Source organism: Oxyura jamaicensis, chromosome 3 (assembly GCF_011077185.1).
Source record: "Oxyura jamaicensis isolate SHBP4307 breed ruddy duck chromosome 3, BPBGC_Ojam_1.0, whole genome shotgun sequence".
Taxonomy (NCBI): Eukaryota; Metazoa; Chordata; class Aves; order Anseriformes; family Anatidae; genus Oxyura; species Oxyura jamaicensis.
In genome coordinates this window covers 2,531,631-2,675,809 of record NC_048895.1, presented here as the reverse complement: position 1 = coordinate 2,675,809, position 144,179 = coordinate 2,531,631, and the positions used below count along the sequence as shown (strand labels likewise).

The 144,179-nt window shown below is 42.1% G+C and overlaps 4 long non-coding RNA genes across 11 annotated transcripts; 2 read left to right on the top strand and 2 right to left on the bottom strand.

Annotated features, from left to right (window-relative positions):
* Positions 1-14,598: 14,598 nt before the first annotated feature.
* On the top strand, positions 14,599-16,528 carry LOC118164709. Its single transcript, XR_004749626.1, has 2 exons — positions 14,599-15,310; positions 16,350-16,528. It is a non-coding gene; the product is annotated as an uncharacterized LOC118164709 (long non-coding RNA).
* A 7,405-nt stretch (positions 16,529-23,933) lies between these two features.
* Positions 23,934-31,064, bottom strand: LOC118164708. Its single transcript, XR_004749625.1, has 3 exons — positions 30,892-31,064; positions 26,756-26,816; positions 23,934-24,694 (listed from the first exon to the last, which is right to left on the bottom strand). It is a non-coding gene; the product is annotated as an uncharacterized LOC118164708 (long non-coding RNA).
* A 23,851-nt stretch (positions 31,065-54,915) lies between these two features.
* LOC118163813 lies at positions 54,916-85,877 on the top strand. Of its 8 annotated transcripts, none has more exons than XR_004749192.1 (4): positions 54,916-55,235; positions 63,265-63,324; positions 80,445-84,120; positions 85,720-85,877. It is a non-coding gene; the product is annotated as an uncharacterized LOC118163813 (long non-coding RNA). The 8 variants fall into 8 exon arrangements; XR_004749196.1 differs by lacking the exon at positions 54,916-55,235 and adding an exon at positions 64,923-65,025 and having other exon boundaries at positions 62,763-63,324; XR_004749193.1 differs by lacking the exon at positions 54,916-55,235 and having other exon boundaries at positions 62,767-63,324; positions 80,445-80,602; positions 83,007-84,120.
* On the bottom strand, positions 76,513-81,363 carry LOC118163816. Its single transcript, XR_004749201.1, has 2 exons — positions 81,270-81,363; positions 76,513-81,232 (listed from the first exon to the last, which is right to left on the bottom strand). It is a non-coding gene; the product is annotated as an uncharacterized LOC118163816 (long non-coding RNA).
* Positions 85,878-144,179: the final 58,302 nt, after the last annotated feature.

Here is a 144,179-nt window from a genome sequence, read left to right as displayed (position 1 = left end):
GTGAATGAAACTGATATTTTACCGCCTATTTGTAGCGTCCTACCAGGACACCATGTAGCTGGGGACCACCACACGTAGAGGAGAGAGTTAGGTGAGCAATTCATGGTAACAGCCTTATGGAAACAGTTGAGGATATGATTTTTTGAAATTTTTATAGATCACAGTTTTTGACAGTGGTATTTGGCCTTTTGAAATTGTTATATGTATTGGTCTGGACAAAATTGCAGATTACAGGCAATTATTTTCCCTGGATTCTCTCCATTAGAGGAAAACATCTGGTCATCTAAGTCACATAGCATTTCACATGGCATAGTTTCTTTAATGAACTCTTTGGATGATCATAACTGGAGTATATACTAATTTAATTTCTATACTGTTCATACATTCATGAAGGAACAGGTTTCTCATGGTAGTGAGGTATTTCCTTTCAGTTAGGTCATTTTTCTCCCTCCAAAAAAGGGGCTCTCTGTTACTGGGAGGTGTTTTATGTATGAAAAATTGCATTTTTCCTATCAACCTTCCCAGCTCTCTTGCACAAGATGAATTAAATCTGAATCCATCTCAATTACTTGGGGACTGTATTTCATTTTAACTAATCACGTCGCATTACAGTTTTGTAGATTAAACATAGGGACTGGCAGTATGACTTCTGACTTCACTGCCAGTTATACCTGCAGCTAAGGGTTGCTAAAATAAAATTGTCCTGAGGGGAAAAAAGAGGAAGAGATTTTTCCTTTCCTGCCCTGTGTTGCTCTGAATGCAAAATCTTGACAAGGCGAGAGGCAGTGGACATAAATGGATTTTCAGGGAATTCCAATCAATAGTGTTTTTTTTTTGTTGTTGTTGTTTTTGCTTTTTTACTTTGAGAATGGTCAAACACTGGAACAGGCTGTCCAGAGATGTTGTGAAGTCTCCATCTTTGGAAATATTCAAAACCCAGCTCTGAGCAACCTGCTTTAACTGTCCCTGTGCTGAGCAGTCAGCTGGACTAGATGCTTTCCCACCTCAGCCTTTCTGGGAGTCTATGCTTCCCTCAGGAAGCAGGTGTGGGACTGTGATTGCCCAAACTGGGCTTATCATACATATCGTGTGATGAGCTAAAAATGATGAAAAACAAGAAGTTGAAAAAATGTTCCCAAAACTACGGTGTTCCTTCTGCCCTGATGGAGTTCAATGTTATTTAAATGTCACCAAAAAAGTTAAGAATATCATAAATATGAGAGGTGCCCATTTCAATGAGCTTACACATGTAAAAGCAAATACTGCTGTCCATTCTTTTCTTAAATAAGATTTGAAAGAACTGCATTGCATTTTCTCAGAATTTGTAATAAATTAGAAAGAATAGGCACTATAAAAAGGGGGCATAATATGATATTTATTTTTCAAATTGATGCCTGATTTTTATGCTTTTATTCCATCCTCCTTTGTTATCATGTAATGTTTGAGGTCATTTTAGCCCTGGCTGCAGCTCCCTGATGATTCCCCTCTATCCCCTCCTTAACGTGTTGCACACGTTTGTTCTCCCCACACTTCCCGTGCCCAGATGAAGTCTGGCTCTTGCTGCTTAGCCTGAGAGAAAGCAGTAGAGATTATACAAACTTCCCTCTATCTGCGAAAACCAATCATAGGCAAGAAGCAGGATGCTACTGGAAGGAAAACGTACGTCCCTGCTGTTGCAATAAGCAGCTAGGTGTGTTGGGGGAGGTTTTAAGCAGGGCTAAACTGGAGGCTGAAGGCTGGAGCCCCAGGAGCAAAGCCCAGTGCCACGCTGCTGGTAATGCTGGGGAAAATGTCTGCAAGGGACCCCGCACGGGCACTGCTCTGTAGTCTGCCGCAGCACTTTCTCCCTCAGGGAAATGAAGATGGCCCAACCCGGGGCTTGCTTCCCGTGGCTCTTCTACCTGGAGGCAGGCTGAGCGTGCTGGAGGCACTCAGGCGTTCTCCTCTTATTAATAGCTGTCTCTCCTGTTTTGTTCATTACTAGAATGATGAGCCCTGTTAAAGCACCGAGTATAAATCCTTAAAGAAAATGTTCCTTGCACAAAAATAGCTACAGCAGAAAAGATTGTTTAAGCTTTATCATCAGCAGTTTAAATACAGAATTAGCTCTCCCTTCGCAGTGTGCAAAGGCTGAGCAGAGCTGGAGCTGCAGCGGATGGGAGGTGCGTTGTCAGCGGTGCAGTTGGCTTAGGCATGACCAGCTGAGTGTGTGACTGTGCCTGGGTCTCACCGCAGACTGGCGGCACTGAAAATGCTGGTGACTTTCTGTAGACAGTGTGGGACTTGTTGAGGTACGTGCCTGGGCGCAAGGAGTGAAGTTGTTCACAGTCCTGCCCAGCTGCCTGAACCATTCCTTTCTTTGTGCCTTCCCCAAATTTCTTGGCTGGTGTGTAGCTATAAACCCAGATCAAGGGAAAATTCATGGTTCAGGGAAAAAAATCAATTCTTATGTACACTGGTGGGTTCCCTGACCTAGAAATGCTTCAATAACCAGCAGCAATTTATTTATTTCTACAAGAAAAATGGTCTCTTGCTTTGTTTGTTAAGTCAGATATGAAAGAGAAAGGAAAGATAAACTGGAGAGAGAAGGCAGCACTTTGCTGATGATGTGTTTGATGGATGGCTCTCTGAGGAGCTGATTGAACTCAGTATTATACCCACCAAATTAAGATAAATCATTACTGAAGAGTTCGTGGAGTACATGCCCAAAATCAATTATGCTCACATGGAGATCTATTAATCTATCTCTGCCTGTTATATCCGTCCAGCTTCTTGTAATGGCCTTTTATCATTCAACACAGGTTATCTCTTATAAGTAGTCATACAGCTCCTGGTGGTTTGCATCAAAATTACAGATGCTTCTCATACATGAGGAGTCCCTTCGCCCCTTCCCTATGCTGAGCCCAGATTACCTTAAGTTTCATACTCTTTCTCCCAAGAAAATCTTTGCAGCTGTAAATGGAAATATGAATACTGACTGCTTTCTGCAGGGGTTAGGTTTTTGTCACCTTCTCTTGTTGGTACACAACAGCCTGATGAAGAATCCTGTATGGGGAAAAAGAAAAAAAAAAAAAAAGATGCAAGTATTAGGATGTGCAGTTGAAAAAGCTGCAATGAAAAAGCCATATTCAGGAAACTCTCTCTTTCTATTGAACTATTTTCAGTGAAATCCAGTGGCAGTCAGAGCCAGACCATACCAGATGCTGTCCCTGTTCCTGGAGAGAGGTAGGCCTCTCGTGGTCAGTGCCTACTTGAGACAGGGGAGGCAAAGCGAGCATTGAAAGAAGGGGAAGTAACAGCTGAGAATTGAGGCCACACCTAAAATTTTGTCATTTTTTTGAAGTATGAGACCACATTAAGTTTGTACTCCAGAACCATTTTCATGGTGAGCAACTAACTCCACCTCTTTCCATTTACTGTTCAGTCACGTTAACAGTATAGAAGATTGGTCCCTTAGAAGATAGAAGAATGAGTATTTTAAGTTAGTGGATCAGTTAGGCAAAGCATTCTGATTGTGTCACAAATCCTAATGCAGGTAAGAGATAATTTTCATTATGTCAGTGAATAGCTGGCATTAGAATGGCCAGTAAGTGACAACAAATAATGTCAAGTAAATGTCTGCTAGTAAGGTTTGGTGTTTCTGTTAAGTGGTCATTTTAAAAGGGTGAGTTGGATGCCACATCCATCTCAAAAGGGAAAAAAAAAAGGCTTGTTGGAAAGAAATGAATTACAGATACTTCCTGTTCTTTTTAAAAAGTGTTAAAGGTGTCATTGTGTATTTTTATGTTACAGAGATGGTCTCCAAGCTAGAATGAAACTTGGTGCAGCTTGAAAACAAAACTGGAAGAGCTAAGTGGGATCTTAGGACATAGCAGAAAAAGTCACAGGTCATTTGAATCTAAGGCATCTAAATCAATGAGGTCAGCTGAGATTAGTTTAACCTCAAAAGTCCATTCCAGAAAAATAGGACCAAAAAAATAGCCCTGAAAGCAATGGATATGAATTATAAGGCTGTTTTCAGAATTAAGTAGTACAGATCTGCCAAATTCTATCTTTGTACTACCAAATCCTGAGAAAATAGAGCCTATCATTACAACAGATAACAGATGAAGGGTTAATTGCACATAAGATTGTATTTCTCAATTCACAAGCTTCTTATGTTTTAATCCACATGAATTTTATTTTCTTTCACTGAAATACACATTCCACTTGACAGCTGGATCTATATTTTTTGGTTTGTTTTCCATTTAAGAGAGTTATCTATTCATAGCTCAGCTTAGTACAAAGTGTATCTTCCTTCATATAAATTATGCAGATACCTATGCTTAATACATGGTCAGCAATCTATTGTAAAACTTCTGGCACACAGAAATGAGAAGGGAGAATTTCAGATTCCCTCTGTTCGCTTCACAACTTTAGTAGGTGTAAATGGAAGAAAGGTTTACTGTCAGAAAGAGTGCTACCCAGAAAGTGGGTTGCACTTGTAAAATGAGGGACCCTCGCAGAACCTCTAACCTGTTGAAGTGAATTAGCATCCTCACGCAATGATTTCAGCCCTGGGTTTGAGCGTGGAGGTTTTGTCAATAAAGCTTGATAAATAAGTGCAACACTGTCAGTCTTTAAGAACAGGGCATCAGTAGCATGGCTGTGAATTTCATTGACTTTCTAAGCAAAATTGAACTTTTTGTTGGTAATTCATTCAAAGCAAGTAGCCAGTGTATAAATCCTTAGTTGTGTGGTAATGTGCATGCATACAAAATTAAACTGGATAAAATCTAAGAGCCTGTGGGTGTTCTGGGTGAGCTTCCTGCTTTGATATCGAACCTTTCTTTAGATGGTATAAATAAATGTTTGGGGTTGTTGCAGCTGCAGTCAGACAACTTCCTTAACATCGATTAGTAATGTATTGGTAAAAATTGGTCTCTCTGTTAATAAGAAACAACATGGTGATTAATAGGTTACGTAGGTTATACTGAGTGTACAGCCAGATATTTCTAGAGTAAGTGAAATGTCCCACCACCATCAATAACGATGGAAATCAGAGCAGACTTCTCCAGCTCAGTCTTATATATCTAACAGAGAGTGATCCCATAGTGTTTTAGGGGAGCACTAACATCTCTTCATTTGTTTTTATTATTACATTAATTTGCTGAGTGGCTTTTCTAGCCTGTAAGCATGAAGGCAGCAAAAATGTCAGACTGTACCGTCAAGAACTGCTGATTCCAGATAAATCTAGTTGGGTACCACAAGCACTGAAACTGCTGCTGGCTTTCTAATATGATTCAAGTCAAATCCCTGTTTGACATGACTTCAGCATGACACTGGAGAGGAAGATCTGTTTTAAATATAGGAAAATTACTTCAGGATACATTTCATAAGGTAAATGTTACTTATAATGAGACATAAGGATTTTTTTTGTCGTGAGACAGGCTATTTTTGTGCCTTTTTCAATCTGGCAGATAATACCATTAAGTCTATTTTTGATAGATTTCCAGTTTGTTCCCTCAATCCGTTATGTCATTCAGATGAAGAAACTGCTTAGAAATGTAGAACTGAGTCCAACTGTTAAACTTACCCAGTTCTACTCATCTTTTTTTGACTTTTCTTAGTCTAGAAAGAAAGAGGCAGGATCAAGAGAAACAAGTTAGAGCTTGTACTAGAGAAGGACATATAAACGAGTACCTTACATACCAGAAACCTGGCTTCAGTGAGCCATTTACTTTCTTTGCATCTGTTAGGGCTGAAACGACCTATTTGTAATAAATTCTTGCCCAATAAAAATATTTTATCTCATTTGGGTTTTATGGCCTATATTTTTGTTTTTCTTTTGTTCTGTGCCAAGTTATGTTCAAACCTTTCCCCAGAAGTCTCTCTTGTTCAAGGTGCTGTCCTTTTTTATGGATGTGACATTCAATCGGATCTTTTCCCCTAAGACAGAATTTAAAAAGAGTACATCATAGAGTTCAGCAATGATGCTTGGCACTTGCATTTCCCAAACCCTGTACCATTTTGGTTTTCATTGACCTGTATCTTCATTAGGGCTTCCCACTAAATCACTGTGAGTACAGCAGTACCAATGCTAGTCATGAGTAAGGGCAGAGCAAACTAATCTGAGATGGCTCGGGGAAGGCAGGTTTATTTTTTCTGAGCTGTGCTGAAGGACTGAAAAAGCTCCCAGTGACTTACTGGGAGCAGATCAAGGTCTAAGGTCTGTGCCATGCTCAGGAGCTGGTCGCTGACATACGTTCAAACGAAGGATGGGAGTACCCAGCAGTACACTAAATGTGGCTTCTGTATCGACGGATGAAAGGGAAAAAGTGACATACACAGAGAAAGTTTTGAAACAATACAAAGCACAAAAGCATGTAGATTTTCTTATTTATAGTCTTCTGTTGGAAATAACAGAAAATGCAGAGAATGCATACAAAAAATCATATGTTTTTATGGTTATTTTGCACATGTAGCTCTTTCTGAATTTAATAAATCTATGCTTTGTTATCTCAGTTGGCCACAGTCCTGCCCAGTCCATTTGGGATGTAGGAGTGAAGGTCTCCATAAGATTGTTGCAATGCTTCATTGATTGTTTTCCATTTCTGTTTGATCACTTCTGTTAACTTACTTGATGCCAGTCCTCAGATACAGACAATTGCTCCCTACCCACCATTAGTCACTAGAAGAGTCTTTGAATGTCTGATGAGTCTTGAGCATATGGATGAGCAGACAGAGCAGTATTTGGGGCATGCTCAGCTTCCTAGATTCATCGCTTCTCAAAGGTACCTTCCTCAGCCTGCATTTCACCTACAGACAAAGGATTTTATTCTTTGTTTGCTGAAGGCGGTTGGTAAATCCTTTGTCTATGGTAATGTAAAAGACAAATAACACTTAAAACCTCTGTTGGGACTAAGAGGAGGCTGTAGTAAGCACATTGTGAGAGGTAGTAAGCACATAGTGAGAGGAATAAAGCAATCCTTCATTCCTGCTTATTAATACTGTGCACATCCTCTGACTTTTGGTACAAAGACCATCCTACAGAAAACCTAGCATTTTCTCCTCCACACATGTAGGATTCAGCACAAGATTTCCCCACACAGCCTGGGTTAGACCCAGCAAAGGGAAGATACCTTAAAGTCTTGACAATGCTGTAGGATATGATCAGGTGAACAAGACCCAGGACCTGATGGTTTTCCTGGGTGCCGCCCAGCCTTTCCAACCTTTCCAATTAGCCTCAGCTACAACTAACTCACTGACAGCTGTGCTGAGATGTCCCCAGGAACCACAGAGGTGTGTGTGATGAGACTGCCCCAACCTCTGGCTTGCCTTTGCCTGACTGCATTGACTCCTTGGCGACCTGAGGGTGCTTCTGAGGGTGCTTCTGGGGGTGCCTTGGCTGGCAGGGATCAGTTCTGTGCCTGCTGGGTGCTCCCTGTCAGGGCAGGAGCCAGGTAGGGGCCTGGGGCTGAGCTGGGAAGGGGGCTGAAAGGTGCTGCTGCCTCTCGGGCATGAGGAATGAGAACTTGGCTAGAGGGGTTCCTGCTTGCTGGGGTTTTGTTTCATGTGCTGTGCCTTTGGGTTTGCTAGGGGGTCAGGGTGGTTTTATGATTCTAATGGGTTTGCAGGGTTTTTAGCTAATGAGATGTTTAAAGTCTGTTTAGAGCAGCTGCAGAAAAGCTCTTTTTCACCTGAGCTGCATGGGTAATGTCTAAAGCCTGAATCAAGGTTTAATCAATCAATCTCTGTGAAGAGACTGGGTGAAAAACTTGCTTTCTTTTCTTTCTCTGTGAGTACCATTGAAAAGAGTGCATCTTTAACATGAATGTTAAAGTGTTGGTTTGGTTTTGTCTTTCCCCCTCAAATGTTGATAATGGAGGGCTGAGGGAACAAGATGTGTTTGCAATGTGCATTAGCTACGGTTTGGGCAGAAAGCTCTTCTGTATCTAACTAAATGAGTACGGAAGCACCATGGCTCAAAACCCAGTTGTTGGTTGGTCTTAATATTCTTGGGTTAGGGCTATGTGCTTTATGTTCCTGTGCAGGGTCCTTAAATGGATCCCTGTGCCCTAACTTGCTATTGAATCAAATGCCAGCACTCTGTATCCAATTCCTCTTGTGTTGTCCCTCACAGAGATGCAATATATTAGGCAGTAGCAATTCCAGTTCTTAGAGCTGAGATATGTATGGTGGTGGATGAGTCTCTAAGGGATATTTTTGAATTGCATTAATGGCATTCTTGCTTGGCCAAATTTATTAATCTTTCTAAAACATTTATTATATGTTGTCTACAAGTAAGTAACTGCAGGCAAGTGTTTGTTAATATTTTCCTCCTCTGTATGCATTTCTGATGAAACGAGCTGTTACTGTTTCTGTTTGCAGTCACTTTTAATCTGAAAATTATGTAATTGGTCCAAAAATTAATAACAGCTTTAGTGAAGCTGTTTGAATGAGCAAAATGCATGTTTAATGGCTTGTGAGGATCAGAATCCAGACACCTAAAGCTTTGGTACAGAACACTAACATGCTGATAGAAGTTTGTACTTAGTTTATGTAAGGCACCCATCAAAAACAATATATTATCAAAGGGAATGATTAAGTGAATGATTAGTAACATTTGAGTCTTAAACTTTAGTATTTAACCTATCAAATATTTTTGTTAATAAACTGAGGTTTCTTTATAACAAAGACCTGATCAGGAATATTTTTCTTATGATAACATCGCTTTAACTGCCCCCTCTCACTATGCTCCAGAGATCGTAAATCTAAACTACTTCTGTTTTGAAAAATCTCCAAAAACAAACAAAATACCTCCTAGCACTTTATGCTAGTCCAAGATCTGTGGCTATGTTTCCTATTTTTAATTTTCTGTTCAGATCTATTGTAGTGCTTCACTTTGTCATTTTCCTTAACATAAATATCCCTCACCTTCCTGCCCCCTCTCGCCAGGAAAAGCCAAAAGCCAAGCTGATACATAATTCCAACTATGCCTCACAGTATTCTGTTAAATGATGTGTTTCATAAAAATATTTCAGAATCCCAAAGCTATCACAACTAATGATGTTTGATGCCTGCTGATGGAAATTATGACTAACGGGATAATAGCTGTTACATGTGCTCATTTAGGTTGTCATCTCATGTAATCAAGTATAAGATGTGTTTAACTTTGACCATGGCAGTTCAGTTTCTTGGTGGCCAGCTGTGTATGTTCAAGTCCCACAGTGCTTTGGGAAAGCATTATAGTAACAACAATCTCCTGGCACCCAGATTGAAGACAACTATAATAGAAACAACAAGGAAGAAAAAAAATTATATATATATATACAAGGGAAAGAAGTGAAAACCAGTGCTGTTTCTCAGTCTGCTCATCTAAGGACAGATGCAGTTTCACTGAACAGGAGCATGCTGGCAGGCTCCTTGCTCTCCGTTGCGTGCTGGGCCCCTCCAACTCAGTGGTATCTCCTAGGAGATTGCAGTTCTTTTACTATTGAGTCTCGCTTAAACCATAAAGAGAAAACTGAGCTCATGGGCAGGTGGTGACTGAGCAATACCCTGGGGGGAAGCAAGGTGAGCTTGTGTGGGACACAGCTGTAGGTATTTGCAGCACTTGAAAGGGCTGCAGTAAGGTGTGATGTCAGGAGCTGAGGCATCCTCAATGCCTCGTGTTGTAGGAGTTTCCAGGAGTGCTATTACAGACATCAGTGCTCAGATTCTGCTTAGTATTTACTTAGTGATGCTTGTTCTGCCCTCCTTTTGCTGTGCTGTGTTGTGAGTGCCTTTTTGCTTTAGGAAGAGGGTTGACATAGCTTGATGGAGCTTTGGCTGTTTTTGTTTTAATTGTTTCTACAGTAAAATTGGGTTTTAGAGAGCCCACCAAATCACAGAAGAACACATCTAGATGATGATGGCTGTGGTACGAATCAGAGTAGTTTTCTTATCAGGGCACTATATATTTTAGGTTTTACCCTAAAATCATTAATCTGTGTTAATGCTTTGCTTTGGTTGCCGGTAACTTGGCACCATGTAAGTGTAGCCAGCTCGCACTGGTAAGGCCTGATAATGGCTTCTGGAGGTACCCGCACGTAGCACAGGTCCTGCCTGCAGCAGCATGGCAGTGCCAGGAGGTGCTTGCTGCAAGGAGCTGCCTGTGACACACTGCCCGTGTCTGGGACCAAGCAAGGGACGGTCCGGGGCACTGACCTCGGGCCATAAAAGCACGGATGGTTATGTCCGTGACACAGATAGGAGAGTGAGTTAACGCCATTCTGTGTCGCTGCTGACGAGAGCACTTTCTCTGTCCTGATTGCCTCTCACAACAGTGAATCTCACAGGGTTGACTTGCAAGATCTCACCAGGGTGTAGGCACCACCAAAGAAGGATAAAAAAATAGCTAAAGGGGGTGCGGGTGTGTAATCATTTTAAATGCTGAGTTTATTCTGTTTGCAGAAGGCAAGAAGCAGTTAGTCAAAAAGGATAATGCAAAACAACGAAGGTCAGAGGAGAGCATTTTGCTATATCAGCACACTTTGATGCTTTAATGAGCTTTTTTTTGATTATTCATCCAATTATATAATACCGTAAACTGATTTTACTTTCAAATGTAGTACCTATTCCTGAGCCAAATGTGCCAGAGGACTCTGCAGTTCATATAAATCATGTGCATCAGTTATCTACTTAGAGATGTAAAAGGTATTTGTGAGGATAATGTAGATCTTTAAATTTTTTTGTTTTCCCAAAATAACTTTTTATGCAACTATGGGTAGTGACTTTCAGGGACCACATTAATGAAATAGTGGATCAGGATCTGGTTTGGTGTTTCTCATTACTTAGACATCTAAGGTGCAGAAGAGGCTAGTTTTTTTGCAGTACCCTGACACTGCTGTTGGTGAAGCTCAGCGCTTTCCAAAGGGAAGCTTGCTTCTCAGCTCACCCAAACTTCCACCACTGCACCCCCTGCCCAGGCCTGGACTTGGTGCACTTTGCCAAATGTAAAATGCTGTTCAGTGGGACCTTGTCTCGGTCTTGGATGTGAATCTCCACCTCAGCAATTAAAGAGCAATTGTCATTTGATCCCAGGAATATGCCTGTTTTAAGGGAGAAATAAAATGTGCTTCTATCTGGTGTTGATGGTGCTGGGAATCAGCAGCTGGAATCACTTGCTGGAAGGTCTGTGAGCTATAGTCCTCTCTACGCTCTTGCTCACAAATAAATTCTGGGCTATTATCACCCCTCCCCCCCATTTTTTTTTAAATCCAGACTAATTACCTCAGCTGACTAACATTCCCTCCCAGGTGAAACACAACCAGCCCAGTTAAACTAGTAGTATTAATTTGGGGGTCATCTGTTTTGAGCCCAGCCAGTAAGCTGGTTGTACTGAATCTCTTTACGTGTGCTCCAAAGCCAGCCAGTGACCGAGAGCCAGCATCCTAGAAGTCAGCCCGTCTGCTCCCAGGAAGGCAGCTGCCACGTTATATGTTGAGGCGCGGGTGCTTGAACACCCTCAGCATTAATTAGGCTGGTGATTTGGGACCAAGACTTGCCATAATAATTTCAGAAAGATTATGTAGATTGCTAGCTACACTTGCATGTTAGCTTTCTTTGATGGAAGGCCAATATTTCTGCTCTTGCTCAGAAATGATTATCAGATGGAAGGAATAAATCACAAGAGAAATCTTTGCATCAAAGCTGCTAAAGCCAGCTGTTATGTGGAACTGGGAGAATATCCTCTTCTGTGGCGTGACAGCAAAAGCTGTTTGATCCAAATATGATGACGGTTTGGAGAGACAAACAATTACAGAACCATTAAGTCAGATTCTCAGCTGTTTGACTGATTTATTTTCTAATATGCAGTTAGTGGATTAATGAACTACCATGCAGCTTGTAAATCCCTGGCCTTTTGGAACTTGTCTCTCATTCACATAACTGTGGCTGTAAGCGAGAGAAACTACACTCTGATTAGCGGCATCTTTGCCCATTTTCACAGCTTATTCCTTGACCTTGTTACCCTCTTTGAATAGCTGGGTTTAGTTTTAAATCCTGCATATTCTGTAAAACCATTCCAGTTTCATTGCTTAGTAGGCAATTAACTGATTATTGATTAGTATCAACTTTGTTGCAGTAATAGCAGTGCTTCTTCTTGAATCCATAACTACGCCATGGCACCTTGTGGGGTTTATTTCCTCAAAGCTTTCTGTTAGGTCAGAAGAGTTCAAGGTGCAGAAATGAACCAGTTGGGTTGTAGAGATCTTTCCAGAATCAGTGGGCATGCCTGTACAGCAGCTTCCAGCATCTGTCCTGCTGCCTGTGTGCACTATCTCCCCTGTTGTTGTTAATTCCCTGGGATGTTCAGGGAATTCATAATGTTTTTTTTTTCAAGGGCTTCAGTCTTGCTGACACCAAGGTGCTTCAGTGATCATTTGACAAAAAGGTATGTTTCATGGCGTTGAAATGAGGATCATATTAAAATTCCATAAGTACTCAGAGCTAGCAGAAATGCATGAGACAGACCATAGATACTACCATCCTTGACATAGTATTTGGCCAAAAAGCCACTGGCCTGCCTTGTTCTAGACTGACAGAAAGGGTAAACATGAAGACGTGCAGTCGCAGTCCTGCTTTATGGATTCAGTGCTCATTCAGGAAGTTGTCAATGCAAATTTCTGCCCCTCTCTCTGTTCTTGGGTGTAGGTCCAGAGGTGGTGTATAAGGGTGCCTCTTCAGGACTGAAGAAGCTCTGGCTGACATTTGTAACTTTGCCAGATTCATAGAAGCATTTCTGTGATAACTTAGAAGTCATCTGCATTCAACTTTCCCCAGCTGCCTTTTGGCTGTTGTAAGAGAAAATGGAAAGAATACTCAAGCTGTAGTGTAGCTGGCAGTGTGACCTCATTTCAAATATACTGTGTAATCCCATTCACCTCCCCACTAAAGGATGGTACAGAACAAGAGAGTTGAGAAAAAGATTATAAGGATGATTTAGTGTCTGGAGGAAAAAAATAATCCCTATATAAAGATACTGGAAAAAAAAGAATTTTCCCATAGATACATAGATAAATAAGTACCACATGACAACTATATAAAATACATGATCTAGAGAAACTAGAGTTTCTCTTCTGAGTATTTGGACAGTGAAGAAGGCAATATTCACTAGGAGCAAAAGATTGATAAGGGGAAGCAAATGCTTTTCCCAGACATGGACTGATGAATCTGAAGAAATTCACTGCTACAAGATGTCATGGAGAAAAAGAAATCTGCTGACACTAAGTGGACAAGATGTGTACTTGGAATTATCAGAGCTGGAACAAGAGGTACAGAGCTGTTCATCCATTTGGGTTGCTTATCTGGAGTAGACTGGATCTTCAGAGACTGTTGAGAAGGTTTTTTTTTCATGTGTCATGTTTGATATTTTTTTGTTTGTTTGTTCTGACCTTTGTCTATTAACTACAAGCACTGGCAAATGGAAATGCATTAAGTCATTTCAGACACTACGTAAAATGGGGTAGATATTCACCTTCCACTTCATGAAATATTCTACTTGTCATCTTCAGGTGTTAGCACACTTTTTCATATAGGGGATTTCTCGATTTTGAGCTTTAAATCAATAATTTGGGTAAGTAATGTTAACCTGAGGATTTTTTTTTTTCAAGGTAAGTGTGTTAAATAAATGGTGGGTTTGGAGATAAAGCAGCTGCTACATGGTTTAAAGTAATTCACTTTAAAATGATACATGAGTATTTGTGGAGTCTTTCTGAGTGTCTGGTGTTGTATTTGGAGAGAGATACATACACATACACGCACACCATATATGTGTGGTAATATATAATATATTGCACTGCTTGTTTTAGGTAGAATTAAGTTATATCCACTTTGCTGGTGGAAACTACCAGCAATGAGAGTGACCCCTTTCCTGCAGCTGATATTAAATATGTTCTTTGAGATGATGGGGATTACGCAAATACTGCTTTTTTTATAAAGCTTGAAAGTAGGTAAGATGTTCTGCTGTGACTGAGGAAGATATATTATTTAACAAGAGAAACTATGCCTGGCACCATTAAGAGGGTTGGTTGGCTTGAATTCATTTGAATTTTCTAGCATCACAGTTTGTGCTACTAATGAGGCGATATTGGGAGTGAAAGCCATTTTTGAGACTTGCTTCATCAGCTGTTTTGCACAGTAATGAATCCCCTTAAAGCTTGGGGCCAGAAGATTTGCGTTTCCCTCCCTGATTGAATGAAACCCCTTACTCTGGCAATAAAGCAGTTGCAATTACAGAGCTTTGCTTGAAGGGACTCTGCAGTACTGTACCTTGGGGGTGGAGGGGAAGAAATCCACTTAGGGGAGGAAAATGTGCACTCATTTTAAAGTTGTTCAGAAGAGGGTCTCTTTAATCACTTAAGTTTAAAGTAAATGCTGAAGAAGATATTCCAAGTAATATGTTATATATGTGACATGGTATTGTCCATGGCATGCCATCTTTTTCTCCCAAATCCATACTTGTCTTATTTTGTCCTCATGCAGTCTCCAGTATGGCACGTCTGGCACATGTGGGCTCAGATCCAAAAGAACCAAGTTAATTTTCCTTTGGCATTCTGAGCTGTTTCCCTGGGGAGAGTCGCACAACACAGTCTGGCAGAACGTCCAAAACGAAAAGCCTTCATCCTGTGCCACCAGTCTGAATGCCACGTGAAGAACAGTTAGATGTTTAATCATGTGTCAAGCTTGTCTGATAGGCTGTCACTTTTAAATCTTAAATCAAAATGCTATGGTGTTTTTTCCCCCCTCAACACTGTAACACATATCAGGCTTAGCAAGGCAAGTAATGTGTGACAGCTCTGCACAGCACTAACACTAGCAAGAACGGCTTTTGTGAACATAAAAGAAAAAGATTTTTGGCATTGTGTTATAGCAGCACCATCGCGGTGATCTGTACTGTTCATTATCTGTTTTAATATTCTCTCTGAATGTGCACAATACCTGAAAAGCAAAAATGAGCTCAAAGCAGCATCTTGCCCGACAACAGCACTACGCTGTGCCCACGTGCCCCAGCCTGAGCCTGTGAGCTGGCCTGCCTTCCTCCAGACTCGGCATGAACCACGCTGAGCATCAGGTCACTCAGCACCAGGTCAGGGGCATTCTGCCTCTCCCTGAAAGCCCATAAATGGGGTTTTATGAACACCGGCAGGACATGGTTCTTGGTGCATATTTGTCTGAGTGGTGCAATGACTTCTTGGCTCACCTTGTGGCACGACTTGCAGGCTGATTCAGGTTGTGCTTCTACTTGCACATGTGAAACTATCCAGTACAATTCAGGCCCATGCTGTGGGTGTTGCAGTGGTTTTACTCGGGTGGGCAGCCGAGCTCCACCACAACCACTCTCTCACTCCCCCTCCTCAAAGAGGAACAGGGAGAAAATACGATGAAAGGGGCTCAAGGGTTGAGATAAGGACGAGGAGATCGCGCAGTAATTATTGTGACAGGCAAAACAGACTCAGCATAGGGAGATAGTAAGATTTATTGCCTTAAGAAACAAAGGAAAGAAACTAAAAGCACCTTCCCCCCCCATCCACCCTCTTCTACCTCCTACCCCCGAGTGGTGCAGGGGAACGAGGGAATGGTGGTTATGGTCAGTCTATAGCAATTCTTCGCCGCCGCTCCTTCTCGGTCACTCTAATCCCCTGTGCTGTGGGGTCCCTCCCACGGGATGCAGTCCTTGCTGAACTGATCCGGCGTGGGCTTCCCACAGGCAGCAGCTCTTCAAGAACTGCTCCAGATATGGCTCCGTACCACGGGGTCCATCCGTCGGGAGCAAACTGCTCCAACCTGGGTCCCCCACGGGCAGCAGCTCCTGCCTGGTAACCTGCTGTGTGGTCTCCTCTCCACGACCTACAGGTCCGGCCCGGAATCTCCTCCAGCAGGGGTTTTCCACAGGCCGCAGTCTCTGTCAGTGTAGGTGACCTGCTCCACCGTGGTCTCCTCCACAGGCTGCAGCACAGAACGTTGCTCCATCGTGGTACTCCATGGGCTGCAGGGGGACAGCCTGCTTCACCATAGTGGTCACCACAGGCCGCAGGGGACTTCTGCTCCGGCGCCTGGAGCACCTCTCCCCCTCCTTCTCAACTGACCTTGGCGCCTGCAAGGCTGTTCCTCACTCCTCTCACTCTCCCAGCTGCTGTGTGGCCCAGCGTTTTTTTTCCCTGTCTTAAATATGCTTTCACAGAGGCACAAAACAACATCACTTACTGGCTCAGCTCTGGTCAGCAGTGGGGCCCTTACCAAACATGGGGCAGCTTCTAGATCCTTCTCACAGAAGCCACCCCTATGGTCCCCTGCTACCAAAACCTTGCCACGTAAACCCACTACAGGTGTCCAGACTAAAGAGGCCTTTGGAGTCATTGCAGCTGAGCTGTAGCATTCAGGGGGTACTGTGCTGTCTCATCACCCGAGGTTTCAGCAGCAGCTGATATCATTTGATTTAGTTACATTTATTTCACCAGGAGCCTACAGATATCTGCAAACAGACCTGGCATTATATGTTAATTTTTAAAAAAGGTCTGAGATGTATTCTGTTCAAGATGTGCTATTGAAGTATCTGTTTTTTTTTTGACCTCTGATTTTCAGTTCCAAGGTTTATTTGTTACAAAAAAAAACTTCATTTTAAGTTCTCTCTCTACCCTACTGCCTTTCTACGGAGGGTATAGGCTACTTATTTATTTCTTACGGCAACTATCACATTGCCTGTATGGAAATGAGTTGATTAAAGAATGTTTTTTAAAAGCATCCCTGGTTTGCTCTGAACAGAGAGCTGTTCTAGGAACACGAGTTATTCTTCATTAAAAAATCATTTAACTGAGGTTAATGGATACATGCATAGGGGAAGCAAAATCAATTGGCCACATACAGTAAATGATGCAGAGGGGTATCATGCCAGGAACTCGCAACAGCTCTCAACTCCGATGGCTGAGCAATGTCATACCATAGCTTAGCCCCCAAATCTTCTCAGATTTTGGGAGAGATAAAAGGTGAACCAAACATTTCTATATAGTTTGTGCTTGAGTGGAGTAAGGTGTACGAGCCAAAATACACTTTTCAGTTGGGTGGCAGGGAAGCTCAGAACTTTTTATGTAGCAACTTTTTCAATGCAAAACCAGTGCCTGTTTAGTTGGAAACCAAAAAACTTCTCAGGGCTGGTTACTTGGTTTGCCTTAGCAAGAAATTTGCTTAAATCATGTAAAAAAGCAAATTCAATTTTCCAGGGATTGTAGGGGGCTGTGACTGGCTCTAGCAGTGATCTGCTTGTCCCTAAACCAAAAGCACTTGTGTATTTTTCTCCAAACAGTTGATCTTAAATGAAATGCAAGGATTCTTCTTTTGATGGTGGTGGTAAACATTACTTTGATTTGCTTTGTGAATTGTTTTTGCAATCCTGCTGTTCAGTTTGTCCACAATACTAGATTTGAATGAGTATTTGTTCATCGATAACAATAATAAGGGTAATTTTTATTCCTGGATGCAAGTCCCTTCATTTAATGCGCTTTTAAACTGCCTCTAATTGTGAAGTGCTTCCACTTAATGGGAGGTAGCTGGTATTAATCTCTGTGGTACAGCCAATCATATTTAATATTAAACCTTGCCCACCATTGAACTGCTGGAGTCATCAGGGAAAAAACATGAAGTCTGCCTGGTGCGGCCAAGCTCATAATGGCAAGCACTAGAAAACTTTAAAAGGATAAAACAAAAAATCCCCAAAAGGTAGGGAGTCCCAGAGCATTGCTGTCTTCACGATGGCTTCTTTATTACAAGTGCTGATGAAATTACTGTCTATGGCACAAGAACAGCGATGTGGCATGTAATCAAATACTGTGAAGCCAATGCTGACCCTTCCTCCTAGTTGCGGAACAGTGGGAGTACAGTAATCGTCGTATTCCTGCTTGCCCCAGGCCAGAGGGGTAGAGGGCCTGCTTGTTCCGATGGAGGTGCTCTTTTAGCAGTCTGAAAATAGCAAGACAAGTGAGGAGGCCCATTTCCTTCATACTCTAGGAAGGACACAGCCCATTAAAGGGTAGCATTCATCCTGAAGCTTGAAGGGACCTGGAGTGCTGGTTATTAACAGATTGGGGTTTTACAGTTTAACTCAAGGAAGTCATAAACACCCCTTCACATCTGGAACTGAAAACAAAAGTAAGCTTGACTCTGAATAACTGTCCCGTGGCTTTATAAACCAAGGGAAATGTATCAGATGCGAGTAGTGGTAAACGTGTAAGGAAAGCGTTGTTGGCTCGGGATTTCTGGGAGTGTCTAGTCCTGAATGCAAAGCCCTCTCCAAAGGAGAGCCGTCCTGTGAAGCAGCAATGTAAACGTTGGGTAGACTGTAGGAATTTCAGTTGGCATGAAAGGCATTGTCAATATTAAGGTTCTTCTAGAACTTATGATCCTTATTTCTCATGGAACTGATGGCAATTTGTTCAAATGAAAGCAAGAGGATTCCCCTTGTTCTCAGCATGAAATGCCTATGGTGGTGATCTTGCTACAGTAAATTATTTCTAATGAAAGATTATTCTGAATGGAAGATAACATTGATGAAACTGTAGAGTTTTCTCCCATGGAGATAATGGAGTATTTTGTTGGCATTAGTAAGGCTAAGATCAAGCTAATGAAGGTCATACTCTGATAAAGCTAAAAGATAAAAACCAAAGCCCAAATTTGGGTGGATTTTTTTCAAAGGAATAGCATTTTGGATATCCACTGATCCTTCATGCTAAATTTGAAGTTCTTTCCCCACAGGAGGTACAACAGAGAGAATTCGGAGAAGATTTCTAACTTTATTTTGGGAGGAAAGTTGGGCCAGGGATTGGAGGCAGCTCATAGTCACTGAGAACTTTCATTGGTAACAGCTGCTTCCCTCTTGCCTAAATATTTCCAAGTGATTGAGCTTGAGGTAGAAACTCCGTGCGAGAATTTTCAGCCCAAATGGCTTAAATTGAGAGAATAGCACACACAGACAAATGAGATACAGTACTTTATCATGCCCGACAGCATTAATAACTGGCAGAGATATCTAGGCAGGATTCTGCCTAAATATAGCTGCTTTTGAGTGCACATTATTCAGGTTTTCCATGTCAGGATAAAAATGAGCAAAAACAGCCACCAAAGATACTGGTTCAATTTCTAAATACTTACTTTCTGCTTTGTACTAATTTATGTGGCCACATTTGTATGGTCTTAAAAGATCAATTTCAACTATCGTTCAGTTCCCAAGAAGCTTTCCAAACCCTTAGGTTAGTACGTCTCTAAACAAATTGTAGCAAGAATGATTACTTTAAGATGCTTCAGACTCTATCGAGTGTCTTATCTCAAGCAATAAGGAGGGCATGCTTTCAAGGACTATACTTCCAAATCTTTAATTTTTAAAGTTTACCAACAGAAACTACATCAGAGACACATTCTTCATCTTTAATTATGAAGGAGAGAGACAACCATCAGCAGGAGCCTGAGCACAGACCTAGCAAATGACATAGCACTTGCTAGGACTGATGTCTTCTGTGATTTGTTCACCGTAAGCATGGTTTGAACACTACCAATTATAGATGTGTCTGTGGTGTGTAGGACGGCTTTGGATGGGATGTAATCTCTTCTGCTTATGCAAAGAAGTTGTTTCAGTTGGCAGTAAAAAGAAAGCCACTCTTGGAATAAAGTATGACTTCACTTTTTTCAGATGCAAGAAGAGCTTTTTCTTGATAGCTCCTTTGCTTCCTCTTTAGCTTCTTTCTAAACTTCTTGTCTTCCTTGTAAACCATCCCATCCCAAGTCTGTGACCTCGATGAGGTCGTGACTTCACAGCTGTGGTTTACGTAGCTGTGGAGCTGCAGTCTCTTCAGGAGATGTATACTCAAAGCTTCTGTGGGGACTGGCTACTGCATGAAGAGGGGGTTTTGAAACAAATCAAAGCAGAATTCATATTTGGAAAACAGATTTTTTTAAAATTTATAAATTAAACATAAGCAAACAAAGTCCTAATCTGAATGGGAGATATAAATTTTATGCTGTAGACCAGCATCTAATTGCTGCAGGGTTAATAATGTCAAGATGATATTTGCATTAGCTAACTATTTAATTAATCTAAATGTTAAATTTATGATTATTATGTTAACTGAGTATATTCCTGACAAGGAAAAAATAAAATCTGACTGCCATTTAGTGCTGTTTGAATCTGGCAAACATCAAAATACCTGCACTAGTTCTCGCAGGTGGACAGGCTGAAAGTAGACGTGTTCAGGCTCTTTGCAGTTTGGTAGCAATTCACCCCTCTTCATCCACATCCCACAGCTGCAGCGCAGAGATGGCAGAACTCGGTCTGCTCTGTGCCTGGCAGCCCCATGCTACTGTTATTCTGTTGTTCTCCTCTAATGCTGAAAAAGTAAGGACACACTTTCTCCTCTTGACCTTCCCCTGCCTTCTATTTTATCTTCTCCTGTGAGCTTGGAGGATGGGAATGTTAAACTATATAATGTGTCATAAGCAGGTTGTTGTGTTTTGTTTGGGATGTCACTGGACTTGGATTTTATATCACAGTATTTTCTATTGAACTTGGTTTAAAAAAAAAATCTTGGGAAATAGAGCACACTCATTTTAATGACTGAATAGGAACAAACCAAGCAAAACTAGTGGATTTTCTGCCATTTTATAAGAAGAAAATAGGGCAAGGCAGCTAGCACATTTGTTTGTTTGCAGGACATGAGCTGCCGAGGAAGATTAGTTGTTCTGAAAGCCTGAGACACATAAATGATGGATGATTTTCATCTCTGATGCTTTGGTTCAGCAAAACTTCTACTCATGTGACTAACCTTAAAAACCTTGGACAAAATCATTACTCCACAAAAGTCGATATAATTGAGCTCTGGCTTCTTCAGCACAGGCAGTGTATCATCCGCTGCATGCACGAGTGTTCTTGCCAAATGGCAACCTAAATGCATGTAGCAGGAAGGGTACTTTGTGTTGTCAGTTGGCTATACATGGCGAGATTTATCTACCCTCTGAAATGTTTGGGGTGAAAAGAATTTCTGTAGTTCATGCTTTCTCATAAGGTTATGAATATTCATATAATCCAGATAACAACTGGCATTGCCCAAAATATACTTGAAGAGAAAGCTGTGTTAAAACTGGAATGACAGGAGTGGAGGTAAAGTTATGTTGATGCTGGTGACTCTGGAAAACCCATCCAAAGGGAGTATTTGCATTACATACAAAATACAGATAGTTTATGAGACACTGACTTAAATGACTAAGAAGCTTCATTTTCATCTAGAATTTACTGAGTTATTGCTTGTATCTATACTTCACTGAATAGAGTTCCAGCTATTGACAGGCGCTGAGGTTGAAGTAAATTAATTTAGCCAAGCTGATCTTTTTTTTTTTGTGTCTTTACTTATGAAGAAGAGTGGTGCTGTTATCTAGGTACTTCAGCCACAAGCCTTCTCTCCAAGCCTTCTCTCATATTCTACGTTCTCTGAAAGTGATTTAAGATAGTTGCGCATGTACTCGCTGAACTTCCCAAAGAAGCAACCCATTCTGACACTTCACTTAAATTAAGGGTTGAACCATTTTGGAATTCAGTAAGATGCAGTCATGGAAGTCACAGAGGTTACACAACCTCAGCAAAAGGGATGAACCCGAGTCAAACAGCAGAGCAGGAGTTTTACAGCTTCAGAGCACATTTGTGTTCTGACTGTAGCCTGGAAATATGGTGTAATCAAAGCTACAGGATAGAGTTGAGCTCAATGTGTCTTAAGAGAAACATTGCTTGTAAATTACAACTTGCAAGCCTGTGATAACCTCCTTGTAAGGTTGGGGCTGTCGGAGGCTGGTTGAGGCACGTGTGGGTAGAAAAGGGCCCAGCAGAGAAGGGAAGTGGCTGGTGCCTTGCTGTGGGCTTCTTCCTGTGGTGTGCTTATCCGTAAACCTCCGGATGGCACGTCTCCATCGCTGTCTTCTGTTGAGTGATGCCACTGGATTGGTCTTCCTCCTGCTGTCATGCTGATATGCCAGAATAAATATCCTTCTGCTGTGATGGTGAAGCACAGCATTTTGCAGAAGGGCAGTCTTGCTGAGCAGAGCTCAGTAAATGGTTTCCCCCTTCATTTACATCCCAGAGCTGTGCAGCTCTTGCTCTCCAGAGGCAGCCTCTTTCCATACTTCTGCCCTGACATCCCATCTGGTTAGCCAGCCGTGCCATTGTCCTGATGAAACAGAACCCTTCTTTAGCTATAGATACCTCAACTATTTTTATTCCTGACTGTTCCAGTTTTTTATTATTCCTCCAAGGGGGATTACAATTAGGTATTGAATGGATCCTGTGTCAATAAAGAAGGAGATGTATTTATGTACAGAATAAATGCCGCTTTGCCCAAGTAATAAATCAGTGGAACAGTCAGTGTGTGAGTAAGGGTGTGGGTGAGTGATTAATGCCCGGAGCTTAGGGAGCCATTAGGATCATGAGTGCTAACCTTTGGTGACTGATTGACATTCACTAATCATAAACAGTCAGTTCAATTTCCATACCATTTGTTTGAGCTGATTGGGGGGAAAATGGGGTAAAGCAGTCATTTTTCTTTGCGTAGACTTTTCATAAGGCAAATTGAAGAACCATTATGTAGATTGTATAGGGCTCTATAGGAAATGGTCTTGTTAGATACTCTGGGAAATTTCCAGAAACATTTGTTGCATCTGAAGTTATTGGAAAGGCCAGTCTCCATCCTGCCCCATCCACATTACGTGTTCAGTACTTTATTAGCATTACTCTAAGCGTTTTTATAGTGCTCTGTGGTTGTTTTTTTGTGACCTACCTGTGCTATAGATTTTTGGCATATTTTTTAGTCCACATGTGTCAATAAAATTACTAATCTAGGCAGTATTGTCATACTTGAATTGGGGTCATTAATTACTCCCATGATAACGGTGACAAATAACAATTGCTTCATAGTTAGGCATGGAATTTGTGTCATAGCTACTTATGTAGGTAAAGAGTTTAACATGTAGCTGAGAATAATTATAGTGCATGGTATAATTGCAATGTGGTTAAGATGCATGGGTTTCTAGTGTGAACAGTACTTAATGCATCAAGTGGCAATAATGAATCAGTCCCTAGCTTTCCAGTTTCATTGTTTCAAGACCCAGAGTTCACAATGTTGTCACCACTCAGTGCCTTAGGCACAGCTTCCTAGTATGCTGATCTGTTTAAATACAAGTTCTATAAAATAATAAAACGTAAAGGCACACAGGGTTCATTCGTATTTTCAGCAATGTTGATACATTCAAAGTGATTTGGGTGCTTGTGATAAAATAGTCGTGTGAATCTAGGAGTAAAAATCCCCCCCCCCCCCCTTTTTTTTTGAAAGTATCTACCAAAGACTGTGCCTTGTAAATGTAATTGTTCTGTAGTTGCTTTTAACTTATGATAAAGTGCAATCATGAGGGGTGGGGGAGAAATAGCCCGTCTGCTTTCAAATTTCTTCAAGTATGTTGTATTTCTATCTATAATGGCAAGACATCTACCTGTAATTTTTACAGAAGATGCTCATGAATGGTTTCCATCCTAGATGGGTTCAAAATGTAAGCTTAATGCTTGCAGCTAGCAAAAATAAATAAATAAATATTCATGCACAAAACCAATTTTGTGCAAGTGTGAAGGAAAAAGAATCCTGTTCTCCTTTGAGGCAGAGTACTCAGGCTGGAAAAGCACTGGGACACTCTGTGTGCACGAGGCAGTAGGGTTAGAGCCTGGTGGCGTTGCTGGTGGGGAAGCCCTTCTGCCAGCTGTCTCTGCAGGCTGCCAGCATTGCTGTGACGGCAGAGGGGTATAGCCCAGCTTCTGCTGAGGCAGCTCCCTCCAGCTGAGCTTGACTTGAAGTCAAACACTGAAGTTTCCTTCTGGAAGCTGGAGAGTTAGCTTTCCCTGAATTGTAAGTACCTAGGTAAATATCCTGTCTTATTTGTAGTCATGTGGAAGCACCCTCTAGCCACTCTTCACTGTTCTGGAGACATTTTATAAACAAGCAATTGATACCTGTTTGGCTGCCGGCAGCTGTCTTTAGAGTGATACAAAAATAATCAATTTATGCCAGGTTGAATTTGAACATGCTGAATTTAGAGTGGAAGGGCTCTGAATAATCAAGCAAATTAGAACCAAGACTGATTAGAAAACAGATGAGCAGAGAGCATTTGGATCTGATTGCTTGAAGAGCAGAGATCAGATTGATAATATTGTGTTACAGAAAAAGAGGAGTTAGGATAATAACAGAATTGAAATCTTGCCAAACGAATCCATCTTCACAACTTCTGTCAGCATCTCTAGTGAGCAGGGGCAGCTCAGGGCCCCGGACCAGCAATGTGCGTGTGCGGAGGCAGGCTGAGAAGGGGAGGTGTGGAGGGGGCTCTGGCTGGCATCACAGCTGGGTGCACCGGCAGCCTTGTGCTGGAAGGAGGATGCGCACAGCATCAGGGGTAAGCTGCTGTTGCATTTGGGACGATGGCATGGAGCGCCCTTGGTTTTGACTTCTGTCTGTGCAGGTACAAAAGCAGTAATTTTAGTCTGCTTTTCTGAAGCTTATTCAGACTGTTAGCTCTCTGGACAGTACCACTGCATTCCTTCTGGGCCTGCACTATATAAATCTTCAAGAGCTATTAGTGGAGCTGTGCACTAATTCAGGAGTTGCTGAAAGAAAAATGGAACGGGAATATTGTAACTCTCTGCTGTTCTAACTGGACACGAGCAAATACATTCCATTCCCTTGAAATCCTCATGAATTTCTTAATTTGTTTGGGTACATCAGTGCCTTTTATTCTCCAAACATCACATGAGTTGACCTTTATATACCAAATACGCACTTCAGTAAATTTTCCCCTTATTTTTCACAGCATGTTGTCGTTTGTTGTTGAAAGTCCTTTAAACTTATCTTACTTGGAAACTCAAGAGCTGCCTTCAATGCAAGAAATTAAAAAAGTATTTAAGAGTATAGTTATTTTTAATTTGCAGATGGGAGTTGGAAGTGGAGGTCAGTTCTTAATTAAGAATTCCTTAATAGATTTTTTTTTTTTGGGGGGGGGGGGGGGAGAGTTACGTGTATCGATTAAATATAAGATAGGGAGTGGCCAACATATACTTTTGATTCCTTTTAATTGAAATACTACAGTATACTTACTTTCAAAGAATTATTAAGAGCTTTTTCTATGCCTCTTGTCTCTGTCTCAAGGAATTTGGACATTCAGTTGTAGCCCCCCAGATGGGAAATTGTAGTTTAAACGTCCTATAAAGCCACAAATGGTGTGTAGTGCCACCAAGGGAAGAGGTTCCCGTTTCAGAGGCTGCTGCTATACCAGCTCTTTCTCTGAGGTTTATCTGTAAACCTTAGAAAAGTAGTGGTAAATACATATTTATGTACATTGAGAAGATGGGAAGCGTTGGGAAGCCCGTTAAGTTCACCCTCGTCAGCCCTGGGTGCACAGACAAGGCTGTGTGGGGACCACCTCATCCTGCTGCTGCAGATCAGTACGCAGCACTGGGATCCTTAAAGCTGGAGTCCATCCTGAACATCCATTTGTTCTTAGAGCATATTTCTCTCGCTTTCCTCCTTCACAATTACTGTCCCAGGCAAATGTTAAGAGATTACAGAAAATGATTTTTGTTTTCTGTAGTCTTTAGCTGTGTTTGCCTGTGTCCTGGGGGTGCTGTAGCAGTTCTCGTGGCTGTGTGTATATGGGTCCTGTGGCTGTAAAACCATAACGTTGTCAGGGAGGGTGCAGCACTGAAACTCCTGTTCTTACTGGTGAGACTTTGGATTGGTGCCGTCTTCTCTTGTTGCCTGTTTACTGGATGAACCCTGTGTGTTTTTTTTTTTTTTTTTTTTTTTTTTTTTTAAAGGGTCTGAGTTTTATAGGCTAATCATCCACATGGAAATTGCCTTGTTATTTATTTATTTATTTATTTTTTTGAATAACCTTAGTATAGTAGAATTGTAATTTGAGTTTTATCTGCTGTTATGCTTGGAATAGAAACAAAGGCCATCTGCTTCTAGCTCTTTAGTAGATATCCATCATTTCACTGGCAATTTTGTTCGATATGCTCTCTGCTGATGTTTTTCATCTCACTAAAATTCTTTGCAAAGCACAAAATTAGTATGATTTCTTGCCTCAGAAACAGCAGTGAAAAGCACTACATAACAAAGGAAAATAAATAAGTTTAAGGCAATTAAGCAAGATGGAAAAACAAAGAAAAACTGAACGATGTAGTCAAATTTATATGGTAACTTGAAAAAGTGTAACTGCAATTCAGAGCTGTATGTGGCTTAGGGTAAGATATTTGAAAGTCAGCATTCATTAGGTTGAAAGATTTGTGATTTCTATGACTGAAAACCACAAAATAACAAGACCTCTTCCTATACCTAGCTCCTCAGAACTACTAAAGGCACTTTCTGCTCTGTATATGTTCCTATCAGGTCATAACTATTTGAAGTGCCAGCACTTCCCCGGCTTGGTAATAGTGCTTTGCTATTGGAAAGCATTTCTTCACTGTCTATTTCAGCCGTTCAGTTGGGATTGCTTTCTGTGGCCATTTTTGGAGGTGGAGGCAATGGTGTTCACTTAGCTGCAGTTTAATGCACTTGAAAAAAAGAAAGAAAAAGCAATAATCTGCTTCAGAATTGTTATAATCATTCCCATGTTTTCTCCCCTCCAGTTCCTCCTGCAGGTCCCCATGGCTGGTTTCTTGTAAGCTTACCTGGAAATTCAGTGTATGTGCTCCTCAGCTGAGTACTGTACGGCCTCCCCTGCTGACAGCCCTGGGGAGAAAGAGCGGAGGTTCAACAAGGTAACAAAAACCCACCCCACTTCCATGACACTCACCACGCTGTCAGTGCCTCGCTGCCCGCAAAGCCTTGAGCCATTTGTCTGTCCTCGCTGCTAACATTAGACTGGCTTGGAGACCTCTCTGCCATGCTGGGGTAAGCCCACGAGCCCCTCCAGCCTCGGCGGGAGGAGATCCCTGCACAACTGTGCCAACACAGAGGCTCGCCTGCCAGCTTCCAATCTCTTTCTGCAGAATAAAGTAGCTCTGCAATTAATTGGGATGCAAATCAATTTTCCTGTCCAGTGAGAAGTTTTGGTCTTTTTTTTTTTCCCTTCAGGCTCCCACATTTTCTGCTATCCTGAATTCCAGCAAAAATCTGGCATCTTTAATTGTGTCATAAATTGAAAAGAAAAATGAAGAATGTAGACAGGATCAGTTGGTTATTGTTAGCATTTTGCATCCCTAGTTCTCCAGCACCACTTCTAATGGAGCATTTCTAAATAAAATTAATTTCAGATGTCAAAAAAAATCTAATTTCAGAGCTCTGTTTGTTTGTTAGGCAGGGTTGGAACTTTGTATTTGGCACACACATGCAAAAACAAGAGTAAGAGCAGACATGAATGTGCTGTTCTGAAGTGACAGATAGTGTTCAGATTAAACTGATGCACGCTTACACTCTTTGCATGTCTGCTAACAGCCCGCTCCAGAGCTCTGATACTCTGATACATACAGAAGAGTAAGTACCGGGGCACGGCCATGGGGTTGCTGGTGAGGATTTGGCTGGGCCCAGGCGAGCGATGCACCGTTGCCCAGGGCCAGCTGCTTGCCTGCTTCTAACAACATTTTCAGATCTCCTTTTTTTTGCCTTGAGGGGAATTAAAATTCCACTTCTTCCTCTGTTAAGGAACAAATTGCTGCTGTCTCTGTCGAAATCTGTCTGGGGTCAGGCTGCCCTGGCAGGAGGAGAGGCTCAGCCTGGGGCCTCTCCCTCCCAGCTGCCTGTCAGTCGCAGGAAGCTGCGCCCCTCTCCTGCCTTCCCTTCTGAGTTGCCAAGCCACAGCTCCCTGCAGGACGGTGGAGGACGTTCAGCCATGCCAGGACTTAAAACAACTCGGTGGCTTTTTTTCCCCACACTGACTATAGAATGAGTCAAACTGGTTATATTCAGAATCTGACACTGGGTGGGTGAATGCCTCCCAGCCCAATTCTCTTCATCTTCATTAAGTCATTCATATTGTGGGGTTTACTTTTTTTTAAATAAGTAAGACCTGGAAATAAAATGATATCAGGTTAGAGTGGCATGGATGTGACCCTAATCCGCATGGTTGGAAGTGACAAGGCACTGGTTTTTAAACGTTTTAATACTTGTATGTATTTTTATGCTGCAGTATTTTAATATAGCAGTAATTTAAGGCTAAATTTATTTTTATGTTATGCCTTGTAGCAATAATTAAAGTTGCGAAGTGGTTTCTCTTAAAATTCCATATTTTCAAACACCCCAAACTTTTACTGTTACTGTAGCTTTGGTTATAACTCAAAAATAGGAAGCTGATATTCTTGGGTTTTGTTACTTAGTTTTGTGAAAAATAAAATAAAAAAGCCTTGGCTTATTTTGAGTCATGACCACCATAATAATTACACTTTGTATTACACTTTATAAAATAAAATTGCAGACTTTGTATTCTCACCTCTGACAGAGAGACAGTTAATTTTAAACCTCCAGATCTGACAGAGACATGTCCTGTCTGCCTCTTAACCCAGTGCATGCTGGCAGAGCTCCTGAGAGCCATGGAGTGCCTCCTCCAGGATCTGCACTTGTTTGAGGCTCCTAAGCAGTGCGTACAGCTCCTCCGGTATTTGTCTTCACGGACTTATCCTGCTCCCTGGAATGGTTTGGGGTTGCTGCTGGCAAACCTTGCCTGGGCTGAATTGCTTTTTCCTGCACTTCTGGTTTGTATATTTGCTGTTCTTAACCTTCCGAGGAAAGGCAGCTTCCTCAGTTAGTCACTTCGTGGTAGTGAGAAGCCTGGCGGAAGGATGAGGATTTCAAGGTCCTGCTGCGTTTCAGGCTTACTTATATACCAACCTGGGGGGCTGACAGCTAGGAAGAATGATCTAATGCTGCATATTCTGTGTTTTAAAAGTTGCTCCAATGTTTATGGGTAAACAGTTTGTTTTTTTGTTTGTTTTTAAAATCAGATGGAAAGGCTTTTTGAGTAACTTCAGTGGTAGTCCGAAATTAATTGTAGCTGGTTCATCCTTCTTTTATTCTGGCTGCAGAGCTGATTTATCTTTTAGATGTTTCTGGCAGGCTTGCTCCGCTTGTTGTTAAAAAGATCCATTGCATGAGTAGAGAAAGAAGAAATCTTCAAATGGCGTCTTTGAACTAGGCAGACAATAGAATTAGAATTCTAAATGGTTGGTGTGAAGCTTGAAGTGTCCCTTGAACAGAAGACTAGAGATGGTCACATCCTCTATAGAAGCTTTTCTTGTAGGCTGGCTTTTCTGCTTTTTCTGCTTATGTTTCCATGCAGCTATCTCATTGTATAATTGCTGCCAGGAAATGTGATTCTTTTATTATGAAAATCTTATTTTTTATAGTTATTTTTATTATTTTTATTGTTTTTATTGTTAGGGTCTAACAGACATTTCTACATGTTTTGTGTCCTTCTCTACCACTTAAAACTCTTGCCTCTGTTTCAGTGCTTATATCTACAGGGAGGCTTAGTGTCCTTTCTTTGCTTTACCCCTTAATAGTAAATACTGGCTTAAAGTGTAGATCTAATTGCTTAAATCACTGGCATCGTTTTGGGAATCTCTCTAACATACATAAAGGTGATCAGGACTGCACTGCTTTATCTAATGCATGGCAGAGCAGTCCCTGTGATGTCTCTGGGATGGAGCTATGCTGGGAGTCCCTATAGTTCACTACGTATACACACAAAAGCTCAACAGTGATAATGATGTGCATGTACTGCAGGGCTCTTCCAGCAATTATTTCTGGCAAAAGCATTCTCTGGCTCTAGTAGTGGCCCAAAATAATGTTTCATGGCCGTTTTTCTCTTCAGTAGTTGCCTTTCTCTCCTGCTTGCTGCTCTGGGCTTCCCCTGAGCTGAAAAGCTACAGGTGTTCCTGCTGCACAGCACGTGGGGAGGCTCATCGGCTGGGCACGGTACCAATTTGGCAGCAGCTTGGAGGCTGGTGTCTGTCTTTGTGTTCTCTCCACCATTAAATGACATCATCTGACTCACAAAATCAGCAAATGCTTCAGCATTAGGGTCTGCAGCTTTGCCAGCAACCATGTAGTGGGCTGAGGGAGCACCTGGGAGTACAGTCTGAAAAGCTGTTTCGTGTAGTCCGCTACAACTGCTTTTGCCATCCCTCCTTGCCACATCTACAGCATGTGTAAGGTGTAAGTGTGAATTGCCTCGCAACGCTTCCCTGTGTTTGGTCAGTAGGTTTGCAACAGGTCTGAGTAGCAACTGAATGCTTTATGACACTAATTCTTGTCTACAGCCTCAGCTCTAGTTAATGCACATCTTTATTTTCTTGTTTGAGAACGATTATCCACTTTGCAATCAATTTTTCCATGCTTTGTATTTTAAGATCATCTGTATGCTTCAATAAACAATTTGCTTTGACTTCCAGTTCATTAGTAATGATATTGTATCAGTCAATGTGACAATGGACACTGTTGTATCTGTTCTTCCCACTTAGAGTTCATACCCATTTTTTTTCCTTTTTAATTAAAAGTCTCCAAATGCTTTGTCTACAACATTAATATATTGATCAGGTATCATTTTCACCTTCAAATTTTGTGTTCATAGGCAGCTGCTTAAATTCTAGTCAAATCAAGAGCATCTTTCTCTTCCCTCCCTCCTCTCTGCCCCATCTAGCAAATTATTTGGCAAAGAATACAATTCAGAGGAAAGAAATAACTTGGACTGTTGCCACAGTTGCTTCTCTTTGAACTTCTGTCACTCAGGATTGAGTGGAACACTTCCACAAATATCTACTGATACTGATTTATTTTTACAAAAATGTTCAGCTTTTTGCCAAATACTCACAAGAGGGGCTCTGGCTGGAACACAGGTTCACAGAAGAGGCTTTAGAGGTGGAAGTATCCATGGAAACCAACTTTACTGCAGATGTTCAGATATTCTTCAGTCATCCCAACCAGAGGGAGAGAACAGGACTGTAACCTAACCTGTATTTGCAGATTCGCAGCTAAGCAGCATGGCTTTAGCTCTGTTTAATGCCAGTCTCAAAGCAAACTACTGGCAGACCCAACAGGTTGTCTGCTCAGGACAAGTACTGTCGGGTGATTGTGGCAAACTCATAGATCTGGTACCCCAATTTGTCTTTGTAGGAAAAAGACTAAACGCTTCCAAAAGGTTTTGTTGTCTTATCTTCAGCTCAATTTCCTCCTGTTTTGTGCTTTTGTGGGAACAGCTGTATTAAATGCTTTCATTAACCTCCAGCTTCTTTCCTGCTTTTGAATCTGTGTTAATCCATAGTGATGACTGCAGCCAAACCCTGATTGCCTGATTCAGTTGGGCAGTTCCGCTTACTTCACAGCGATGTGCAATTAGGAATGTCATATACGGCATTAGATGGACAAATAGAGGAGAAGGAAGCAGGATTCAACTACTCGGCACACTTCTCATAACCTAGCCTTCAAGTTATTCTTCCTAAATTTAAATATAAGATACAGATCTTTCAGTGTTGTGGGTTGTTTTTTTGTTTTCCCTTTCTAGTTTTATGCTGATACTTAGTATCTAAGCCAGTTTGTAAAGGTCTAGCAGCTTACCAGGTGCTTCTTAAAGCATGCTGTCCTGCAGTGAGCTTGCCAGCATACAGACAATTTCAAGCTCCAATTTGCAAATCCAAGTCTGCTGTCCTACTTGAAGCTCTGGCCCTGAGTACCAGATCTCACTGACTGTTATTTCCTGGCATTTTAAAATTCTTAGGAGGAAACGATTATTTGAATCTCATCAAAAACTAAACTCTTAATCTAACTCGTGGTTAATGGTTTTGTTGCTTGTCGAAATGAACCTAACTTGGAGTAGGTGGAGACTTTACAAGTCGATTAAAAGCTGGGGAAGAGAAAGGTGAGCTACCAGCAGAACGGTTGGCCTGCTGGCCACCCCTCTGGTTTATTCTATGGTTTTGTAGCCAAAACAACTATGAAGTTATGAAGTTATTATTTTTATGAAGTTATTATGAAGTTATTATTTTAATAAGTTTTAACCAGGTAGCTCATAACTATAGATACAGGAGCAGAAGATGTTTTCTGTATTGAGGAATGTCAGGGTAACTAATGGCTCTTTAAACTGCAGTTTGTAAAGACATCAAACACATTAAAGGCTTCTCAGATGATTCCTGTTGTTTTTCCCGAGTTCCTGTCTTACTTGCATTGCTCCCTGGTTCAGTTCTGTGCACAAGTCATATGATATGCATTTGTTACACAGTACTGGTTACAGGCTGAGCAAAGAGTTCAGTGGTGGACTCCTATGGTGTCACCAGTGAGCAGCTTCAGACTTCCTTAATTGCTTGTGGGTCGTGTCCCAGGAGCCACGTTGGGCTCGGTTGCTTCCAGCCACACGCTCCTCCAGAATGCAGCAGCGACGTTCTTGCCAGTTACGGTTATTCCCTGTAAATGGGGCTGTGGAAATTAATGGGGTTTGCCTGACAACAGGTCAAGGAGCTTTTTAACATTGTTCCTTCAGTTTAACCTACTGGTTAGATAATGCTGGAAATCAATTCTTTAGAGAGGAATTCTGCCTTGTGTTTTATTCTATGGCAATTGGATCACGCACTCTGCAATAGCAAATAAAGCTTCATGTCTTCATAGTTATTTACTGAATGAATCTTCATTGTGCCAAAAGCATTTCTATAACGATAGGTTAAAAACAAAACAAATTGTTACAAGTTTGTCATGGGTTAGTATTTACCATGCAGGCTCTTTTGTTCCTTGATTAATGTTTGGTTAAACATACAAAACACAAACTGGTCTGCTTGGGTTCCAAAACAAAAAATCTAGACCCTGTTAATATCAGTTAATATTAAGGGGGTTTTGTTTAATTTACAGTTCTTAAAACATAACCTCAGGCTCTTTATGTCAGAACTGAATATATATATGTATATTTTTTTTTCTATCAAAGAAGTCTATCTCCCCCTCAAAATTATTTTCATTTCACTTTTGAAGCAAAATTAGTTTGGAGATGATCAATTATGACTTTTTAATATTACTCTGAGACTACTGTAATCTCATAATTGTCTTCCATAGTGATGTCCCTGTAGGCCCCGATCATTCAGCTGGTGAATGATGTGCTCATTTTGAAGTTAGGCATGAAATACATTCCTGGGACTTCAGTGAGATTAAAAAAATGTCAACTGTGAGCAACAGGGGAGTGCTGCACCTTTCTGAGCAGTTAGTGTTGAAAAGGAGTGGTGTTCCCTCCAGGCACGGACCAGATCAGTGCGTTACAAACAGTCGTGCTGAGCTGTATGGATTTATGTTGGAGCATATAGGGGCTTGGCGCGCGGTGGAACCCAGGACATGGGAAGAATGGGGGAAGCTGACTGCAGAGCATTAGAAATCCGTGTGAAATGTCATGAATAATTAGACAGATCCCTCAAGGACTGCATTTAGTCAGCTATAGAAATTGTTCCTAGATAATTCACAACAGTTCTAGTATTGTTGGTATTCCTATAGTCTAGGGGGATTGTGAGCAAGCAATTTACATTATAAAGGACTGAGAAGTGTTGTCACTAGTCAGCGTGTTTTAATAATTATTAAAGTAGATAATAATCTTTTTTGTTTGTTGTGTTAACAGATCTCACCCTTTCAATTAGTTGGGCATGAGCCGAGGGTCTCTTGGCAGAAAGAATGAAGCTCTTTGGTTTGGGTTACTCATCAGCAGCTCGAGAGAGAGAGAGCATGATGGCAGAAAGGAAGTCTGTGAGGGGCAGGGACTTTTCCTCCCTGCCGTCTGTAACTGGTATTGTTGGCAGTCTTTTTTCTCTTTGTCTCTAGCTGCAGTTTCAGAACCTGTTGACATCATGAGCTAGGGGTAATTCTCTAACCTGCATGTACTTGAAGTTGCCTACTGCTCCATCAGACAGAAGAAAGACTCGTGCCCAAAGGCTGTATCTGCCAGTTTGATGGAGAATGACCCTCTCCCAACAAGCATGTTCATAACAGGAGAAAATTGATTAGAGAGATTTGTTCATGGGGAAAAATCCATTCTGCTTCTTTGGAAAGCAAGTACAAAGATGCATGTTTAGTTTACTTAATGCCTGAGGCTAAAGCAAAGGACAGCCAAATCAGGTATCAGTCACTCTGACCTGAGAGGGTACTGTCTGAGGTGACCTTAGGAATCATTCTTTTAGGGAAAATCATGTTCAGTATCCGTAAAGAGATGGACAAGGGGACGCTGAAGATAGTGACTGCTAAGACCAGACACAAAAAATTGCTCGTGATTGCTTTAATAAAGCTTAGGCGTTACACCATCTTGAGCCTCATCTGCTAGCATTTTTGTGGCTTTTCTGGTGTCGTTAAAAATAAATGTCATGTCCTGCAATGTGTATCTCTTGGGCACATGCTCAACACCAACTGCAAATGCCATGCTTTGCACCACACCTGCCTCCAGACCGCGTGCTTTACAAGCAAGTGCTGTCTGCAGGTGCCTGTGCAGCCACTGCTTGCATGCTGCATAGTGAGCTTTTGTAATCATAATTTTACCAGATTTGCTACTGCTCCAGGAGTGCATCTGCTTTTCTAGAGAATTCATAAACATTACTTCATTTCTTTTGTCTTGACTCTTTTCTTTTACATCCATCCTACCATAAGAGAGGCTCTTCCCAGTGAATCCACGTGATTTGTGGTGGTCGATAGCCAATATGGCTTTACTGAAGAGCTGTACTGTGCAGCAGATAGGAGGATGCTGACTTCTGAAACATTTATCAGAGCATTAATCAGCCATGCAATAGTTTCCTATTGCAAGCTCAGCCTTTGCCATCCTGAAATACTGAAATCGAGGAAATTTAAATACTCTGCAAATATATGCTTGGTCATGGGGAAAAAATGAAAAATGCCAACCTGTGATTAATGACAAGGAAGGCATTTTGACAGTGCACAGCCAAGTGTGTGATGCTCTTATCCTGACCTTTGTGTGTTTTGGCTCAGTTGCGCTTTCTGGGAATGAGCTGGGAGCTGTTAGCGATGCCCTGCGTTGGAGGGACTTGGTGGTTCATCACATTCAATTTCCTTTTGCCACAGGCTCCTATTTCAATGGGTTGCTTTTTAAAGGCAGTTCATGGGTGGGATTGAGGTGGTTCTGGGGTTGAGTGGGTCGTTGGGTTGGTTTGGGGTTTTGGGTGGGGAGGGGGGGTGTCATATTATAGCCCCTCCTGGGAGGCCATCTCACAGTCTGCCCGCTGCAGCGGTTGGAAGCATTCAGTCTTGGGAAGTTTTGAAGCTACTTGTTTAGCTTGTGAAGTTGTTTCTCTCCTTGGGTCTTACCTCAGTCACACTCACAGCAGCATTCTTGTTCCCTTTGTTTTTTTGGCTAATCAATGCAAAGTCTGTCTGTTCCCAATTTCCATCTGTTCCCCAGTTATTCCAATAGTCCTCTTCAAGCCAGTTTTGGTTCCAGACTTCTATACAGCTCTAGTAGCCTTTGAGTGTTTCAAATGAGGTAATTGAGCCCTTGTTACAGCAGCTTCAATGTTGAAATCAATTCTCATAGACTTCCATTCTCCTTTTCTGTCACTGTATTAACAATCTCAAGTCAGCCTGAGACCACCTCAGTTGTTCTTCAACTTGTTTTCCATTGTATGGGCTTGCATCAGAATACTTCGCTACTTCCAGAGCCAGAGCTCACATCTCACTGTTTTATTCCATGCTGCTCTCCATCATTTGTAAGCTTGAGTTTTCATAAGGAAAATTGGCAGTTGGCAAATATTGCTTTTAAGTGGGTTGAGAGAATACTCTTGTTGTAAGTGGGTTCAGAGAATAGTCTTTTAATAATTGAGATTAATATATATGTGTGTGTATTTTATTTCAAAAAATATTTTCTGTGGTTTCTTATATGTAAAGCCTCCTTTCCAAATTAATGTAAGAACTGCAATGCTTTGTCTTCCACCCTGCAAATGAACTGAACTTTAAGCAAGGTAAAGGTCCCAGCAGTTTCTCTAGTAGTGAAGATAAGTCAGTTACTTGGCCTGCAGTTATTTACTCCTTGAACGAACACTTTAGGACTTATTTGCTTGTACAGATTGAAGAAAAGTATACAATGAATTATTCTAGGCAGTATTGCATAAGGTGTGTAACAAAGGTGGGGGGGTTGTGGTGTGTCTTGCTTTTTGTTTGTTTGGTCTGGTTTTGGTGGTGGGTGGCTTTTTCTTTGTTTTTGTTCAAGGTTTGTTGGGGTTGTGAGGGTTTTGTTTGGTTTGTCTTGACTGGGTTGGTGTGTTCAAAACTAAATGTTTTCCACACTTCAGCACTCTGGTGGGGATGAACTTTTTACAAAACTCAGAGATAACCCTGAATTCTGTAACTATGTTTAATCAAGTTATTGGAGATTGCCTCATGAGTTTGGAGTATTTTCATGTTCAAGGTTTGGCTTTGTTGTCTTTTATCCAGCTTTACCTGAGTTCCTCATGGAATTCCCTCTGAGACAGAATTCTTCCAAGAATGTAGCCTGCAGATTGAAATCCAGTATTTGGTAGCTAGTGCTACAACTCAGACAAGGTCCCAAAAGAAAGCAATTCAAACTCACATGCTACTGAGAAAACGTCCTACACTTCCACTGTGGCATGTGTCAGGAAAAGTATGTCATTGTTTTTAATAAGAGCCACTTTCCTTTTTCCTTTTTCCTTTTTCCTTTTTCCTTTTTCCTTTTCCTTTCCTGTAAATTATCTCCCAACTTGATTTCACATCAAAAAGATACAGGACTAAACAGACTATGGGAAGAACAAAATCCTAGTATTTGTCAGCTAGTTAAGACAAAACAATATACACATTGATATGTCTGTTGAGATCTTGATTCTGCTTCAGCGAAACAAGATTAATATTGGGAGAGATAAATTCATCCACTTTTGTAGGCAAAATTGATAGGGGGAGCTGAACTTGTACAGCTCCTGTAATCCAGCAGTTGCGGTTCTGTTTACATAAATGAGCTGTAGATAAAACACCAGCAAACCATATACTCCTGTTTCGTCTTTGGTTCAGCATAGATGTTGCAGGTGATAACTTCAAATTTAATTTCCAGATGTGCTGTACAGCCAACAGAGTACAGAAGGGATAACAAGAACTTTGCACTTGAGCAAAACCTTTTATGGACTATCTGATTTAATATAGAAGAGAAAATAAAATTTCTTCCTAGGTTCTGTATTGGTATAAATAGACATAACTGACTTCTGCAGGCTATTCTTATTAGAATCCATCTCAGAGATTTTTCTCTTGAACTTTATTTGTTACAGGTACTTTTTAATTCCAATTGTGCCTCTATTAAAAAATATTTTTTAAAAAAGCAAGGGAAGTAAGGGATGTTTCTGTTGTGCTGGGCAAGAAAAAATCAACAGCAAACAGCAAACACATTCTCTTCCAAAATTCATCTATTCTAAAATTAGGGGTAATTAACTTAATTTTTCTAAGAGAAGAGTATTGTGGAAAAATACACCATTTAAAATCTGTTTTTTATTTTTTTCTGAGGAAGGATGGGAAATATTATTACAGGTATCGCATAATACCCTCTCCCTCCCCCCTCATCTCAAAGGTCTTCCACAGCTTCCCTATGATGTAATTTAATTCTTTTCCTCCTCTGTTACCTGTTGTTCTGTTTGTCACCTCTCCATTTCTAATTCCCTACCCTACTGGGAACTGACCAGTACCCAGCTCCTGAGAGGAGCAATGACAGAACTGGAAAACATGGCCCCGAGGCTAGTGATAGAAGTGGGGCTAAGGAGAAGCAGCCGTGCTTCCCCGCAGTACGAGCTCCTGCTGAAGTGTTGGTTGTGTGATGCCTAAAGGCACTTTAAGAAGCCGTGCCTGGATGATGACACTGAAAAGACTTGGTACTTAGCTGCTCACAAATTACATGTAACTGGATCACGAAGCCCAGTATAATTTGGGTCCTGTCATTACAACAAGTGGTTATTAATTTCAAATGACTTAGACCAGTGATCACTGAGTTGCGTTAATTGCAATGAGACTCTGGGAGAGGAAGGCCTCTGCATCCACAAGTATACGTTACTCTGAGCTGTAGCTTTTTAAACAAGAACAACCAAACAGGAGCCAGGTCCTATGCTGGGATTGGAAAGGTAGGCATTTTACAGCGATTTTTGCAAGCCACTTTTTTTTTTTTTTTGATGGCCAAAGACACTTCCTGATATGTGAAAAGTCTGTTTTCAAGAGGTCCACATAATTCATTTCACTGTGCCGACAAATTAATATCTTAGTGATAACAGGAAGTCTCAAAGCATAATTTAGCATTATTAATACGACAAAATTGTCATGTATCCCAATTCCATCAAGCTTAAGCATGTAAATGGTGCCCTTGATAGTCTGTAACAACTGCTTGTTTCCTGGCAGAGGAAAATGCATTGCATTAACACGAAGAAATGGATCCTTTTTATTTATATATTTATTTTTACCCTATTCAATATAAGCAGGATAATTAACATGCTGGGTAGAGTCTCGATGACCAATTAACTTCCTTTAAATGTCTTCTGGTAATTACTCCCCCTGCAGCAATGCAAATATTAGATTAACTTTTAGGAGCAAATTTTATGGATCTTTGAGTGAGTAATTCAAGATTTAATAAATTGACCAAACCCTACCTGAAGCATCATAAAACCTCCAGACCATTTTCCCTCCCTTCTGCCCGAAGGCTGCAGTGCGCGTGTCGGTGCCACCGCCGTGCCACCTGGAATTCGCAAGCAGCACCGTTTGCCATTGAGATGCGTAGAAACCGGGGTGGGTGTTCTGGTGCATCTGTGTGCCTTTCTGAAGACAGCAGGCTGGGTGATTTGTAGTGCTTCCACGTTGCATATATATCCAGACAGATACTTCGGAAAATCACTCAAGGCCATTGAATTAATACCAGAATCAAACAACCTTTAAATTAATAGCGAGTAATTGGATGCATCGCAGATACTAATTAAATCTTTAAACAAAGCTGCACACACCTGCCTGCTGGTATCTGTCACCCAGAGACAGCTTTCTGTACGCCTCTGGCTGACTCGCCGGCAGCACCGTCTCCCAGACCAAAATTTGGCACAAGGCATCCTCCTTGTTCTAGACATCACTCTGAGTTTCTCACGGCCTTTTCTTCTTGAGGGCCATCTTTGTGCATGCAAGCCAATTCGACTTTAAGATTTCTCTCTGTACATCATCAGTTTTATAAATAAAAAGAAAAGGTTGATAAATTCTATGATGCAGTACAGGGAGTCATAATATTTAAGGCAGTTGTGATTGTGTTTTCTCAAAGCTCTTGACAACCGTGACCTACGTAAGGGACAGCTCTGTGGCTCAGGAAATAGATAACTGTTTTCCAACAGTTAGATTAATGCAAAGGAAGAATAAGTAGCTAATTATACCCTTTTAGAGAGACCAAGTTCCCGAACTGCCATCATGAAAGGCTGTACCTTTGTGGGAGAGAGATCTGCAAATCCTATTTAATACAGCTCCTAATTCATACAGTTGAGCCAGATGTTTAGGCTTCTGAGAAATTCCTCTTCAGCTCTGTATTTACTCATTCAGTTGCTCAGTGGCACACAATTATTTCCATGTACATTAACTTTTGTATTTATGGGAACCTCATTTAGGGAGCTGCGAGAAGTGGAGGACCTGAGCTCTGCCTGGGAGCAGATATTGACCTCCGCAGTAGGAAAATTAGCAAATAAGCATTGATTGAGTGCAATACAGTTTTTCATAACAAGTGATTCTAGATTTAGGCTTCCAACTGACCAAAGGTGCTTAATCTCAATTACATAAATTCATATCTGTCCTACAAAGTATGCTTAGAGTAGCTAATACAAGATGCTATTGCAATGAGCTTTTTTAATGGCATTGAAATGGAAAACTTGACATGCTTCCAATTGCTGAGCTTAACAATTTGGCTAAATATCAAATTTGATTTAAATTATTTCAATCATGTTAAAGACATGCATGAGGAATTCCAAATGAATGGCTGAAACCCAAATGACATGATACAGGGATGTGGCAAAAACTGGACTTCATAAAAGAAGTTGGCAGCAAATTAGTTTGATGGTGAAGACTTGTCTCCCCTTCATTTTGGAAAGAAAACAGCAGTTTTACAGGCCTGGCAAAGGTCACTCAGTGCAGGAATGTGGCTTTGCTACACCAGATGTAATGCCAGACCAGACCTTCAGACCTTGCAAAATATGATTGAAGACTTTTGTAACTTTTTTTTTTTTGTTACTTTTTTTTTTTCAGAAATTAAAAGCTTTTTAAAATACAGTATCCTATTTCTTGAAAATAACCAAGGACACACTGGTTCGGCAGAATGGAACGAGCTGCTTTTGGGGGTACCATCTCTCACCTCTAGGCAGATTTGATTGAAATTAAAAATTGTGCTGCAAAAACTCTTTCATCACGGAAGCATATTAAGATGGGAGGGGGCATTAAAACAACTGCAGAGTGAAGTTTTTCCTCCAAGCTTTTGGAAAAGGTATTTTTTATACATGAGGCTATGATACTATAATGAATATCCTTTGCCCATGATGTACCTACTGGATTTTAGTCTTTCAGGAGTGAATTACACCCAGAAAAGTCTTTTCAGGGCACAACAAGCAGGAAATGAAGCACCATCTAGTGATAAGAGGGGCTTTGGGGAAAAATACATCAAGGGCCCCTCAGGAAGTAGCAAGATGCTCCTGCTTAGGAGATGGTTGCCTGCCTGATTCCAGTGAGCTGAGCAACTTGTTCGCAGGGTTGTTTTATGGCCCCTGGGCTGGAGCCCAGAGCCATACCAACGGTGTCCTGCCAGATCTCAGAGCAGAACATCGGTGGGTGATGCTGTGTTAGAAAAGTCTGTGGCTCTAGTGCTTTATGGGTTTGCACAGTATTTTTAGATGACAGCACAAGCTGTCATTTTGGAAAGCACTGTATTGAATGATGTGAGGATGAATATAACAAGCAAAAGAGGGGATATACAAATTTTCCAGGGTATGATTTGGGTTCACTTTACCAATGGCGTGGAAATAAATGCATGAAAACAAGGAGCCTGCAGATTTGGCAAAGGAGTTGCAATGATTGCTTATTATTTGGTTGTCTTGTGTTGCCCATCTAATTCCTGCTAACCACAGTAATGTTTGCATGGGCATGGCTTCTCTGGACGTCTTTAAAAGTTCAGCTCCAGACCAGTAGATCCCAGCAGGTGAAACGATTGTGGATATCGTGTTTCAGAGGTGTGAGATTGAATGGCTCGACCCAGGAGGGACACAACTACCCTTTCAGAGCCAGGTCAGGCTCTGGCACTCACTGTCAGGAAACGGCAATAAATCACAGGAGGACAAGTGGTAAAAAGCTGTGCTTTGGACACTTTAAACGTAACATATGCCTGATTGGGGGTAACAGTACGGCAAGAAGAGAATGTGGCTGTGATGGGCTGGTCTCTGAACTGTAGAGTGAATGGGAACCTTTCAAAATGTTCGACAGTAAGACTTTCAGTGTATTTATTAGGGCAATCCCTAACCTGTTGGGTTAGCAGCTCCGAAGCCTGTGAATCTGACACTGATGGGCAGGCTGCGTTAGTGCTGCCTGCGCCTCCCCTTCCCCGGACAAAGAGGGACCAACTTTCCTGTGCACTCCCTTAACGCAGTGTGACCACTCCACATAACAAGCTGGGTGTTTGCATGCAAAGTAAAGGCTCCAAAGCGGATCAGAGGAGCTACAGCAGGGCAAAGTAACATATCAGAGACCTGGAACAGTAAAATTGTATTTAGTTGGAGCATCTGACTATCAGATGGTAAGGAATAAATTGAAGAATGTGAAAAACATGTGGATGTGGCAGGGGAGCTGGTTACCAGCAGGCGAAGTGTAGGACTTCTGTAGCATGAACCATAATCCAGTCCCTAAACAGGGACAGTTGTGGCACTGCCAGGAGCGCCAGGGGAGCAGCAGTCGTGTGGCCAGGGGAGCTGTCAGGGCCTTGTGCAGCTCCAGCAGCACTCAGGTTTGTAGAGCTGGCAGGGCTGTGGTAGGTAGGAATCTGGGCTTCCCTTTCGATACTCCTAATACATGTTCATGTTGGCAGAGTCAGGAAAATAGTAGAGAAAGCCCTGTTGTAAGAGAGGTTCAAGCATGTACTTGCGTAGCTCATTCAGCCAGCCAACAGCTAGAGCTACACCCAGCTGCAGAAACAGCAGGGAAGCTGCGCAGCCTGGTCAGCCTCAGGGGCTGGAGCACCCTCCTCTGAATCGGGACTGCTCTTTCAAAGGGGTTTTAAAAAGAAAAGCAAACAAAAAACAACAACAAAACTGGGAGTTTAGAGGGTCATTAGGTTTTCAGGTGGGAGATGTTCCTTTGTTCACTTCCAACTAGCTCAGTATTTTGGTGGCTTGCTCAATGGCCCAGCTGATCTAGTTAGACTAAATTGAGGTCTGATGGAACTGCAATGGACTTTAAACTGGAGGAATTCATTTTTTTTGGTTGTTGGAGATACTCTGTAGGACTGGGGCTTGGAACAGCAGTACTGGTGACAACTTCTTGGCAAGTATAACTTTTTTTTTAAACCTGATGAATGCACTTTTCACGTCTTATTCATCATCTTTTGTTTACCTGAAGAAGATGGAACATAGAGCCATTTGCTGATTTTAGGTCTCCTTTCTTTGATGGACTTCATAGGAATGAGAACAAGGAGAGTGGCTGTAATGTTTAGTTTGTGAACAGGTCATACTTTAGCCTCTAACTATGCTTTTATTTATTAAAAGAAATTCACATGTGCACAAAGCAGATAGCTCTGCTTGCTGAGACGGGAGGTTGTGGAACTGGGCTGAGACAAGAAAAAGCTGTTAAAATCAAATCTGAGTGTCTGTGGGGAATTATATTTTACAGTTAAAGATGTGAAAAATACATCCCTCGATTACAGATATACATACAGAGGACTTGTTTGCACCTGCTGCAGCCTCCTCAGAACCTTTACATGTCTCTGCTTTACAGAGTGGGTGAATAAGCCAGTGAATATTTTTTCTGTTCCTGATCTGCCTGCGAACCGCCTGTGTAACCGTTCGTCACAGCTGCGTGCAGGAGGCCAGCACGGTGCACTGCGCCAGGGGATGGGGAATTACGAGAGCCGTTCTGCCTTCGGACATCCCAGAAGTTAACTGTGGGGCCTGGGTGACTTTTACTTTCCATTAGGATTAGTTAAGATTAATTGCAGTGTAAACTGGGGACTTGTAATTGACCATCTGTTTAATGTCACTGCCGTAAGAGGATTCGGCTCAAACGCTGCACGTTCAGCTCACAAGAGGAGGGAGGCAACTCTTCATATCATTCACCAGACTTCACTTTATCTCCTAGGTTTTCTTTTCACACACCCCCAAATGTAACCAACTATTATGGTTTACACAAACCTTGCGGAGTTGGCTTGTGCCAACTTCAGCGTGGGCCTGGCACGTGCAATCGCATGGGGTCATGCAATGCTCAAAGCTTTCTCCCTTCAGCTCTCCACATGCTTTGTGTGGTCTGGTGCAACTCAGTGAGCCCCCCAGCACCTGCACTGACAGCTCCTGCGTATGTTTGGCAGACCGCTGTGTGTGAGGCACGTCTGTGAGCACGTCTGTGAGGTTCAGGGGGCTCTTGGCTTTCTGCAGAGCTAAAAAAGGCAAGCTTCTAGACTCGAGAAAACCTCTGGACAAGTAAACGTCCAGCATGCTGTGACAAGGAGATGCTCCTGAGAATGCACAGGGTTGAGTCCTGGAAGGGAGACAGTTAAAAGGACAACACTGGAAAATTGTAGATAATTGTAATAGCAAAAGAAGTAGGAGAGATTATAGCCAGACTTAGGAAAAAAACTTTACTCTTGTGCTTTAAAGTGTGCCTATTATAAGGTATATCTTTAGCTGCACTGGTTTGCATGAGACATAATCATATACGTGAGGCTTTTATAGAGCATTTGTTCTTTGAAGTCTGTACCATATCAGAATTAAAAAAAAAAAAAATATTGTTTAAAAAGCACTAGATTTCCTTTTCCTTCCAGCATGGCAGCACATTACTGTCCTGTCCACCTTTTTACTTTTTACATCTTTTTTTTTTTTTTTTTTTTTTACTCAAATCTGTGATGTTTTGCAAGCGTTTGGCTGAAGCCAATTAAATTAGTCTGGATTTATACCCACAGCAAGAGACCATAGAACCAAAGCTGGAACATCGTAAGTGACCTCTCTTGTTTTCCAAACACAGGTCTCCCCTCCAAAGGGGAGGAGGGAGCGGGACCAGCTGGCCGCTGAGGGCCTGCCCAGCCAGAACTGCTGTGGGTCCCCGTTCCTTCCTACTTGCCATCAGGGCATTGCTGCTTCCAAAAGTCACATGCCTTTCCTGAGGGAGCCGTAGCAAATCTGACCTCATGTGCCACCACCTGCTTTTGTGGTAGTGGGTCACAGAGATCCAGAGGCTTCATTTTGCTTCTGCTCCAGGGATGTGTCTTTCTGAAAGCCTGTCTCGTGGCACAAACACCTGAGTTTGCACAGTGTGTACTGCGTTAGTGTTACGGTCGCAGGGCATGCCTGTGCACATCTGAAGAAGAAAGGGCAGAATAAGTCCTTTCATTAAAATGGGTCAGAAACATAAGTAAATTGTTCAAATTTAACCACAGCTTCTGTGCATGATGGATATAAATTACAAAGATTCTTTCCTGCAGTTGTTTTCTCCAGTGAAACACTAAAAATATCTGTTGTATAAATTATCTTCAGGTACAGTGCAAGTTCTTTAATGATCTGCCTGTTGTCATAAATCAGGCACTCTGAAATCTAAGCAAAGTTAAACTCTCACTTGTTTGTTATCTAACTAACGGGAAAATGTAGGAAAATGGAGTAGGAAAATGGTCACTTGCTCAGGGAAACCTAAAACTTGGCCCTAACTGGTTTATCACTTTGGGAACACGAAAAGGAGGAAAATCTTTTTGTTCTGATTTTGTCAGCCCTGGCATAAAACTTACTCTAGCTCTTACAGAAGCGTCTTAGCAATGATTGGCACCACACAGACAACTCTTCCTTGACCCTTGTGATAACAAGCACTGTTAACAAGTTTCAACTGAAGATGGGGACTTCAGGTGGGGCCCCTGGCAGCCCGTGCCAAGCCTGGGAGCGTGGGAGAGCTGCCAGCGGCACCAGCCCCTGTCTTCATCCTCTCAGCTGAGCAGTAGCAGCTGGTCTGTCCGCCACTTAGTCAATGCTTAGTGCAAAATAAACACATCTCCGTGTCCTCCAATAACAGTCTGCTGCCTCAGAGAAATTCCTGCCTACTCGTGGGAGCACCAAGCAAGCGGTGCCTGGATGGGCTATGAACAGTGAGTTTTCTTGTGTCTCTTAGATAGAAACCTTGTATTTTTCTTAGTCATCTCTTGGGGTAATTATCAGAGGGATACTTGAAACAGCTCTTCACTTTACCATCCAAAAGAGAAACATGTGGTCCCACCTGTGTAGCTACGTTTTCTGTGGTTAAATACAGTGTTCTCCTGTGTTCAAGATTGGTATTTTTGGCTGGGAGAGCACACAGGTCAGCTTTGTAGTTCAGGCAGTTCGGGAGGTAGGATGGGAGCAAGAGCTTCAAGATGACATTGAAGCGTATGTGTCTATCGTGTTATAGGAAAGGTGGTACACAGGACAGCTAAAAATACTTTCTTGCAGGTGAATGTGATACATGCATCTTGTTAATTATGCATCTTTTAAGCTTGGTTTGCAAATTGACTTAATAGTATTTAATCATGATTTATTTAAAGACAAATTAGCATTTGACTTTGAATTTTCAGTTTGAGAAGTCATCTGCGTTTCTTGTGTGCGGTTATTGTGGAGCTCACATTTGGCACTTCCTGGTTTTGGGGTCAATACTGTGAGGATGGGGGGCAGCTTTTTTTTTTCGCCCTTAAGATTTAATCTCAATCAGGGAGCGAAGTAACATTACATTCATGCTGGTGAGAATGTTTTACTTGTTGCTAAAAGCATGAGGCATTTCCTTCACCTACAGCCTGTTAGTGAGTTTCTGGATTTGTGCCCAGCAGCCTCCAGGGTCTGTGTTCATGGTCACACACAGGTATTTGTTCAAGTTGCTCAAGTCAGAGAAAATTTGTGGCACAAGTAATTGACCTAACATTTGATATTTTGCAATGTCTTTTGGGAGCAGTGTCAGGAAAATATTGTTTTTGGAAAGTTAAGATAAGTCTTAACTGTCTGCTTCTGGGGAGAGGTCCTTCTTCTGGTCTGCATTTCGCTGTTTGCTTTCATGCAAACTTTCTAACTTTCTGCTCATTTCTTCTATCAAACCGTTTTGTTGGTCAGGCAGTCTCAAAAGATCTCTGAAGGCCTTTCAGATTGCCTGGGGAAACTTAGCGTACTGATATTTTTAGCTTTTACAGATTTCCAGAGTCATTTATTGATAGAAGGCAAACAAATATGAAAGATGCATTAAGTATCAGAATAGGACAATACTTAAAAAAAAAAAAAAAAAGTGTTTAGAAGCTGCATTTAGTACTATGACTATCTCCTCATTGCTTAAGGATGGCATTGTTTGCGATGCTCTTGTAGACGTCACACGCTTGTAGAGAGGTCAGACTGTGTTGCAGTCCGTAAAAGATTGTTTGTGACTAGCACTTCCCGGGAAGCAGCAGTTACGAGGTTGTGGAGATTATATCTACTGTTAGTTCCGGTCACTTCTACGACTTTATAAACCCAAAGTGACTTTTGAATTACTGGAATAGCTGCTGCCAGAATTTTGGTTTGCGTGTTGAGAGCACCCCAGAGTTACTCCTTCCTGCAAGACCCTGCAGTGTGCAGCAGCGAGCCTGCAGCACGCGGGGCTCTGCTGATGGGAGCGCCTCCCCAGGGTCGTACTCACTATGCAGAGACAGTAACCTGAGAGACTTATCTCCTTCTCATCTTTCTGCTTTTTTAGTGGGCTTGTGACAAGTCATAGCAATGATACTGTGTCTCCTCATTTTTAACCAAAACATTATAGAAAGTGAAAAGGATGTAAAGGGCTGGGGGCTTTTCAGTGACTGCTACAGACCATGGAAATCCAAAGTACTTCCATGTAAGCAGGACTCGGTAAATAAATACGAATAAGGAAAATCTCACTTTTCATACCTGCCCACCACTACTGTAAATTGTTTGTAAGTGTCTAGCCACTGCTGTAATTTTTTGTTGTTCAGCATTATTCACCAAAGACAGACCAAAAATCATTTAGAGGAGGCATGCTGATCCAAAGTGGTCGTCAAGAATTTCAACAGTCCAGCTGGCTTCCTTGAATAGAGAGGTCACTTGATAGATTTCTTCATGGACCACATAAATACGTCTTCAGAGTTGCCTGTCTGGTGCCAATACGTGTTATGATCACCCAAAATGCAGTTTTTCTAAATCTATTTCAATATGCACTTAATGACCTTGCAAGCCCGACAATAAAGCTCCTCTGGCAGAATGCTTCTAAGAAGTGAATGCAAAACTGAGACAAGAGCTGTAGTGAGGGAATTTAATAATCAGAATGAACTGGTTGAGCAGGAAAAGCACATTCTGGGTATTTTTACACATGATTTTGTGTGTGCTGTGCCTGCTCCACTTCTGCAAAGCTCCTGGGATTCTGTATAGTTTATAGTATATGATTCATTGGTCTTTTGACACTAAGCTATTTGACACGCAAAGATTTTGATTTATACTTCCCTGGAGAAATGTATGTATAGACAAAGGTTACAGAGGGAGGTAAGTGGCCCTCAAATTGTATTACCTTTAAAAAGCAAGAGCAAGTCTCTCTTCCCTTAAAATGTTGAATAGAATAGCAATCATGCCTGTTACAGATGTCTTTGGAGCATGCCATTCTGCAGTTTGTTTACATCCATCCAGAATGAAGGTAATGAAGATACTTTTGACTAGCTATTTGCTTTCCAGACAGATAAAATGGTACTGAAAGAACCCCAAAGTGCTCTACTTAGAGCATTTAATTCCAAAATGTGGTTCATGTTCCTTTTCAGTTTGGCTTAGCAAGCAGATGGGAATATTAAGCAGGAGGATGTGGCCAAACTGCTATGTTCCCTTTTTCCTTCTTTTTTTCCAAATATTATGGGGGAAGGTGTGAAGTAGTGACTTCTGGATTTCCTGGCCAGTACCTTTTCCAAAGGGTTTGGTGTTCATTATTAGTTAGTCTCTGCAGCCATGCTCTATGGGAAGTGCCCCAAATGCAAGAGAGCTTGGCAGCAATCTCCCTTGAAGCTTTAGAAAAATATTCTGCAGATGCAAAAAGGGAAAAGGCAAAGGGGAAAATGCTGAGGATAACATCATGGGGACTGTGCCCAGGTATGTTCTCCTGAGAGCTGCTGCGAGGTGCGAAACAAAGTTACCTCCCCATCACCCTCAGAAAGCTGTGGATGTTTCTCTTCATTTCAGTAGAGCACAAAAGGAGCAGTAGAACTGGGCTGTGCGCAGGTTGTACAATGGCCATCCTTTTCCTTTAGAGAAATGCATTCAACTGTGCATGATTAATTTTTCCTCTGGTGTGTCACTTAGAGCTACTGAGAGCATTTTCCCCAGGAACACAATACTTACTTTCTTAACTGCAAAAATTGGTGAGTATTCAAACTTCATGGAGCCTGAGCAGCTCACAGAACTTCAATAGCCCCAAAGCAGTCATTCAGTATGAAATCTTTGCTTTCGCTCCTTTTAATACCGTGCAATTTGTATTATTGTACATCAATAGTTTATCTGAAAGAAATAGCAAGAAAGATAGCACTATTCCTTCTCTGGGAGCACTCTGCTGATAGGCAGCTAACAGTTTTTCACTTATCTGCAGGTGTTTCAGAACTTCTAAATTGCTACAGAAAAACATAATTGTGCAGACCAGGGTTTGTTGAAATTCTGTCAAAATGAGATAATTTTAATGAATATGGAGGGATGGCAACAGTCTTCCCTACACGAATCGGTCATGCCAACCTGCTAGCAACCTCATATGATTATAAATGGCCTTTTGATACATTTAAGTGATAGCCTCTCTCCTACTTGTGTTGTCATTCTCATCCGATAGCAAAGAAGATCCTGTATTTTCATTTCTAAAGCCATTGCTCTATAGCCATCAATTTAATGGGGAAGTGGGGTATAGCATAAAGGGAAAAGCTTGCGGCTGATTCCTGCGGTTGCAAGGTAAGGTTTCACCCATACACGATGCCGGGTATGAGGAGTGACCCTGTGGAGTTAATAGCAGAGCTGCCACAGTCAGTAGCAACAGCTTTGCCAATATCAGTGGCGCATGATTTGGTCTATAATGTTCCATCTCAGAGCACAATATTTGAGACAAATTTGTGCAAAAAAAAAGAACATCAGCTGTTATGAGGCCTCAAAACACAAGGAGAATAGCCGTGGCCCTGCAAGCAAACGCTGCGGAGCAGTAGTTGGTGTTGCAGCAAGAGCCGGCATACCCTGGTGCACAGCTGGCGTTGGGAGTGCCTGGTGCTGATCCCAGCCGTGGGCCTTTCTGCAAATGTAGCACCGTGTGTGTGCCTCTGACCCTGAATCGCACCGTGACTGGAATTTTAAATCGGAGTGGTATGTCTGCCTGTGAGGAGGAAAGGAGAGGTTAGCATTTAGCTCTTGCAGGGGACACTGGGGAAATCTTTAGGAACTTCTGTGTGATCATCTCTGCTTGCACATTCATCGCAAAATGTCTCGGGCTGGCAGTGGTGTTTCAAATAACATCTCTTTTTTAGAGAACATACATAGGAATTACCGGATTGCAGAAATGGGAGAAAAGTGTGGGGATATTTCCATGCGCCCCCCTAAACACCCACTGCCCGTGTGGCTGCAGCAGCCTCTCCCCTGGTCGGGCCAGCCTGGCGGGGGCATTGTCTGCCCAGGGCACCAGGCTTTCCTGGGCTTTCCTGGGCTTTTCCTTGGCTGCTGGTGCCATTCAGTGGGGTGCCTCAGCCCACCAAGTGCTTCCTTGGGTGGGATGTACCGGGGCTGCAGGCTGCTGCGGCACTGAAGGGCCTGACGCCGGGGTTGCTGACTGCACAGTCACTGAGGAAACTTTGCTCACCTGTAGGACATCTAAAAATAACATCTGGTTTTAGAGATGTAGGGCAGTGGCTTTGTTAGGAAGCTAATTTTCTAAGATTCTTAAAAAGAAAGCATTGAACTTTTGCATTTCTGCTCATTTTGTGATCCTAGATTTCGCAGTAATCAATAAAATAGTGGTTTGGAACATATCATAGGCATGAATTCTGTGGTGTTACTAACAGTTAGAGCTCAGCCCAGAGCATTTGGGTCTTTGGACTTTTCTTCCAAATCCTCTTGTTTCACACGCTTCTGGTTTTGGTCAGGCAAATCATCCTAAGGGGAGCAATTCCACAGGGTATGTATGGTACTAGCAGGGGTTTAAAGCCAAGTGGTGTCTCTGTAAGGTGGAAATATGTGACACCAGTAGATGCACTTCAGTGTGAGCCTTTCATGTTGAAAAAGTTGGCAAGGAGCCCATGGTATTTTAAAATTAATTATTCTTCTGAAGCCAAGCTGAAAAAAAAGAACAGCGAGGCGAAACCAGGCAATACAATTACTCTCAAATGAGGCAAAATAAACCATATGTCAGCTACACCTTAAAGCCAGGGGGGTGCTGCCTTTGTTTTTCTCAATACAGTATTTTTGCTGAGGTATTACAGGACGCGTTGTGCGTCCCACAGCAAAGCCCTGGCATTCGGCTGGCGCCTGGCATGACAGCAGCAATCCTATACTGTCTTTTTAATTAATTAATACGGGTTTTACCTTACAATTAGCTGTTCAGGCACTGGCAAATGCTGGGCAAATATTTGAATTTTTGGTTTTTGTTATTGATGATGTGATTTTAACATCTGCTGAGTACAGGAGATGCAGGAGCTGACGTGCCAAAAACCAGCTAAATAAATAAATAAATGGAAGCCCAGCTGTTCCTAGCGGGGCACCGGCTCAGCTCCCTCAGCTGTTCTCCTGACACAGCCAGTGCTGAGCACGCAGGCACTTGCTCCCTTGTGGCACTGAGCCCGTGGCTTCTGTCCGCTGTGAGCCATTTGCAGCACCTGGAGAAGGGGCAGCAGAGCTTGTGTGGAGGCCCTGGGCAGCCTGTCTGGCGGGCACGGACGTGGCTCCGGCTGGCACGGGCCTGGTGGAAGTGTGACTGCGTGGCTGTGACGGCCCCAGCTGGAGGTGGCGCCGCCCTCGAGCTTAACAAAACACATGAACTTGTACAGAGAAAAAGGTAATTAATGGAATTCTTGCCTCAGAGAGGAAAAGAATAAAGAATTCTGCCCTAACTCCGTAGGAACAGGGTGATTTGTCATTTTAAAAGCTCTGTTTCTGTTTGCTATTTATGTGGCACAATCCCAGCCATTACACTGGCTGTTAAATTAAGCACAACGTCTCAGGAGTTGCATTGTCCAAGAAGCTGTGTTGTAAAAAGGTACAGGAAAACATTGCAGCTCAGCCTGTAATGCAGTAATGTAACTGCTCTAGCCATGACAGGAATATTTTCCTTTTTTCTTCTTCATCTGCTTTGCCCACAGGGATAATAAACAGAGAGAAAGCAAACTGTTGCATGCTTGTGCATTTTCTAGAAGCATAGCAAAGACCTCTTGGTGTTACTGTGGAGTACTAATCCAATACTTGTTAGTGGGTTTTGCTGTTTACGTGCGTCATGTTGGAGTTGGAAGGGGGGTCTCCATTGATCTGTGTTACAAAGAACTGGTTGCACCAAGGATGAGGTTTTAAAGCTGTTTTATAACCTGAATCAGCAAACTTGTTTGAGTTCAGTGATTAAAGCTTGGCAAAAAGTCATTCTCAGATGGGAAGCGATGCAAATTCAACATCTCCTTGACTTTGCGGAGAAGGCTTAAAGCAACTCTGATGGTTTTACTTGAGTGGGCAGCCGAGCTCCACCACAACCGCTCTCTCACTCCTCCCCTCCTCAAAGAGGAAGGGGGAGAAAAGACAACACAAAGAGCTCGAGGTTTGAGATGAGAATGTTTTAATTAAAGGAAAGGGGAATGGGGAGAAAGAGAAACAAAAGAAACAACAAGGCCGCGCGGAAGCACAGAGAGAAAGAAAAAAAAAGTTATTCTCTACTTCCCATCAACGAGCGATGTTCAGCCACGTCCCGGGAAGCAGGGCCTCAAAACGCGTACCGGTTGTTCAGGAGAGACCCTCCCCCACGAGAGCCCCCCTTTTATTGCTGAGTGTGACATCAGGTGTTATGGAATATCCCTTTGGTTGATTTAGGTCAGCTGCCCTGGTGATGTCCCCTCCCCATCAATTGCCCACCCCCAGCCTGCTGGCTCCTGGGGGCCTGGAAGGAGTTCTGATGTTGTGCCAGCACTATGCAGCAATAGACACAACACTACCAGTGCTGTTCCAGCTATGAGTGCAGAGCACAGCACTGTGTGGGCTGCTGCAGGGAAAGGTGACTCCATCCCAGACAGACCCAACACAGCAACCCAAAGCCTTGGTATGGCACAGCACTTAGTTCTGTAACAGAAGGCAAATGAGGAGTGGTTCACCTCCCAGCTAGGGCTGGGCAGGCAGGCAGGGAGAGCACCTGGTGAGGCACCACCTTGGTCGCAAGCACTGGGTGACTATTTCTGGAGCAGAGACCGATACACCTCAGAGGCAGCTGCAGGACCAACGTGCTCCCAGCACCTTGCTGAGGCAACATTAAGCACAGGCAGTGCTGGAGGGAGATGTTCTGGCACTCTCAGCACGTACTGCCCGGGTGTCTCCTTCCCTTACCCTTCCCTTGTCCTCCCCCTCCTCTCCAGGGCAATTTCACGTGACTTGGCACACAAGGCAACAGCGACAAGCCAGCAGCCTTTCACACCAGGCTGCAGTTTGGGAGGGTGCTGGCACAAACTCAATGCCCTTTTCTTCTTGCCCTTGCTATAGCTCTGGATGGAGGCAGCAGCTCCCATATTCTTCTCGAGCAGTTGCTGAGATTGCCCTGCCCTTAACCAAACAGCAGGAGGAGAACAGGGATGGAAATGTGGGCAGGCATCTAGCTCTCCCTTTTGCTCTCCCTCTTTTTGAAGCCCCTGGGTAAAGAAATGTTGGGGAAAAAATGTAATTGAATAAAATAGGATCCATCATGCTTCATGAACAGTGTTGTTGCTGTGGTAAAAGGGAAACAAGCTCTCAGAAAAGCAGAGTGTGCCTGAAATCACAGATGTTAAAAGCTGGTGCCAGCTGCCAGAAAAGTTAGATTCATTATACCAAATTCAGCAAAAGTTGAGAATAATGTTTCAGGTAAGAGCTAGGAGAGAAAACATTCAGCATAAATCTCTGACACCATTTCCCTCTCTAAGCTGGGGGGGGACAGACAAAGATAGAAGTACTTTAATAGAAGATTGGAAATACCTTTGTACAGTGAAGCTGCTCTATTGCTTATTTCTTGCTTTGGGTAGGGATTCTAGACAACGCCTATCACAGACCCTGCTTTGTAACTGTCTCAATCCAAGTAGGGTTTGGAGTGGCTCTTGAATTATTTGTCTTCTGGCTTCAACTGAGAAAAAAATATCTGATGTGACTTAGGAGATTCATACAAATCATTCCATTCAGGTATCGGAGAAAAAAAAATCGTGAACCATCACCTGCGATTAAATCGATCTGGTGACATTATGTTCTGCTCACAGACATTGTGCAGCCAGAAAAAGAGCTGGCGTCTTCAAGCAGGTTCTTTGCGGTGCATTAAACCAGTAGCTCAGGGTTTTTTTCCACAATGAGGTAAATCAATGTGCTAAAAGTAAAACTGCAAATCAAAGCAGTAAAGTTGGTATCATCATAAATAAATAAATAAATACATACATAAATAAATAAAAACAAGTAGTGGTAAATGTTCTGTTACTGGTGTCCTTAGACAAGTCCCTCCTCAAATGAAACCAGGTGGTACAGACAGGCTTTATCAGGAGCGATCTAGCAGAGTGATTCCTTGTCCTCATGTGTTGCCTGGTAGAATTCCCCTTCCCTACGGGCTGGTACAGGGGCACAATGCACAGCTACTCAGGATCAGCCATGTAGGGTGTGAATTATGAACATATATTTTTATTGACTTTTCATTGTATTAGTTCCAAACCCCTTGTTTTAAGAAAGAAAACTGGAGACATTTAATAAGATTAGTTACCATTGATGGTATTTTAAGATCTCTTTCACTAGCTAATGAGCAAGCAGACAGGAATCTGAAGATGAAACCAGTTACTCAGTGCTGTTGAAACCTTTAGGAAAAAGGACAAAGTCTAACACTAAATAGCTGTATATAATTAAGAGAAAATTCTCAACAAATGGTATTAATGTTCCTAGGCAGATGATTTGGCTATTTATTTGCTTATCTTACTTCAGTAAAATTGTTATGTGGTTGAAGCAGAATCCCCTCTAACAAAGTGACACAACTTCCAGTCACTGACTCCTGCATAACTAGTTCCCTAGCATCACCAGCATATGGAACATCCATGCAGCCTTTGTGCAGCACAATATTTGTGATTAATTGGAACAAGGAAGTACAGTAAGTGGATGCTTGTAAGTTAAAAAGAAGCACAAAGCTTCCATGCAAAACTACCATTTACGTATGCTGTTAAATGCAGTACACCAAGTCGTGAGATGGTGTTTTCCAGTATGTAGGGCTAGCAGATATTTACCACTCTCTACCTGGTGGAGAAGATCCCTTCTCAGGTATTTGCTATGCTGTATTAAATTTGGTAAATATTTTTATCATCTGTGGCATCATTGATTTTGGAGGTTTTAGAGTCATTTGCAATTTCTCATTTCCGTCATGTGAGCTATGGAACTCGCTTGTGACAGAGATCATCCTAAGGATGAGCTTTGCATTTTATTATCAGCTTGGTCATGCATCAGGATTACTCTGATACCTCAACAGTGAGCTCCTGGGTGAAATTCTCCTTTTGTTGTGCCCACTGGTTTTTAAGAATTTTTATTGCAGTGGATTAACTGGTAAATCTCTGCTTACTCAGGGCCTCTTTGCATTAACAGCCCTGCAGAAGATGGATTTCTGAGGTGAACTGTCCTGCATTGATAAGCATCTCTGATAAAAACCTGATACTCACTGTGTGATCCGGGAGAAGAGACGCGAGGATCCATCAGAACATGTCCCTCCCTGACCACCACAGGACGGCTTCCCAGAAGATGGTGCTCTTTCCCCGAGACTGGTGAGGGAGACCTTGTAAGTACAGTGTTCACACAAAATGTGGGCATTCTAGTGGATGTCAATGAATTCTTTTTCTTAGCTGAGTTAAACAAGAGAACATGAACATGTTGTAGATACTTTATTACAAAATAAAAATTTAAAGTTCTTACTGTTTTCATCAGTAAATGACACTTAACTATAGTAATGGTACATGAAAGTAAATGAAGAGCCCAGATGCCAAACTCTTATTTTCTTTTTCCCCCTGGAAGCAACTTTGTGACTCCTTGGAAGACTTGGGCATATAAAACTTTGCCATTTTCTTGGATATGCGACTTGATTAGGAAGGTGGTGATTTGTCTTATTGACAGCAATTTTTTGCTGGAAGCCAATCCATTAACTCCTCTCCAGGGTAGAGAGAGGCGTTCATTCCTGGTGTGCTTTGGTTTCTAACTGTGACTAAGACTGAGGGGGATTTTAAATTTCCACTTTGAAAACCAAGTGAAAATGTAACGAGCATAGAAGATTGATAGAAAAATACATATGTTAGTTCTTGCTCTAAAGGATGGTTTGTGGGAAGCTACAAATCATGCAGAAGGTGTTCTTCGTGTCAGGACTGCAGCAGCAGAGCCCTTCTGGTATCAGGTGCTGCAGGAAATAACTAAATGAGAATTTGAATACATTAATAATACTCTGACACTTCTGTATTTAGTGTTTGATCTTCTTCCCTTAAAATTAGTGCTAAACCTCCCTCTCCTTCCCTTCCCTGCTCACTGCTAGATTTGGGGTAAAGGTCTTGATCTCATTTAAGCCTGGACACATTGAGGAGACCCTGTGGAAACTGAACAAAATTATTGTTGTTAATAACACCAAATAATTAGCAGCGTCCCAGCTTCCACTATTTTGGATGCTGAACAGTGTTACTTTTCATTTTACTGCTCTAGATCAGATACTCATTTTTTACAGCTCACATGTGCGTTATCTAAACTGCAGAAAAGATTATGAAGAAGGGAAGTTTTGTAAGCGCTGACGTGGTTGCCATGACTACCTAAGCCACTTTGCTGGTACCATACAAGTCTTTCACTTTATCTGTCTAGATTTACACAAACAACATTTTTGTGTGTGAGAGAGACTGAAGAAACAAGGCTCAAGCCTCAATATGTGTGGGGTATGTGTGGCATCCAGGTGAAGTTAATGTGTGTTTTTTTTTCGTTTTGGTTGTGGTCTTCCCACTCCCCATTCACACACACATCTCCTTCCAAAAAAATCAAATAGTGTGTGTATGTTATCTGCCTCGGACTGAGAGAGACAGGTCAAAGCTATTTGCTAATTTTGGCTGAAATGAGAAGGTCTGATGTCTTGGCGGTCAGCACCACAAATGATCAAATGAAGTGGGCTGCTTTGACTTACCCTGAGGTGCAGGCATCTTCTGTGAAGCTGTCAGCATTCAAAGAAATCTGATTGTTTATATAGCTTCCATTTTTGTGTTCCTGCCCCGTTTTCCTTGGCACTAATTGTGATGCTTGCAAAGCCACCCCAACTCTTCAGCATCTGATTTTCTCTTTGGGTGCAGTGCAGTTGGATGTGCCTTTCTCTTTTGCCCAGCTAGAAAAGAGGAGGAAGGGGACCAGAGCAACTGAGGGGTCTCTGTGACGAGGCGCAGCCAGAAGTTTCCATACACCTCATTAAAATAAAAAATAGCAAACCAATATCAGACTATAGAGATGCCATACTTACTGAAATCTGCTGGAACCAGACCCATAAAGAATCATTTCCATGTCTTTGCACCTCTACAAGAACCCAGGCGTTCAACTACTGTCAGAGGGGCCCAGACAGACCATTAACATGGCCAGAGGAGTTTCAGCTGCTTTTGTTCTTTGCATGTGACTCAAGCAGGGACTGTGTGTATGTGTGCAGGGTTTTTTGAGTCCTGTAGTTGAGAGAAATGTGCTGAATGCAGCTTTCCATTGCTGCTGTTTCCTTGTGCAGATCAGATGGGTTCTCCCCTGGGTGTTTCTCTTCCCCTTGAGTCACTTGGTCATAACATGGGAGGGGCTGCAAGTTCTTGAGAAGCAACATTCCCCTTGCTGTGACAGTTCATAAACCTCATCCCGAGGGCTCGTAAAGTTGGGACAGCTGGGACACGCAGACACCCTCTGTCACAGGCACTCAGAAATGTGCAGTTAAGCCTCCAAAGTCTTTTTTGGCTTTCCTTTTAGGAAAGGGTTTGCTAAGTGACAGACTGATGGATCATTTGCAAAGGAACAACCAGAAGTAGGAGTAGTGCAAGTCTAAATGTTAGCATATTCCTGATGCTTTACTTCAGGGAAGACAATGAATACAAACATGATGAGTAATCAAAGCAAGAACAAAGAAAAAGTACTAAGTGTGTTTAAGATATGGAAGAGATGTAACATGCTCTGGGCATGGGGTCTCCAAAACAACAAGGGTCAGTTTAAGATAAAGTTTTGTTGCTAGGAGACTGTAACCATGAAATAGAAATGCTGGTTAGTTGACATACTTGAGAGAGGGTGGGAAAAGACATCTCAGTGTCTGTGTTATGTCAAAAACATAAAACAACATGATTATTTTGGAAAAACTAACTACAACAATACAAATCCAAACAGCAGTAAATTCACCCCAAGTGCAAATGGTCACAGGCTCTGGTTTAAAGTTTGGTTACAAGAATGTAGCTGGAGTTAATAATTTAGATGATCCAGCAGTTAAATCCTCTGAGGAGATTGAGGGGAAAGATAAGAAAAGAGGTTGAACATATGCAGCTGCATCACCCTTCCAGCACTGAATCAACACAGTACTATAGGAGAGTGGGCAGCTCAGGTGACAGGAGTTTATAAAATCTGTACACATGGTGCTATGCTTTGTGCCTTCCTAAAGACCTTAAAACATCTGAGAAGAGCCAATACAACATAAAAAGAAAGAAATGTGAAAGATTTCAGAAAAATCTAAAAGAAAAAATAAAAAAGGGCTGGGGGGGGGAGGGGAAAGGACAGAATTTCAGAAGATACAGTGCTATGGTACCACTGAGCAAACCCAGGATGCAGAGGCACAACATGAAGCTCTCTAAAGTTCTAGATAACAAGGATCAAGAGGATAGTGGGATCCAAGAAAACTCACCAAAATTTGGTAATCTGAAGTCAACGGTGTTAAAGGAATTATTATAAAACTGTGTTGGGATTACATAGCTGCCCTCATTGCAGATGGTACCCGTCAGTAACCTTTACCCATTGTGCAGGTGTGGATAAAACTGCAGTAAAGAAGACAAGCCCCAGGAGCCAGGCCAGGTCATCCTGTTCTCTCTTACTAGTAACAAGAAAAGAACAACTAGCAAAAAGGAAGCACGCTATTAAAAATCTCCTCTTTCTTGTTCCTCATGGTTAGAGGAAGAAAATAATTGTCCATCTGATGAGGTAGTTTTTCATTCCTCGTTTTCTTCTTGTTGCTGACGAAGCTGGCACATACCTGCATAAAAGAAAGCGTCTGCAAAATGCTTCTGTAGCTAGTGGCAACATGAATGAAGTTTCAAATAAAATATTTTCATATGCTGATATGCTTTAAAATCTGATCAAGTGTGGTGGGAATCTGGAGTTGTGAAAGCTTGCAGTGCAAAAAATTGTAGGCTATTCAATATTAATATTATAAGAAAGTCAATAATTTATGCTAAGAATACTTAAAAATTGCAAGATGTAATTTGATTATTTTGCCAGTGGGGAAATGGTGAAAAAATGAGTTGTGCTTATTTAACTTAATTTTGGTTTCTTAGCATGAGGTTTATAATTACTTTAAGTATGCATGTTGTTTGTTTTCATTAGCAGTAATTGACCAGTAAACATGATAGTAGCATACTTTCTCCTGAAAAACTAGACTAGTGTGTCTCTGTAGTAAGGAGCTCTGACCAAAAATACCATACAAGGTGCACCTCAAATGTATCATCCTTGAGACTGGCTGCCCTTAACGTATATGCATCCATTACACAGTACAAACTGCAGGTCCCCGTGGGTTAATGTCTTAATGCTGTAGGTTGCAGAGTGTTAGCTCAGAAATGCACAACCCTAGCTGTGCTTAGACATCTTTATAGCACCCCAGCAACCAGAGAAGTTTTATTTATGTAAGTCTGGCTCTAAATTTGGAAGAAGCAGCATAGATCATCCTGCTTGCAAATATCTTTCACCTGTGCCTCCAGAGTCAGCAACTGCCTGGAGGAAATATTTCTGCTGATAATACCGTGAGTACAGATACTAAATGCTTGGAGACACAAATATGTCCAGAGCAGAGATATACAGTCAGCTGCTATAGTGTCTTTTTTTAAAAAAAAAAAAAAAAAAAAAAAAAAAAAAAAAATCCAGGGCTTTACTCTTTCCTTACATGCAGTTCTGAGAGCTGGTAGAGTTCATACCTGCATATTTCAGCAGCAAAGTCAGGTGCTTAACATACCCTAAATTACCAGTTAGAGCTCAAATTCCCATCCCTGCCTAGATGTAGCATGAGCAGCAGTCAGTCCCATGTCTCCTGTCACAAGAACTTTACCTGTCAGTACAGCTGTAATATACAGACACAGCCAGAAGTAACACCCCTTAAATCCTAAGCTAGAGAAGGCAATGTTGTCAAGTAAACAAGTTTTCATTGGTATTTCTCATCTGCTCTGTTTTCATTGTGACTTTGGCTGCTCTGCAAGAAGCATAAAATTGGGTCTGGAACTCTGTTTTCTACATCTCGGGTAGCTGGAAGCTGCAATGTTTTGCTCAAGACACCAAACAGTTGTGCACTGCACTTTCCTTCTCAGAGATTGCTGCTTCTGGGGCACACAGAAGGGCTATCGGATAAAGGGCATTTGTGAGCAGAAGACATCTGATTCCCAGTCAAGCATGTTAGCTACTAGGTCCCCCTGACTCTCCAAAATTTGTTCCCCAGCTTTCAAAGCCCAGTTTAAGCCCTGGCTATATTCCAAGTGTGTGTTTGAATTAGATGGTTGTGCATAACATATCTTTCTCTTCTTCCTCCCAAATGGATAGGAAATCCAGAAGAAAACCATACTGAAACCAGGTCCTTGATCTGGATAAAGGAGAGTGCATTTTTCATTGATGTATGTGATTAGCTTCTGTTGCTGTTCCATTGGTGAATGCCAGGTAAAAGAAGCTTGGCTTCCTTGAGAATGTATGTTAAGGCTCGATACCACTGGGAACTGTTTGTCACCAGCTGTCTGCTCGTGTAAAAGTCTGACGGTACCTACCTGTAAACACTGAACAAAGAGCTACCTTTTCACCTGCCCTGTAAGATCATCCCATGTTCTCAGAGCCCCAGGGGCCTCTCAAAGCCAGGATGAGCCATCCTGCCACAGAGCTGGGAGGGAGTGTACAGTCCTGCAGACCATGAGCAACATAATCAATTCATCAGCTACCCACAGCTGACAAATGCAGAGTCATCAAGCACTTCTAAAAAACAAGAGTTCGTAAGAATTAAAGGTTTTTTTTTGTTGTTGTTTGTTTTTTTTTTTTTTTTTTTTCAATAGGCAGAGTTTGCTATAGGGAACATGCTTTGAGTATGCCATTCACAAGCCATTAGGTAATGAGAAATTAAAGAAAAAGCCAATTAGGGAGACATGCAGAAATCATCAGAGACATAGTTGACTGTTTTCTATACTCCCAATTCAATTGGTTTTTGCCATCTAGAGGAAAATAAAATAATCGCCCAGGGAAGAACACTGCTGATCAATTAGCACATTGTGTTGGAGCGATATCTTCATTACAGTGGTAGATTACAAAAATCATTCATAATGGGAGTTTTCAGCTAAACAGCATTGCTTTCAAACACAGACATTACTGATCATTCACACGGTTAACAGATTAGTGATGTTGATGGAGTGGCCAGCTATCTCCAGTAAATAAGTACTTTTTCTGAAGATAAGAAAGCTGAGGATTACAAGGACTCACATATTTTATTTTCAGACAGTCCTTGTTTCAGGTTTCTTACTTCTTCTTAAAGGCTTGGAAGAAATAACATTGATTTCTCTTAAAATTTAAGAACGTGTTTGCTGTTAAAGTATTCACCCTATTAAAAGGGCATAGGGATTATTTTGATTTTAAGGTCTACTATATCAATGTGAAAAAAATGTCTATTTGGCCAAATTGGTCCATGATCTTTAAGATTTCAGGCAGGAATTGTACATATATATGCTTAACTTGTTTCTACGGGGATTACTTCTCAGCTGCTAAGTGGAAGGGAAAACATACTTGGAAACTGCTTGACCGTGTGTTGATGCATGTAGAGGCTGGGAAAGGCCCTGGTGGTGGCTTGCCTCTGCTCTTTTCCTGCTTAACCTGCACTTTGAGAGGTCTTCTGTGATAACGGTGCCTATTAGAGAAAAGGAAATGTCTGTGTGTAAATGCATATTTTATATAGTGCCTCTCTCTCTAGACTATATTATTATGTAGAATGTGAGTTCTTAGTGCTGAAGTCCCAACCTGTCCGTAACATCGTGCTGCATTTAGACAGCTGGCACATAATCTCTCCTTTAAGTGCTCAGTTTCAGCAGAGTCATGAAAGATATTCTCAGGAGCTGACCCACAACAAAATGTATCCTGAGAGAACAAAACAGATATGGAACACCTGCTGGGGGATTCATTGATCAAACAGATCGGCTTTACTGGAAGAGATAATTGAAGCACTTGCTGCTTGGGCTTTGCTTGACTTTTGGAGTTGCCTTTCTCTTAAACCCTTACTGTTAATGTTCTCTCAAATCAGATTTACATTCTCCAGGCTGAAATAGGATGCATTCATTGAGGGTAAAAAGTAGATGTTGGAAGGCATCATTAACAGTATTTATACTGTAAGTGAGGTACTTGGTCCTCGAATAGAGATAAGTATAACACATGCTAATACCTTGCTAGTTCTAGCATTTTGATTTTCAAAAATTGTCTGTAGCTGGAACACCGCTGCCACGTCTGGAGCTCAGTTGTTGCTTGTAAGCTGCTTAAATATTAAATGTTTATTGATTTCTTATCCTGAGGAACTTGATAGTTTCAGCCAACTGAAATCTCTGTATAAAAGACTCAGTCCTCAAGGAAACTGAAAGTGATGAGGTCTAGAAAAAGAATGTTGTAGAACAGCTTTTGGGGGGGAGGAATGACAGGAATTACTGCAACTAAATTGTTGCTTAATGCTGAGCAAAATAGCCTGAAAATCATTGCATCCATTTGTCTGCAGATCTTCTGAGACCAAACTCTGGTCTCACTGGCTGCAGCATAAGGGAATTTGGTTTTAGAGGATATTTATAGTACAAGAATTTTATCTATAGATAAGTGAACCATCTTCTGAAAGGTAAGATTCAGAAATAAGGTAGTTCTTAACTCTGAAACTGGAGATAAATGAGGTTTCCTTCTGCTGTGGTTCAGGCTGTCTCTCTCTGTGACTGCTGTACCAGTTACAAAGGGTTTCCAGGAAAGGTTATTCACTAGTAAGTGTGCAGCCCTTGGAGCTCTTCTGGTGAGAAAGCATGGAAATAAAGCACGTGTTTCTGTGAATATTGAGCATATTCCATCTCACCCTGGCCCCTTTGGGCCCTTTGATCTGATATGTGTAACCTGACAGATGTATTTCACACAGCAACTGATTTGTCACTTGTCTATAGGCACAGTGGACCGGACTCCAGCCCACATACCATCAGTAAAGGAACTTTCCTCTGCATTTTCTCTTTAATATGTTTTCTCCATAGCAGTATACCTGAGCTCAAAGTTCATTCAAGTGTCAAAAAAAGAAGTGCCCAGTTGAGGGCAAGGGCAACTTCAGAGCTCAGAGAGTTCTGTTTTGAATTAGTTTTCTTTGTTGGTTGTTTCAGGTTACAAAATCCATACTGTATACTTTTATTTTTCCACATGACTTCAGTAGTGTCTGGGTTTGATAACAATTTTCTGGCTATGTCTTCATTTATTGTGAAATTGTCAAATGTTTTAAAATAAGCAAGCTCCTGATTAATAATTAATTTGCCTCAGCAAACGGTTCTTGCTGGGTTGTTACCTTGAGCCCATTCTTACTAGTGTCCTAACACATGCAGGAAGCGTTCTCCCTGTTTTGAAGTTAATGTTACAGCTCTTTAGCCACTTCGGAAATAAAGGTGAGTGCATTAGTATTGATTCGTTTGCTTGAAATAACAGTAATGCAGCCTAATCGCCTCTCCAAATCACCAATGTATTCCAGACTGAGGACGGAACGTAAAAAATATATGGAGAAAACAGGAATGTTTGTATTGCAGAGGGCACCAAATGTTAAAGGCACCTGGCCAGGCCTTGCATCCCTCCTAGTGAATGAGGAATAATTTGAATATTATGGTTGCAAGACATAAAGTGTAGTTTTCTCCTCTAAATTGCATGGTTTCTTGAACTATGTTTCTTTCTTATATTGCTGACAAACATTCATTAACTATTCTACTTTTCAAACTCTCATGGTATTTTTTCCACTGTTTTGTTAAGCTGTATGTATATTCATGCTCTGACAGCTATCGATACAGATTTAGGAAGAGAGCTCTTGGAAAGTGTTTCTTCTCTTTCTCACTTCAGCTGAGCTGGTCAGGAAATTAGTTCCTATGATTAAGTGCTAAAGGTACTTAAATGCAGATACAGTTGAAGTTAAAGAAAAATCCAGAATTGTTAAGATTTTTCTAAATAAATTCATTCTTTTCTTACCTATTTGCTACCTAGTAATTCCCTCCCCGAGCCTTAAATAGGCTAACCCTTCCTTTCTTCCTGCACCCAAATACTGAAATACCAAGGCAGGACAATATTCCATGCTGGGCAATTTACTGAAAATCCTGAGGGCCTAAATACCTGTGCTGCTGTCAGACGTGTTGCTGGTTTTCCAAAACAAACAAACAGGGAAGAAAAAAAAAGTTCACCAGAGAAGGATTTTTTTGTTAAGAAATGCTAACCATCTTTGCACGCAACACTGAACTAGCTACAGGAAACACTTCTTAGGTATACTTTTCCTGGTAAGTGTCAGACATATATTCAAAAAGGTCATGCACAGCTTTTGCAGTGCATTTAAGACCTAATCAAATTGCACCAAGGAAATGAGCTTCTTAAAAAGTAGATGAAATCAGTTTTGCAAACGTTTAGCGTAAAATACTGGTGTTTATACAAGGAACTGAATTTTGAAAGAGGGTTGTTCTTCATTCAGCTTTTCTAACTACAGTTCTTTCATGTTTCATCGCCTCAGTTCTGCAAAACGTAATATAAATTTGCACCTTTAGTGTAGGGTCAATCTAACATCATCTGCCACCTCCAGCATTTAAGAATCACGTGTCTCTCTGCCCGGTGTGTTAGACTGGGACAAACCAAGTGGATTTCCTCTAAAACCAGGCCTTATGTATTGGAGTTAAAATAATAATAAGGCAATCATACAGCTAATAGATTAATGTAATTTATTTATTTACTTAATCTCTTGAAAAACTCTATCAAGTAATCTTTTTGGTTGCTGATCATGTGCAATGGGTAGAGGAAAAGAAATTAGACTTGAATGTAGGAGAAATCTGTGACTGAGCAACTCCACAGCGCAGTCATTCTTTTTCACTGAGTAACAGCTCAGATAAATTTCAGAGGACAGAAAAAAAGAAACTGGTATTCAGAAAATCCTGGTATACCTTGAAATGTAATGCAAAAATTTTGAAAACATTAAATAAACCTCATGATAATAAGATATCTTTATCCTTATCCACAGTTATACACAATCCAGCATGTTACATTTTTCAGTCTGGCATCCCCCAGTTGCTGTAGATGAGCCCTAAATGTTTGGCGCTTTCATTCCAGAGTGCTTTGAAAACGTAAGTCAAAACAAATTTGTTCATTCTGTCTTGTTGATGGTTTTTGTTGATGATTTTGTGATGGCAACTCTACAGTAATTTACAATAAATGTAATGGAAGGTGAACAAATTTTCATTGAAAAATAGTGAAAAACTACAAAATAAAAATAATGGTCAGGATGTATCTTGCAGACACAGGAAATGCATACCTAAAAAGCAATTTAAGCCGTCTCAGAATATGTTAGCAAGAATAGATTAAGAGGTATCTCACCCTGGAAATGGTAGCAACTGCTGAGTAGGAGATAGCGGATGCTCAAGGCTCCTTTGCCTCACAAGCAAAGGCCTGCCCAGAAGTTATGCCAGCAAACCTACTCCAGGGTGTACGTTGCGTAGTTAGAAGACAGCTGACCAATGCAGAAGTTAGCCATGGGAGCACTGCAGCTTTTATGTGAGACAGGCACAGTCACTGGAAACTGAGGGGTTGATACAAGAAATCTGTGGTCTTTCCAATCCAAAATTTCACTGTTGCCAGTGTTAGTGTGTATATCATGTATGCAATTATGCATTCTCATTTCTGGGGTGGTGGTGTTTATTGTTCCCCCTGCCCCCCCCCCCTTTTTTTTTTTTTTCCCATTGTTATAGCTTGACATGAAAGAAATTAGTTTTGGTCTTGAGATATACGGCAAAATGTATTTCACCATGTACCAGAGCAGCAAAGCCCTTTGGGGCATCTTTATTGAGCATGAGCTACTGCTACTACTAGGCTGTCTCAGAGGTTAAGAAAAAGAAAATCAATAACATCAGTTTGAAAACCTCAAGTCTTGCAAAGCCCCTTCTCAGCCATTTTTCACTTCAGCTTTTATTCCATTCATTTTTCTCTCACTCTGTCATACATATTTGTTTAATACTCCTGAGCTGCAAATGAGTTTTGAATGTAAAATGTTCTTGTAAGATGAATGCAGTTACTCATTTAATTGCTGCCATTGCACAGCAATTATCACCAACAGGTGTTGTGGTAGTCTTCAATCAGTGGGAATCTGCAGAGATTCCCCTTATAACAAGGAAATTATGTTTGTGAAGGTGATATCCAAAACTGCTGTCCAGTATGACATGCTTCTGCTGATTCACTTGGTAAAAAAAATAAATGTTTCTCACAAAATAGGAGAATAGGAGCCTTCTCCAAGTTCCTGAAAAATTTGCAAGCGGACTATTTGCCTTTCTCCTGTCTGGAAGTAACTCTTCTCAAACAAAAGTTATTTTCCTGCTTAATATTTTCCCCCATTTTAAAGTTTTCTTTTTCCTAATAATAACAGATCTGGTCACTTCTGGGTATTAACTTCTAGAAGCTAAAACATTACTGTGTCATTCCCCAAAGTGCTTGTTATGGCTACATGAGATTAAGGCCACTGTACGTGATTCAGGTAAAACCTTCGTGAGTTAGGCTTCCAAACACCATAGAGCAGAGATGTTTCACTGTTTGTAGAGTGGCACTGCCTGAACTTGATCACCTTTGACATTTTTAATAGGCCCCAGTGTATCTCATAAAGAGTACAATGACCTTTTATCTCCGTTCTGTGCAGTTGCTAAAGCTTGTATGCATTAGAAGCTATTGGCAGCCTATGTGGGCTTAATTACTGGGGGGAAGGGACCTCACATATTAAACAGAATCATCTTCAATATTAAAAAATGGTTGAAACTCTTGTGTTACAGCGTGAAAAGCATTCTAGCCTGTAGTTTTGCTCATTAATGGAGGATCAAACAGTATTTTTGCTCCTTTCAGGAGCAAAAGCAAATAATGACAGCAAAACTATCCTTTACATAATATTAACTATTGAAAAAATATCACAATTCTTTGTTTTTTAAGCGTATCTACTGAATACATACTTTGCTGCAAGCAGTAATCTAGTTTTATGTTGCCTATGGGACTGGCTAGTAGCTGTTGTTCTATCATCTGAATTCTCATATGTAAGTGGATCCAGAAGTAGGGTTTTTAAATAGCAAAGTACCCAGGAAATCATCATCATACCTGGAAATGCTGGAGGTTTGAGCACATTTATTCTCAGTCATGAGAAGATGCCATGAAATTTTGGCTCTGCTGAATCCAGAAATAAATCTCCCCTTGCATTCTCAGCAGCATTAGATTGTCACTCTTTCTTTCCATTTAAATGCAGAGTTCATCAGTAAAGGTCTCTTGCACTGCTGAGATGCCCCAAGTGGGTCGTGGTGCCCCAGACCCTTGGGGTTTGGTGGTTGGCATTTCCTGTCCCCACCGCCCGTGGTCAGCCCACACCCTGGCAGGGCAGCTGACACTTTGCCTGTGTTGCGCTGTGCCGCAGCTCTGGCTCCTGTCACCCGGTGGCTGTGGAGACGTTTCCAGTCTTTTGCCACTTCCTCAGCCCGAATCTGTGCCGTGAGACTGTTCCTGGAAGGATACAGAAGAACACCGTGGCTAGAAGCAATGTTCCTCTTCCTCTACCACAGTATCTTCTCAATTTTTGTTTACACCAAATATGCTGTCAGCTTCAGATAACATATTGGCAATTTTAATATCAGTGTAATTGACACATTTTGTCCTCTTTTTCTGTGATGTTAGCTTTCATTTTCTTTGTGTTTTTTTTTTTTCCTTTTTTAATCAAAGCAAATTGTTCCTGAAACTTCTGTAATTCCTCTGTTTAGCCAAACACTAAGATCACTTTCTTTCCCTAGAGCAGTTTTAGCACTTGCCATGTGTGCTAGTCCTAGTGATGTCTATCCACACATCTCTCCCTCTTTTTCTTCTTTTTTCTTTTTTCTCTTCATAGAAAAGGAAATGTAGCGCAGTTCAGCTTCTCATAACTGTTGATCTAGGTTATCTAGGGGTATTTTACACAGTGCTAATGCATTTTGGCTTCTAAGGGAGTTTCTGTATCAATGGATTCCTTTCTCAACTCTTAGTTAAATTAGTTCTTGGTGAAGTCTGCCCACAGTGCTTGAAATGAAGTTCAGGACGCTGTTCTCATTTGCATACGCACATAACTAAGTTTCAATAAGCCAGTGGCTAGCGTTTTGGTAGGCAGCAAAGAGTTAGGAGCTGAGTGCTGCTGAGCATTTGTTGCTGATACTAGGGGACGTAAGCTTTCCTTGAAGTTTGCCACTAATTGCATCCACAACAGGCGGGGAGGCTGGGCTAATTGTGAGTGATGGATTATATGTAAAATTAGCACTCCTATAGAAAAAATGCCTCCTTCATGATAAGTAATACCAATAATAGTTTTCTGGCCAGGTTGAATGCATTGATGATTAATATAAAATTAAGATAAATCATTTGGGAGAACTGCACTAAATATGCACTAAAATCAATCAAGCATACATCACATCCTATTAATCACTGGGCTTCTCTTCCATCCGCCTGCATGTAGGCGCATGCACTGCAAGTTCAGCTTGGGGCACAGCCACCACCAGAGCCACCACCCCACTGGCACCTGAAGTGTCTTACAACCACGCAGCTCCTCAGCATCTCCTCTTGTCTCAAAGGCTTATTCTTACATTCAGTGCCCATTTATGTCCCAGCTAATTAATCATCACATTTTAAATAGCATGGCACAAGCACAAGGACATTCTGTACTGAAGGTGACAAGATATCCAAGGATATTTAGAGCTGATAAGTAGTGCTAAATACCTGTCACTGCTCTGCCTACCTGCCCTTTGGTCGGGATGCTGCATCCTTCACAGCGCACTCTCCTTGCTCCACACCTGTGAAGAGCCTGATGCAACATCAAATGCAGTTGATGTTTCAGTTCGTGGTAGGGACTGTCCATTTTTAGAGCATCATTTAAAATATTTAAGTCTTATCTTTTTGCTCCACTGTGAAAATCTTCTTGTTGGGCTATTTACAGTCTTTTATCATTGGAAGTGGAGAAAGTAGAGAGGTTCTGCAGTCAGCTTATGTACCACCAGTGTTACATGTCAAGTTCTTAGCATCTCTCACAAGATGTTACTACCCATTAATTCCCTGTCTCCTAAATATCCTTATGACCTTGTGAATTGAGCCACATGTAGCCTACCTTTCAGCCAGACAGCACAGCACCTTCAGGAGCTGCTGTTGCTCCTGAAGCTGGAGTGGTGGGCGCACGGGGGCTGATGTCTTCTGCCTCAGCTCTGAGCTCCCAGCTCTGAGCTCCCAGGGCACTCTGCCTGCCTGGAGTGGTCAGCCTAATGCCAGCAGGGACCAGGGGGTTACTGCTTCTGGACTCGTGGCTCTGTGTCTGTGGAGAGAAGGGAATTAAATTTACAGGATTTCCAAAAATGTATTGGCGAGGTGATCTTTTTTTTTTTTTTTTTTTTTTTTTTTTTTTTTTTTTTTAATATAGATAGTCTGCAATGCCCAAATCGGAAATGCTTGCCTGTATGCAGCATGATGTTCACATTTGGGGCTTTTACTCCTTTTGGTGCCAAGTCTGACAAGCTGGCTGTTGCTCATTTTGTGTGAGTGACAGGAACCTGGAGATACGGCCCTCTCCGCTGCGTATGTGCTGTCAGCTCGGGTTATTCGCATCCTGTGGTAGTGTTGAATTGCCCTTCTGATGTAGGCAGAGATCCTATTTGTCTTTGTAGCTGCAGAACTGGCAGACTTGCTGAAGTTCAACCAGAAGGCCCTTGAAAGTCCCTACAGCTGATTTCGTTATGGCTTTTTTCTTTTTCATTATGTTTGACATTTTGAAGGCTGAGCCTCATTATAGACAGGCAATCTCCAGCACCAGGCTGGGGAAATGAGTTCTGTGAGATGGTGAACACATGAAAAAAGTGAGAGAGAGTGACCACAAAATTAAAATGAGATTTGAGGCACATTTTTCCTGTGTTGTAGACTTGTGCAGTATGTGTTCAATGCAATGTGCCTTGAAACCAAAGACCTTAAAAATGGGAGGAAAAGGGATCCCTTTTCACTGGGCATCCAAGAAACAGAATTATTCAGTTCACTGCAGCATTTCTTCTGCTCAGTGTATAAATATCCTTATTAATGTAGCAATACTAATATTTTCAAGGCTAATTCTACTTTTGTAATGATGGAAATGTGTTTGAGGTGGTTTGTAGTCAAAAGTCTTTAAACCAGAGGCAAAGATGTCAGTGACACAGTCCCAGAGAAGGAGGAGCACCGGGCACTTGCTGTTAGGCTGATCCTGCTAAAATAACCTGAAAGCCATCCGTATTCCATCCCGTATCAACTGTTTCACCTGACTTGAGTCACAGCTGAGAGAACATTCTGCTGTATACAAAGAGCTCTGCTTGTTTCTTCTCCCTGTACCCTTTCTGAGGCCTATTTTACTCCCTCTGTTTATATGTAGTTATTTCTAATATATATATTTTTTAAATCCAGCTCTCCTACTTCACCATTCTATATAAATGCTCCTTTATGCTACCATGAATCGGTTACCACACCAATAAACTCGTGTGTAACGCAGGGCAAAGACAGTCTGAAGCACAACAGGGTTCGCATGCGTTAAAAAGCTAGACCTCCTCGCTGTCGCAGAGAAGCAGGCAGATAACACACTGTAAGTGTTTGCTAATATATTAACATATCAGTGACAAATTAGATTTCATTTGTTACCTTGGCTTCTGCCTTTCTTTGCCTGTTAATGAGGGTGATATATCTTCCAAGAATGTCAAACTGTGGTTCCAAAATAGAGTAAATTCTTAATAATGTAATTGGATAATTAAACATTAGCTCTTGTGACAATTTTGGCATTAAGTGGTCTCATTAAAGTCAGTTTCTCCTTTGCTTATGTCAAAGAGAAACAGAACTGCTGAGGCAACAAGATCTGAGTCTTTTGCTTTAAAACCACTCCGTTCTCCAGATCCGTATTTAAATGATGAGGCAACATTGAGTGAGTGCCCATCGAGCTCTTTGCAGTGAAATTCAGTGGGCGGGCGTCAGTCTGAGATTTGGACTGCACACAGTCACAGTTACAGGAAGAGAAGGGTACAAGGTGTACGGAGGAATACTAGCTTATAATCAGGTTCAAGTCTGTGCCTTCTTTACTAAAGATTTAGAAGTTATTTCACAAGCACAGAGAGAGAATGAGGATTTGTATTTGAAAATGTACAGGCATTTGACTATTTGGTTTTTTACTCCAGAAGGGAAAACAAAAACAAACAAAAACAGAAAAACAAAAAACTTTCTTCCTTAAATTGGGTTATTTTTGGAAAGATTAAAATGTTATCGAAAGAAGGATAATGAAGGCAGGTTATGAAAAACGAAACAATTTTTTTTTTTTTTAATAATAATAATAATAATAAAAAAAAAAAAAACAGACAAAATCTTCTCACAGTTTAAGGTCCACTGCTAGATTGTGTCAAAGAGACCTGAGGCAGTGCACAGCACCACCATGTGTGGCGTGCCAGACTGGCATCTGCTGTGCCAAGGAGATCTGGCAAATTAAAATGACATGATTCTCTTGAACCCTACCAAAATGATTAAAAGTAATTCTTTGAGGAAGTTTAAACTTCTTATAGGAAGTTGACAAAACTGTAACTTCCCTCCAGAACATCTCAACAGAAAACCCTCAACCTGTTTGAAGAAGGAAGAGCATTATTTAACTTGTGTGGTTTTCAATTATTTCATAATTAGATCTTCCGATTAATAGTTACTTCTTGTGGAAAAATCTATCCTGAAATGTATCTTGCAAGTGGGATGTAGAAACAGCTTTAAGTGGAGAGCAGGTAATATTTCGGCTTAATCAAGAGGACAATTTTAGATGACGCATAAAACTATTGGTCAGGCTGTAATAAGCAGAGCTTGGAAAAATTTCCTTGTTTTTCCCCTCCCCAGTGGTACAAAAATCTTCAGAACAAATCATCCTTCAGAAGCACTACTGAAATCAAAAGATAGCATCTACTGAAGTCTCAAAACAGGGTGAAATAACAGAAGCAGCACAGGGAGGGATGTGATCACTGAAAGCTTCAGTCTTGTGAAGAAGAAAAAAAAAAGGTGTTTGATATTTTCACCTTGGAGCTAGGAAGTTGTTCAAAATACTGTTGAAAATCTAACTGGGTAAACTAGATTTTTGTTTAAAATGTGTGGAGAAAACAGACTATTTGTGTGATATATTTGCAGAAAGATTACTTAGCATTGCTGCGTTTGCTGGTGTTGGCAATCCAGTCTCCCTGCTTCGAAGCCCAAAATCCTCCAAGTAGAAGTGTGTGAGATAAGGGGCCCAAGCTGAGGGGCCTCCAGGCTGCAGCCAAGCCTGCTGCTCTCCAACATCGCCCCCAAAAAGCAGCAGATGGGCACACGGGCATTGTGGTTTTGCTTCCCTTTGATTTTCCTCCTGTTGCGTGGAGCCATAGTGATTTTTCTTGCTAGATCTACTTTTATCCATTTCTTTCTGTTGACTCTTGGGAAAGGGGTTCTTGACATCCCTGGTATCAGTTTTAATCTGACAGATTGACAGCTCTTACAGCTGCTGATCAGAGCTTCCCTGGCAGGACAAAAGGAGCCTGCACACACAGAAATCTTAGTTCAAGGTGTAGAAGAGAAAGAAGAGAAGGAAGGAAAGGACAAGAGAGGGCAGAGAGAGAAAGGAAACATTCTCTTTCAAGCAAGCTGGAAGATAAACTGTTAAAATCAGGCCATACAGCAAAATGTACTTTTGACTGTGATGGTGAATAAAAGCCCTTTTTGGAAACTGGGAAACTATTGGAGCTCATTCCGGATTATTTTATTGGAGTATAGAAATAAAAGCCTTGCTAGGAGTGGGCTGTAGCATCCCAGCTTCAGATTAGCTTCAGTAATCTACTGATTTTCATTACTTTTTTTTTTAATGAACACTGCCTTTAGAGAGAAAAGTATTCCAAATAGCAATTAAACCTTTAATTTACTGTGATGACAAAAATAAAAAGTCTGCAAATTATTATTGTTTTTGATAGTTGGCTACCTCTTAGAAATCTTTTTTTTTCCTACGAGTGCCATGGGTTTTGTAAAATATACTGTATCCCTCTCTCTTTTAATTTTAAAGGTAATTTATTAGGTTTCATTTAAGCCATGGTATATGTGAAGGGATTCGTCTGATGGTTTTTCATAGCTTTATACATAATAAATCCTAAGAATACCTGCAAGAACTTAAGAGCATTTGAGCTATTTTTAGACGGTTTCAAATGGTTTCTCCATGTGAAGACGGAAAAAAAACAAGAATTACCAACTTTCAGAGCATGTCTGCTGCTGGCCTTGGATATTTCTAGAAAGCAAACTACAAAAACAAAATAAGAAGAATTTTTGAGAGCTGTGTGGTGGCTCTCCACTCTGCACCTGGAGTGGATGACAGCAAAACCCCAACAGGTCCCAAGAGTTCTCATAACGTTAACTAAATACATAAACATGTATGCATGGTGTACTTTCTAGTAGTATGTATCTGTCTCCACAGCAAAAGCTGAAGTTTCTCTACAATGCTGAACTCAGCCAAACTGATGCAAACTTACTGAGAAGTATGAAAAATCAAGTGCCCACTAAACGTCTTTGGAAATACTTCAGGAAATTCAACATAATGCTGAAACCCCTCTTAATTTATTAATTGAGCTTAATTGTCTTTGAAGTATTTACCTGGCAAACAGATATTTTTTTTTTTCTAAATAAAATAATTACTGAATAATGATAAACTGTATGTTCCTGCTGTTCCCTAATAGGAATACACAATGAATCATCTGGTTAACCAAATTTTGTTCAGATGCCAGGATGAGATAGCATATAGTTGAATATCTTGCAGGTTAATAAAAAGCATACACATCCTGCTGACATGTGCAAAATACTTGTAGTGCAAATGTGTGTGAGGAAAATAAAGTATTGCAAAAATAAAGCCATCTGGTGTGTGAACAGCAAAGCTTGTTGAAAAATTGTTTCTGCTCTGAAACGGGCATAAAACAAACAAACAAAACCCCTCCCTGTGATACTAACTTATTTCAGTTATTTCAGTTTAATAAATATGTTCCTTTTTTTTTCTCTCCTCCACTGAAACTTAGTTTACAAGATTTAGGAAGGAGAGATGCTTTTAATTGAATAAATCAACCATTTAATTTTCATTGCCATAAAACAGAAGGTTTTTGACCTAAAGAAAACACTTTAGTGCAGGCTCCATCTCCTGCGAGATTTCTTCAAAAACTGCACAGATCTGGGGAAAGCTTAGATTTCGAGACAGTGGCATTTTCCATTGAAAAAAAATAAAGTTTAAAAACATTAAATCTGAAAATTCTCACCCAGCCCTAGCAAAAAGGGTCCAAAGGCAACTTCAGTCAATGCATTACTGAAGAAAAGCCATAAATGGCATAACATAATCCTGAAAAAAAAAAATCAAATGACAGCCCTAAGGCATGAAACAAGATTGAGCTACAATTATAAAATCAGGCTGTCAATATTTTGATCCTCCAACAATGCAAGTTTACTGAAGAAAATTTTGGTGAGTCTCATTTCACACATCATTGGAAACGATAACAAACATACCATGGATAAAAACCGCTTGATGTTCTAATGCACTAAAACATAAGCTGAAAGTAGCAATGAGACAATTGTACAAAGTCAAATATAAAAGAGATCCTATTTATGTGCCCATGCCTGGGTATTTTCTCAGATGTTGATAATGGGCAATAGTCTAAATTTCCATTACTATTAAGGCTTTAAAATTTAAATATCATGGAATTTTTCAAGAAGGGCCACTCTCAAAACAATCTTTATTCCTTTTTTTTCTTTTTTTTTTCTTGTTGTTTTTTATGTTATTTTACACTCGTATAACATCATTAACATCACCAGACATGTTCTGTAGGACTAAGAAATGACTCTTTAAATCTATTCAGATGAAAATGTCTTGAATGTGAGTGATACATCCAGTAAAACATCCAGGACCTCAGGTCAAGAAATATGAGTTCTTCAGACATGTCAGAAGGGGTATTTATTACAGGCTGACCTGCACTGGTCCATCAACTGGCATTGGCTTTGTCTTCAAGAAACTTGCAAAGTAACGCAGAAGTATGTATGTGTGTATGTATGTATATGTATATTTCTTATGTCTCAGTTCAGTCTCAAGGGTCATCACCTTGCTGAGGCTGCCAATTAAGAGGTCAATACTAGAATCACAGAATGGTTTGGGTTGGAAGGGACCGTAAGGGGCATCTGGTTTCAACCCAACTGATGTGGGTATCCACTTGCTGGCCCTTTCATTTCTCTCTGCCTACTACACATAAGAAACACTTTGAGAAATTTTTTGTCCTTGCTGATCTTAATGGAATTCATACTTAGAGGAGAAAACTCAGTATCCCACTGCCATTTATCTCTGTTTCCAATTCTGTGTGTTCAGTGTCAACTCACAAAGTTATTGACTAAATAGCATGAGATTTTTGAAGTCCAATAAAAACTCAGTATTCTTTTCCAGCTATTGTCCTACCCAGTGCAAATATTCTTGATTTGTTTATGGCAATTCTATGGTGAGGAAGATCAGAAGTAGTGCAATAGCTGGCCAAAAGCTATCTGGTTTTAGAAACGTAACGTTTCTCTGAATTCCCCTGTTGGAGCGCAGCACATTTCTGTAAGTGCACATTGACAATGTAACCAAATATTTCTCTTCCTCTTAAAAGTCATCTATACAATATCCATTCTCAGGTATTCATTTCTACAGTTTCTGAATATTCATCTGGAGAGAATTTCAGTTTTTATACATGATAAAGAATGTTCTTGCCTTTCATGAAGTATTCTCCTTGACTCATGACCCAACACTGTTTAATCTTTATCCAATTGAATTTCTGTTGTATTAGGGTAGGAAGCTTTTTACATCTTTTAGTGCTTGTATTGATAAAAGCAGAGTTCTGTGTTATCTTGCAGTCTTTTGAACTCTCACGCTGTCACATTTTTTTACTAGATTATTGTGGTAACTCTGGGAGAGCTTGAGATAGGGCTATATACGGCAACGTGATGAAAAAGCAACATGGTACTGAGCCATGCTCAGCTGGCTTCCCAGCTGCTGAGCCTCTGCCACAGAGAGTTGGATCCATTTTAAAAAAGGGTTTAGTACCCTACAGAGAGGCACAAAGAACGTTCCCTTCCTAAAACCTGAGTTAAGGTGTTTGGGGCCCTTCTCACCCACTCAACAAGCTGTTGACCTTCTGTTGTCCCTGATAAATGGGACTTTACTAGAGTGATGGTGAAATAAAAGAGGGAGTTGCTGAATATTTTAGTGGAGTTACTTTTGTGAGAGACTGCTCACCTGCTCAGCTGTAGAAAGTTAAAGCCCTGTATCCATGACAGTCCACGCTGCCAGGGATCATAGCGAAGTGGTTACTGTAGGTGCTGTGATCAGATGGCAGAATCGGGTATGCACACACACGTCACCAGCTTTGCTTATTGCACTTATTACCTTAAACCAATGATCAATGCCAGCTTGCACTGAGACCCTTGATTTTAAATTGGAGTGAAGAAAGCAGACAGATGAAGGCAGTAACTTTGTAAATTAAAATAACGTCGTAATAGCCTAAAAAAACGAATTCACTGTCTCATTAAAGCAAATATTACACTTATCTTTATTCAGGAAAGTAATTACATACTTGCAAATCAGAGTATACAAATCATAAAGATTAGTGATCATCACACTGGATTAGGCGATGGATTGCAAATTAGAAAAGTAGACAGTAGGTCCATAGTGTTATATCAAGAAAAGGAAATAATACTATGTGATTGGTACACCTAGCTAAAACTGAAAGAGCTCAGGTTTAATCTGAGTCACAATGAACTGCTAACAAATGCTCTGAAGACCGATAGTTATTCATAAAAAATTATTTAGGAGAAATTTTGTACAACAAATGTGCTGGAGAAAATCTAAACTGCTGATGGTCAGTTCTGGAGTAGAAACTGCCAAAACTTACTAAATTATTCACTAGCCATTGCTTGTTCAGCTCAGTGTATTACAAAAGTTATTGATGAGGTAGTTTATAGCATTTGGATGTATTTACAGAAATGTGTTTCTCTTCCCTCCTTTTATTCTGTAGTATATTGTAGTGGTTTTGTTTTTGTTTCCAAAAACGCACAGGGATTAAATCATGCGTTATTTATAACATGCCTAGTGCTCAGATAGTAACCTAATGGGCATGGTGTAGTTAGAAGAAGTCTCTAACCTTTTCAATATTGCACTTCACTATTCCAAAATGAGCAGTCTATGTCTGAATAAAATACCATGGATAATGACAGATAAGCAAAGCAAAATGCCCAGTCATAATATGTATGAAAGACTAAAAGCACATCTGTCAAACTCCCTTTTATTTGAAAAGCATGTTGTATTTCTCTCTCTCTTCTTCAGCACAGCAAAGCTTCCCCAAATGGAATCCAATAGTTTACTACCCTACAGTGGCACAAATTCTTGACTTCTTTGAATTGGGCAATTTTACATGTAATGTATCAGAAATACTTGAAAGTCAGTTTAGCATCTGCAGAGGAATACCATTGGTCGTTAATGCATTAATCTCTATAGCAAGTGATCAGAAGATACTGTCCACGGAAACGTATCATACCGACCTGAACTTCAGTGTTCAGGGGGATATTTTCCTGCAGCATGGAGCAAACATCTGGGCCCCTTCAGCTGCCAGCTGAACCACTGCATGATGTGGTAGCTGCACTGCTGCCGTGGCAGCACTGACGTTGCTTTTAGAGCACTGCACTCAAAACTCAAAGGTTTTGCCACAGGGATGGGAGATGTGCTTCCAGCAACATAAAAGACAACATGTAAATGCAAATTTCAACGTGTACAAAAATGCAGGATTCCTGGGCAGCACTCACTGAGATCAAGGAAGAGACAGAAGCAGGGCAAAAAATCTCATCCAACACACTTGCAGATTAGCCTCTTCTAGAAGTGGAGAGAAAAATATGACAAAGAATATTCAATTTAACCTTTAGTGACTCTGACTTGAAACAGATTTGTAAACCTCTTGGAAGGAAAAGGAAAGTTTAAGACTGGAAGGAAATGCTGTGACACTCACCTGAATAAAAAATCCTAGGCTCTCATCTAGTGTTTTCCACATCAGACAATTCGTGGCTGTTAACCTGCTGGGTTTTCTTTCTGTGATGCTTGTGCTAAGGGGCTTTTGGGTCCTCTTTTTCTGTAACAGCCTCCAAAGTTAACACATTTAGGCAAAAGGGAGGCCATGAGCTCATTCTTCCATCTTGATATGAAGACTGCAAATGATGAAATAGCCACCCAAAATGTGTGTCTGTTGCTCCAAGTCAATAATTCCCTCAACTGAAAATTTTACCTTCTTATTTGGATTTGTACGTTCCTATTCCATAAATAATGTGTTAGTATGAAGAATTTGTGGCTTCCTTTAATTCTTGCAAATACTCAGTGCGTTTGAGAAATAAACTGAAGTTCACTCTGAAGTCTGAAAAATGGTGGTATTTAAATACAGTAGGTTAAAGTATCTCCTCCTTGCTTTATGGACTTCCCTGGATTTCCTGCTATGATTAATAAGAAGATGTAGACAATAACTTTTTTTTTTTTTTTTTTAAAAAAAAAAAAAAAAAAAAAAAAAAACAATGAAAGAAATTTCACTTTGTGCTATTTGTCTTTTAGATTTGACATACTCTGATAGTTTAGTGCTCTGTAAAGTTTTTTGAAACTTTTAATGACAGCAGTGTCAATACCACTCAGGAGAAATACTGGGGGTTTTCAGATGGCAGTGCTGGTAAACAAATCTTTAAGGGAACTTGATAAATGCTATATGAAACTCATTTCTTCCTTCAGCAGTTTCTTCTCTTAACTGTCTGTCCTCTTCTGTTATTTTGCTAGTCTCCCAAACATCAATGTTGAGGCCAAGATGTCCACCATCTCCCCAGAATGACAGCAGCCTTAACAGAAACTCCTGCGGGGCAGCAGTAACAGCTGTCTTAGACCTTTCCACTTGCTTTTAACCTTTCTCCTAAGTTACAAAAATGGCAACAAGAAAAATCCTGAGTTTAATTACAAATCTGTGTCTCAATCTTGTTACTGCATTTGAGGCTTCTTTTCTAAGCTGCTGTTGATGAGCCTTAGGGGCTTTTCCACGGGGCTGCATTGAGCGGAGTAGGTTGGTGAACTGAATTCAGCTGTATGAAATGATACTGATACTAGTATAAGTTCTCAACTTTTAGAAAATCTCTCGGGCTGATTGAAAAGACTTTTGGTAAGCACCGAGCCTTGTGCCCATTATTGCTCTTAGGGCAGTAAATGGCAGCTACACTTCCCAGTGCTGTACCTATTAAAGCTAGTTCCACCATAGGGAAGAGGAGCTAAACGGGGGATTTTTCTATTTGGTAATCCTAAATAGCTCCTTTTTTTCTATCTAGCTGCATCAGTGCTCAAACATGGTAACTAAGTGAATTAAACAGTGCAGTGGGTTGTTTCATGTAAAGATTGCAAATGGGCAGGTTAACCTTTGCATATGCAATAATAAACCGTGGAGTGGTCTTGTTTGCACATAGACATTGGAAGGGAAACATCACGATCCTCATGACCACAAAGCTATGTCAGAGTCTGCCTAGATTGAAAACAAATCAAAAAAAGGTTTGTCTGGTGTAACTGGCTTGTTTTGCTTTTCGTTATTTTGGTTTGGTTGGTATGCACGTTACTCCCACCTTCCTGAAAGAGATGGATACATCCTGCCTCCTTTCAAAACAGCCAGAGGCAAGGGAAGGAAAATGTTGTTATGGCACAGGTCGCACACTCTGAGATGAGGCCTGCTTAAAGGAGAGTGGCACCCATGGGTTCTTCCAGAGCTTTATTTTTTTTTAATGGGTGAACTGTCCTTCCCTGAACAGTGCAATGCCTCTGCTCCCCCTGCCTAAGAACACAAAAATCTCTAATTTTGAGTAAGCTTTCAAAATAAAATTTCTTAGCGATGCTAGAAATGTTGTCCAGGTGCTTAGTTACCTGCCTGTTTCTAACATCATTGACTTTTGCAGGTGAGTAAGGCATCTCAGCCAGAGATATTCCACTGCTATTAGGTCAGTTTTGGAAGTTCATATCAGTAGAAATTATAGCAAGTTTTGTCAAATTACTATTAATTGCAGTGTAACTAGGACACTGCAAATACACTTTCTGTAGCAATATTCACAAGCAACCTTTCTTCACAGGAACACTTCTGCCTCCTCTTTTTCAAGATGTGTGTGGATTTTGTTGTGCTTAAAACTAATGTTTTTGATTCCTTATCATCAGAAGGTTATTACAAGCTTGACATTTCCACTCTGTTTATAGCCAAAGCATAAGAAAAATTATTTCTATGGGATGTCTGTGGTTCCTATGCCACTGCAATACAAATCCAGGAGGTTTAAGGAAGATGCAGCTGAGCTGAACGTATTCTTTCTACAGTTAGATGTGGGGTTTGTGTGCTTTTATGGTTTAAAGTTTTTATTTTTCTGGCTCTAATGTGGGGCCCTGTGTTTTCTCCTTTTCTTCTGCACAAAGGGTGGAAGCATAGAGAAGAGTCAGACAAGATAAGAGACGGTTGGGCAAGGTCAGTGAATTTGAAGAAGGAACCAGGGCAATGCCAGGAGTTTGCAGTGCTCATCTGATGGGGACTGGTGGAAGGGATTTTGAATGTAGGTGAAGTCACCTCACATAGGGTAAGTATTTTAGAAAAAATGGAATAGAGCGTAACAGAATCATTTTTTTATTTGGGTGGAAGTCTGATTTTTTCTTAACCATCAAACTGAAAAACAGCTGCTCAGTTAGCTCTAGCCAGAATGTAACTCCCCGCCTTTTTGCAGGGTGTGCTGCTAAACAGGCAGTGTCTGCAGAGCATTTCTTGTTGCTGCGTATCGTCATTACAGAACTCACATGAGTGGGAAGGAATGCAATTGTGTGTTCAGCAGTGGTGGCGTTGGGGCATCTTGGGTCAAAGGCCCAAGGTTAAGCATGGTGACTCTGCCAAAAACATGCAGTTTTTGTTAGGAATGCTTGAAATAATTAAAAGTCTGATTTTTCAGTGGTGCACTGTGGATACTGCTTATAGACTCAGTGAAAATTGTCAAATTTCAGGTAACGTTTATAAAGCTTCAAAGGGCCAGAGCATTCTTTGAAACTACACATGGGAGGAGTGGTCCTTCCACATAGCCATGAAAAATGAGAATTCCCACAATCTCTTCCTTGTAGGAACCTGCTCTAGTCTGAATACTGACCTGCTTTTGAAACATATGAATGCTTTTTTTTTTTTTTTTTTAATAAATGCAGACATGATATTTGTGCTATTTTACCTTAATAAATGCAGACATGATATTTGTGCTATTTTACCATCTCCTACATCTCTAAAAGCTCCCTGACTTTATCATAATACTGTTTCTGGATTTGGCCCACATGTGAAATCAAAAGCAGAGAAATTCCTTTAGTGTGTGGATGAAATCTCAGACCATGGGTGTGGAAGTATAACCTTAGCTATGACTGTGATGTTCAATATCCACCGATGAAGTATTTGTGTGGCTGTGGATCATCAAGCAAGATGTGCAAGAAGCAGACTAAAATGTTCCCAACAAAATGTGACTGTCTGCCCAGCCAACATATATTGTCATGACAATTATTTCCAAAATAATTGAAGCTAGTTTCTATATAACTTCTGTGAGCTTCCTTGTTATCAGCCACATATGCTTGATGCCTAACATTTGAATCTTTAAAAGGTTTTGAAGCTTTTATTTTCTATAGCTATCATAGGCTGACAAGAGTCACCGTGGCAGCAACAGGAAAGTGTTTGGGATCAGTCTAAGGAGAGGGAGAAAAGCTGGAGGAAGGTGATGATGAAACTAGGGCATTTGTGGCCCTTTCTAGGGATAGGGGCTCATGCCATTTTTCTGGTTGCTTTGTGAGGGCTATTAAATTGTAATGCCAAAGCCTTTTCCATCAGTGGCCTAAAAGTAATGCGTATTTGAGTATTGCAGATTATTTAGACAGTAGCTTCATAGTTTGTGGCTGCTCAGGCATCAGCCACAAGGAAAATGCACAGTTATGCTCACCCAGCTGGACAGATAGCTTGTGACTAAAGTGTCTGATCAACAAGGCTTATGTTTGATATCTAGCATTGTGAATTTGAGCTGCTTTTCAAAATAGCTGCAGGATTTAAGCAGAAATTATTTCTAATGAGAAACTACAATTGGTTTCTTGCTCCCTTTCAAACTGAAAAAGACACAAAATCAATCAAAACTCAGGGTAAATTATTCACCTGACTTTAGCAAAGAAACAAACCTGGCAATAAAAAGCCCTTCATTGTGAGAGGGAGCAGAGCCCACACAGGAAATGGGGCTGTAGAAAGTGCGGCTGAGCAGCCTCCTCCAGTTTGTGTCTCTGCTCTAGCCATATTCCTGCTAGACATTTGCAATTTTACAGGTTGTGGGTTGTGCACAAATAAAACACTGCATTCAAATGTGGGGAAAGACATAGGCAGGCAACACCAACATGTCACACCCAGTTTTAAAGTTCAAGGTGCCATTTTGCATTAAGAGAATAATGAATCTTTCAGGTGAACAAATATTCAAGTCCTGGAGCAATACACTGAGGTGGAGGTTTAATGAACTCTTTAGGGGTGGTTTTTCTGCTCGTGTAAATTGGCGCAGAAAAAAAAAAAAAAAAAAAAAAAAAAAAAAGCCAGCAAAAAAGTTGCCCTGGCTTTATATAACTACACAGTAATGATCTCTCCCTGTTCTGCTGGGGAGCTTTTATCCTCAAACACTGTGTTCCATGTGGATTATCTTGATGGTTTTTTTTCCCCATTTAACACAGGAGATAAAGACTCTGGCCTCTGTATTTAACTGTAGCATTTTCTATCAGAAAATAAGGCAGTACTTTCTAAGGGTAGCTCATGCATTGAACTCAGCTGTCAAAGCTACTCATGCTGCCTTGGGTAATTGGCTACTCACAAATCTTTATCTAAAGTATAAAGTAAATAACTACCAAAAAGCCTAACCTAAACTGAAGCTGTAAATTATCCCACAAATTCATTTTACTGCTGTTTTGCTTGGATTTACTCAACCTATAAATCAGAACTGAACAAGACTTTCACAGAATGATGGCCACAAGGATCTTTATGAGGTCTACAGCCATAAATTTTGAAGCTGAAGAGGCTGAACCAGTAACCATCTGAGCTCTCCTTTCCACACAGTTTGTATGCTCTCTCGCTCACTCGCGTCTGCCAGCTTCCTCAGCATTACTCAAAATGCATTCTGCCTCATTGTTTAGAAACTTGTGTGATGTTTGGTTTTCGTTTTTAAAATGGGTAGGGTGGTAGGAGATTGAGGGGTGCCCTGCTTTCTCTGCAATGAGCGGTTGTTAGAGCAACCACCCAAACCACAGAAAGGCAGGATTTGGCTTCCTCTTGAGCCCATGTGGTTTGGACTGGCATTTTCAGCTGCCCAGAGAGCTGCTGGAAAGTAGCACTGTTAAAGAAATACGAGTCTCATGGTTCAGGAAGAGCAAAGGAAGCAATGGCTGTAAGAAGAGTTGTGGGGATTTTACAAGAAATAGTACTTGCCTCAGGGACTGGAAGTCAGAATGACGGAGGTCTTGCTGGACTGCACCTGCTGTCTCCAACTGAACCTTTTCCGGGATCGTTTTATCCCCCAAACTGATAAACTACAAGAAACAAACATTTAGGTTTTAAATAATATTATATAAATTTGGCATAGCTGAATTAATGGTTCCAGCTCTGAAAGCTGCTGTTTTACTTTACCACTCAGTAAGCTTGGTGCTCACTTATCGTGAATCTGATTAAAATCCACATTTCCGAGTCCGACAAACCAAGTCATTGTCAAGGATTGTCTCTCAGAGTTAACTGTAGCTCCTAGGTGCTGTTTCTGCCTGCAAGGCAGAAGAAATTTTGAAATAAAGATGCGTTTACCTGTCTTCCTGTCCTTGCTGCTGTTGGTAAAATGTGTTGGTCTGTTTGGAGCTGTACTGCAGAGGTAACATTGGGGGCTATCCTATTTATTTATTTCTGTGCCCTGTTCTCAAATCCACAACATTCCTGTAAATGTGTGGCATGGCTTTTGTCTGAATAACACGTATTAATTTCTTTATCTGAATAGTGTAGAAATGAAGAACACAACACTGCCAAGATTTACTGCACAGAGCTCAACTGCTGGGTGGAGGATAGCTGCAGGTAAGAGTAAGTCCTTGTCAGAATATTCCTGAATTTTTGAAACACTGCATTGTGCCTTTTTTCTCTGTTTGGGAAGTAGGTCAAAGAGTTTGTTTTCTGGCATTTTCCCCTCTGTACTTATCTGTTACATCTTTGCAGTCAGACTCTTCTTTAAAGTATGCAGCTATTAACAGTTCTGGTCTTTTGTTCTTACATTACACTAACATTTGGAGAATAGCATCCTGGTGTTAAGTCCTGAATATGCATTTCAATAAGCCTGAAGATGCATTTCATATGTCTGAAGATGAATTTCAGAAAACTCATATTTTTCTGGACCTGGAGTGCCTATTTCTTTACTGCTGTTCTGTAAATGCCACTTTTTTGGCATGACTTTGGCCAAATGGCAAGACTTTGCCATTTATACTAGTAATAGCAGCTTCTTAGACAAATTCACCCACTTTAGGCAACAAACATTTCGTAATATCCACAAAGACAAAATAACTGGACTTTACCATTTAAGCTAGGGTTGGATTCTGCCTCCCAGTATTCAAAGTGTATCTTCCTTAAATGGAGAATATATTTTAGATATCAATGAAATTACAATACTGACTCTTTCATTTGACACCAGTTTCTAGTGTTTCTTGTTGCTAAGTGGAACCATTTAGACCACGGTTCCTAATCTTGGTCACAGTCTCCAAATTCTACTCTGATGACCATTTGTTTTCCATGCCTCTCTCATACCATGACAGTCCCCATCTCTAGTGCATAGCATTATATTAGCATTAAATGTAAATAACGTGAGTTATTATACCTAAAGCATGAAAAGAAGTAGCTGGTATTTAACTTTCTACATTCAGGACAGAGCACATTCCTCTGTCCTAAATGCAGAAAACCCAAAACATTTTATATAGTCTTTCCTGTCTGTTAAGTACTTTTGGCTCATGTTCTGCATTTTTCCTTTTGTTTGGTGTTAAATCCCCTTGCACAGCAAGCCCGTTCAGTCTGTGTTATCTGTTAATTGTGATAGCCATACTCCCTAATACTGATTGCTGAGAAGTTAATGTTGCCCCTATATAAAGCCAACATCCATCAACACCTGAAATGTGTTGCTATCATTTCTTATGCTGTAAATACTTTGGCACGTATTTTGCCTTTTATTTTCCCTGTATGCTACGGATCTGTTATCCCTGCTCTATTACAAGTCACTTCAGTTGGAGCGTTTGCTCTTGCAGCTCAAATATCAGCAAAGCCATCAGGTGTTGTGGTCTCAGTCTCCAGCCCTATTACAAATTCCCCTATGAACCTGACCAAATCATCTTTCAGTGTCCTACTTGCAAGCTGGGAAATGGCATCTCACAAATGGAAGACTCCTTTTTATCATTGTGCTTTTTATCTTTTCAAAACAGTGTGTGTTACCTTTGCTGAATTATAAGCGAGAGTTTATCTGTTTAAAAGCAGTAATCGTAGACCTCAAAATTGGTTCTGACCTTCACAGTCTGCTGTGATACAGTACAGTTGGACAGGCCAAAACTGCTCATATTTTTTTTAGAATTTCCTATAGAATTAGTTCTCATATTCACCTCCTTGGCTTATTTCATTTTTTTGTTTGTTTTTCATCAGTGACAGGACTAATGCAAATCAGATCAGGGCATTCTGTGGACCAGTATTTGATGCCACAGCCACCAGGCTGCAGCACTGCCAGATGATGCCGTACGTCTCCGTCCCTGCCATCCGATTCCGAGTGCTCACTGCGGTGTTCAACAGAAGGGCTTCTTAGAAAAAAAGTTAAGTCAAGACCAGCTATCTGCGCCATGGTTCTGATCTGCAAAGTGAGGAGAAAATTGTTTCTTTCCTCCTGTTCTTCTCCTATTCTTCAGATGTTTGAAGCTGAATAAGGGTTTTTTGTTGTTGTTTTGGTTGTTCTGGTTTTGGGGTGTGGGTTTTTTGGCTTGTAACAGTGCCACTGACTTTAGAGAGGCTTGTGCCTGTACAGGACTGCAGGAAGAGGAGTCTCTTACTCCTTCCTAATGCAGTCTCTGCACAATGGGGTGTTGAAAATCCCATATTGCTTTAGATCCTATCTAAAATTAACGTTCTTTATTTTTTAATTTAGCCCCTTTAGGGCAGCAGCTGGTGCTAGTTGTTCCCATGCATTGCCTTTTTAGCTCTGTCTCTAGTGGATTTAAATTGACTTTCTTTTGGCGCATGCACTTTTTCAGCAAGCATCACTTAACTGTCACCCCACAGTGCGTGCTGGGATAGAACCAGTCTGAGCTCCCGGAATATGGGAGCAGCAGTTTGAAGTGCACATGAAGTTGTGCATTGGTTTGGGAGCTCTTAAGGGAAACTTGAGCATTTACATCAAAGACAGTCTCTCTGTCCTCACCTTCCTCAAAAGAAATGAACATTTGTCATGTAGAAGGAATTTTTAAGCATTTTTTAAAGGCTGGTGAGGGTAGGGTGATATTTCTTTTCATCTCTGTAGAAGAATCAGGAACATTGTTACATCCTTTTCCCCATAAACGCATATTGAGGGTCAGATGCTGATTTGTGACATATGAGCCCCCAGTCTCTGCTGAGTTGTTTAAGGCAAGGCCCCTGTGGACAGATCCAGTACAGAGGAGACCCAGGGTCTCCTCAGACAGCAGGAGAGGCTGGCTCACAAGTAACCACGGCAACCAAGCTGTCACTGTGAGCATCAGGACATTTATATACCGAAAAGTAAAGAAACCCAACAACACCCAGTAGCACTGCAGCTCATTCGGAGATGTGTCCCTCAGTTCTGTTCCTTACAGATGCTGACAGCTGTGGCTATCAGATGTAGGTAGGAATATTTTTCCCTGCTCTGTCTGCAGCATCAGCAGCATAAATTGTTTCTGGTGGTGAGTGCAATGGCTTCCAATTAAAAGAGGATATTGGAATTCCTAGTTGTAGAAACACTGAAGACAATTCCATATTCACGTTAAAAAATTCATCTATCACACACTTCCAGAAGCAGTGCTCACATCAATATTTATAACATTCAGCTCTGTGGTTTCACAAAAGAGCCATTAATACAGCATATCAACTCTGGTGACAAGTTACATTTTATTGCTGTCAACAAACAAAGATGTTCTTTCTTTCTCTGCAAACTCCTGTTTTTTTTCTTCTTTTAATCAAACATTAGTTTTGAGTTTTGAAGGATATGTGTGGATGTGCTTTCCAATATTTTCTAGAAGGCTACTAGAGAAATGACAGAGAGAGCTCATAGGAGCTTACAGAAGACATTGATTAATACTTTCTATAAGGTTAATAAAGATTTTGGGATAAGTTCTTTGCTTGGGATGGAACTTCGCAAATTTCTGAAAAGGACCAGGGAACCAATACCCTGTTCAGGAGGGGAAAGTCTCTGAAATAAATACTCAGCTCTGAAAACACCTCAGAATATTGATGACTGCACCGCAGTTCTGATTTAGATGAATTTGTACTTTGTGATAGAGTAACAGGGACAGGGAGCAGCGGGTCTACGTCATCATATCTATTAATCTACCGACACCATATCAGGTTTCATGATTTAGGCACTTCGTACTTTCAGTTATCACTAGCCTGAGCCAGTGGGTGTCCTCAAAGTGGATTGCCTCCTGAGAGCAGGTCAGCTCCACTGCAGCACCTACTGCTCTCTCACCTCTCAGCTCCGCAGCTTTAGGCACGATCTTTTTGGAGTTCTCTGCCAAAAATACCGGCAGCACCTCACTGAGTTCAGAGATTGGATCCACTGTAACAGCAATGTCACTCCTTATTTTTCTTTTCTGCTGGTTAGTCTCCTGAGAGGAGAGTCAGCGTGTATAGAAGTCAGATATTTAAAATAAGTGGCTTTGCTAAAGCAGGTTAAAAAAAAAAAATAAAAATAAAAAATAAAAATTTGCTTATGGGCGTTGGAACAAATAGGCTTCATAGATTTAAGCAGTCTGTACTAAAAAAGCTGTTCAGATAGTTAATTAACCTCATCACTGTATAACTATTACCTGCTAATATTCAATTTTTAAAACCACTTAAACTCATATAAACAAGCTCAGTTACCAGAACTATCCAGTTTAGTCAACTGTGCCTTACCATTTCAGAATTGACTCTTGCAGTCCTTACACATCTCTTCAGCTGCCAGAATCGTTGCAGCAAGTCAAATGACCTGCATGCATCTGCCATGACTCCTTAATATGTCCCCAGAGGCTCAGCGGGACCACCAAACATGAACCTCCAGGACAGACTGTACCACCACGTTCAGTTGCATTTACTCTGCTTGGAGTATCGATATCGGCATGCCGAGCAGAGGGAGGGTTCATTTGCTTCATAACTTGTGTTGCTAAAGCGATCATTCTGCTTCTTCCCAGTTTTGTCTCTTGCTATTCCGGATGGGACAGCAGAATTCGAGCTACTCTATATAATTTCAGTTTTCAGCTGAGCTGGTTTTGAACCTGGGAGAACTTAGGGGGAAAAAACTCCCTTTTTTAGCAGATGGCCCTGTGTGTGTGCTGTCAGTGGCATCTGTACTCCTGAGGTTCAGGCTAGCTTTTTGGCTGGCTGTATGCTGTGCCAGCATGAGACCGGCTGTAGGCTCTTTCTTTATCTGAGTGCTCTCACTAGCTATTGATTGTTATTATCAGATGAACAGTACATTTTCTGCAGTGGATGCTCTGCTCCCCAGCAGCTCATCAGGAAAAAATATTTTTTTGTATCTATTTGGTCCCATTTCAGTAAAACCAGTGGGGTTGTTGTCATTGGCTGTAGTGAGGTCCAGATGCAGATTTTCTGTTAAGGACAGAGGTAAATATGCCAGTAATTTTCAGCTTTAAAATGCAAAGAAGAGGTCATGAATGCAAAGTTCTGACAGGCTCTGTTCCTGTCACAACCAAGACACACGACATGGTTTGGAAAGAACCTGCTGTAAAGTTCAGTCAAGTAGAACTCTCGCAAAACCTGGAAGATTCTCTTCCAACCTTCAATTCAGTTTGAACCACCATCACAAGGTGCAGGTTGTCTAAATTCATCAGCACGTTCAGGGTTGCTCAGATCCAAGGTATTTTGTAGCAAAACACCTCATGCTTCTCTCTTTTTTTTTTTTTTAATTTAATTTCCTTCATCATTCTGTTGTGTGGTCCATTTCTCCTATTATTTGAAAACAAGTGGAGAAATGGATGTCTAGAGATCACCAAAACTACCACAACAGGTATCCTGACAGGAAAAGTAATCAGTCTGAGCTGTGTAACCTCATTTGGGAACCTCATTTGAAGGTCATCACTTTGTGTCTCTGCAAATTATGCACAGAGCTGTGACCAAAGTAAAGAAAAACAAACAAACAAACAACAAAAAAAAAAAACACCTCAGGAATAGGATCAAATCTGCATCTCATTCCATAATGCTTACCAAAACCAAGATCTGAAAGCTGTTCATATACAAACTGTGGAGCAGCTGTAATTTGTGTGGGCTGGAGACCTATCTGAAAACATGAGCCGTCTGTCATTCAGGCTAGCGCAAACTGAAGGCAGCTCAGCAGTTCATCCACTTCGGGACAGTGTAGTCCAACTCCAGTTGACTTTAAATATGGAACTGGTGACCTCCCTAAAATGCAGGTGAAATGCCAGCCTTACTGAGGTCAATAATAAAAACTCCCGCTGAATTTTAAAGAGACAAGGATTTGGTACCTAGTGCCAATATGTTAAGACTCTTGAATCAAGAAAACAGCAAGGGGAATTAGTTTCAAAATATTCACTGTATATTGTCAGTGAGCACTACTGAGAAATGATGTATTTATGCATTTCGACTAGATCTGCCATTGAGTATTTCAGCTACCAATGTGAAGAAAAAATTGAAGTAACCTACCAACAAAGTCATTTTGAAGCTTTTTTTTTCACATCTGCGTTTATAAAAGAGTGTGGCTTAAGCTTTGACTCAGGTAGCAAATCCATTTCCATGTCCCAAATGGCAATGCCATCATGGTAATGTGACCATGAAGGACAGCGTGAATTTTAAAGCTTGTGCAGGGGGAAGGAAATCAGCAGGTTGCAATAATCAACACGTGGCATCATAAGTGAATCCAGTTTCTTTCACAACTTGTAGTGTGTGGTCTGCATTTCACTGGGAATTTTACTTGTTCATGTGACAGCAGGTACTTAGTTGGGATGAAAATATTTTAAGGCCAGTGAGAACTTATTAGCAAATCCCCATCCCATGTATTTTTTTGCTAACTCATCCTGGTTTGAGGCAAGCAGGACTGATGGCCAAGCACCAGCACTGGTACATGAGACGCACAGCCCAAGTACAAATGCTGCAAGACCTACAGCTGGGACACTTCATTCATTTGTCTTCTTTCCTGTGTGGGCTTTTATTTTTATTTTCCCCTTGGGGAACTCCTGTATAGGGAAAGATGACTGAATTGTGTTAGTTCAGTAGTTATTCACAGCAAAAGGGTTTTTGGTTAAAAATACCTCCTCACCCCAATAGAGACCAAAAGCAGCCAAAAAAAAAAAAAAAAAAAGTGACAGTAGAAAAGTACTTCCCTCAGTGTTCTGGTTACAGCGAACCCTAGAGCTAGGCTCTGGGCTGACATCTTCATCAGTCCCTCTACTTCCAAGCATTAAATTGCTGTAACTGAAGCATCAAAAATTCACATGCTTTTAAGAAACGATAGGTGTTGGGATGTCCAGCTTTCCAGCTTTTTGCACTCATCATTTCAATCTTTGCATGATATATTTAAATATTTTCTTTTTAATAAAAATGGAATCGTCTTGCAATGCCATGATGTGCAATGTTGTGACTGGTGCTATCAGAAAAAAAAAAAATAACTGTAAGACATTAAAAATCACAAGGAGCAACAGCAGTAATTCAGGTTAGAGACTTCATCGGCTTTAACTGGAAAATCATGTTCTTGAAAACCCAAATGCCTGTACCTAAACGTACTGCAGGTAACATGGAGCATCAGGAGGAGCATGGGTAATGGTTACAATGAGACTGGGACAACAACACAGGCGTTTCACTGAAAGCTGCAGTTTGGTGGAAAATTGAATGTGTATGCTTCATCTCTACAGCTGTGAAGGCAATTTCCCTTGTACATCTTTTCAGATTTCCCATGCAACTCTCAGAATGTCTTCAGAGCTTCTCCAGAGTTTGGGAAGCAGTGTCATGTTTTTCGTTAACAAAGGTTGATATCAATGAAAAAAAAAAAAAAAAAAAAAAAAAAAAGTATGATTGTGTTTGATTCAGTGTAAGCCTCCACAGACAACTGAAGTCTGTAATAGCCTCTGCTCTCTGGGCACGAGCCATAGCAATGAGCAGAAACCTACTCAAACATACTCATTCTTTTTCAAAAAGGCAGAACTGGAAAACTGGGAGGAGGTCATTGCTGGGAGCCAGAAAAGACCACAGCAAAATACATGGTTACTCCCACACCGGATATCATTATTAGAATAAAAATGATTAATAACATTTTTTAATGTTAGCACTTTTCTTGCCTTTTCTCCCTGTGGTACTCGAAAAACAAACAAACAAAGAACAAAACAACAACAACACACACAAAAATCACGTTGAGTTACCTCTGTTTCATGTTTGGACACACTGCCTGCTGCTTCATATTTTAATTTAACCCATTCACAGAAATTGCCTAACTATAAAATGTAGAGCAGAGATACAGACGAGTTCACAAAAGCTCAAGGTTTAATTAGATTAAGAGTTTTGGATTTCAACTCTTTGTATTTAAAAAGGAGACAGGTGAGAAACTGGCAGGTAGAAATTCAGGTTCACCTGTTAGTGTTGAATAAATTTTAGCCTGAGTTTCAGTACCGCCACTTGCCAGGAGACAATCTGTTTTACTTGCTCAAACACCTATGTAGAGGAGCTGCTGCCAAAACTGCTGCTTGCAGGATTCTTGGATCAGTATCTCCATGTACTTCAGGGGAGCAAATGCCCCCCTCCAACAGTGCCGCACGCCTCCCACTTCAGTGGTTCAGCTGCTTTCTGATGACTGCAGACTTGATGCAGAGTTTCAAAAGATCTTTTCTGTTGTGTTTGTTGACAGGTAGCAAAACGTCTGCAGGAACTGAAAGCAAGCAAAATCACAACAAATTGTGATTAAAGAGAACTATGGATCAGGACTTAAAACTGCAATGCAAAATTTTTTGACATAATCAAATGCATACAAGCAAATGTTTAATGATGGAGCTTGCAAAGGAAAGGGGGGGATTTTCTGAATTTCTCAGCAGCTGCTGATTTTAACACCAATATTTCATGGTGTGTTAATACTTACACTAACCCACTAAAACAACTAGTTACTCGTACAGTGTAATTTATATATGACCTTTGTGATCGGAGTATGTGAGAACACACAGAGGTTAATGAATTCTGTCTTTTCTCACCAGTGTGAAGTACTGAAGAAATAATCCCTTGTTACAGAGGGGAAAAGAGGGCACGCACATATTTTAGCCTGTGGCTGAGCTGTGAACTAAACCCAGTTCTCCAGAGCCAAGTTCAGAGCCAAAGCAGCCAGGTTGTTCTTGCTCTCACTGGACCATCCATCAGATGACTTACAATGTACCTTTAAAACTCATATTCAACTTGTTTAGGCCAGGATCCAAATTTTCCTTTGCAAAATTTGCCTTTATTACTCTGACACCAGCTCTCATGGGTGGATTTGACTTTTGCCAAAGTTCTGCTTTTGTTGGGGGAAAGTAACGCTTATGATATAAACAGCAAGCATTTTTTCTATCCTATTCTCTCCTTGAACCTCTTTTTGTGCAGCACTATGCAAGAGGAAATGCCTCTCATTTGACAGATGCGTTACTGAAACTACTCACTGCTCAGGGGAAAGTACTTTGCACAGCCTCTCCCAGTAATCCTGTGGCTTTGTTAATTTGTGAGAAAATAATGTGCATGAATACAGTGTAACAAAGGACAATATAACATAAAATGACTTTTGCCTACCTGTAGCTCCTCTGAGGTCATTTGAAGATATCATATAGATAACTGGAGACGTGTCTATTATCAGACTGGAGTGGTACGGGGACCTACAGGGCTGCCATACTTGGCCAAGTAACAGGTTTTGCTCTTGCCTTTTTTTTTTTTTTTCTTCCTTTTTCCTTTCTCCTTCTCTCTCTTTCTTCCTGTCTGGTGGACTTTTTTTTTGTTTGTTTGTTTGCTTTGTAAGAAACTCAAAACTTCTCAGCTTCATTTGTCTGTTTAGAGAGATCCAGGCTGTTTGCTGTTATTAGTTGAAATTATTTTGGTTTGGATTTATTTTTTTTAACAGACACATATGGCATGGTTCCCTGTGATAAAAAACATAACTTTCCAGCCAACTATACTGTAACTGTCTAATGCCTGAACTTCCATCTCACCCCATCTGAAATGTGGTTGGACTCCAAATCCTCACATACAGACTACAGGAACCTTTATAGCACAGGCCATCAGCAGAGTATTGCACAGTTTTGTTGTCCAGGTCTCCATTTGGAGGATATTTACTAGAGTGATTATGCTATCCGTGGGCAATTAAATAGGCTTTTTTCAAAATGCTATAAATAATATTAGCCACGTTGAATGAATAATACCACTCAGTGCTGTGCAAATTACCAGCATACGGCGTGCAAGTGGAATGATTTTATTTTCATGCAGAGACAGAAGTTTTGTGCTACGATGAGATGGAGTTTTGCTCATTTCCCATTTAATTTCATATGCAACTCACTAATAGCATCCCAATGTCCCTCTCCACATTTCTCTTCTTACAGTGTCTCTAATGCACCTTAAATGATGAGAGCACTACATCAATAGTCTCAATTTAGGCAATGTGTGCTTTTGGCAAAAACCTGCAAGCATTGCTAGCATAAATCTCCCATTACTGTAATGACACATTAAAATGGCACAAGGGTTTACAATCTGTGTTGCAAATTATCCATCCACCTGCTCTCTGAATCATGTTATATATGGGTAGCCTTTCCTTCACCCATCTTTGTACTAGACTGACTTGCCCAGAAGTTAAAAAACCAGGCATTTATCAATGCACCAACACTTTGTGTAGCATTCCAGCGAGCGTTTGGATCAGATACCCAACGTTGTTGGTGTGAGATAAACAAAGAGAAAAGAACATGGGTGACTAATCAGTAATAGCTAGTTGCAGCCCCCTGCTTTTCCCCCGCCATAAATTGAAAATGACGCTGGCAGGAGGAATAGGGTTTTAATCTAGATGAAACATTTTTGAATGCATTTTCTGAATTACAGGACGTACATTGATGTGGCTGTCATTCTGTTCCATTTGGAGTGATAGATCTGCAGAAAAACACTTTTGTTTAATTGAGATAATATTGTATTTTCCCCAAGTCCTTTAGGAGAGAACTGATTTATGAACAGTGTTGTTCCTGAAATAAAAAGACACTAGCATATGAAATTCTCACATAAAAGGCCAAATTCAGAGATTGCTTTATACCACTGGCTTAACTGCTCATTGCATTCAGCTCACAGAGATGAAGAAACGCTGGTACCTCCACTGTGAGGCCCAAGCAGACTGAGCGTCGTATTTTCTCCCCAGACGGCAGTATTTAGGTGAGCTGGGCACCCATCACATATTCAGAGGAGGCCAGTACGAGCTGCCTCACAGCTGAAGCAGGCTGAGCTGTGCCATCTTTTCTGGCCTTCTTTCAAAATGAAGTTTGTTCCCTTCTGCTCATCCTGAGTGATGACCTGAAGCATTTATGGAAAGTTTCTGCCCTTGCTTTTGAAGATGTCTGTGCAATACCCAACCCATACGTCTGCCTCTCAGCAATACAGCTAGCTTGTTCTGCAGGGAAAGGGCAGCCAGCTGGAAGGAACCAGCTGGTGAGGACACTGCCAGGCTGAACCATGACAGGCCTGAGGTGAATGCATTTTTGCTCCAGATGTCGTAATAGCTCCGCAGTGTGCTCCAGTTAATGGTTTGGGGTTACGATATCCAGGGAAACTATGTTACTGACCTTGCCCTGCCAGCAAGCAAATCTAGCTCTTCCACAGCGTGACAAAAAAAATCAGCTTGCATCACCGAAAGGGGGAAACACCCAGCATTTGCCTGGAGATTACAAACTAGAGCCAAAAGGACCTTTTTTCTTCTGCAGGTATTGTTGGTGCCAGCAGCGTGACTCTCTGCTGTGCTGGGCTGAAAAGGACTGGTTTGATTTCGGAAGAGCTCTTTGAGTCAAGCAATGGTAGGTCAGTGTGGGAGGAATTACTGTGGGCATCTGACGTGCCTCAGCATTTCTGCTGTAGTGATCGGGGTGTGAGCAGAGTCACTATCTTGCCACAGGAAGGTGGCCCAAGATGAGACGCACTACCCAGAACCTGGCAGAGACCTGAGCTAGACCTGCTCTGCAGAGAGCTCTAGGAAACTTTCCTGTAACCTGCTACAGCAAAGCAGCCTGGACCCAAGAAAACCGGGGAATGCTGAGTGAAACATTCCAGCCTTCAGAAAAATGTTTTCTTGTTAAAGATGATCTGGCCAACTCCAAAAGAAGTCCTGAACCATCAGTCTTGTGATCCCTTTTAGCACCTGTGCTTTGCATGACATTTCTGTAATATATTCTACTTGCTGAGCGCTTCTTTCTAAGGGGCTGCAAACAAGGCCTGTTCACTTGTTCACAAAGCTCAGGGAGTTTTTCCCTCAACAGAGAGGAATTTTCTTGTTGCTGACCTAGGCCACATTCAGGGCTTACAAGTGCTATAAATCTTGTGCTGAAGGCATCACAGAGCGCTGGTGACACACAAGCCCTGCTGCTCTTGGTTTCCTTACCTGCTTCTGCAGATAGAAAAGTTGTTAGCGGTACTCTGAAAAACAGCACCAAAATCCACTGCATTTGGAACTGTAGCCTGTTTCTTCAGGAAATACCATCTCTTAATCTGCACAAAACTGGTGTTCACATTCTGTAGGGTTTCTTCAGCAGTAATTATGTTCTTTAAACCTGGCTTTCCTAAAGGAGCTTTTTTGAAAAAAATAATTCATATCCACAGAAAATGAAGTTTTTGTGGAGAACACTAAGGTAAGTAAGGAGCTTTACATTTATTTTATCTAAGACAAAAATAAATAAAGGGGAGGGGGAACCGTCCTAAGCCAAGTTTAATTTCTTGTTTTACCTGCGTATACATTTCTTGTTGCAGCTGAGTAGATGTGTGAAATCTATGGATTCAGCTGGGTGTCCCTAACAAGAACTGGGTTTCATGTCTGAGGAAAGCATGGTGTAACTGGGGTGACGCCGGGGCTCAGAGGACACTGACGGCCCTGCCTGGGTGCAGCACGTGCCCCTAGCAGGGGGTCCTGGCCCAAGCCATGCTGGGCCTCCAAGTTCATGCCAAATTACAGCCGAGTTATCCACAGTAACTTGCTGTGGAATGGGTAGGGCATTTTTAGGATAGGATACGGCTCAAAGTATCCAACATAAAGGAATTTAGATTTTTTTTTTTTGTAAAAATAATGAAAAGCAAATGATAGATATAAGCAAAAGGAAGTACATAGATTCATCTTCTTGTCTTCTGTCAAAAGAACCAATTTACAAGAAGGAAAAACAAATGTACAAGGAACCTCTGCGTTCAGATACTAGGGTCTGATCTTTCTGAGTCAGCGCGAGGGTAGGTGAAGAACCCTGTTTTCCCCAGCCGCACGGCAGTCCCTCTTTTCTTGAGCAAAAAGAGCCTTTAGGGGCTTATGTGTTGCCCTTTCTGAGATAACGCTTTGGGGAAGATGTGCAGTCATCACTGAGTTTTTCGTTTTCTTGCTTTGCTGCTGCATTTCTTCCAGAAGAGTGGACAACATAATCCCATTCCAAGTAGCATTGCAGCTGTTAATGCCAAACAATGGATTTCTCTAGAAAAAAAGCTATGCCAGCCTGTTTCTTACTGTCTAATTATTTGGTTTCCCATGTGACTCTGGTGAGGCTTTACAGCACACTTACTTTTCTTTAGGGTTTGTGCTAGCATGAGGCAGACCCCTAACCATGTTAAGTCCCTAGGCCTCAAAACCGTCTGTGAGCGGCACCTGACACCCTGCACACATCCAGAGGTCAGCTGCTCTGCTCCCTTCAGCCACTGCCCCGGGGCACAGCTGGTTCCTCCAGCTGCTCAAATTGCAGAATCAGGAAGCAGTAACCTAAAAAAAAAAAAATGTGAGCTTTCATTTAATAACAGAGGCAGTGAAAGACTGAGTTGCTGCATTGCCTTGATTTACCATCAGGAAGGCTTCTGGCAGTGCCACTTTGTACTGATTAAAGCCCTCGGTGGCACAGAGAGGTCTGTAATCATTTATTCTGGTCATGGGTTGGTGTCGTTTAGAAAGGAGTCCCTCCAGGAGGCAACTCGGTGTATTCATCCCTGCACTGAGGTATGGGGAAAAAAAAAGGTCAGTAATTATTCACTGTACGCACTTGTTTGAGAGTGGGAAGGTACCGGATCCACCCTGGCAAGTCAGCCTGGGGCAAACCTCGTCTTTGCTGCAAGTGTGAGAGGGGAACCCATGGAGAATTGGCCCGTTGAAGCAATGGATCCTGGGGAAAGTAGGGAAAGCATTTTCAGTATTACAGCGTGCAGTTCCTTACATTAAAGCCTGAGAGAAAGAAAGCCAGCAGCACAAAGGAACAAATGCTGAGAGCACTGGACAAGGCTCGTCACTCTCACTGGTTTTGTGTAACGCAGGTGCACCGTTAACACGGGCTTTCGGCTTCTCTGCCATCCACAAGCTTTGCTGTACTCCCAAAGGACAGGTGCACAGGTCGAACAGGATGTCTGTCATGGGCAAACTAAGGCCCGCATAGAAGCTTGGGGTTTGCTTGCTTCCTCGCTTGTTTATGTCCTTGGTGAGGATACTGGGAGAAAGCCTCATTTACTATGCTCATATTGAGCTTAATGGAAGGGAGCCATGACCCACCTCTGGCAGAGGCATCCTGAAACTACGGCAAGAAAAAATGAGAAATAGCAATAATGAGGAGATTGTCTCAGGTTTTTGTGGGAACATGCTGAGCCTTCTTTAAGTAGCAACTAATGGGAGCTTTCATCTATATAACTTTTTATGTATTGTTTTTTCCAGCATGCAGCACTAACAAAGAGTATATGCCTGGTGCAAGGCAGTGAGGCACAGCTTGAAGATTGATAGCTATGCATAGACATTATATATAGCCAGATAAATAAATACGTGTATCATATGTAACAGGCAAAGCTGCTGCACTTCCAGGCTCCTGACCTTGTTGCCGTACCCTGTGCCTGGAGGTGGAATAAAATGCTGTATACTGTACTACATATACCCTCATCTAGTGCATTTCAGATGAGAAAACGGCTCAGTAAAAACTCCAGAGAACATGGCTCTAGACCTCCAGCCCAGCCCCTTCCCCCCTATCCCCCCTGCCCTGAGTAAAGTGAGAAAATTCTCCAATTCTGTTTAAAAAAAAGCACATTGCTTCTAGTGGAATAATGATTTCTTGATGGCTTCTCATAAATGGACTGTTTCCCACATTATCTGAAATAATTGGTTCATAGCGACCACAAAACGAACAGCAGGTAGGAAATGAGTTTGCAGTTGCCAAAACATAATGGATCATTTAGTCATTCTCTGAAGATTTTAACACTTCTTTGGCTATCGGGCCTTCATCTAATTGCACTATTTTTATTATAAATCTGCCTACTGCAATCAATGAATTTACACCACTGGAATATCAGAATAAGACCCACAGAAAATAAACATTAAAAAAATAGATATATTCAAAACAAAGGCCCACGGAAAATAAAAAAATAGATCTATTCAAAATGTTCTTAAAACTTGCAGTCACCACATCCTCTGATTTAACCAATGAACGCTATAGTCGGGAATGTTCTTTTCCTCCTATTTTTAGTACTGGTTGGTAATTGAATGTTATAGCTAAGGCTTATGCAAACAGAAAACACGGCTCCTTTACGCTGCTGCGATACCGCGCGCTTTGTTGCGTACAGCCAGAGAGCAGCACAAGGACTCCATTAGTGGCAAATAAGTGATGATGGCAGAGTAATAGATTGCATGATTACTCTAACTTCTCTACTGCCATCGTTATATGTATTTGGAAGTAAAAAACTGTTTGTTTTTTTTGTTGTTGTTTTTTTTACCAGTGAAGACATTTCCTCTGCCAGGCCTAATTGTCTGTTTATGTCGTAACATGCAGGCTGTGCTCTAACTGAGCAAACAAGTGGCTCACAAACACCTGCGCATTCCCCACCCTCAGCTGAATGCCCACAGTCCCCTGGTTGAAGCTGGTCAAGCCATGTTAATAAATACATATTTTTACATATTTCTAATTAGGTCCTTTGGTAGAAATTGTATTTGAATTATATTCTTTGGTTAAGACCTTTAAAAAGAGATAAGTTTAAAAGTAGTGTAATTTTTTTGAGTGTTCTAGTGTACTTGTACACAAAGATATAATGTGGCTTCGACAAGAGGGATGTATTCTGTTAAGGTAAGCGGACTATGCCGTAAAATCAAAAAAGATTCAAAACCTCAAAAAGAACAACCAACCTGCAGAGTGGGAAGCTTTAAGAAAAATAAAATCTTTGGAATTTCTTCTTAAAACATTCAAGAAGCAAAAAAAAAAAAAAAGCACCTTGCAATAAGAAAAAATGCCATCAACTATCTCATCATCTTGTTAGGCTGTATATTAAATCTGGAGTACGGTTATAAATAGTGCTTGAAGTTTTAATAAATGCCATTAATAATTCAAAACTGTCAGAGCAGATGGTTATACTTACGCAGGCTTCTGTATTACGTTATCGTTACTATGTCAATTCATAAATTGAGTTGGATAGAAGATGTTAATTTTTTTTGATGGTAAAGAGACTTTTAACTTATTTCAAAAAATGATTAGGTGATAAATGATCTTTTTTAAATAATGGCTTTAAGATTGGCTGGAAACTGAGAAAAAAAAAACGTCCTTTAGTCACTGCTTTGGGATTGGGGTTGGTTTGAAGTATTTTAAGTTGCAAATATAGGGAGATCCCCAAAAGCTGGGCACTTCTGATGCAAGTAAAACATTTTCCAATGAAAACAAAACCATTTTGTGAAATGTGAAGTTCTGGGGAGAATAGAAGGGGCAGTTGGTTGTTGTGGGGATTTTCCTTGTTTGTGGGCTTTTTTGTGGGGAAAAAAAAACAAAACAAAACCAAAAAGCAAACAAACAAACAAACACCTTCCTTCAGCCCAGAATTGGCAGATTTTTTTTTCTAGCCCTCCTGAAAAAAGCATATACTGTCCTTAATGTATTGTGTAATAATATTGTGTTGTTTTTTTTTAAAAAGGAGTATTGCTCATTTTGAGCTCAAATGTAGAAGTAGACTTTAGAAGCAAGGAAGCTGGTTTGACTGGGAATTTTAACAAGAAACAAATCAACAAGAAAAGGCCATAGAAACCTGCATTATTCAGAATATTAATCAGACAGTAAGAAAGTGAGAGAGATGCTCTGCTCTACCTACTGCTGTGCATTAGAGCATGGTTATGTCAGCATTTGCAGAACACAAGCCAGTTTATCCATGAATTTATTCCATTGATGGGTCTGAATAGAAAAATTCTGGTTCCAAGGGGGATTCTTAAGCTGGAATGCTTGCATATGAGATTGTAAATTTGACCCAAAATGAAGCCTTGAAACAACTAAAGTAAATCTGAAGCAATGTTTCAATTTCATGATACCTGTGAATAGAACCTCGCTGGCTTCACTGCAGCAAAGAATTTATTCCCAGCCATCACCAGACTGGTGTTCTCTTCTGCTTGAATTATAAAACCTTGCTTTAAAAGTGCTGGTTTGCAAAAAGCTGCAGGAACCACAGTGAAGACACTTTCCAGAACTACTCTGGAATATGATAAAAGTGTAAAAGACATAAACAGGAACGTCAGGTGTATATGGTTTATTTGTATGTAAAATAGGCTTCTTTCTGTACCTATGTTCTCTAAAATGCTGTAAAACTTCCATTTTCACCAATAAATCTTAGAATAGCTCTTTGTGCAAGGAGGAGTTCTGCTCTCCCAGCAGTACAGTACAGGAAGAAGAGTAAAAATGTGATTTTCATCATTTCAGGAAAATTAAATGGATCTAAAACTTTCATTGCCCTGCGTCACTCAGCACATTTGTCCCGCAGCTCCCTCCCCCCAGACTTGGTCAGTCCTGTGCCACCTCCTCAGACCTGCATCTGAACAGGGGGCTCCTGTGCTCTCAGAGGACCTTCTTGAAGTTCCAGGTCTTGTAACGCAAAAGGCATTGCTGCATTTTCAGGCTTTTTTTTTTTTTTTTTTTTTAATTTTATTTTATTTTTAAACCCAAGGAGGTAGTATGCTGTTTCTCAGTTTCCCACAGAAAGACTCAGCCAAGAAAGCTGCATTTGTAGATGCCATTCTTGAGGTTCTTCATTGTGGTTATGTAATGCAAAAGGTTAGGATGACTAGAATAGGCTATTTAGAAAGCATTTTGACTGATTTGCATATATAGTTACTATTCTTGTGAATGTAATCTGGATAATTATGCCTCTAAATAGCCAAACTATTTGTGTAGAGCTTCTTCCACAACTGTAATTACACTTGCATTTTGCACACCCAATTAAGCCTGCATTAAAATGCTGTAAAATGCCAGCAATTTTTTACAAAATAATGAAAATTTAGAATCTTCCAAAAGGCTACAGCCACACCTCTTAATGTGGGATCCACGGAGTGCACCGGAATACAATAAAATGCGATGACGAGATGCTGGGTGCTAACCACCAGAATAAAGGGGCTGCGAAGAGAGATGACTGCACCAGCGAGTGACAACTGAACCCCCTTCACAAGTAGACGGAGAAAATTTTTCCTTTTCAGCAAAGCAGACATTATAATCGAGGACATTGTTAGTTTAACAGGCATCATTTAACAGGCAGCTTAGCAGAAGAACGGTAACAGGGAAATAAGTGGAAAAAAGCCTAATTTCAGAATTGCATGCGGGGTTTTCTAAAAACCCAAATGAGTGTTTTTAGAATTGTGTTATGTTGAAGCAGAGTTCACAATTTTTATTTTTATATAAGTTTTTATTTTTTATATAAATATCCAGATAGCTGCGAATTTACAAAGAGCTGCAGATACAATAGACAGCTGATATTTGGGATCAGTTACATTTGCCTTCACTTACCTCATGTTTACCTGATCCCTGGGTAAAGGACAAATCTGTGTTGTTTGAATTTGTATTTCAGAAATCAGGAAACAGTGAGTCTGTTCTCCAACACAGTTCACTAAACAAGTATGCTTTCCTTTCCTGGGGCAGTAAAAATCACCTGCACCAGACCCCAAAGCAGCACTCCAAAGTAGCTGAAACACGGGGCCAAAACTCTCCCCAAGAGCAACATCAAAATCCAGCACAAACAAGACCAGGATCTCAGATATGTTTGAAGGACAATGTTCTAATTTTTAAACTGAGAAAATCAGGATGAAAATAACCTAAGTGTTCATGGTAGACCCCACCTAAAATATGATTGTCTTATTATTTTTTTTTTTAAATAGTCTATGCTTGGGAGTTATGAATTCCCCACAATCACCAGTGAGTGACTGTTTTAAAAAAAAGAGAAGCCATTGGCTTCATTCCCCTGATTTCTGTAATTCAGGCACAATGTACAGAGTTTGTATTACAGAAAAAGTTACGTTATTGCGTCTTAATGTTGCTACTATTTAATAAACACCCACCTTGACTCTGCACAAAATTAAGCCCAGAAAAAATGTTAACAATCCTAAAAACTGCAAATTTTCCCATTTGCTGTGATCAGTATACCTGAAGTAGATGAATGGCTGTGTTGTCATCCTGCAAGTAGAGAGCCAATGCAATGTTTTGGATAGCACCAACAATTTAAAAACAAAACAAAACAAACTGAAATGCTCGCAAATTGGATGGGTTTTATGCTGCAGGAATTTTTAACTGCCATGAATTTCACGTGCCTTTGTTTCAGTCCTCCCAGTACTGAGAACACCAAAAGATAAAATCTACTAACTCCACCCAATAAACACTTTGGAGAATTTTCTTGTAAAATTCTGCAGTGAAAACCTGCAGTATTTTCCCCATAAGTCCTCAATATTTTGATGAGGAAATGCTGTTTCCTGTGTTTCATATTTGTTTGGTTGGTCGCTGATTCTTTTCTACCTAAACTCCTGGTAAAATGAGACTTAGGTACTGAAGTCTCCCCTCCCTTCCTAACCTAGGTAAAAGGGTTTTAGTTTTTTTTCCTGCCTTGGTAAAGCTTCTCACTCCAGTCATGCCTATGGTGGGGTGCTGCTCACTGGAGCACATTGTTAACCCAGAACTGGTACTGTGAGACTTTCCTACAAGGAGAGAGGGAATCATTCAACAGTTCACTCATTTTTAAAAGAGTATGTCCAACTATAGTCCTATAGAAGTAAATTACTCTATCAAGGTATGTGTGTTTCAGGAAGAAAATGACAGTATTTATATTCTAGCTCCCAGCTTGCTATTAAACTACAGCAGTAGCTATAAAACTAAAGGTGAACTATAGGTAACAAATGTAGTCACCATATTTTGGTTTTGGACGTGCACTTGAAGCTCAGATTGGGGGGTGGTAAACAAAACAAGCAAGCAAGCAAACAAATTGGTTCCCACCAGAAGCGGCTTGCCGGGAACTCCAGCTGGCGCCATTCACTGACACACCGTCAGTAGACAACAATTTTGTCTTCTCTGTCATTGCTGCTGCCGTAGCAGATGCCAGCGAGGAGGTAAATCTGGCCCTTCATGAGGTTGTTTGTCTTGGGTGAGATGATGTTATGCAGAAACTGTAAAACAAAACAAATCACAAGGGAAACGGGTGACTACATTTTAACATTATTGTTTGCTATTACTGCTTATGGTCTTAATGCTTTCTACGATGATCTGCTTCAGTTGCTAAATTAGCTTTTTCAAGGGGATTTAATTTGCGGAAACCAAAACACCAGCTTAACAGATCTTGAGGGCTTAAACATTTTAATGATATTAAAAAAACTAGGGTTATCATAGCTTGATATGCATAGCTCACAAAGCTTCCAAAATAATTTGCAACAAGTAGCAGCAACTCTCTCAGCTCCAAGGAAGCTTCAAGGCTGATGTGAAATTGCATAACTCCTATTAAATATTGAGAGAATAGGAATGCAGCTTGGAAGTATCATACGCACACACAGATAGCTATGCATACACCTGCACATCACTCCAAAATATCTATAGCTGTATCTCTCTATATATCTATGTACAAGCTTAGAAGTCACATCAATTTTGTATCAATTGCTACTCAGCACCCAATTAGATATGTTTTCCTGAGCAATACTGTAAATATTAATGCAGTTCTTTTTGATAAAAGTAAAGACTGTCAACCACTTCTGAAAACTACTAGCTAATTCAAAGGAAAAGAAATGTGTTTTGGGGTGCTTCAGTAGCTTTCGTTCCCCTGATTGTCAATAGATGGGTATTGTATAACACAGAGAAGTTATTATTACGGCTTATTTCCAAGCCATAAGCCATAATTTTCAGCATACATATGTTAATGCCACATTTGTGAGCTCAGGATAGCGATGGCAGCGCAGCAGAGCACTCAGTGACTTAAGACAAGTGACAAAGCCTTATTGCAGATAGATTGCCTTTCAGACACCTTCTCACAGCAAAATACCCACCAGAACCATTACAAAGAGCCATGTAAATCAAACCAAAAGGGGTCTTAGATGAAGTTTTAGACGTAACAGATATGAAAGGAGAACTTCATGATTATTCCAAATCCTGTTTTAATTAACACTTATTCCTAGTCTGGTTTTAGATTTTCTTTTCAACTCCTGCCTGTCATTTATTTGACATCTCGTGTGTGACGGGAGTGATATTTAGAACGAAGGGGGAACACAGCAAAAGAAACCATCTCCAGTATTCTGGCGTAAGAGATTCTGCTGGTTTATATTACTCTTAGCATCTTCATCATGTAACCAGTCAAAATGCTCATCAAGGTGTTGCCAAGGGACAGATGGGTCATTAGTTATAAGTAAGAGATGGCTCCAAAGCATCTAATTCATCTTTAAATTTGGCTCTCACCACTTTATCTGTGCTAACGGCACTTGGCACAGCTTCTTAAAGCCATTTACTTCTGCCCTCTCCAGGAAACACGCTGCCACCCGAGGACTCTGCCTCTGCTTCACAGCTGGCCTCAGGCAGCTCTGTTGGCCTCGGCAGGGACAGGACAGCGCCGGTATTCCTGCCAGGTCTTCTGCTGCAGGCACCACCTCACTGCAACCTTCCCACTGGGCCTAAGAAACCGTACCAGGATTCATGGGAGCACTGTTTACCACCCAAGTGTGTAACAAAACAAGGCCCCGAGACACTTACCGGAAAGGATGCTGTTTTTGTGTCTGTTTTTGCTGGTGGTTCGGTTTGTTGGTTTTGGTGGGGGATTTTTTGATACTGTATCAGGTAGCCTAAAATGAAACAGAGGTAAGTTTTCTATTCCCAGATTTGCTAATCTTTCCAAAATATGATTATTGACCTGTTTCTTTTCACTTCATCTTGGACTAATATTCCAATTCTAAGAGACAACACAACTTAGGACAGAATTCCAAGAAAAGCAGTTAACTATTAAGCTCCAAATTGTTTTTCTCTCCCCCACCGTATTTTCCTATCAAACACAATTCCTTTGCTGCTAAATGCCTTCAAAATCAGCCTGATACTGAGGCTTTAAAATTACAACAAAACAGAAAAGTAGGGCAGGCAAGCAGAGGAAATTTTTCAGACGCAGTCCTGATGGCCATAAATCGCAATTCCACTGCAGTCAATATGAAAGAGCACCTTGCTGCCACTGCCAGCAGAGGTGGGCTGCCATCCTGAAGTCCGAGTCCTGCACCGGTGTGTCGTACCAATGCAGAATGGGGCAGCTTGTAAAATGTGAGCAGTTGTTACAGTCTGCTAAAAAAATAAAAATAATAATAATAATAAAAAGCCCTAAGAGTACAACGCTTGCATTCATTTTCTTCTTGCTTACCTCACTTGGAAATTATTCTTTTTTATGTCAAACACTGCTAAGCGCTGACTTATCAGAGAGCTGTGCTTCCCTCAGTTCAGGGGGTTTATTTTGGGTCTACGTTGCAAACAACAGCCTAATTTTGGCTCCAAGACTTCTGGTTGGCAAGGTATGCTCCATGAATAAAGTCAGCTGGCGCTGCAAAATGGCACAGCCGCAGTTTTAACTGAAATGCAGTAGCAGATTGTAAGAACGCTTTGCTTTGAATTTACTACCTTTCTTTCAATGTGCCTTAAGTCAGTAGACAATTACATTGTCAAATCTGTATGCAAATAGACACAAACTTGACAAAACCAGGCTAGTATTACAGGTGCTGTAAGCTTGCAGTCCAACTGTGCTAATCCATCCTGGCAGCTGGAAATCACTTTTTCCTTTACATTCTCGCAGTTATTCCGAGGTATGTTCGGGACCAGCTGACACCCAAATATGTGCTGTCAGGAGGCAGTGAGTAACAGCAGCTCTTCCGATACGCCAGCAGCCTATCGTATCACCTCATTGATTTTTGCTATGCCTGACAGCCCCAAACTTGCTCCTACAAGGGGTGCAGTCTTCCTATTTTTAGATACGCTGTCAGTAATTTTTTTCCCCATATAATTTCTGCACGGTTAAATCCTAATTAGGCACCTAAGGTGCGCTTTCCAGGTTGTGTCAAGAGCAAAACTCTCTTTGATCAATATTGTTTCTCTGCCTACTCTATTCTTGTCTTCAGCTGCCAGGTGTGCTCTGAAATGCCAACGAGCCTCGAGCACATACCGCAGCTCAGTGTAGTCGGCACGCCGCTACATCCTTTGTGGTCTTCCAGCAAGAGAAGGCTGTCATGAATCAGGACATACCTGGTTGTGGCACCGACAGCTGGCGTCTCTGCTCGTATGAGTTATTTAGATTGTTGCATTTACAAAACAAAAGAACTGAGAGGCCCTACATAATGGCAAACAAACGAGCAAATTTGACCTTTTAACATGTATTAAGTTAAAGTGCCTCTGCAGGGATGAAAGACAGATGAACTACCTCATGCTGCTAGAAGAAGCTGTAATATTTACAGAAAGTGAAGTTCATTCCTGCAGTGTTCACCAGCCCTTGTATTAACTGTGCTGGAGCTTTCATTCTTTACAGAAACCAAAGATTTTATTGTGATAATTTAAATAACAAACAGCCAGCTTCTTACCCTGCTTTAAATAATTCTTTTTCCCTATGTGCATTATGCACCTAAAAGAGTTTAAGCCATTTTCTTCTACACTTACAGATTCTAATGCCCCACGGTTCTTATCACATGCTCTGGTCAAGGGCAAAAGCTCCAAAACCCCAAGTGGCAGCCACTCCAGGCTGTTTTAGGGGGAAAAAAAAAGGAGGGGGGGGGGGGGCAAAAAAGCACTTTCTTGCTGTAGAACAGTGAATCATAAAGTCTTATGTGTCTTTAACAGGTTAGACAGCAGTCTGTTGGGATGACACAAATAAAATACAAGCTTCCCTGGGGCTTGGAAACATCCTCGGGACTGCTCCCATTGGGTGGTTCCATGAGCTTGCTCTAAAGATCACATTTCCTGAAAAGCCATGTAGGAATTGGGATGGGAATTCTGCAACAATTACTTGGTTCATTTCTGGTTGCAGACAAATTCTGCTTTAATGACTGTGAGGAAGAAGTTCTCAAGTTCCTGTGGTGTTTAGGAAAGCTTCAGCTACGAGACAAATGCCTTCCTCTTTGCCTTGGCATGTTGCTTGGTTGGTTTGGCTCAGTCACACGGGAGGCAAGCCTCCTCACCTGGAACAATCCTCCCACCAACAAAATCTTAAGGAAAAAACTGCTTGAGAAATGAAGCTGTTTTTTCACTTGCATCCTTGCCCCACATCCAGCCTGGTTTTTGCTTGAGTGGGAAGGTTGCTGTTTGTAGCTTGGGTCTCGGGAGGAGCTGTGAGCACCTTCCCCTCCACTCCCTTCCCTGTACCCCAGGGATAACGGGGATTGCCTCACGTGAACATTCCAGACTCAGACAGCAAAGCTATCACTTTTTCAAACAAAAGAAAGGGAGAAGCTCATATCCATACAGACCTATGGAAATTAAAGGGAGACACAGGAGGAGGCCGAGTGCTGCCGTGAGCTGGAGGCTCAGCAGCTGCTGCCCTGCACTGCTCAGCCCCACCGCCCGCCCTGGGGGACCGGGTTGCACCTTGTTTCTTCCTAGTAAGGATTAGGGCAATTCTGGCCCTGAACTGAGTGGCTGAGATGCATGTATTATTAAGCCAAGTGGTTTGATAGAAAAATAAGTAAAATAATGAATTTCATTTGCTTTTTTTCTCCAACTTTGTTGCGATAGTCTTAATAAATTACGGTAGCTGTCATTCCGATGAAATGAAACGATGTGCCATGTCATCATAAGTGAACAGTGTTACGGTAGACTTCATGATGGCAACCCTTCTTCTTCCTGCTCTTTTTTATCTAGCTCCAGGTACCCTTCTTTTGTGCTACTTGTGTTAAACTTTCCAGTTTGTATTTTAGTCAGCATGATGCACATTTGATGACGGGAAATAGGAAATTACTGGAATATGATGACACGGCAGGTTAATAATAGGGCTCCCGTGTGCCTAAATTCACTCCTAATAAGTATTCACGGAAAGAAAAGCCTTCTGAGTGGTGGCATTGTTCAGCAAGTTACTGTGCCAAAGACACGTGACGATTTGGTACAGCTATCAAGGAAACAATCTGTTCTTGATGGCTATATGCGGTGCCTTGTGGTATCTGGTGGGTTTGTAATGAAAGAAATAATTAGAAAAATGATAATGTAAGACAAGTAGCAAAAATACTGAAAGCATATGTCCCTGTGTGGAGACAGATACAGCAGGAGGGGATCATCCACCAGCCCCAGCACTGCAGACTGTTTCTCATGACGTAGTACAACATAATAAGCATCTGAGAGCCCCTGTTGCGAGCGAGTATTTAAAGATTAACATTAAAGGAGGAATAAAGCTTTCCAATCAATTGTGAAAGTAAAATCAGCAGTGAAGCAACAACCGAAATTGAAACACAGCGAGAAGAAGATTAAAAGCAGCTACCCTAAAATACCTGTTTTAATTAAATCTTAGTTGGGAATATGTGGATTAAAAGAAGTATGACATTTGAATTAACAGAAGAGCAGCAAAACGATGAACATTTTCTTCTTTGGATGATGGTATAATTTCCTGAGAGTCAAGGCAAGTTTTCTGCCAGACAGACCACCTTTACGTGGACACTGTGAGCAGAGCAGCTCTGTCCATAGCTGTGGTTCACAGAGCGCAGTTTGGGAGCTCGCTTGCTTCATCCATCTGTAGTGTCTCATCAAGCTACCAGCCACGTGTACGGTTTGGGTTGCAAAAAAAGAAAGCACTTATCTGCTCTGTATCAGTGCCCAGCCACTTCAGGCTGATTTCTGAATATGCAGCAGGGTTTTTAAGCACCAGCTTTTTCCCTCTTCCCTAAGTTGTTTCACTGGTACCACAAAATCATTTTTCTAAATGGATGTGTTGGCTCCTGAGTGCCCTCCTGGGCAAGGCCGTGCGTTAGCAGCCCTGGACGAAAGCAGTGCAGCCTGATGCTCATTAAAAGTCTGTTGATGATCTCAGACTCTCCTGGTATTGAAGATTCATCAGTTTCTTTTTCCACAAGAATGTATTTGAATGCAATATTTTGAAAGTAGAGCAATAGGTACCAATTATATCCTCCTAGAGTCTGTGTCTGCATACAAAATGTCTGTTGTGGTGGAATGGTATTAAATTTACTGGTATTTTGCCAGCATTTGCAGACGTTAAGTATAAATTCTGACACAGCGACAAAAGCATGTTCTTGCAGTGTGTTGGAGCCTCTGAGGAGGAGGAGATTTGCACCCTCCCGCCTCCCTCAGCATGCACAAGGAAAGCACAACCTGCTCTGCCAAGCTGCACTGATGCAGGAGAGCTCAGGAGCCAGCATTAAAATAAAAACTGAAATGTCAAGGGGATTTTTTAGGGTTGGCCATCCCCGGTGTACGTGTCACCAAAAGGAGCTGGACAGCTCAGACACCCTTGCTCTGCCTGTTGAGGTGCTTGTCTCTGCTTTCTCAATTTCTGTGCTGATGATGTGAAAAGAGTTAATGATAAAATCAGGGAAGGTTTTCAGGCTTACATCAGCTTCTCCAAACATGGATCGTGAGCCTCCAGTCTTTTCTAATTCTTAAGAATACCCAGGTAAAAGCAAACAAAGCACATAAATGATAAAAACAGTTGAAAGCCAAGGGACTTCAGGCTTCCAAGTATGTTTGCACACAGACATGAATTGGTGTATTATGTCATGCAGGCACTTTTAAACAGCTTATTAGTCATCCTGTTCTTGTACACAGATGCCCTTGGTATTCTGCAGCCGTAACTTCAACAGCCAATATCCTATTGCTTTCCACGAGGCGCGGGTTCCCCCACGCACCTGGAGAGGAGAACTGTAAAACACTGAAGGGAAAGCTCACAGAGGGAATAAAGCAGTAAGAGAAAATACCTGGGGAGGGAGTGCAACGCACCAAAACACGCCTGTCAAAACAGTAACAGGATACAAGCCAATAAATAAGCGCTGATCTCTAATACGCTCCCCAACTTCCAAACATAAGGACGCATGAAAAGAATTGCCTGCAGGAGCAGGTTATGGGGAGTGGAGGAAGGGGCGATTCATACCATATGATGAGAGAGAACCTTCATTTACTGACTATATGAGGCAGCTGGAGCCTGCAGCCAGCAGGTTTGAAGTCAAACAGGAGGATATGAAACTTGGAAAACAGCAGTGTAATGGAGAGTGTTGGGTGAAATAAAATTACAGATGGAGAACAACTAAAGAAAATAAGAATATTAAATGAAGACTGGAGAAGTGGGAGAGAGTAAATTCAGCTAAAAAGGTTTGTAAGGAAGGGGCATTATGTGGTTTGGTGGAAAGCAAGGACAGCAAGTCCGTGTTGGTGTTATTTCTACATTCTTGAGACAGAAAAAAATGGAAGCAAGCCTGAAGTTATAAAGCAAACCAAGAAAAAAAGTATATATATATATATATATATGAAACAAAGAAAAAAAAAAAAACACATTTAGTTCATGGCAGCATCACTGAGAATTTGTCCTAAAGTGCAATATGCCTGTGCCTGTCAAAGCAACACCAGAGGGTAAAGCAAGTATTAACAGCAGGAAACAAAATGATAACCATACTGAAGTGACAGCAGAGACAGTTCATCCTCAGCCAGAAGAAAAGGCACTCCGATTTTCCTTATGTTCCCATCTCTGCAGCCACACGGGGCCAAGGGGTTTATCTGCAAGTTAGAAGAGCACAGATGAGGGTGGGTTTCCAAAGACAGCAAGGCTGGAAAGCATGGGATCGCTTGGTTTTCCCCTTCTAACCTCTGTGGTCTTGGGTGCTCCCTCACTTGCACATCCTTCATGCGCTAAACGACGGTGCGTGCATGCCTTCTGGTACCTTGCTTGTCGTGAACCTTGTGTAACAGGAATTTCTTCATAAATTGGCAGCTGTGCCACCCTGGCTATTTGTCTGGGCAACTTCAGGGAAAAGGTCAAAATGGGGGATCCAAGTATATCGCCCAAAGAAAAAGGAGGTTAGTTGTGGCATTTCAAAGAGACGTATTCAAAGCTCCTGTGTATGAAAAATTCATAAGCTGACCAAACATTTGAAAACTGAATAAATAACATTTCCCTAGCAAAAATAAAGCTGAACGATCTGAAACAAAATAAGGGCATCCATCCAGAAAGGAGAAGGAAAAGATAAGCTGTTTTCCTCTCTAAACTTTCCCAGCTTTCATTAGAGGTCACGCAGTTCAAAGAGGATTGAGTTCAAAAAGAACTTGAGCATTTCAGTCCAGCCTTGATCACAGTGCTTTTTCTTGGGAAACAGAAGGTAGGAAGTTATCAGTTAAATTCCAGTATAAGGTGACACATCAGGGAGCACGGGCCTCATCCTGCACCCCGATGCATGAGCTCTGTGCTGTTTCCTTGTACCTCCAGGCAGCACCGTTCTTCATCCACTGCAGCCGCGTAGGCAGCTGGTCCCTTCCAGCCACCCGGCAACAAGCTGAGTGGCACAAAAACACCCACGGTTCCCTCAGACAACCAGCCCGGCTGCCACCAGCACCCCGCAGCCATCTCCCATGCCCTTGCTCGCTCCCCAGCAGGTGCCATGGCTCTCCGGGGAAGGAGTCTCCCTCTCCTCCCGTAAGGCCCCTCCAGCCTCCCCTCCTGTTGCGCAGAGGCAACCGGCCGAAGTGGTGCTCCGTGCCGCAGTCACACCAATATCCCAGGCTTCCTACATAGGATGGAAGCAAAATGCTGGGAGGGTGGGAAGGGGAGCTGGAAAGATGCATCCCACAGAGAGAGATTCAGGAGCTACAAGTCCTTCCTCGCTGCTTGTACAGGTGGCAACTTCAGAGTTTATTCAAATTATTCTTTTAATTTCAAATTCCATTGTATCTTTCAAATAACAGCTCAGCCCGTTCTTTTAAAGCTTGAACGTTCATACTGAGTCAGGCTTGTCTATAAAAGCAGTGAACTGAATATTCTTATTAGGTTCTTGGGATGCTTTTCTTCTCCCGAGTTCAAACCGTGGCAACTCGTTATGCAGCGGCTTCTCCCCTGCGCTGCTGCAGGAACCAGCCTTTTTTCAGAACATGGTACCGCTGGCACGCTCATTTTCCCCACAAAACTCCCTCGTTTCAAAATACCAGTTTGACTCACAACTTCATGCTAAATCTGGAAACTGCTTGGATGGCGAGGGCAATATACAATACATGCACAAGAACAAACGGCTGATGAGTCACTCCCAAATTTGTTGTACATTAGCTTCACAGCCAGTCGCCATCAGGGAACAGAACGGTGGTGCTTCAAAAGAGCCGTAGAAAAACTCAGGGGACACACTGTACATTCAGCTTGTTCACCAAAAGGTGCAATTTGGTGGTATCAGCAATGTTCTGAGAACGTCAGAATAACGCGTATCATTTCTCAAGGCTTGCTTTGCCATTTTCGGAAGATACACAGTCCCACCCGGCCTTGCAAATAAAATAGTAGGTCAGATATTCTTCTGTAACTCTGCCTGCAAAGCTACCAAACAAATGTAGTAAGTCTACAGAAGCTACTTTTTCAGCTTTACTGTGACGGCTGATAGTAACAGCTTAAACTAATTTTATTTTATTCTTCCATTAAAAAAAAAAAAAAAACTCTTCATCCTCAGAAGGCTTGCATGTTGCTGCTGAGACTGAAACACAGCTTGCCTTCCCACGGAAGCACCAGCCTTTGATTAAAAATCAAAATATCCCCATAGTTTTGGGTGTGTACTTGTGATACTTCGGTTCAGTCCTTACTTCCTCCACTGCCTGCGTCCCGGAGCATGTGTGCGCACAAAGAGCAGGAACAGCGTGTTACCACTGCTTCATTTTCAGTCCCATTTTCACCGTGCACGTTGGCACCAGACAGTGCGATGCAGACAATTCTTCCACAGGTTTTGCTCACACAGGGCGGCTTCTACCACTGCAAAGGCTGCTGCTCCCCTGGGCACGAGGAGTGGGCCAGGCACTGCGTTTTGGACTGTGCTTTGAGGCACAAAACCAGGTCTAGTCCTTCTGCAGGCCTGTTTGTACTCAGCAGAGCTGCTGCTATTCCTCCCTCATAGGTTTTATTTACCCTGTGCCCTAGGATTAACATAACTTTAGAGAAATAAAAGCTTTTCTTCTGGAACAATTCAAATTAAGATCTATGTTGGAGCACGCAATTATCCTACTTGCATCTGAAATCAAGGAGAGCCAGCCAGATGCCTCCCTGTACCGGTATGTTATTTTCCCAGCATATAATTTTCAGATCACGCACATCAGTATCATAATTGGGTCATGGAAGCAGAGGGTATCTTTGTTTACATACATCTGTTTTAATCCAGTGAAGTGCTCTCATTTCCCTTCCCCTTAGTAAATATTTTTCTCTCAGAGTCTGCCCCAGATTATAATGGCTGTATGGCTGCCTTTGTGCTTGAGACGGATGGCCTGTGGCTGCAAAAGGCCTGCTTGCTACAGAGGTGAGTTCATGTGGTAAATTAATTCTAATTGCAGGTGTGTTTCCTGCAAAGCACATTGGATTGAAAGCTTGGTAGATTGAAATCATTTTGTGATTCTGATCAGGAAGCATTTCCTACACAGACACTACAAATTCCCAGAACTACAGTAAGATTACCTACTCCAGAAAAAGAAGAAGAAAAAAAACCAAAACACTGCGACTGTCAGTGCGCACTGCAGCCATGTGCAGTGCCGGTGGGAGCAGTCATTCACTGGGAAAGGATCTAAAACAAAAACTGCCCAAGGAAGTAAAAACACAAAAATAGACAAAAAGTGACCATAAGCATAGTATTTTCTTTGTTTGTTTGTTTCTCCAAGCAAACCAGCTATCCTGAAATTCAGCGTGGTTAACTTTACATATATATGGGGGTTACGGACTTGGCTTCGTATTTTCATTCCAAGACCTATGAAAACTGAGAAACAAAGTTGTGTTTTTGCAGCAGAGAATTAGTTTTCTTTGTTCCAAGGTAGCTGTGCAGTCATAATAAGGAGAAATGCTAAGTAGATACGTGGACAGGAGAAGGCCTCACTGCTCCAAAATAAGGCAGAAGCTTGAGGAAAAGAGGATGAGCAGTGTGGGAACAGTAAAACAAAGATCACAAGTTCTCAAAACATAAGAAAGGAGAAATTAAAGGGCTGGAAAAAAGAAAACTTGTACATAGATGGTATAGAGGAGCATCGAGCAGCTTGTGAACCTGCAGTACTCAGCCAGTGAGGAAACAGGGGAGGCGATCAGGCTTTGGGTAATAGGGAACAAAAGGTTACGATTTGTTTACTGAAATGCGCTCCTGAATGACAGGACGCCGCCATTGCACTCGCAAATAAAACAGCTTCACAGAAGATCCTGTCTGAAGAAAATTATTTGAGATTTTTCTCAGAAAAACCACATTTGCTAGGGAAAATACAATAAAGCTGGGGTTTCCTTCATTAAATACCAGAATGATGTGTTAGTGGCAATTCCAGATTAATCCATTCTGAAGATTTTCTAGTTTTGTTTTGAACTTGCTCCTGCTACTTTCCTTGAAGTTTGCCCCTGGATTTCCTTGCCCAAGGAGCTCTTGGCTCCCCTGGCTGCCCGTAGTGCTGTCAGAACATGCAGCTCTTGCAGCAGTGCCCAGTGCTCCGATGATGCCATTAAGAGACGGGCTCAGGAAATGCACTTCTCTCCTGCGCTGGGGTAACTCGGGGGAAACTTTGCCTTAACAGTCTTCAAGATAGAGCCGTTGCAGAGCATATAGGTCACAAAGACAACAGCTTCCTTTCTAGAAAGGCTGAATAATAATGATGGAGTGAAGCAGTAGTCTCTCCTGGACTGTGGGGAACACTCTGCCTTCAGGAAACAACAGATTTTGGCAAGTTTTCTAGTTCTCTTCTTTGTGAAGAATAAATGGCTACATCGTGTCACAGAAGCCTGCCTGTAGCACCAAGTCCCACATTGAAAATATAAGGAAAAAAATATTTTGAGTAGTCTAAGCAGCTTTATCAATGTTCTTAAATAAATTACTTGCATCTTTTTCTTCCAATTTCCTGTGGCTTTTCACTTAGTCCATTCTCTTTTTTTTTAAAACATGTTCTTGCAGTCACACTGAGACATTCCATTTTAGTTTGATTTGAAGCTATTTTTGAGAACTTTTGAAATTATTTTTACTCTTAATTATTACATTCAGAACTGCCAGGGAGCTGAAAATTAAGTTTCCAAACAGCTCCAACTCTCTTACTGTCCTTTGCAAGTCTAGCTATTACAGATGTTTCAGCATTTTCCTCTGGGAGTCTCTGATCACCAGAATGAAATGATCAATTGCTCTAATTTAGCTTTTAAACTGAACTGAAACAGTTTCCCTATGATGTGCTTGCTCTTGGGTTTTCAAAACCCAGGCTCTTGGAAGCGGGGGGAAAGGTACTTACAATAAGAGATGGCTGCACCACAGCAGGCCACTTTCCTACCATTTAATAGCACAACAGTGGAGTCACTGCTAATAACAAATTCAATTTATAAATCCATTAAAACAACAGAACAGCCGGATTTGCTACATAAAACTAATACTTTTGTTCTAGATGAAAAGATGTTTGTCTCAACAAGACTTGGAAGAGTTGCACTTGTGGCTGTTGTCCTTTGTACCCCTTCTGCTTATACAGCACAGAAGATTTGTAAACGTCCTTACTTCCAGCAGCTTTCCAGGGCCAGTTCCTGCCGTTAGCTGTTCCTGTGGAAACCTGCTTGAACCAACGATGGAACCAACAGCTAACTGGGGGCAGAAGCTGACCCAGATGTGGTCAAGCAAAAAACAACTCAGGGGCTTGGCAGGAATTCAAGCAAAAACGGAGACGAGTGATAACAAAAGGGGGGACCCCGTGCTGCCAGGGGCGTTGTGCTCCCCCTTGGAGCTGGGGGGATTCACCCCAGCTGAGCTGCCGGTGCCGCAGGCTGCAGCCAGCGCTGGACCCGCACCCTCCTGCGGCGATCTCAGCGGGTGTTAGCACGGTGCCTAACGGCGGTCCCCAGACACAGGGCACGTGCACAGCGACAGCGGCACCAGTGGCACAGCGGCGCAGTCAGTTACTGGGACAGATTCTGACTGCACAGATTTTGTTTTCAAAGCATGGGGGTAAAGATTTTGATGGCAAATGTCAAAAACCCAGATCATTTTACATGCATTTCAACAGAAATCTTTGAGCTTGGCAAACCAAATTACAATGAATGATGCAGACATTTGATAGAGTAATTATTCTTAATTAGATTTTGACACAATCTTTGGGAGACAGGCACTTGAGTCACACGATCAGATTTTCTCAGACGAAAATCTGTAAAAATGGCAAGGTTATTCTGTTAAAAAGGCAAATACAACAATGCAGCAGAAAGAGATGATTACATACAACAAAAAGGTAGGGAGTCCAGGTAACCTGCCATGAGGAGGTGCTGAAGGGATCCCAGAGCAGGACAGGGCTACCTGAAGCCATCCCCGCTCTCCCCATCCCTGGGAAGCCTCTTCTGGCCTCGAAGAGCAGCGTGTCCAGTGAGGCAGAGTCACAGCAGTCCTGCCTTGCAGACTCCTTCTTTCGTCCCCTCTGCTAAATGCATTATCCAGATGGCAGAGTCACTTCCCCCTTTTTCTCACAATCCTATTTCCTGCTATATATTCCTCAGCAGGGTTTTTGTGCTGGTCTGCACCTTATGGCACCTTAAAAACGGCCTTATTTCCCAACAGCTGCAATAAACCAACCCAAGCACCCCATGTGAGGGGAATAAATAAATAAATAAATAAATAAATAAATTAAGAAGAAGAAGAAGAAATGAAAGAAATGAACTCCCGAACTCCCAAGTCTCTCCAGGCAGATGCCATGTCCCAGGGACTGTAAGGTGTAAGGTGTTTGCAGCAAGGACCAGTTTTACCTGTGTGTATGAACACTACAGAAAACACACTAGGCATGTAACGAAAAAGTCAGGAAGGAGTCTTTTCCCAGACTTACATTGGACACCATGGAAAACCAAAGGAAGAAAAGGTAGATTTTCACCAGAAAATAAGAAGTAACAGAGAAAGGGTTGAGCTTGCTTTCATCCCTGCCTGATAGCAAGGAGGAATTCACCACTTTTTCCTCCACTAAATAGAACTGTAATTTAACAGAACCTAAAAATAGATTTGACCTGTTCTTGGCTCTTTATGACTGCATATTCTGATTTCCCATCTCTTTTCTTTATGCCATTTGCTTGAAAAAATTGTACAGAGTCATTGGCTAAATGCATAGGATAGAGATGTTTTTATTTCTTCATCAGGATCCCTCCCCAGGGAATAAGGCTGCCTCATCTCTTGCTTTTTGGCTATTGCCAAGGGCCACATTAGCATCCCCTTGACTGGACCTCACTCTGCTGGTTCCCACTTTCTTTCATCTGCCTCCTGACCAGCCTTTGGTAATCTTTCTATTTGAAACGTCCTTTTTAAGCTGAATTTTGCTTTAACTCTTTTGCACTGTCTAAGGAAGATAAGCACTGAGGGATCAGCCACGTTCACTCTCTTTCTCCCATCTCCCTTTAGCATTCCAGAGCCCTAAATACTTGACATTGGTTTTTGATTTCTGAGCAGCCCGACAGTTTCCATCAGCTTTCTCCCACTTTCTGCCCTATGGAGCTGATGGGTACCTCAAAACAAAACTTGGGCCAACACTTAAGTTTTTATTCCAATAAACATGCTTTGACCAGACCAGAAGCACCAAATCGTAACTCTGGGGGGTTAAAGAAAGCTCTGAATGAAAGGCTTCTCCCTGCTGGAGACTATTATATATATATATGTATATAATGTGTATGTGTGTGTATATATGTTATCTAATAATTCTCTAGTGATGTCCATGAGAAGGCACCAAACATGTTGAAATAAGTAAGACAAAAGCGGATCCCTGTGCCCTGCACTTGGTGTTTAACAGAAGGAGCAAAACTGCTGAAATATTTGGAAATGTAGGCCTGAAAACCACAAAAAAAAAAAAAAAAAAACCTGGCCAAGGCTGCCTCTTGTTTCAGTTTCAGCCTGGAGATGGCTGCTTCTCATCTTCAGGCCTGCAAGATGCAAATGCACATATCCTGCTTGTAGGAAGCATGAGAAAAAAAAAATAATATGGTCTATGACCCCACAATTAAACCCTCAAGTAAACGAGACACTAATATTTCCATGTCCTGCAATGAAATAGGAGAAATGTTATCTCCTGGGATTAAATTAATGCTTAGCTTGCACACACACACAAGTTGTAGCATACTGTTTCCTTGGATTATTTCTGTGTAAATCAATTTTTTTAAAAAAATTCCTAATTGCTCCATTGCGACCAGACTCCCACTCTGGGAGATTTGACTCTGCTGATGACATCATCTCCAATAACCTTGAATTTGCAGTAGCTCTTACCAGTATTTTTGTTTTCTGACCCATTCTGAGGCTGCCACCCTAACATGCTAGGAGCTGAATTATCGAAGGTGAGTAGCAATGGGGACAGAGTCAGACTGCTCATTTGCTCAGATTTCCCCATCTCGCAGTAGGAAGTCCAGAAAATAAAAGCATACATTTTTCAAGAGATCAGTAATCCTGTTTTGTTTGCCTGCATTCTCAGAGTAGTATTTCCATTTTATTCCCACAATGTACAAAAGGCTCAATTCTGATTTTGGTACCACCAAGCAACAGGTTAATCTTTATGCACAGGCTTCAGGGAGGTTTAAAATAAGACAAAACAAGCTCAGCCTTCTCTGACAGTAAACATGAAAACAATAAATTGTCTTAACACAGGCCAGTGGTCATGGCCAGTGGAAAATAATGAGCATCCCTGTCTGGTTTTGAGGGATTCCCTGGGGATGCTATGTAACCGGCAATTTATTTATTTATTTATTTATTGCCTAACCAAGAAAAATCAAGCTGCAGCCCTGTCAGCCTTTCTTGTAGAATAAATGAGACAAAAATACTGAAATAGCAATTATCATCAGACCCATGAATTATTTAAAAAGCTGAATGTTGGCAGGTTCCCCATTCACTGAAGTGGACTGTTTTGAATGCACTAACTTTATTTATAAAAGCTGTTGCTGCAGGTAATGCATAGGATGAATATGAGCCAGCAGTGTGCTCAGCTGGCCAGGAAGGCCAACAGCATCCTGGCTCGTATCAGAAGCAGTGTGGCCAGCAGGGCCAGGGAAGTGATCGTCCCCCTGTACTCGGCTCTGGTGAGGCCACACCTCGAGTACTGTGTTCAGTTTTGGGCCCCTCGCTACAAGAAGGACATGGAGGTGCTTGAGCAAGTCCAGAGAAGGGCAACGAGGCTGGGGCAGGGTCTGGAGGACAAGGCTTACGAGGAGCGGCTGAGGGAGCAGGGACTGTTTAGCCTGGAGAAGAGGAGGCTCAGGGGTGACCTTATTGCACTCCACAGGTACCTGAAAGGAGGCTGTAGCGAGGTGGGGTTGGTCTATGCTCCCACGTGCCTGGTGACAGGACAAGGGGGAATGGGATAAAGTTGCGCCAGGGGAGGTTTAGGTTGGATATTAGGAAAAACTTCTTTACTGAACAGGTTGTTAGGCATTGGAACGGGCTGCCCAGGGAAGTGGTTGAGTCACCATCCCTGGAGGTCTTTAAAAGACGTTTAGATGTAGAGCTTAGGGATATGGTTTAGTGGGGGACTTGTTAATGTTAGGTCAGAGGTTGGACTGGGTGATCTTGGAGGTCTCTTCTAACCTAGATGATTCTGTGAGCACCTCCATCATCAGCCTTTATTGAGCCCTATGCTGCTGTAAGCGCTGCCTGTTCACCAAGCTGAACGTACCTGATGGGGAGCTGAAAATCCAGCCCGTGGTGCTTACTGGGATTACATACGCAGGACTGGGAAGTTTCCCTACTGCATCCCAGTCCTAGCCAAGAGAAAATGACATATTCAGTGGAGAGCTAGAAAAATTAGACTAATGATTGGGTCTGTTCTTTAACACTGAAATGAAATTACCCAGTTTAGCACCACAGTCATAAAGGGGCATAATTTAGCTCTGACTCATGGGTAAATCTACTGAAGTCACGAGAAGTTCATTAAAAGAACAGCTTGAGAGCAGAGCACTATCTTGTGTGGACCGGGTTAGGAAGCAGCCTTATGCTCCTCTTTCACAAAGACCATTTCAGAGCCCTCCCCTCATTACAGAGCTCAGCTGCACCACAGAAACTGGGGCAACATGAGCCTGCACAGGATATGTGCAAACATGAGCCTGCCCCAGAAACATCTTTGTTGGGTTTTGCTCTCCTTACTGATTTCAGTCACTGCTTTATTCTAACAAGCTTCTCATGCAAAAGCTGCATTTTCCACCTTTGCCATCATGTAAAAAGGAGATTCTAGTTTTAATGGATTCACAAGTAATAAAACTCCCAATAAGCTGAAAGCCTCTGTGCCCACTAAAAGGGCACTGCCTTTTTGGCTAACCCCTGGATTTAGGAATGATTTCAGTGCCCCCACCCTTACCACTTCCACGCCAAGGGTATCTAGGAGACAGAGGCTTCCTTGGATTTCTAGCTGCAAACAACGTATCCTCAAGAGCATGTCCAGCCATGCAGAATGACCATAAAGAAACCTTGAAAATCCGAAGAAGCCTCTAAGCATCTTCCATGGCCCCAAACTGCAGGTGGCAAAGCCAAGGGCATTCTTCCAAACCACCCAACGAGGTGGTAGCTCTGCTGTCCCGGCTGCATCGCCGCCAACACGGGAGCAATCGTCCCTCTGCCTATGAGCCACGAGAATAACACACAATACTACTCCACAGAGCCACGGTGATTACTGCATAGCTAACGATTACTGGCCAGAAGAATAATAGCTATAGGAGTTCCAGCACAGCAGAGGAGAAACAATAGGCACAAGCGTTACCTCACAGGTACGTCCCAGAAGGCAGCGCTGCCTCCTCGGCTGAGCTGGAAGCCCGGCTGGCACACTGCTTTCCGCTGTGCGACTGGGAGCTCAAAGGGGTGCAAGACTACCTCTGCACAAAGCTGGCATGGGGCTGGGATGACTTATGTAATGCTTGCAGATAGATGTTCATCAGCACAGGCTGGCAACATTTCATCCTGCACGATTTCATAGCAGAAGCTAATGAGAAATTTGAGAAAGAAGATGAAAAAGAAGAAAGGGGAGGAGCTAAGAGAAAAAAAAAAAAAAAAAAAAAAAAAAAAAAACAACCAGTAAACAGAAGTCACAACATTTTTTCCAAAACCCTTTGGCTCTCTCATTTCTGAGGTGCGTGTGCTCGTGTTTGCATCTCCCGAGTTCCTTACTCTTCCCACTAACTCCCACCAGACTGCATTATCAATGCCTCTAACGGCAAGGGATGCACAGACCAAAAAAAGCCAGAGGCCGTTAAATTTGCTTCCTCCTTTTAGTCCGTTTGCCAGTGTACCTTTGCAGACTGTATTATTCCCCTCTAAACAATTTTGTATTCAACCCATTCAGGAGACACTTTCTTCAGCAGCAGTTCTGTTTGGCACTCTAAGATGCAGATGCTGACTTTAAAGCAGAGGAGATCTTAACAGCAGTCAGCACAAGTGTCACCAGCTATAAGTAAATCTTCCCTAATATATACAGAACAGTCTATTTAATTGGCACAACTCTGGCAGAAACAGAGAGGTTGCAGCTAAGGGCCGTCCTCTCTGCATAACACCGGGACAGGGGAACACGTGGCAGCCAGCAGGAAGCGAAGGGAGGCTGTAAGGTACATGTCACCTTGCTCAGCCCTCACCCCACCGCGCCTCTCGCAGAGGCAGGGCGTAAGGGGCTTCATTTGGCTGGTTTTCTGATATGCCCCGAAGCCACTGTTGACCAGGGAAGAGAGAGAGGCCATGCAGTTTTTTGGATGTGTTTCTTATGGTTAACAGCACAAGTTAATAATGTCAGACAATAATATGTCAATAATTTCTGTAAATGCATCTCCAATACTCTTGGCTTCACCTGTTTTGCCTTTAGCAACCTTCCCTCTGACTGGCTTTGAGATGCAAAATGCTGCAGTCTGGGGTCCCGGAGGGCCAAGTAATAATAGTTATTACAACAGTATTGTTGAAAAGAGACTGGGAAGAGATCCTGCAAGGTCAGTTACTCCTTTCCCTTCCCTAAGGCAGGATCAGCTCTGCTAAATCAATCCTGACATTATTTGTCTAAAGCGTTCTGAAAAACCAAACAACAAACCTTAAATTTGCAATGCCAGAGTCTTGTCTTCAAAACCTCTCCTGTGAACAACTGTTTTTCCCTGCCACTCCCTGTGTGTCAGCTGAGCAGGATGGCAGGGGACCCCCTTCCCATGCAGCAGTAATTTTCAGGGGGCTTCAAAGCAGGTAACGATGTGGTTCCTCTACCGACAGGTTGGAACGAGGCTAGACATTTAGGATTTACAATTTGCATTCTGTAATTTTTTTTCCATGCTCTCGTAACGATTTTATCATTTCTCTGCTAAACAAGGAAATGTTTAATCCCTGTGTTAGCCTGCTTTTGATATTCCAGGATTCTCATTTATTTCAGTCCCTCACAGCTTAAAGGCAACCGTGAATGAAAGCCCCATGGAATACTCTTGATGAAAGGCTAATGAATCTAAACCAGCCTCTGTCCTACAGATGGAATAGAAACCACAGATACACGTAAAATACCACCAGGCATATTCATACCAACAATTGGTTTTGCTTCGTGTGACACTTGCACAGTACAACAAAACGTGTTCACATTGCGAAGCTGATGGCAGGGGCCGAGGGGCTGGTGCTGGGGAGAGGTGCGTGTGTAGCACCTCCCCCCCTCTGCTTCTCGCTTTTCCCATCACAACTAACTCCCCATGGAAAGAACTGACAAACTCCTTTTTCCCCTGCACCAGAGCAACGGCTCCTACCGGTGACTGTGCTCATGGAAGGTTTGCTGACATCCTTAAATTCCAAGACAACTTAAGGTGATACTTAAAACAAGCAGAGAGCAGGGTTCAAACAAAGTCGTATTTTTCCATTGCTCTATTATCATAGCAGTATTTGTCTTCAAGCTGCTAAAATAACAGTAATATTTTTTCTTGAAAAACAGTGGTGCTGAAATTTCATTTAAAATCACCCAAAACACATTCGGTTAGAGGTGATAAGAAGGGTAAAAAGTTAAAGCAGTAAGAAAAATCTGGTGAAAAATGAAACATTCGACCAGCTGTTGATGAAACAGATCAGTTGTGTACCCATGGACTGGGGAGAAGTCTTGTGCACTTCTGAGAGAAATCATAACGCTCAGACATGAATCATTTTGATGCTTTCCATTGCCACTTTTCAAAGTGACTTTGAACCGATGCCTGTCATCGAATGGGGACAAACACGGTGCTTCTGACAACAGGAGGCAAAAGCAAGCACCAAACAGACTTTTGCTCCCAAGCGCTTCCACACTAAGCCCTTCAGTCACTCGGACATTCACAAATATGTTATCCCACTCTTCTGTAACAATATTTGCTAAATTATCCTGCCTGTCCCTGTAAGGGAGAGAGCTTGGACAGATGCCAGCCACCAGCTGAGAGCTCTCCTTGCCAAGTCTGTCAAGTAAATTGATTTTCCTCCAAACCTTTGGGTCTCTTTGAGCAAAAAGAAGCTGCATTTTATTTCCTTTTTGCTCAAAAGTCTTGGAGCAAACATACCTGGACTAGAGGACACAGAGTGCTGCCCAGGGACCACTGGTCATCTACAGAACGTCTGGATGTGGCCTGAGCTCGGGCCATCCCTGCAGCACTCACCCAGACAGTCGCGCTGTCCTCTGCAGCTGTGCCGGGCCGTCGGAGGTTGTCCGGTCACTCAGGGGACCAGAGATGTCAAAATCCCCCAGACCTCCCATTCCTCAAGCATACAGTCAAAATCCAAAGTGCGACGTATTGCACAGCAGCCAGGCAGGAGCGAGGTGAGGCCCCATGCACACGTCTCCTCCTGCTGGAGATGAAGTCAGCTGCACAGCGCCTGTGGCTGCTGTCCCAGCTGCTATCAAGCAGGATTTCGGGAATGCCTGGGGGACGTCTTTGCTGCTGGAGCTGGCAGCTGCTGAGATGGCAGTGCTGCCCCAACCGGTGGCAGCTGGTGAAGGGTCAGCTGAGAAGCATCTTGACTGCTTCTGAGATACGAAAGCACCAGTCTGTCTGCTTCTTCAGTGCAGACGTCTTTAACATACTGTGCTTAGGGTTTTTCATTTGTTCCTTTCCGTCATACGGCTCTTCCTCAGTTCATAAACAGCTCTTCAAATCAATAAAAATTAGTAGGCACATAAACAAGTACATTGAAGATATTTGTTGCAGCAGGGTCAGCTATAACATGCCACTGGTGCATCGTTCCCTCAATCAAAATTAACTAGAGAAGATTTACAGGGTACCCTCAAGAGCAGTGAAGGAAACAAAACCTGAAGCCAAAGGTTTTCCACTGAAAAAAAAAAAAAAAAAAAAAAACACATTTCTGTCCTCACATAGCTCTTAGGACTTCTCTCCAGCTTTGCAAGAATGGAAGAATAATTACGACAAAAGCTGTCATAACACTAAGTTTATGGACATATCACACACCAGCTCACCCCTACAAGCTGGGGGGAGCTAATTAAAGTAATTTCTTCCATGCAATGGCCATCAGTCCCATGTTTGCCATCTCTCCTAGCCCTGGCACAGGCCTTGGCTCAGCAGCACCAAATGGGTAAATAACCAGCCAAGGAGCAGCCTAGTAGCAATTCCATCATTTTTGGCACTTCACAAGATGTTGTTCTCCTAATTCTGGTGCTGCCTGAACTTTGGAATAACCTTTTTAGTCCTGATACTGCACATAGAGCTTGTAGCGATTGATCGCTGTGAAACAGCTTCCTAACATCTTAACGTCTTAACATCTTTTTAATGGAAGTCAATGCTAAAGAGATAATGTTTTAGCAGGAATATATCTGCAGCGTAAGAAAGGAAGAAAACTAACCTCCGCAAACCGTGGTCAAACTCCAAATAGCTTTGTTTAAAACCTAAATGGCTTAATTATGATTATTGTTGCCAATTTCATTAGGACAATCCCTCTGCCTTCCCTGACTTTCATCTAGGTTTCCAGAAATAGAAGAAATCAATATATATTCCTGTGAACTGCTGCATTTCTCTGGAGTTTTCTTCCTTTTATACTGAGTTCTGTCTGAGAAATTCACTTTTCCCTGTTCAAGCCAGAAAGAGGAATGAGCTATGATATAATTTACAGCACTTCGACCACTGCCAAGTTTTGGATCCAAGACTGTGGTTTAGTCTATGCTAACATCCAGCTGTGAAATCTAGATTTGCATCTCTGCTTAAATGTAAATCATCTATAGTGAGAAGGAGGGGAAGGTCATTTCATCTCAGCATTTTATCTCGGATTTCTTACTCCCTCAGCTGGAACAGCAGGCTGCTGGCGTGATCAAAATCTTGTTTGGAAGCACTCAGATAAGGAGAGCAGGTCTAAAACCCATCACTGTTTATGTTACAGATGTAAAATACAATAACGTACATTGTACCTTAACTCTCTAAGGCTTAATATAAGCACTAATATTTTCCTTACTGATTCTAAGTCAAATTGCTCTGCTTGTGCCTTGCCTGGGATAGTCTGAGCACTCCAGGTCCGTGCAGTCAGCCTCAGCAACACGGCTGCTCCTGAAATCCAGCGATGCTGGGGAGGATCGTGGCCCCACGCCGGGCTCTGTCCTCGCACAAGCACTGTTAGGAGCCATCTGGAGCGACAGCGTGCTCACGTTTTGCTCATGGAATTCAGGGCATCAGCTGCCCAGGAGGCACCCACTAAAGCCGGTCTCCTGCAGACACCAAACGTTCGACGTTACCAAGCCCAGCCCCACAACTCAGCACTGCCCATGGACGGGGAACAAATCAAACTCGTTTGCAGCCTTGCTCTGCTTCCTAGCCCAGGACAAACCCCAGCAGCAAGCAGAAGAGCTTGCAAACATCACCACCGAATCCATCCCTTGCAATTCCGGCACTTTTTTGTTTTACTTCTCCTGTTTTCAAAAGCCTTCATCAGAAAGGCTTGTTAACGTATTAATATGAAAACACAAGGAGGAAGGCAAGCCGGCTGTTGGCACAGAGCAACGCTGCTAGCTGCCTGCACAAGTTCTCTGAGTGACAAGGTGCCATGGGAGATGAATTTGTGGTGCTAGATCATTGCCTGGAGGCACAGCTCAGTTACCAAAGTGCACGGCTCTGAGAACAAAACCACCTCGCAGAAGCACTTCCAACCCATCCTCCCACCCCGCACTCTGCTGCTGCTCCCAGCCGTCGCAGATCCCCAGATCAAAGCAAAGACAGTCTGAATCTCCTGCGAGCGTTCAGCTATTAATGGGATGTTTCCCAACGGCATGGTAACAAAGAGTTGGGTACTACTGATACAGCACAACACCTCCAGTCCCTCTCCTAGGAAAAAAGCTGCTCCTAAAGCAGAGAAGTAATGCCAGGAATGTTGTCCATCTGCGATAAGGAAGCACTACAAGCACAGTGCATCCAATAGGGATGAAAAGAAGAAATAAATTAGCACAGCAAAAAATCCATGGGTCTGATTTGCAGTTAGTGGACATGGACAAGTTCATTTCTATTTGTGCCCATCAACACACTGCTACAATCTCGGTGAGAGACTGCGTGCACATGGGGGTGCCTCCATTTCAGGAAACTAGCTATGGACGTAAAGAAAAGCCAGCACAGATGTAGTTTGGCCATAACCAAGTTCTGCAGAAGTGCCTTTGGGCAGGACTCAGTGCACTTTTCTGTAAGCCCCAGGGGCAGGGATCACTTGTGGTGGCTGCGGCTGCCACTGGCCACATGCAATGAGCTGCGCAGTGTGCCCCTGGCACGGCACCCCACAGAGCAGCGGCGTGGGTCCTGCATCATGCTCCTGCCTCCAGTTTGTCTTTGCTGGCACAAGTCTGCATCCAGAGGGCTGTCTCCAACATGTGTGCTGCCAAGTGTGTGGAGATCGAATTGGTTTTATGATACACTCTGTAAAATTAGGCTACATTGGCGGATGCATTTGATCATCCCTCCCTTGAAAGCAGCCACAGCTCTCACAGACCGTGGTCTATTCCCTGGCTGGGAATCACCAGCTTTCTGCGTTCTGCTCAGGTCAGAAGCGCCATCTGCATAAGCACAGGAGTGGCAAAGCAGCAGGAAAAGCAGGGCACTTGTACCTACAATGCAGCCATACGCAGAGAAAGAACAAGTACCAGTGGGGGGGGCTGAGTGATTTCAGCTCTCCGGCTCCCTGGCACGGCCCTTCCCTCACAGCAGCAAGTGTGCTGTCCCATCCACAACTGCCATTTCAGTGCCCTGCACCTTGTGCAAGCACCACGTCACCTCCCCAAACCCACGGCTGCCAGCAGCTCCAGAGGGTTACCATCCAGTTACAAAATGCGCTTGTTCACGTCGCACCCTAAACCACTTACTGGGTCAGATACTCTCCTTCCTCGTGCGGTGGAGGAGTAGACACTCTCCCCCTGAAGGCTGAAGAAGTCCTAAAATTGTCATCATTTCCCTTTCAAGCCATGGCAAGCAGAGGGCTGGAGCCCAGACTGGCTCCCTCAGTGTTGCTGTCACTTCTAACCTTATTTTTCTGTTGCCTTGGTTCTATCTACCTGAGCGCACATATTCATTTAAATGCAAGGCTGATGGCATTGATTTGTCTTTAAGAAGAGAAGTGCTACAGCAAGTCATAAAAAACATCCATCTGAACCGTGAGGAAAAATGGGCAGAGATGTGGAAAGCTTGGCAGAGCAGATTTGCAATCCTCACAGCAGGGAACTGAGAACGCTGATAGCCCCACTGCGAGCAGGTGAGCGCCCAGCGGACTCCCTTCAGACATCCCCTTTACACTTGCAAAGGGAGAGCACCTCTGCTACGAAACGCAAACAACATAATCAAGCTGGTCAGAAATAAGCAGCATCCCTGTCCCGCTGCCCCCCACAGACCCAGCTCCGAGCAGGACGTTGATGTTGGCTGTCAGGGAGAACAACTTCCTCGGCACCGCTTGCAAACCCTGCAAGCGCCACAGCAGGGCAAGTGGTGAGAGGGCCGCAGCGGAGGGTGCCCCAAACCCACAGAAATCCCTGGGAAAACCTCTCTGGCCTTCAGTGCACGCTGGGCACTCCAAGGAGGGCGTGCAGGCAACACCTCCGCATACTCCAACCAGTCCCTCCCCAGCACCTCGATGCACTAAAAACACCGCTTTTAATTGACAAAAAAAAAAAAGCATCTGACACTGCCGCATGCAAACCATAACAACAGGAAGGGTTAAGGCAAACAGACGTGTTCTATGACTGCTCCATTCAAATAAGCACGCACAATTTTAAAAGCATCCATTTGCTGTTCTTTAGTGCAAATGTTAGCCATTTGGTGGAGTATCACACAAATCTCCTTTGCTCTTCATCTCAAGAAGCACCTTGTAATACACAAGGAAGGAGGTAAAGGGTTTATAAATCACCATTGATTTAATGCTAGCCAACAGGGAAGCGTGTTGGATTTGACACAGTTTATAGTTTACCTCATGCTTATTAAATATGAATACAAATGCTCTTTATTTTCAGCTAAATAACAGCCTCTCCAGAAGTAATCTTCATAAATCAAGGTGCAGTTTACCACACCTGACACCTCAGTGAAGGAAGAGATTTCGCGGCTGCTCGAGCCGACAGCTGCAGGCGCCAGCCCAGACCCGCTCCCACCCAGGTCTGCCTAGAGCTGCTTTGTGAAGCAAGGCACAACTCCGGCCACGTTTTCCAGCCTCAGACCCCAGCTCGTGGAGGATTCAAAGCAGCCCAAAGCCTGCCGGTCATTCCCTGCAGCACCTCATCAGCCTCTGACACTCAGCTCCCCAGGACACCAGGGAGGCTGGCAAGGAAAAACGCCTCATTTTCTGTTAGTTGCTGCACACGGAAGCGTGGCCCAAAGCGCTAAGGAGCAGCAGCTCAGGGGAAACTTCCTGAAGCTGCTGGCACCAGGATGTCAGCACCTTCTTCTCAGCCAGGTGTGGCAGCCAGCTGAGCTTCAGGCCACCCCTGTGCCGGGGGAGGCACCCCAGGGGTGGGCAGCACCTCGCTGCGTTCAACAGCCAACACGCAGGCACTGCTCCGCACCCAGCTGCTCCCCACCCAGCACCTCGTAGCAGAAGGACACTTGGGCTGGGGCAATCCCTGGGCTTTCCAGGTAAGGGCAAAATTCACATCTGAAAGTCACCTGGAAAGAACAGGAGGGGAAGGAAAAGTGCTGACAGAATAAGGAGCCCGAGCAGTGCAGACTCAGTGTTTGTAGAAAAAAATCACTGTATGGTATTTTCCTTTCTTGCCTCTCATAAACGTCAAGAACTCTTTTTTCCAAAGCATTCTCCAAGATTCTTTTTCTTTGCAAAAAAAAGATTTCCACAGACAATTCTGTAGAAAGCTCCTCACTGTCTCGCCAGCAGAACTGATTGCATATATAATGAGCATTTTTTTCCTTCTTTAGTGACTGCAAGCTGGCTTTCTTACAAGCCTGATGCCATATCAGTGGCTCTGCTGCAGGAGAGGCTTTGCTGAAACCCACAATTAGCTACAAGGTTTAAATCCGTGAGAAATCAGGCTTCTGTATTTCCTGGCTCAGGTAACCATTCCTCATTTAGCTGCTTTGCAAAGCGGAGCTGAGCCTGTGCAGCTGAAGCTGTCTTGAAGCATCCCAGAGCCTCCCTGCTCTGCCATCCTGACAGCCTGGCATATCGTTCCCACCCCGGTGCTCAACAGCCTAGTTTCTACCCTAGGCATCAGCATAAAGGGAACGCGGCACTCAATAGATTTTTAAGAGGTAGATATTTGGCTCAAAAGTCTTGACTGTTTTATTAATGGGCTTAATTTTGCAAAGCTGTATATGCCTAATACGTGTAACCTCCTGCTCTGAACAATGAGGAAAAAAAATCATCCTAAGCTTCAAGAATGCACCAAAAAAAAAATCAACTGTCAAAACTCTACTCTTAAGGAAGGGTTTATTTTCACAGTCTGTCACTATAATCAGATCAGCGTCTTCACCTCACCGCAATATCCCTAAATTTTGCCTTGACAGTAACAGTAGTCACAATACCAACGTGAGGCAGAAAGACATCCAAGACGACTCGGGGGTCCTGCCGTACGGCTGGGCCCAGCTGCAGCAGCTTCAGGCACACCTCCCCGGCAGCTCCCTGCTGAGGGGTGCCTGTGCAGGCACACACATGCACCTTACAATCCAAGCTTCATCCTGACCTCCCCAAACCTCTCCTTCTACGGGTTCAGATTCTGACGTTATCTTAATGCACTTTCAGGTCTTGCAAACTTGTGGGGAAGCTTCTGGGAGTGCAGTGTAATTGATTTAATCTCCTTCAGGTGGTCTGTGCCCAGCCTATTCACCGTCTCTTCAGAATATATTGGCTTTCAGTGGTTGCTAATAGGCCAGTTGCCTAGAGTACTGCAATGCAAAAAACAAACAAACAAACAAACAAACAAAAAACAGCTCAAATAAGCCCAAACTCTGCTTAGTGTTTCCATTAATGCCATTTTGAAGAATACTGCAAGGGAAGGCAATGCCAGAGGACAGGGCACTGACCCCAGCTAAGGCCCCAGAGTGACAGCTGAGGGCAGATTTCAGGCTGTTTCAATAAGCTCATAGCTCTGATAGGAAATGACATGAAATCCCTCTCAGGACAGGGAAAAAAAAAATGTTGCTTGTGTTGCTTGCCCTAAAATGCTTGGGCAACAACAAAGATACTGGGAGCAAATGCACCAAGATTTGTCCCTTATAAATGGTGAGCTGATGCTCCTCTTCCCCACCGAAAGCTCTGCTGAGGAGGTTGGCTTCCAGGGGCCCTCACAAAGTAACTTTGTTGAACAGGGCCACACTTGAACATTTGTCAGATCCATTAACTTTAACAGTTAGGCTGCAAATAACGCAGGCACAAAGCAGCCAAAGCTCCACCAGCCGCCACTGGTGGCAGATCCACCAGCCGAAGCCTTTGGTCAGAGACTTGAGTGCTCAGCAGCTGTAGCAGTGCAAATGAAGTGTGATCAGAATCAGATCCCATCTAACGAGTAGCAAATTTCCTTGGGAAAGGGCTGAGAAGAGGCCACGTTGTCCAGTACTTGGTTGTACTTGCAGGACATTTCTTACAAGGCAACCTCTGTGCACTTCCCTCACGCACAGATCATCTGCTTCCTTCCAGGACAGCTGGGCACCCAGCATCCGCTTGTGCACCCTGGCGCAGCTCCATGCACATCAAGAGCAGCCTGTGTATTTATTTTCCTGTTCCTATGAAGATTTTTCCAAGAGGAAAAACACAAACAAAAAAAAAAAACAAAAAAGCCAGCCATTTGGTTTTCCTACAAAACTCCTATCATAGCTGCAGGCACCAAGCCATCCTTGCAGCATGCCTGAGAGGTGACATCCCTACAGACAAGTCTGCAGCCAAGCCAGGAGCCAGCACCCAGAGAAAGTGAATTCTCCCAGCACAGGACCACCATTCCTGCCAGCTGTAGGAGTACGCATTTCAGCGAGACCTGTCCTTATTTTTCAAAGTGCAATAGAAGCAGTAGGCCTGTTGTTCACACTTTATAGCTAGTTTTTAGCTCCCTCTGAGAAATACTTTCCTTTAGAAAGCATCTTCCTTTAACAAAGCATAGGCAGAGCTTCCCTCCAACTCATCGGTTGGTTTATACAGCTCCTACCACCCTTTAAACAATCGGTTTGCCACTGTATCCCAAGAGTCTCAATCAATATCCTTGCCAGTCCCGTACCCTGCTCTCATTGTGCCGGGCAGAGATCCCCAGGAAAGATGATGGCCTAGCGCCAGGAGGTCACAGCTTTCCTCCAGTCCATCAGCTGTGCCTGCACCACAACGGAGCTGGCAGAGGCTGAGGTGCAACTCTCACTTAGCCTGGGCTTCCCTCATCAGGAGTATTAAGGATCCACCTACAAGCGCTTATGCTCTTTTATTTAATTTTCCCTTATCTCCCAAGAGGTCTTAGAGCAGCTTCTTTGAATTAATAGGGCTCAGTGCTAATAAGCTCAGGAAGAGCTCAGGAGCATGCTGATTTGGAAATGCTGTGCGAGATGCTCCCCAGCCCTCTCCCAGAGCACCTAATGCAATTGCTCCCCTTCGCAGAGCAATATCTGCTTCATCTGCTACGCACTCAGCAGTTACGCTCAGATCATCGGCTGAATGCAGAAGCCAGAGCAACTTTCAGACGGCCCAATGGGAAAAGGACAGAAATAGCCACCTAACGCTTCACTGCTGGACAGAAGCAGTAAGTCACGTGGCAGAAATCCACAGGCTAGGATAGAGTGCTCTCTGAAAAAGAGGTGGGGGGAGATTAACTAAACTAAATCTTCTCCAGAAACATGTTCTACTCCATGTCGATTTTCTCAAGCAAAAATGGAAATAAACAGTTGGCTAACCCCAGATTTTGTACAGCTTTAGTGAAGCTCCTCAGCCAAAGTCAAAAAATCAAATGTCTGAAAAAGCAATGGAAAAATTGTTACACGGAGAGGGCTTTAGATGTGAGCCATCTACACTGCTCTCTTGGCAGAGCTATTCCTACTTACACCAGTGAAAATGCCCAGAAGCTGGGAAATACCCTTTCCATGCCTGCCATAGGGTTACTTTATCCCAGCTACACACTAGAAATACCCTGCACAGACCATGAAGTGTGTCACTGAGCCTGCCATCAGTGGGGCACCTGGATCCAGAGCAGTTTCCTTTATCAGCTCCTTATCTGTTCAGTGAAGTGTTCCCTCTCCAGCAAATAAATCATGGTTGGACTTGATGATCTTAAAGGTCTTCTCCAAAGTAACTGAAACTGATTCTATGATTATCACCTGTATTTCTGCAGGCGCTCTTCAGCATTTGAATAGAAATCAATGTCAGCACATTGATTTCTGTAATTCACTTATCTACAGAACAGCCCATAAATTGGTTGTTTATTTTGCAAGCATTCAAAATACAGGCACTAACATTTACTAACAAGGATTTTATAGCCAACCAACCATAAACCTTAATATATTCACCAAAAAAAAAGCAACACAAAATCCAAAGCAACCAACACCAAAACCAGAAAGCTGACTCCTTCTGTTGTACCCACAATTTCCATTACCTGATTTTATTCCCAAGCAGCAGAAATTGTTATCCTCACTGCTATTTAGCTCCATAGCAGAGCCACCAGTCCACCCCTTGGCCAGCTCACACAGCTGGGGCTAAGCCCAGGGCTGGAGCAAAGGCTGGTCTTGCAATGGAAAATACAAGCAAGGTCTCAAGCTTTGAGGAAAGATACTTTCAAATCTGGTTAGACTGAGATGTCTTTGAATGACTGAAGAGATTGAAACAGAACCAAAAACACATGATGGTACTGAGGAGGAATTCAAGAGGAGGGTTATGAAGAAATTCATTTTTACTAAAGGGAATTCATTGTGCAAACTGGGTGCTGGTTATGGCCAAATCAGCACATCAAACACAGAAGAGAATGTGGGAGGGAAGATGGAGCAACACACATTTGATTTTTGTAACATTTTGCTCTCATTTTTTGTTACATTTCAAGATATTGATGAAAATGTCTAGGCATCTAATTTGAAGTACGGCAATAGCCCAGTATAATTCAGTCTCGTGTAAAGTTAAACACATATATGCAGGATCAGTTTATTTATTTATTCCTAAATAAAGATAAAATAAAGCAACAGTCCATTTTTTAACACGACATCAGATCTCCCCAGATGATGTTCTTAATGCTCACCACTAGGAAGCATAATATATATATATATATATTTTTCCCTAAAGAGATTAAATGCAATTATTGCTGGAATTTGGCCTACTTCTCTACTGAACTGCTAACGGAGACAAATAACATTTTCACTAGACTTAATTAAAACTCATGTTAATAAGCTAAAGTGTAGTGAACCAAATATAGCCGATATTTTATATTACTGACTGTATTTACTACATATTACATAGTTCGATATTTAATGTATTAAGTTATGATAACATGAGTTTATTAAACAGAACTATCTTAAGTACAGAGAAGTAAGGACAGACAGACAGATACGGCTATGTTTAAATTCAAGCAGACTGAATTACCAGCAATACTTTCTAAGTTACACTGGCTTACCTTGCGGTAGGTAACAAAGTTACTTACTGATTTATCATACAGCAAAAACCAAAGTGCCAAGGTAGCAAGTGTGCCAACACGTACTTCTGAAGTCCCTGAGCTATCACAGGGCAGCCAGTGCAGCCTGTGCTGTGCTGCCCAGCCGCTGATCAGTTCTTGCAGTACTTCGAAGAAATTAAGTCAGATTTATCTACCCCCAAAAGGAAAGACGCCATATAGGAGTACCACAAATTATTCAAACCAGAAATTATAATTAGAAGTACAGCAAATTACTCTTGCTGAATGACATCTCTCATCTTTTTACCATTTTGCTGATTTGTTGTCACTACCTATCAAATTTGTAAAGCTCATTCCAATTTCTGCCCACCACGTGGACCACTAAAACAAACTAAACGCAGCTCTGTGGTATTCTGGTTTGAGGGAATACACCTGAAATTGCATGCTGTGACAGAGGGGTATTGACAAGAACATCTGTATTATTTTATTGGCCATAAAGGAGAAAATGTGCTGTAACAAATTGCAGAAGTTACACCTTTTAGCATCTAGATGGCCACTTCAGAAATTTAAGACCTCACCTTTAAAAAGCAAAACAACTGAGCTATAATTCATATTTATTTCACTCTTCCACTTCTCCATCAAAGGTTTTCACTCTGCGTATAAAATCTTTTTTCTAAAAGCTGTCAAGAATTTAAGAAATTTTCCCTTGAAGAAAAACATACAACTTTTTCTTAATGTCCTGAGAGGTAACAGCAGACACGTCAGTCAAGACAGGGCTGCAGCAATTATATTTATGCAGATTTTATTTCCTGAGATTTCTTCAAGGCAGGGGATGATTGTTTTAGAAGAGAAAGGCTAAAGTTCCAGGAAGGCTCCTGGAAGCTAAATCTTCCGGGAAGGACCCAGAGAGCCATCCCAAGCTGTAGGCTCATCTCCTCCATCAGACTTGAGCAGCCTCAGGGCTAAGCTTATCTGCTTCGGCCTTTTCAAAACCAACACTGATGGTTACAGTGTGAGCATATATTATCTTGTTCAACTCATTTCTGAGCACGTTGCACTTTCATTCAAGGCTGAGATTATTCTTCCATTTCTACACATCCATCTTTGGTTCTCCAGGCAGAGCAGACCTTGAACAAATAAAGTCATGTCTCTCTTAGACCATCACCGGTGCTTCTCATTTCTGCAACAGTGCACTTTGATTGCTAGTTTAGCTAATTGAAATAAAGGTGTTTTTGCACAACTTTTCTCTACAGAACTTACACATTTCTCCACAGAACTTACAGAGAGATTTCTACTAATGCACAGCAAAAAGAAGGCAGCAGGACAGGTCCTTCACTCTTTCTTTTCTGGGGGAAACAAAAAGAAAATTTGCAGCTCCTTCACCTCAGATTAGGCAATGAAAATTTCTTCCCCTGCTTCACCCAGTTTAACCCCTGCAGTGGCCTATGTCAGGGGCTCATTCCTGTGAGCCTGCAAGCTCCTGGGAGATGCTGAGTGGTACCTATTTCTCCTGACTTCAAATGAATCCAGGAGCATGGATACTTTTGTAGGGCAATTAAAGCTTTTAGGATCCCAGCGCTTTGGGTCCAGTTTTGCCTTGGGGAATGGAAACTGCCAAAGGGAATGCTGGCTTATGCAGTGTTTTGTGCTTCCTTTACCAATCAATACGCCTAAAATACAAGCTGAGGCATATGCTGAGAGGCAAGTTTACAAGAAGTTACACTCGCCCAGCCCCGGTCAGCCTCACAGCACCGAAGCGGAGGCTTTCAGCAGCGCTGTGGCTTCCTTCATGCCCTCACCCTGCAGAGTCTGTTCCTGCCGTGCCCTCAGCTGGAGGACAAAGCCAAGTCATTGCAGAGGGCTGCAAACAAGCAGCTGATTACGGTGCACAATTAAGAGTCAGCGTGCAGGTCCCTGGCAGACTGGTGTATCGTGTGACTTTCTGTGAACAAAAGGTCAAAGAAAGCAAACGAGTTGGGAAGTCAGATTCCTGTCGCCCAAACAAGCAAAGCCTCATATTTCTGGGAACGCACGTATATAAACGTAGATGTTATTGCGAGTGGGAAACCAGTAGGCCAACCAAATGACAGCAAGAGAGTATATTGCAAGCACCTGAGCTTCAGTCACCAGCCCAACTCAGGGGAAGAAAAATCATCTGTGAAGGAGATCATCTTTGCTACAAGGGTATCGAGATGCTCCATACCTGTAACTGTGACTTGCATATATTTGTTGTGTTTGAGACATCTGTCTCATAAGCACGCCCTGTCCATCACAAGTCTGATGAGACTCATACTATATCTGCAGCACTTTTCTGCTGAGTTAAATGATATTGTAGTTTGGAGAAGCAAAACTCTGCGTGAGCTTTCAGATCTGTGCAATTTAAGCACCTTCCATATTTTAGTTTACTACCTGAAATAGAGACTTACCAGATTGCAGCCCTGTGTGAGCAAACACAACTGAAGGAAATAAAGCAAAATAGCGAACACAGTTCTCTAACCCCAGCTGATGTGTATTTTCATTCTGTCTGCACAGCCCCGGTTCCCACTGTTACCAGAAGAACAAAAAACAAGGCTGAGGGTAAATCTTTCTCTAAACAAAACCAGTGGCTTTTTTTTCTCCAAACAACCTTTAGCAGCTTAATCCTATCTCCAGGAATGATATTTCCCTTCCAGAAGGCAGTCTGAAGGACAATTCACACAGAGCCACTAAAAGCCAGGGAAAACCACCAGAAAGCAGCCCCCTTGTGCTGCGTGCTGCTCACATTGATCTGCAAACTCTTTGGCTACTGGTGTGATCCTTGTAACCATTTTGCCCCATTTCTTCACATTTCTTGTCTCAGGATCTGACTTCTGCTAGATTCACTGTACACTCACATAGACTATCCACAGGGTGAAGGTGTATACGATTCTTCTTCCCTGGGTCTTCCCAGGGTGATTTTCCCCAGTTTGATGCACTGATTTTTGGGCCATCTGTTGCCAGATGCTTAAAACTGCAGAATAACCCACTAATCAGACTACAAGTGGTGGGTTTGCACAGACTGACCGGTCAAACACAGACCCGTGCTTCCAAAGATACTGCACTCTTTTTCTGCCTTGGAGGGATAAAGCATTGTTTCAGTGAGGTTGCATTTCCCTTTCCACGATGGGCTTGCTGAGACGGAACACTCTCTCAGGCTGCAGAGACAAAAGATTAAAATGTCTTTCATGTCTAATTTCAGTGTAATGTCTGTTATGACTCCCTGGCCCCATACCAGGATTTCCTTTGCTTTCTGAAGCAAGAGTAAAGTCATGCATTAAACAAAAACTTCTTTTTAAAAAGAAAACAATTGAACTTTTCATGTAGAAATGAACACATTTGTTCCATAAATGTAAACTTATCCATCGTCTCTAACATCTTCACCAAAAAATCACACTACATAGAACTGTTTTTCCCCCTTTTGCTGCATTTCCAATGAACACGTTCAAAAAGAAATACAACTAAGCACACAATATAAAAGAGTTAGAGCAACTGTAGAGTTAATGCTGAAAATATGAATTTCTACTCATTTTCTGGACCCAAGCTCATCTCTCACGCTTCAAGATCTGTGTTGCGCTGTTGTTCCACAGAGAGAGACCAGAAAAGCACTTGCAATCCCCGATTTCTGCAGCAGGCGAGCGTGAGGTGCTGAGACACCCTCTGGCCCAGACTTCACAGAGAGGTTACAAAGGCAACTTTCAGACCTAATGGTGAGGAAAGAGGGACCCAGCACAAACTGAGAGGAGTTAGACTGAAGGGATATGCTGAAGACACAGCAAAGCTTTGATCTAGAGCTGATCTCATACCTGCCAAAGAGATACCAGTGAAACTTGTCCTGTTTGTTCTTGCTATGATGCTCCAAATTCCCCAGGACATGAGCTCATTTAAAATAACACTTAAAATCCCACCAGGGCTCAACAGAGCCCCGTGATGTTAGTGGAAGCTCCAGAAAGACCTCCAGTATATTTTCTCTCACTCTAACGTACAAGGAGTCCGCAGCCCACTTCTGATGGCACTTGTACAACACGTGTCACACTCCATTCTCACATCCTTACCTACCCAGCGCTCCTAACACGTCTCCTTCCAGGGCAAAACCCATCCAGTGCTGATGTTATTCCATAAACCACCTTACCTGTTTCACAAGTAATGGGACCATAGCTAACAGTCCCAGAGACAAGCCCCTGGCACTGCACAGCCCCAATTTGGGGTACCCAAAACCTTTGTGTAAATAAATAGAGAGATATGACATTAAAAAAAAAAAACACCAACAACAATTTCTGGCTATGTAATTATAAACTGCATCATTATGCATGTGCATGGTAGGAGAGAACAAACTGAGGTCACTCAGGAAACTTCGATGCTGGCATTTCTTCACCTCCAAGTGTCTGACTTTGCAGCTTTAATAATATTCTTGTCATGAAGGGGGTTTGTGTAATTTATATATAGATTATGGGTTGCTGTGTATTGGCAGACACCCGCAGAATTGGCTGAATGCAGTTTAGAACAGCAAACCTCTCCTCTGTTGCGAGCAGCTGCCTTAACTAGAAGACCATTTAATTGCAGGCATTACTTACGCTGTGAATGAAATAGGAGCGTAATTTTGATTCTGTGATATGCCCAGAGATGACAGCATCATTTAATGTATCCATCAAAAGTTACTAACTTGATCATAATTGCATGGGGAACAGTGTGTCTGACCTTTCTTTTAAATTACCATCACAGACTTTTAATGGGTTTCTCAAAAGTTACTGTTATGAACGTGAATATTACAGGAATGAAATCAGCCTGTTAAAGCCAGTGATCACAGTGCCTAAACAGAACTGATACCTGCAAATAATCTGCTGAGGTATCAAGAACTCTCCTGTCCCTAAAGAAAGACTTGATTGAGGCAAATACATTGACTGGTAGAGATAACGATAGTATCAGAGTTAATCGGTTGTTTTATTGAATAGAGATAGTGAATTAAATGAGTCGGAATTCATGCGGGGATAGAAGTTACATACAGTGTGTCCTGTGGTTAGCAGGCATAAGCTCATCTTTTGCATCCTCCACACTTGGCTTGTTCATGCTGGACACCAGCTGCACGGTGCAGGCACTGACCTGTCACGCCGGCTGTGACCCTGCAGCCAGGAGCACACGAGATCACGCAGCCACGTATTATTATTAACATCCAATGCACAGGCAAGGCTAGTGAGCAACACCAGGGAACAAAGCCCTATGCCACCGTTAACCTCAGGGGTAATGGAATCTTTTTGAAGATGCCCTTTTTCGTTCTTATTTCTAAATCAGGAGTGCATGTGCTGTGTTTAGTTATTCAGGAGGAGTTCAGTCCCTGCTTTGATGGGGCTCAGCATCTGCTGTGCGCACATCGTCGTTTCTCTCCCTGGAGGAGAAACTACAGTAGTGGCTCAGCAAGATGTCCACTCATCCAGGGAAGAGGCGCGATACACACAGGGCCGATAAATACTTCCTCTAACGATCAGGCCTGTATGCATGTCTCAGTCCCAGGTTGAGTGGACCATCTCCAGGTTTAAGCGTTTGCACTTTGGCCTCTTCTGCCAAGAAAGAGGCCAGTTTTTACGTTGTGCTGATTTTTTTCCCCCAATAACCTCCCATTTCTCATGGTCCTAGTAAAGAGGTATCAGATCACTACTGCTAACATCTAACTGGGAACAGAGCCCTGGCTGCCCCCTGGGGTCCATTAGTCCTTTGTCCAGCCTCCTCCTTTACTTGATCTAATAACATGCTAAATGCCACCTTATGAGCTTAAGTACCATCTACAGAAATCAGTGTATAACTGAGTTACTGACCATGTGAAGTTGGCTACAAATAGCAGAGACATTTCTTCCTGTGAGGATTTCCTTTTTTTTTTTTTTTTTTCTACCAGGCAACAGTTTCCAGCTATTATTGCCATTTCTTAGGTATAACTACATATAGTTGGTGCTCAACCGAGTTTACAACCTTCTGTAATTCCCTGGTCTCATTTATTTTTCTGCCCCAACAAGCCTAACTGCCAGTATCAGGAAATATCCACCTCGTTTACAAAGAGAGGACCAATATATGTAATTCCACAGATAGATCACCTTACAAACCCTAAGTTTTAATACTGGGCACTGGAAAAAGGCACTTAGCTGTGTACTATGCTGCCTACACTGACTCGGTACATGCAATGGCTATGTAACACATGTCACTAAAGGCATCAAAAGTTACTAGAAATGGAGCATGTCCGGACCCGCGAAGCACCATGCCAATAGCTACGCATCATCTGCCTTAGCATCCAGCCTGGCACCGCATGCTTGCCCAAACCTAGAAAAACTAATTACCGTGGGATTTATTTTTTTAATGGAAAAGCTGCAGTTAGATACAATCTGAATGCTCCACGCTGAGCACTGTGCACCAGATGAACAAATGACTGCCACTTTTTCCTGTGGAGAAGGCAGCTATTTGCTTCCAGTCACTCCAGCAGCGAAAGCCATAGCTCAGTTCTCGGTTCTGCCATCCTGGGGAGGCAGCAGCAGAGCTGGACTGCCTGTTAGCATCACAAAAACGATTCTCACAGGGTCTCTATTGAAACACTTCTGAGCAGATCCCCTTTTGTTACGTGCAGTTTCTGGTTGCATTTTGCAGATCACATTTTCACGCATCCTTACTGAAGCTACCACTGCCGAGTTTCATCCAGCCTGTTCCAAGAGCAGACAAAGATTTCCTGTTACAGAGAATCTCACCATTTACACAAAAGCTTTCTGATAATCATCTCTTCTCTGCGAGAGCTATCGGATTTCACATCACAGCTGATCACGCAGCTTACAGCCTCCCTGCAACATGCTTTCAGCACGGTTGAGGGGCCACCAGCTGATGCAGGGCACCTGGCAGGATCAGAGGCACGAGCAAAGCTGCCAAGTGCTTCGGTGTCCCCAGCCATCCCCCAGGCTGGCCTGCAGTACTGCTGCAGCTCATCCCAGCCCAACAGCCAGGACTGTGCTGGTGCCTAAGAAGCACTGTTGATCTTTGCCCTGACCCTCTGAAAAATCACTGGCAAAGGAAATGAAATACCAGTACGGAACAAGAGTCTGTTTGCTCGGGATGACAGAAGAAGGAAGGTTACTGGCTTGGGAGAGTCAATCTGCCTCCTTTGTATCTGGTGATATTTTAGATGACCTCAAGAAGCCATTTGCACTATTTCAGAGATGCTCTTTTTGGTCTGTGACTGCAGACAGCATCTTCAGGGCTGTCAGGTACAGTTGTCCCATCTCACAGCTCCTACACAACTCACCTTTACACTACCAAAACTGGATGCAGGACAGCAAAGTGGCTGCAATGACACCAGTCTGCTGTGCTGAACGCAGCCACAAGCTTCCAACGGGGGCTGCCCAGCCCTCCCCACACACATCTGCATCCCTAGGGCTCTCCAGGCAGAAATCATCACTCACCGGTGAAAAGACAGTTAGAAGGCCTAGTACATTCAGTTTATTATATTAAATTCCTTCGGAATGTTTACTGGAAGGTGCTGACACAAGGTTTTCACTTATTTTCCTTAGTCAATGCCCACATCCCAGGGATCCTGCACTAAGCCCTCCCGGGAATCCCTCAGAGATACATCCTCCCATCAGCACTACCCCAGGAAACGGTGGCTGGTAAAAGGCAAAGCCCATCACATGAAGCAAATGGCAAATTAACAGCAGAGTTTAGCATCAGAAAAACACCAAAGGTCCTTATGCTTGAATGAGAGGAAGGATCCACCCTTTGAAAATGTTCATCTGGCTGTACAGGAAGAAAAAAAATATGGTACAAGGACGAACACATAGAAAGGCTGTCAGGAATGTTTTTGCCCAAGAAGGAATCTTTTCCTGGGAGACCACAGAAACATGTTTTTGCCTTATCTGCCACCCATTTACTCTGCTGCTGAGTAGAGTTTACTCTGCCAGGTCAAGAGAAGTCAGCTCAGAGCATTCAGGTACAGCTGAACGCATTTTGTAATCTCCAGTCTCCAAAGGAGCACAGGTAACACACTGCCACAGACCCTTTCAGACCAGGGTGCTTGGGCCAGGAGTTGCCACTTCTGCAGAGTTTCAGAGGTGTCCCCTTTCTCTCTCTGCATGGTGCGAAGAAGGTTGGCTGAGCAGCTGACCGAACCGTTTTGGAGCACTTTTTCCACTGCTACAGACGTCTCTGCAGGTTGCAAGCACTTGGTCCAGAGTTTTCACCAAAGTCATATGAATTTTGAAATACAATGACTCTGCAGCCTTGGCCAAGGATTTCAACTGCATTCCCCTGGCATTATGCTTACTGTGCTAAAAAGCACCTGCAAAGCATTTCTTTGTGATATTTACTTTATAAAAGTAAAGGACAGGGAGAAAAAAAAAAATCAGTTTCTTTCTGCTGTTCCTTAGTTTGCGTAAGCAGCCAATTGTAAATGTCAAACTCCAGTGGTGCATTAGAAAAGGATCATGCTGAAAAATCCTGCCTTGAAGGCCAGAGCCCAGGGTACTTAGTCACCAGCCCCAGGACTGCTCGAATTTCACACACAACATGCTACATTAGGACCACCTGCAGTGACGCCTGATGTAGTCTTCACAACTCCAGTGGCACGGGAGCTGAAGAGACTCCAACAGCACAGCCGTAGAGGGTTCACCCTATGCTAAATTTTGGGCAGCACCCCTTTGCTTCAGAGAGCTCTGTCCAGGTTTAAAGGGGTGAAGGGGGAACACTGTGAGATCTGAGCTCATTAGAGGAGCAGGTGGGGATGTTTGCAGCTGAACGTGCAGGTTGCTTTGGGAATAACATGAGACAGATGTCCTATATTCACACTCCTCGAACATTTTCTTCAACTAAATGGAAAGTGCAGGGTTTAAGGCTGATTCTGTCATTTATCACTTTAACAACTCTACTTCAGTTTTCTTCGAGGGTAGCAAATCTTTTCTTCTAAAGGATGACTCAAGAAGCTAGAAAGCAAAAACTGTTTTCCGATTGAGCAAGGGAAACGAAGTGCTCTCTGCTAAATAAGTTTACTCTAATTTCACAGAGATTACTGGGCGGTGCTCTGCACATGGCCCGTGACCAGGCACGAAGTCAAACAGTGGGGAAGCTCACTGAAGAAAACAAAACACACACTAGGGGATTTCCTTTCAACTTTCCCAGCAACATGTTGTTGTTCAGGCTGGGGAGGGAGTCAGTTTTTACAAATGCTAAGTATAGCTTGTGGTTGCTACTTCAGCACAGCAATGCACTTATTCATATCAAATGTCTGAAATGGATAAGGGACGGTGATTGCACACCTGAGTCCTGGGAGACACACAGGCAGGTCTAGAACCATTAATAGACAGTTAGCAAAAATGTGCTCAGCAA